The 144,179-nt window shown below is 38.7% G+C and overlaps 2 protein-coding genes across 4 annotated transcripts; one reads left to right on the top strand and one right to left on the bottom strand.

The window, feature by feature from the left end:
• Positions 1-67,502: 67,502 nt before the first annotated feature.
• Positions 67,503-134,085, bottom strand: cd276 (CD276 molecule). The gene is made up of 8 exons (XM_084929888.1): positions 133,819-134,085; positions 128,996-129,091; positions 117,988-118,338; positions 116,220-116,516; positions 91,080-91,217; positions 87,548-87,592; positions 80,161-80,199; positions 67,503-68,383 (listed from the first exon to the last, which is right to left on the bottom strand). Exons 2-7 carry the CDS (start codon positions 129,039-129,041, stop codon positions 80,177-80,179), a joined length of 900 nt encoding a protein of 299 aa, XP_084786014.1. The 5' UTR covers positions 129,042-129,091; positions 133,819-134,085; the 3' UTR covers positions 67,503-68,383; positions 80,161-80,176.
• A 3,449-nt stretch (positions 134,086-137,534) lies between these two features.
• ubl7b (ubiquitin-like 7b (bone marrow stromal cell-derived)) lies at positions 137,535-143,328 on the top strand. 3 transcript variants are annotated; one of them, XM_084929867.1, is made up of 11 exons: positions 137,535-137,666; positions 138,056-138,257; positions 138,344-138,463; positions 138,557-138,642; positions 141,198-141,282; positions 141,371-141,428; positions 141,516-141,649; positions 141,820-141,869; positions 141,981-142,157; positions 142,341-142,454; positions 142,628-143,328. In XM_084929867.1, exons 2-11 carry the CDS (start codon positions 138,083-138,085, stop codon positions 142,766-142,768), a joined length of 1,140 nt encoding a protein of 379 aa, XP_084785993.1. In that variant the 5' UTR covers positions 137,535-137,666; positions 138,056-138,082; the 3' UTR covers positions 142,769-143,328. The 3 variants fall into 3 exon arrangements, with proteins under 3 accessions (XP_084785993.1, XP_084786008.1, XP_084786000.1); XM_084929882.1 differs by lacking the exon at positions 137,535-137,666 and adding an exon at positions 137,720-137,866; XM_084929874.1 differs by lacking the exon at positions 137,535-137,666 and adding an exon at positions 137,854-137,877.
• The last annotated feature ends 851 nt before the right edge of the window (positions 143,329-144,179 follow it).

Here is a 144,179-nt window from a genome sequence, read left to right as displayed (position 1 = left end):
TCTTTCGGGTATGTTGTTGTTAATAAGCTGACGAGTGCATTCCCTCTCTTAACTGATTTAGCCAATCCTAATGTTTTTGCTATAGCTCTGATAGGTTTCATTTTAATTTTAGACCAGTGACAACCACTTGCAATCACTTGCATTAGCATCTTTTTTGGATGTCATTTTCAGAATTCCAGTCAACAGCTACCATGTGCAAGTTCAAAACTTAGAATGAACTCTGAATTATAATAGAATATGATTCACCTGGCCATAAAGTTGCTTGTCAGTCAAATGTCCTATTATTTTTGAGCCTTGTTAAATGGCTCCAATTCCAAAGCAGTTAATGCAAATCTTTAGTTAAACCTGCTGAATTAAAGAGCAAAGTCTGCATTTCAACCAAACCCGATTGTATGATTGCTAATGTACAGAGTCAAAATCAATACAAAAATTTATTATGTTGAAAATACATCTGGCCCTAATTATAGATACTAATTTGAAATTATTAAATAATTAAAATTTTATACATTTAAAAGAAATGTTAAATAAAGCGGAATAAGTGATGTAGCGCAACTGGTGATCTGCCAAGCTGCATTATAAACAAAGATCTACTGCTTTTCTATTAAAATTGATCCTAAGGAAGCAATAGGCTTGTAATGCAACTTGGATAAAAAGCAATCAGTTGGAAGTTTGAAGTTATGGCATCTTGGCCTTGTCCAGCTGGCCAATCAATGTTCTCTTTTGCTTGTGTCCTCAGTGCATCACCATGGACTATAAAGCCTAGAAGGCCAGCTGTAAAATAGCTGTGTGGGCCCTTTGCTGGCCTGGTGTTTGGCAATCTGGCAAGAGTTTCTGGCATCCTTGCAGTCAAACCAGGACATTAAGAGCATGTAAAATGTAAATCTTGCAGCTGACAGACTTATCTCTGCTGTCTCCAGACTGAATTTACCACCTTGCACAGAGCTATAAAAAGCTAGCTGTATCAACATCTTATTCCCAAGGGAAATGTACAAATTATGAATACCTTTTTGCATACGCTAGTAGTGGGTGCTCTGTAAGTTTGAGCACTATCTATATTTTTCATACATTCATATCTAAATGACATTTCACCAGGGTACATAGTGGCAAAAAATAAATAAATAAATAAATAAGAGTAAAGAGAAAAAGTAAAAGCTAAGATACTGATTGGTTTTATGCACTGCTCAGCTGATATTAGTTCACGTATGTTCACTCATTGCTATAGATGAACAAGGTAACGCCTTATTTGATGATCCCTTGGCTAGTATAGCCTAATTTGTGTTCAAGCTTCATCCAAGGTAGTTTAACATTAATTGAAGAATCTGATTTACAGAGTCTCCTGATCTGAAATGTGTTGTTATTATGCAATTCTTGCTGAGTATAGCAACTTTTGTAGCACGAATCCTGACATAATAAGCATCCTGAGACTACTGAAGGAACTACTACACTTCCTACTGCAATACATAGGGCATAAGTGGCCTGGCCAGATATGATATGCAAATGCTGGTGCTAACAAATAGTTTTTTACATTGACCCTAATTTACTCCAAAACCAGTTCAGAGGTCTTTTTTCTGTTCCATGAGTCCTGTTATCTTGTCCATACCATTCACAGTTGAATACCTGCATTGCACTATAATAAATCACTTCAATACAGCTCCTTAGCTAATCAGTTTCAACTATAAGCTTAATTAACTAAATAGTCTGTTATGCAGTAATAATTGTCAAAGATTTCTACCCCCAATACTACAGGTCAGCAAGTGTGCATAAGAAAAGTCTTCCATGAAGACAAAAGTTCTAGTCTGAATGGTAATGTTGCCTCTGTACACGACCACACTGGATTTTAAACAGTCAATATATGATGAAACAGCAGTATTTGGTACATCAACTACATTTAAAAGTCATTGTGGTGGCGTACAGTCTGTAAATACTTATGGACCTTATTATACTGTTTCATTGATAGCTGAAAATTTCCAAATAGCAAACAGCTATCAAATGAGTTTTGCTCTTGTGTGGGGAGTTTAATCAACACCTGTACCAGATCAATGTTATGTTGTCTTAATATGCACAGGATGGAATAGAAGCGCTGTTTAACTGGTAATTCACTCCACACTGAATTATCGGTCAAGCAAAAATTAAACTGTATACTATATATAGCTATAACTTATGTTGTCATCATAATAGGCACAGGAAGACATACTCCTGAACAAGAAATTTAAGGCGCATCCAGCTACAGCTCATTTTCATACAAACAAAAACTGAACCAATAACAATGGAGAACTAGATCAAAATCTAACTCAGCTATGCCACCGAGTGCATAATCTTTCCTCATACAAAGCAGATTACAGCCACTAAACTTTGCATGCAAAATATGTAGCTATTCTGGGAAACAACACTGACCAAAATTTGTACTTTTTATGTTACATGACTTTTAAAAGCAACAACTTTCTTTAATTACAGGATTTATATGACAGCCGATTGTGTTGATAATGTTGCACCACATCATGTTTGTCACAGCCATTGGCCTATTAGTATTGCAATTAAAAACACAATGCTCCAGGCACTGTATGAGAAACTGTCAAATAATGAATGTGGTAGCTGCTAACTTTTAATGAGGGGCAGACAAATTATTCAAAGTATGATACACACACAACACTCATCTTGATTTTGTTTCTTACACACATACTGGCATATGTCCGTAACACATACTTCAGTGTTAACACGGTTAGCCAATACAGACCTTGAACATCTAGATACTCTACTCGTTATCAATTTATTTGATAGAAATCTTTAGGGGAAAATATATTCCCACTGCTCTGACTTATGGTAAAAGTTTTGAAAAAGAGCAGTGAAAGCTGAACTCTTTTTTTTTTTCTTCGCTAGCAGCTGTTTTAGACATTTCAAAACAAACAAATAAACAAAAAAAAAAAAACTGCTTGAAAAACTCCAAAGAAGTTTTTAAAGTAGTTTTAAAAAGGTGTCAAGTATTGTACCTTCATACTTTTTTCACCTGTTCAGCTGATATTGGTCTTGTTATTTCCACTACAGATTCCATTATAGATTATGGTAGGCTGGATAATTCTTTACCATACGGTAAGAACATTTCCCACAGTTTTGTTACAATTAGCATTATAGTGGGTAGAGTTACATTAATTTAGTGCAACACTTAACTGTCACACTAACCTTTAAGCCACAAATAAGGTGTAAATAACATGAACTCATCCAGACTGACAGGTAACTCACTAACTGGGCTCTTGGTGATCAGAGCATCTTAAGGAAACATATGTAGCTTATTTCTTCACAATTCTTTTAGTTGAATTTATAAATTGATAAACTACACAACACAGAGGACACACAATACAATATGGTCTTGTGTAGGTAGGTGTGTTTAAATAACCTTTTTAGGCTATATCATTCAAACAGTATAAATAACTGAGAACCCTAGTAGCCTCAAGTTCAAACACTATTAAGGTCTTAAAGCATTTTAAACAAGCATCTGTAGTGTTTCATAATTCACCCTAAAATAGGGGTGATGGTGCATCTAGTGCTGTGATTATGAAATGCTTGCTGTTGGTATGAAGTGTGAATACCACTCACTCATGTGACAGTACGTGGCCGTCATGTGACTAGACAGGTTCAGTTCAATTCTATTTTATTTATGTATGTAAATCAAAACAACAGTGGCCTCGAAGCACTTTATATTGTGAGGTAAGGACCTTAAAATAATGCAGAAGGACCCCATGTGTATTATTATATTGTAACAGCACACTGTTTTGTTTGATTTTGTTGTTTTTTTTAAACAATTTGTATTATTTCAGTGCCCTAATCATTTATATGTCTAGTACACTGTATATTATGATATAATACATTATAAGCCATTATGGATTTTTTATTCAGTAGTCATAGATTTGAGGGGAACAGTTGTGCAGTCATAAATCCTATGCCTTCGAAACGTAATTTTTTTCCCTATGCCCTCCATTTTATAGAGGCAGCTGCTCATGCACTTATTCATTCATTCAGTCACCCAAAAAAAAAGTACTGAATTGAGAAAAGGAGATCCCTTTCTCAGGCCATTACCAGCTATTTCCCTGAGGTGCAAACCCCATCACATAGTGTTTTTACAGACTGTGAGAAAGAGACTTGGCAGAGTAGAAGAATACATTTCTGCTTAATTAATCCCATTCCTTACTTTAGGTATTAAAAGGCAATGGTCTGTTTAACAACTTTCGGCGACACTAAACGGGTAATTAGTCACAGCCTAATCATTTTTCATACATTTTATGGGCATGTCCGGGATGGGGTGTGCTCCCTGAAGTGTCATACCACTAGCCACCTTCCCTATCCCACGCCCTCTTCACAGCTCCCTACCTCACTAGATTAAGTCATTTTGTTTCTTCTCAGCCAGTCTGTCATTAAGCAAGTCCTGCTCTCTGATGAGATGAACACACCAAGGTAGTCCTTTCCTGCAGATCCAAACACCTGCTTCTGATAGCACTGGAGATCAGCTTGCATTTCCTCAATGGAAGGCTGCTAGAGGGAAGTGGTATAATGTAGAAACAATTTTCCTCAATATGAAAAGGAGAATAAAAAAAAGGAGTAGGAGCCCGGGCACAATCAGCTATGGCACACAGACTACCATCTTGTGCCAGCTGTTGCAGGCAGCCAATCCCAAAGCTGAATACCATATTTGTGACATTCGAATGGTTGGGAAATTAAAATAATTTAAATGGCGAGAGCCACCCGCTGCCCAGGTGTAAATATAACTTCAATAACGGTTCTGTTAAGATTTACAAAAAAATGTTTTCAGGACATGGAGCAGGACACAATATTATTTTTCTTAAAGAACAGACTAATACTTTAATACCCCATTAAACAGCCCTGATAATAAGCTTTAGCAGCTAAATAATTAAAAGCCCACATCTTCATAGCCATCTCTAAAAATAGGAGATTTACAAATTATGTGCACACATTTAGAATACTGATAAAGGTTATAAAATATTCCATAGAGCAGAACCGTTCATATGTGATTTTTACCTTATCCACCCAGAAGCAAAACTTGGTAACCTCGGTAAAGACCATGCAAGCCAGGCAGTTCCATTATGTTAGGAAATGAAAAATAAATAAACAACATACAACTTTTAACTTAGACCATAAATTATTAACCCCTCAAACATTGAGATAATCTGTGAGCCAATCATACATTCATGTATGATTCATACATGTCACACTACCTGTAATTTTCCAGCAACTAGGTTTTCATTTGTCCACAGCTTTCCATGACATTTGTCTACAAATCAGTGACCATGACGAACAGTGTACAGCAGTAAAAGCTACAGGGTGGTGTGTCCACAAAAGCATCTATGGCGCTATACTCATCGTTAACCTTTAAACACCCAATAGACCTCTTTCTCATGGCAGACATTTTGACCTGCAGGAAAAGCACAACGAACAACATTAATGCTGACCGTGCATTTCGGTGTGTGAGTAAACATAACCATGAACCAGGATTCCCATACTTCACTGAATCTATCAAACCCTTTTTGACATGTCTCTTAACCAGTGCTGGTCAAGTTACTTGAAAAAAGTAATCAGTAACTAATTACTGATTACTTCCCCCAAAAAAGTAATCCCGTTACTTTACTGATTACTTATTTTCAAAAAGTTATTAGTTACTTAGTTATTTTTCAAAAAAATTATTTACAACCTGAATAGGTAATAAAGCAATAGATTTTTTAGCCCAAGTCTATTTTTTCTACATAATCCATCATACAAAATGTAATCAGTAACAGTAATCACGTTACCTTTTTTGCAATAGTAATCCCTTACTTTACTCGTTACTTGAAAAAAGTAATCGGATTACAGTAACGCATTACTGCCCATCTCTGCTCTTAACAACAGCAGGGTTAAATTACCCTCAACCAGAGCAGGGCGATATGGCCAAAAATATTTATCACGATATACATTTGAAAATTTGCGAAAACGATATAACTGACAATATAATTGACACTAGACAAGATACTTTACAACTCCAAAACTTTATTAGTGCAAAAAAAAGAAAAAAACCCATCAATGTATTTTCACTTAAACAAGCTGCTGTTGTTTATGTGCATTAAAGTTATATAAAAATTTAACAGTGCAAATGCAAATTCCTTGTTGACAGTTTAACCAAAAGGCATTTCCAGTGGAAATTGACCGACATATCCTCAGTATAACCATGTATAATATCCACAAAACTTAAAAAAGAGGTTATACACGCACAACATGGTAATATTATGTTGAAGCACAGTATGTATCACTCCGCGAGGCTCCTGCCTATATACGGTAGCCGTAATGCTCCGACAATCCATCAAGCGGTGCGGCTTCGTAGCATAGCAAAGTCGTACTAAAACATGTGACAGATTTTCGAGCGCCATGTACCACATAAAATCGTTTCGTGGTCAGTAAACACAACCAGAATTCATACATAAGGCACATGGCATTATAAGGGGCACTGTCGATTTTCAGAAAAATCAAAGGATTGGTTTTAAGTGTGCCGTATTTTCCCAAAAACACGGTAATAACGACGGTCCGCTAGCATGCGCTACCAAAAATAATGCTTTGTTGTGTATCTGACGGACAAAAGCTAAACCAGTGAACCGCTGAAGTTGCAGCATTTTTACAAACCGATTCTGGTTCATCCGTTTCATTCAACGATCCGTTTTCGCCCTTCTCATTCTCCGTCGCTGCCTTACTTTTTCCGCCATGTGCGTATGAAAACGAAGGCACTGCGCATGCGCGTTTTACCCATATTCTATCACGATATTTCATTTTCTTATCGTTGCCCAACATTATACCAGTATTACCGTGAACGGTATGATATGGCCCAGCCCTACCCTCAACAGACTGGTTCAAACAAATACTGACCTTCTATATGAATACAAAGCTGTTAAAGGTCAAAGCAACACAGTTTTTAAACTATTATTTACCTTTAATAACACTTAAAAAAATGAAATTATATTTAAAAAATGATGTCACAAATTACAAGGAAAAAATAGCACATTTGCCACAGCTGCAAATCTGAATTTTAAAAAGGAGAGCACTGTGAGAGCAATCTCAGGTAGTTATGATAATTATGTTTAGTTTGCGTGCTCTAGGTGTTAAAGGTGTTCATTTCCAAAAGTAGAGGGGTAAGAAGAAGAAGAATGTCGGTATGCCATTTTTTTTTTTTTAAACAGCAGAGTATTGCTGAAGTTTTATTGCATTAGTAATAATAATAAACTTTATTTATAAAGCACACTAAAAAACCAAGGGTATACCAAGGTGCTTGACAAAAATAAAATAGGAAAAGGGAGATGGGAGGGAAAAGAGAAAGGACCTGGCACGTATCAATTATAAAAACCTTGACAATCATAAGATATAAAAGTAGTTCACAAGCATAACGGATAAAAATGTACCAACGCACACCAAGTGTTAACTGCATTAAAATGTTTAAATGTCTGTGGACAGTCATATTTACATTTTATAGGAGATTACACTGTATACATAGCAGGTCACAGGGATAAATATGGGATAAATATATTAATACCAATAATCTTCTCATTAAGACGTCCAGGACAAACATAAATAATGAAACATATATAGTGTTGACAGTGCTATATTTCTCCACAGTAGAAATGGTGTATGTATAAACCTGAATGGGGAAACGGTTTGAGAGCAAAGAGCAAAGAGCAGCTCAGACAGGCTGGCACAGCTGCAGGTTACAGTAGTGGGCTGATTAGCAGCCTCACTAATGGGTTGTAATCATTTTCTTACTTAATGAACATAATTTATTTCAGAGTCCCAAACTATATGTGATCGGGGACTGCAGTTTCCTCTTTGACACTTGAAAACAAACAAATTACACTACTTCTATTGAATAAATTAAGCAAACTATTGGTTTTCCTTAATGCAACATTAAGAATTCAACTTTATTTATTGTAATTGCATATGTCACAAGTACGAGGCAATGAAATGCAGTTTGCATCCATCCAGAAAGTGCTTTAGCAATTGATATATTACAAAAAAATATATTAGCAATGCACAGATACATACAGTTATTGTTTCACAAAAATGCATTTCATGTTTTGTTTTGTTTTCCAGATAATCATCTTGGAAACAAAAAATATCTATGAACATAATATTCTTAATCTAATGACAGCAATTTATAATTGTATTTATTTTCATCTTTTAAATAACAAACAATGAGTAATTAAATGAAAAAGAAAACATAAAAGTTGAATGAGGTGTTTGAGATTAGTTGAGACTGTTGAGAATCTCCTCAGGAGAGACAAGAACTTTTTTTTATTTAAACCTCTAAAAGTGTCTGTGGTTCCGTTTTCCACTGTATAGTGTTCTCCAAGTTCTCTGAGGCCTTGCATAATAAATACTTTGGGTACTATGAGTCTTCCAAAGGAGTTAAAAAGATCTTCAGACAATTTGAGATCAGTCGTATTAGTATAAGAGATATCATCAGGGGGTGGTGTACATTTCAAGCAGTCAGTAAATTCAGAAAAGAACATCCGATGCAGCAAAAAGGTTCAAGGCACCTACAATTGTCATCACAGGATCTGCAGTTATGTATGCTTTCTTATGGAAATATATACTTATAACTGATTATTTTGTCCAAACTTGAGATTACAAATATGTAATCCTGTTACTTGCTGACTTTGGAAAATCAGGCATGCACCGAATGTAAAAATAACATTTTAAGACATCTGGTAATCCAAACCATTTGTCCTTCCTAGTTAAACTCCTTTAAAACAACATGTTTCTTAAAACCTTAATTGGTTTACCTCTCTTGCTAACATTGAGTTGAACTACACAGCAAACAGCTAGATGGAGAGCGATGTCTCTGAGCTTTTATGGAAGAGAAAAAGCGCACTGCAGTAAAGGAAAGGGTGCGCTGAAATTATGAATAAACAAGGGCACCATTGATTGCAAAATGGAATTGGGACTCTGAATAGCATTTAGTAAGCGAATAAAGAAAGCTTCAACAGACTACATTTTTCAAAGAAGACACTTGACAGTGTATATAGATAAAAAACAAGTACATTAATTAATATCACAAGTCAAAATGTCTGCTCTACATCTACTTAACAAAGATAAATGTTAGCACACGTTACATTTAATTTTGTTGTTCAGTGCATTTCACTAAATTTTATCATGCATTTTCATACTGCAATGATGCTAAAAACAAAAATAATCAGTTGAGTAGTATTAATATCGTTCTTCATATACAGGGGTGAGTGTGGCATATGGATGCATGGGTCACCTCACAACAGGAAAGCTCCAGCTAGAGCTTCTTAGTCAACTTTGCATGTTCTCCCTGTGCATACTCTTATGATGGTTCTCTGATGAAAGTCTACTGCACTTGCAACATCAGCACACTATTGCATGGTGGCACCAGGCTCAACACCTTCCACTTCTACTGCCTCCGTTGCATCTCGGGCTCTGTCCCACACCAGCCTGTACACGCTGCTCAGGCAACACAGATGCTGGCTTAGTCATGTCCACCACATGGACAACAGTCACATCCCCAAAGATTTCCTCTATAGCCACCTGGCACTGTGCAAGAACAGCAAGCTGCACATAGCTATTGTACCGGCACATATGCCAGAGGGACATGGAGGCCCTGGAGATCAACTCTGAGTCCTTAAAGACCTCACCATTAATTGTCCAAAGAGGAGGAACACCTTGAAGCAACACCTCAAGTTCAGACACATTCCAGAAAGCAGCAGAAGACAACCAAGCCTACAGAAAGCAATGCGGCTCCATAGACAAAGCCTAGACCTCACAAGTACAAACAATGCAAAACAGATTTTCTCTTCTGCCAACAAATGACAATTTTTTTTGTTTTCTTGTTATTATTTTTAAATCAAAATTTGCTCTCATCAGTTGTACATTTACGGCACTTACAGCCTTGAAGACTATTTTCTGTCAGTTGTAAATGAAGGCTTTTCCCCCATGCTTCCTTCAAAAGCTTCCTGGCAATGAAAGTTGGTTTCATTGCCATTTTTTTTTGCATATCATACGATCAAGCTCTTCCCACAAGAGGGACAACATTAGGACTGTGATTTGGTGAATGCTTTGGCCACACCATTATAGACAAAATACAAGCTGTTAGCAGTTTGTCTTAACAGTTTACAGCAGAGTATGGAGATGTGATATGTGGGTCATTGTAGAAGGAAATTGCCTCCAGTAAAGTGACATCCAAAGGCTTTGACACAGCAATGCAAATTGGAATGATGGCCTTCCTTGATCAAAATTTTTTTTATCCTGTAGAAATCTTCATTTTTACAACCAATAAAACGTATCTGCCATGCTTGACAGATGGCATTAAAAACTCTGTATCTTCATTTGTTCTGTCTTAAGTTCTTAGTCCCAAGGTTTAAGATGTGTATGTTGGGAATGCAGAGACTGGTGTAATTATGAATCCAACAATATTTAGATTTAGATCTTTTTGGATCATTTTCAAAATCCACATAGTCTGATGCTCCAGATACCTAAACAGCCAAATCTATTGCATTACAATATTGCATTACAACAGTTTTCAGATGTATAAGAAAATCTTTAACGATATCTTTAAACATTAAAAAAAAAGTGGTTACAGAAAGCGAGTATCTGAATGTTTTCTGTATAGACAGGGCAATATTATTTATTAATCTTTAACTGTAATTTATAACATTTCTCATCAATTTCTTAATTTTTATTAAAATCAATGTTTTTCTTTACAAATTAACAACTTATCTCAGTAGCTGCTGACTTTTGACCAGCAGTGCACACTACTAATGCTACACTTTTACACACCACAGAATTCAAACTCTAACTGCCCCTCAAGACAAGTGAGAAGTGTTATTTATTTATTTAATTTTTTCATGTTTTACCCCCCACCCCCCAATTCCCATACAATTTGTTTGATCACAGCATGGACCAAATTCATTTATTATTATAAATGTTTTTGGAAAAATGTCAGAGTCCCTGTCTGTTTATTTCTTTACAAGGCTCCTGTGTTGTTGCTAATCCTCTTGCCTTTAATTAACATAACAAAATCATTAATGTTTCCTTTTTATCTTTATTATCGTGTCTTAAATCCCTTTAGTGGCTGAGAAGCATGGCTAATCGCAAAGAAATGGGTTGTGATATGTGTTATTTCAGCTTGTTTTCTGACTTCCAGCTGCAGATGAATAAACTAAACCCGTATTTATCTACCGTCTTAGAGTAGGGAATTATTCCTAACTGGCAAAAACCCCCACTGTGGTCACATATTTACCCTTACCTTTAGACATCTGAATAAAAGGATTTTAGATACTTTTCCCCTAATAACTTCAATCTTTTCCAGGATTTAGGACAGAACGTTTAAAGATAACAATCTCGGCATATTCTTAGGTTTAAGGTTATGAATTTTGTTGTAACCAGCTTTGTCTAGAATAACTGCTTCATCTACTGCATTATACATTCAAGGTCAACTTGTCAGTTGCTGGGTGCACTCTGAAAAATATGAGGAAAAAACATTTATTGCACTGTATTGCTACACTATGATGCCATCTTCAACAATACAAGAGGTACAACTATTGTTCCGTGAAAAACATAACAAATTACATTGAAATGCACATCTAGCTACACTATTTAAATGTTCCTTTTGACATGTGTGTTTCTTTTTCAAGACAGCTGAACTGAAGTTTTTCAACAAGGCTCAAATCACAGCTAACTATAACTGCAAGGTTGAATACATATAAGTGAAAATGAAACAATACAACCAGCTAGTGATTTGCCCGAACATCTATGGAGCTTAAAAATGTGTGGTCACGTGTGAGATTTGTTCAAGTAGGATCAGTGTCATTTTCTCTATATTCATAACAGTACTTAATCTCCTGTTATTTTAATATACATGGTGTTCTATCAAATTACCAATGAAGATGTATCAACATGCTTTTACTTTATTTATTGAGAAATATTTGTTGTATTTTTTAAAGACGTGCTTAGATTTTGAGATGTATGCTTCTGCCACTTTTTCTTTTTAAATTCTTCTCAAAATATTGAGCTTCCTAAGCTTGTTTTACTAACTGAGCCTTTGTCACACTCAGCCATATTCATATCCAACTGATACACAAACGTTCAAACCTCCTGTTTATATCACTCAGGGTACTAGCAATAAAGATCAATAAAAGAATGTTTAAAAAGGAAACGGGGGGATCTACGGATCTACAGGGCAGTAATACAGTGGAGGAGAAACTTGCGAAAATAAAGCCAATATTGTAGTTGCTTTAAAATGATTTTCGTGTAAAGATAAGGATGAGGTGAGGACTTGCAGTTTAAAAAGCATGCAAGTGTGTCTGTGCATCCGTGACTCAGATATGTAAGCCTGATGAGAGAAAGTTACATACAGGGCGGTATACCCGCTACTGATAAGAAAATTTAATGATAACCTATAGTGTGCACTGCACCGCTATTTCTAGAATCTTATAGTTAAAGCCTGGGGGAACAGCTTTAAAATTTGGTCCTAAGACTTTGGTCTTTATGTATCATTTGAAAAGACAAAAAAAATGTTAACAAATGAATAAGAAACTAGTGTAGTCCCTGTTTTTATTTTTAATTGTTTTTGCAGAACCTAGAGAATGCACACAGAGGATGAAGGCAGCCATCCTGTCTAAGTGCCTTATAAATAACCCCAAAATCTACTGATGCATGCCCTTGTTATTTATTTTTCTTTTCATACAGATACAGTTACAGGATAATTTGCTCTTAATAATTTCTTCAGTAGGTCTTGTATAAAACACTCAAAGGTTTTGAAAAACTCACATTTTGAAAAGGAATTCTGAATACAGAGGATATTCCACAGGTTACAGTCACTGAGCCCGTGGAGTTACTGACAGAGTGTGGTTATAAGCACTTTTATACAGTTTTACATTGGCTCCAGAAATACTACTTTATTCGTAAGCAGTCTTCATGCAGCTTTGCAACCTGCATATATCATAGGGTTACAACCCAACTATAACTTTACACTGGGTCTATTCATCAGGTGCTGTGATGCATAGTGTGATTTTCAGTATCAGCACAATGTGTACAAAGCAGTAAATCAGATAGGCTTTATGCATACGTACGTGTGTACGTGTGTGTGTGTGTGTGTCTGAAGAGTATGTTGTTACTTTGCACCAATAGGACCCACTACTGACATTAAGTTGAAAGTGACAGTGCAATTACAGTTGATTAAAAGTTCCCTTACTTCATTCTCTGCTGCATGTTAATTGGATTTGGTTGGAAATAACGTGCACTTAAAAGTTTTTTTAATGCAGGCCCATAAGAACTACATTTTTTTGTGTCCACTATTTTGATAGTACATTTTTTGTTTATTTTTTTGTTGCAGTGACATTGTTACAAAAAATAAAAAATACAACTATTTTAAACACATTTTATGTTTGCGAAACCTTTTAATTACATTTTAAACAAATACTTGAGATTTTTAAAGCCTAAAGCTGTATTACCTTATGCTTGGCTCTATATATGTTTAACTTCATAATAGCCTTTTACTGAATTAAAAATAATGATGATTAGCTCTTTTGAAGCAGTCCTGTGTTGATGGAAAATAGTGATTTATAGCAGTGCTGCCCTCAGCAGTTCAGGTGCTGAAATGCTGATCTATCAGTTTGCTAGGTTTATCTTAAATATCAGTCCTCCATAAACCTGAAGTCCAATACTTTACATTCTCAGTATTTTGCTAAATTAGACTCTTCCGAGTTATTTGAAAACAAAAAATTACTATGTACTTTACTGATGATAATGCATAAATATATATACCACAGAACTTTGGGAGAACATGCTGTACTACTACTAAATACTCAGCGCTTTACAAGGACTCTGTGGGTCCTTGTAAAGCAATACTATGCACACCAAAAGACAGTCAATACTGGAAAAACAGCAAATGATAAAAAAGCGCCTTGGTATATGGTGATACATACTGATGCAATATTATCATATCGAAAGTAGCTTCACTTAACATTTACTCATGCACCATTGAGTAAAATTAGCCTACTTTAGGTAACAGCAACACAGTCAATTCACTGCGAGAGCTGCTTCCCAAGAAGTCAATAGAAAGTATTGTATTACATGCTGGCAATGATGAGAGGAGCAGTCCAGAGGGATAATACAGACTGAAATGCTGCATACATAGAGGGTTGCACTGAAATCTGAAGTATAATATGGGCAAGCAGAAAAATAACAGCCCCACTCTGTGGAGTGGAACCAGAGGATTCAGAGATCAAATAGATAAGCCACTTCAGACCTTTCCATTTTAGTGCATGATAGAGCTCACATCGCTAAATTCTTGCTTGGCACATCATCCCTTCCCTATTTGATCTCTGCTACTTATGCTTAGACTACAAGACTTGACTGTGTTAGAAAATAGGGATCCAAACTGAAGTTTAATTAAATTCTTAATTATTCAATTGACCCAGCAGCTGGTGATCAGTGGAAATGAGGCATGAATAGGGTGTTTTATTAAAACCCGTAATCTCAAATTATAAAAGCAATGTCAATTCAAATTTGTCAATTCAAGTTTGCATTAGTCGGTTTCTGCGTGATGCTAATTAGAACAGTACACATCTTATTCAAAATCAGAGTCAACTTGTCAAACGTGTATGGCAAGTAAACTCCAGCACTGATATCACTAAAACAGATGCGCTAAAGACTGGTAATGAAATCAGAGAGAAGATTATATGTGGTAGAGATCCAGCGTAAACTCACGGGGGAAAAAAAAAAAGAATATCAGCCTTTCACAGCGGTCCATACACTTCACCCTTCATCATTTGGCAACACAGTACCTTAGCTACACAACCACTAAGAATATGACATGAAAGGAGGAAACACTTAAGTTGATACTTACTCCTTTTTAAAATCTTCATCGTGCATTACACTCCCTGCCAGTGTCCCCATTTAGTGGCCTCTCTTCTGTTTGTCGGCACATATTTTGAGAGCTGTTGAGAGAAAAACCTGATTACAGAAACCTAAATTGTGCTTTCACAGTAAGGACACTGTTTTGATTTTGCTGTATCATTTCACAGTAGAGGTAACACATGGAACACACGAGAGGCCAAGAGCATTCCTCAGCTGTCAAGCGAAAATTTCCCTCCTAATTCTTGAGGACTTAAAGCCCTTAGATTCTAAACACACTAGTAAAAGTCATCCCACTCCCAGCTTAGTTTACTTTACGAGGTTCTCTCGGTTTAACACATTTACAACGGCTCTCACTTTAGTTCTGGGCCTTTGGGGGTATTTGATACAGTCATCCACAACTCACTTCTGTAAAAATACAGAAGTGAGTTGTGGATGATTACTAAAGAGTAACATAATATTACTCTTTAGTGCTAAATTTTTGCATGTATAAAATGGATTTTGACAGACTTTTTGCACTGAAATGGGGCTTTGAGAAATGACGCAGGTTTCACAAAAAAACTGATCAATGAAAAAGGCCAGATGTTTACTTCAAACAAACTTCAGCAGAGCGTGGTGAAAATCCCTCTAAAATAACACTGCTCATTATCCTGTCTGATTGGACGCTATTGTGACACAGAAGTCCATAAGTGGCACATTTTATTTGTATCATCAACAGTAATTACCTTCCCACCAGCATGGTAAGAAGAGATGAACAGTTTGCAAGTATTGTCCCCATACCCACTCACAGATAAGTTTACAAAGTGAACCTATTGTCCTCTCTTGGCATTCTGAACTCCATGTCCAACTCATCAACGGAATGCCGCTCACTTTGATGTGTTTTCAGTCAAACACTTGTAATTATCTTGTTTGTGAAGTATTACAGTTTGTTATCTTGAAAGAGCCCCTTGATCATCCTAAGCCATTATACAGCAGGTCTGCATGCCAGTACTAACATGTAATAATGACACATATTGTTAGATTTCCTGCATTTCAGCTACTCGTGTTTCGAAGACAAACTTACAGCATTTTACAAAGGTCTGCAGCCTGCATGTTTCCTCAACCTTGGGTGTCAAATAATATCTTAAGCCCCTCACTGAGTGGTAACAGATGGAACCAAATCAAAACAGTGGAAAATAAAGGCAATGCATTTGAGTCGCATGGGCTGACAGAACTGGATGTGAGCCATACAAGCTACAATACAGTGGAAGCTGTGTGAGACATATGTGCTGCTATTTCAGTGTTCCAGAAGGGTGCATTTGTCATGACCCACATGGCCCAATATCCCACACGCAGATTGGAATTTTAGAAACCTTGTGGCATTTGACAGGAGACTTAAGAGCAACCAAAGTACCATCAATTCTCTGTAATCAAAGCTTAAAAAAAATCACATGAAATGAAAAAATAATAAGGCCTGTCTGAAGCATTTCTATACTCCTCTGTTATTAAATTTGATTACCTCGTCATGCAAATATTAGGTGGTAAACAAAGCTAAGTCTGCAATCAAACCTTAGTTGACTGTAATCAAACAAAAGCTAGAGCCAGTAATTGGTGTTTACCAAGAAAGAACCAACATATCAGTTATGCTTTTTTTTTTTTTTTTAATCTTTCAGTAATTCCAACCGGTAAACAGCTATAATCAATGGAATGCAATGTTTTATAGAAGTACCAGTTTGTTCATGCCAAGCACCCAAAGACCAGAATAGACAGAAAACTCTATCAGTAAACACATGCATGGACTCAAAATCCTTCCAGAGTTTATTATAGAGTCAAAAACAAAAATGTCCTTCACTTTTTGCTTTTGGTCACTTAAAGATGCACTCTAAGTTAATAGAAAAATATTAGGTCATAGACCACTAATAGACTAAAATAGACCACTTCTGGGGAGGAAAACTTAAGTAAATAGAGAAGTGTCATTAACCTGCTTTGTTTGATAATGATTTATAGATAAAGATTTACAGAAAAACACTCAGTTCCTTTGACCTTAGACCCTTTCCTGATGAGTTTTTGGTCTCAATTGCTTGTTTCAAAATGTAATCATTCTAAAATGATGTTTATATGGCTCCTATTATAGTAGAAAAGAATAAAGCAGGGAATGCGCTTGAGGGGGTGGGGTGCTGTCTATCTTGTCGTTGATCATACGAGCATGCATTGTGCCTCTTAATAAGATCAACCACACACTTATCCCATCCAGTTATCCAAACAGCAAGAAGGAGCTAAAATGCTCAGCTCAAGGAACACAACAGAACCTCACTAACCAAGCACAAGGCAATATATTAATAAATCAGTTTGGGGCATCACCGATTTATTGTGAATGGTGATGACTTTGTGGAGCCAGAAATTACAATATTTGGATATATTTGCAGTTAAAGTACCAAGTCACCAGCTAACTCTGGAAAGCACATAGCTGCTAATTAGTACTAAGTAACACACCAAAGTTGGAGCAGGTGTTAATACAAGTTAGAATTCCATAAATAATAGTGTAAAAGAAAAAGAGAAAGTTTTAGCAACACCCCTTTTAAACCTTAATGTAATTAAAGACTTGATTTATATATTGAAAAAACAAAAAACATTTGGAGTCAATAAGTGTTATTTACACCACAGGCTACACATTTATGGGGACTATGAGTCCATTCAAGGAAACTTGGTTTTGGCACTTCTATGTTGGCACGCTTAAATTTCTCAATAATTTATTTTTGCCCTTAAAAGCAGCATTTTTCTGTAAGTATTTGTATTTTCAGGCAAATCTGGAAAGAATGGGCTGCCTTTACTGAAATGTTACTAAATATACTACAGAACCTTTAAAGGGACAATAAACATATTTCTTTTTTAACACGCCAGAAGGGCTTGCTCATAGGGGGTCATATGATTGTTGGGTTTATCTCTGTAACTATTATTGTACGATCTACTGTGCAATATAAAGCGCCTTGAGGCGACTGTTGTTGTGATTTGGCGCTTTATAAATAAAACTGAATTTAATTGAATATTTCTCAAATATTTCTATTATGGAAATTCTGCTCATCATACAATTTTAAAGTGCCCATTTTTGTATGAAGATAATGTCATAGATAAGAATGTGTAGACATCCCTCAGGTGGATTTAAAGTAAAGCACTCTTGACAGTACAGGAGGAGAGGCCACAGCTTGACCCCTACTACTGTAGACCCACTCCTTCTCCTAAAGGCTTTTAGTTTGGTTAAGTGGGCTGGGCTGTGGGGCAGATGGTTGTAGGTAAGTCGGGGATGCACAGAAAACAACTGCGAATTCACTGACCTCTGTCTCTCTCTTTCTAACGGCTGATTTGAGAGAGATCTGAGATTTCCCTCAGAGCCATGCCTTGGTCTCAGAGTGACATATTTATTGGCTGCTATCTCAGAAAGGAGGCCAGAGGAGGTAAGACTTTGGACACACACACACACACACACACACACACACACACACACACACACACACACACACACACACACACTTTAGAAAAGCTATAGTAAATCTGGCAACATATACTTTATATATCTGCACAAAAGCTTCATCTACTTGCAGCCACACCAAAGACAGTTATGATAGCAATTCATATTTCTGAAATTTGTGTATTTCTGCAGTTGTTTTATTTGGAAGAGGAGAAAACTTGGCTTAATGTAAAAAATGAGGATTAGGCCGAGTTTTGCTTTTTTTTGGCCATATTATTACATTTTTAGGCACAGCTATTACAGTCCTCCTGGACAAGGTAATAAGGACATTAGACCTCTGTTGACACTGGGCTCCCACAACAAAGTCAGGATAAACACAGAATCTCATTAATAAAACAAAAGGTGGTTCTCATGCTTAAAATCTCATTAACCATAATCATGTCTCCTGTTCTTCACACATAGGGTACATAAAAAAAACCCACTATATATTCAACAGTTCTCTTGAGTCATAAAATTTATTCTGTTATTAAAAAATAAAGCCTTGCAACCAAGAGTGACTACTTAAGCAGTTTTTAGATAGTAGTCACTGTAGTCTCTTCACGGTATTTGTTGTTTAACACTTCATCAAGCCACTACCCTTCACCACAAAGAAAGGTGTAGTACCATGTTTCATATTAAATGGAAAGCCACAAGGAGCAGTAGCCGCTTGAAGACATATACCAGAGAGTCAGCCGAGTCCAACAAACCATCCAAGGTGTACTCTCAGTGGCAGGTTAACAATATAAGAACAACCCCACCAAGGATGGAGATGGAGCAATACTGGAAAAGTGTATGGGAAAAGGATGCAACCCATAGCAACAATGCTCAGTGGCTAGTGGAGCCAAGATCAGTCACAGTCCAGTAACCATCACAGTGGCAGACATCCAAGGAAGGGTCTCAAACATGAAGGGCTGGACAGCACCAGACCCCGACATGATTCACACAGAAACTAAATGCTTCTTGAGCTAAAAAAGAAGCTACTGGTAGACAAGAGTGGTAGACTGAACAGACTAACCAATCTGTGCACTGCCTGGATTGATTACGAGAAAGCCTATGGCTTAATGCCCCCCGGAATCCCTAGAACTGTACAAGATCAACAGGACCCTAACAGCCTTCATCATGAATTGGATGGGGATGTGGCAAACACTTGAGGCCAGCTTCAAGCCAGTTACACAAGTCGCCATCAAGTCATCAAGTGCAGGATCTACCAAGGAGATGCCCTGTCCACACTACTGTTTCTGCATAGGCCTGTACCTACTCAGTCAGATCATCAACAAGACTGGCAACAGATACCAACTACAAAATGGAGCAATCGTTAGCCACCTCCCCTACATGGATGACATTGAGCTGTATGCCAAGAGTAAACGAGACATCAGTTCACTGATCGATACTACTAGGATCTACACCAATGACATCAGAATGTCATTCAGAATTGCAGAAGTGTAGTCGGATGATAAGAAAGAGAAGGAAATTAGTCAGAACTGAGGGGAATGCGCTACCATTGCAGATATCGAGGAAAGCTAAAAGCACAAGAGGAGCAAGGAGAGGAACCATCATGGAAGGACACGCTCCTGTACAGCATATACCACCAGCAGATAGAAGTAGTTGATACTGAGAGTTCAGCTTTGTCCAACCACTGAAAGACACTACAGAGGCACTAATCATGGCAACACAGGAACAAGCTTTAAGCACAAGATTCATAAAGGCCGGGGTCAACACCAGGCAAGATGCACATGAGACAATCCAGCACATAACAGCAGGGTGCTGTTACAAGATGCCAGCAGGCAGGGCATACTTGGAATACCATAACTAAGTGGATGGCAAATATACAGGAACATTTGTGCCGAATATGGCATGGCAGTCCGAAAGTCAAAATGGGATATGCCCCCTAGGGTGGTTGAGAATAACCAAGGTAAGATCCTGTGGGACTTCCAGATACAGACAGAAAAGCTGGTGATAGCCAACCATCCGAACATAGTATTGGTGGAGAAGCAGAGGAAGATGGCCGTAGTGATACATGTATCTCTACCAAGTGATAGCAACTTCAGGAGGAAGGAACACGAGAATACCAAGGGCTGAGAGAGGCGCTCTGGGGTCCTCTTGGTAATCGGAGCGCTCGAGGGGGGTGACCCTCAAACTGGGCGAGTGGCTCTAGCAGATCCCAGGAATCTGCAGTCTATGAACAGCAAAGATACTACACAGGATACATATACATACACACAAACTGATCCCAGTAAAGTAGGTTAAAAGCTGAAGCTTATTCAGAGAGCTAAACTGCTTGGCTGATCAACACAGATGTTACTAGGAGTGTTTTTTTCTTAATTTTTTTTCCTTTATCAGCAACTGTCTTTCATGCAGAACTGATGTGTGGAGATTGCTGAGTTGTCTTGTGCATTTGTAGTCAGTCATATATCAAATGGTTGTCATGGAAATACTTTTCCATGACCATGACTTGTACCAATTAACTGTAAATTGACCTTCAAAACTGAGACTGAAAGGAAAAATGGTTAATGAACGACATGCCAAAACATTTTTAGATATTTTGCAATATTTCCTTAAAAAACAAGGCCCCAGAAAGGGAAAAGACCCTCACATTCAGGTTTGTCATCTTAAAAATGGATGTGAAATATGAAAGAGATGAAGGACGACAAGGTTAACTGAGGCTTCTCGCACTGCTGTGAAGTTGTAGCACATTTTTTGGACAAAGAACCATAATGTGTAGTGTCTTGCAAAATCAAAGACAAAGCTCAAAACTTGCCTGAAGGAATTTTGTTATGAGATCCCTAAGAAATGTATTTGATACTTTAAGATGCTCTTTTATGATGTCCTCATTAGAAGATAAGACACGAATAAGGCACACTTGCTTACAGTGGTCATTTAAAGTAAAATACATAAATTAGAAATGCAAAACTAATTCCACACGTGAATCATTACTCTGCTCGTTAAAATTTAACTACTGAAAGAGCACAGGGACTTCAGAAGGAGAATAATACATAAATACTGCAAAAACGCAACCCTTCAACATAAGAAAATGGCCATTAATGTGCTCACTGTACAGTAAAATCATAACTGCATCACTTCACTATTTAACACATTCAGGCTCCAACACATAAAATCCTGGACAGGAATGTGCACGTGCATTTTTCCTTTAGCTTTAAAAAGCCATGAGTACAAATAAGCACCCTTTATAAAACCCAATCATTGTGAAATGTTACACATGTGCAAGAGCTTGATTTTCAATCCCATCTTTACCCATGGATGCCGATTTTCCTCACTTTATTCTTCATTTGCATTTAAAAATTGCTCTTTATGCCACAAATCATTTCAAGCAGCAATTAATACAGCAGCAAAGAATCAGCATATTTTCAGTGAATATTAAACCGTGACACTGTTTGAAGAGGTGGTGAAAAATAAATGATGGTTTCAGGTCTACATTTTTGATCACAAACATTTTTTTTTAAAAAAAAGCAGCGAATGAGAGCCAGTAAAACTACATCCACACATGGAACATATGATTAGCCACTGCTGGAGCCACTTAGAGCACCCCCAATTACAAAATAAGTAATATTAACAGGGGAGAAAAGAGGCCTGAGAAAATTTAGACTAAATAATTTAGATTTGGATTGAACATATTCCTGTTTGCGCAAAGAGACAGAAAAATATTTTAATATATGTTGTTAAACGTGAACTCTGAAATTGGCTTTCAGTGAACAGGGCTTGGAATTCATTTCATTTTTCAAAATCGAAATGGGTACACTTCAAGAGCTGGGTTTTTTCTAGCCTGTGATGCAATGGTGGGCAGCTAAGTTTCAGTTGCACATTAGCAACCCTGTAGGTCGCTGGTTTGAGTCCCTGTTCATATAGCAGCATCCCTGCAAATTGCCTGCGTGGTGTGTAAAGGCCTTTAGATGATTCATTTTGTAAATGACCTAGAGGAAGAAGGGGAGAGGGAAAAAACACAAAACAAACAAAAAAAGAAAAACATAATGAGCAAAAACCTCACCAAACCAATATTAAAAACCAGGTATTCCACACCGGTGCTACCACTGGGCTTAATTAGATTGGTATAACTGTGTGTGGAAATTTATGGGAATTTAGGTACTTAATTTGTGGAAATCAGTTGAGTTTTACACAATCCTACACTGAATTTTACGCACTGATTAAATACCATTTTGTTTAATTTCTTCCACTTCATCATATCAGACTTGACTAGACAAAAGCAGGTGTATGCATGGTGTGATGCATCCGTGTGTGATAGAGAGACAGCAACATTCTCACCAGACATCTCTATAAGTAACAGTTTTTGTAAATGGTAAATGGACTGGTTCTCATATGGTCCTTTTCTACTCTGAGCACTCAAAGTGCTTTACAGAATTTGCCTCACTCACCCATTCACACAAGAAGCAGGTAATTTTTTTGTATACACATTGTTTATACGTTCGGCCTTTGGTTTTGAGGAGTGAGGTGTTAACTGATAATGCATCTGAAAGAATGGCTTTTGTATTTCATGTACAAGAATAATGACTTTAATACAAGAACTGATAATTTAGTATAAAGCACTTGCCATTACACAGTGGATATCCTCATTCCACTGTTTGAAAACTCTCCTCAGCAGAGTGCAACAACCGTTGTTCATCACCAAGAAAAATTGCAGATTACAACTTTCACAAGATTTTCTTTTTAAACTGATGAGGCAACAAGTTGGTAAGTCTGACAAACTGACCATAGGCCCTCCATAAAGAAACACGTGGTGAGAGCTGAGAATTGTTAAATAGACCTCACATATATTGAAAAAAATGTTGCTTACAGATAAATGTGCTAGATTATAAATTATATTGTGCTCTACACAGAGTGTGGGTTAGGAGTGATTATTCTACATTTTCCCAGCGATTCCATCTATGCAATGCATAAAAAACGTAGACGTATTAGTAAACAATTTGCATTCTGGAATGAGGAGCTATAGGGCAGCAATCTCTGCCTGCTCTCTTAATTTGTCTCACTGTCATTTCTCCTCTCAATCACAGAGATGCTACAAACATTACAGGCAGGCCATGGACCCTGCTGGGAGTGCAAACAGTGATGGGTATCAGTATTGACATTGGTCTAAAAGGATCAGTTAGTCTTCTCTTTACCCTGCAGGCCTCATGATTCCCTATTCATACAAAAACAGCCTGCAAATGCACTCCTCCCCCAATGCTTTCTCTCCAGGGCACTCTGAGAAAACACAAGGAGCACTACTGCCTAATGCCCCATAAAATTCTGACATCACCTTTCCACAGGAGAGGAGGACACACTCGATTTGATAGGCTAATTGTGTGTGGCATAATTAATCAATGTCTCCTGAACGAAAAATTCCCACAAGTAGACTCCCAATGTCGCATGAATGCCGACAAAAGCATAGAGGGTAATTAAATTTACATTTATTTTTTCTCCTTTATCATGCGATTTAGTTGTTAATGGAAAATATTTGTCATTTCCCCTCACAGGAATCTAGATGTGGCTGACAGCTGTGCAAGATGGGTTAACATTACGTCAGCAGGGCAAGACTTGATTGCAGAGATAGTCTTTACATTAGGGTAGTTTTTTTTTATACATATAAAGTAATTTTTGCTCTGTTTCTCACACAGGAAATTGCCATACTTAAAAAAGTATGCCGCTGATGTTGCTGCTGAATAACTGGTGATGTCAACATAAGAACTGCTGCAACATAACAAAAACGGATTTAAATAATGCACAACTGTTTTAAGAAATTGAGGTCTTTATAAATGTGTTGAGGGGCAGCACAGATGTACAGTGGTTAGCACTGCTGCCTCACAGCAAGAACGCCCTGAGTTTGCCTCCACCATCTGGCCGGGGCCTTTCTGCGTGGAGTTTGCATGTTCTCCCTGTTTGCGTGAGTTCTGTCTGAGTACTCTGGCTTCTGCCCCCAGTCCAGAGACATGAGTTTAGGTTAACTGGTAACACTGAAATGCGAGTGAATGTAAAGACACTACTGTGGTCTCTGGTGGGTCTCTGTAAATGTGAATCTGCCCATTCACATTTTAGCCCATTCTTCAAAAGGAGAAGTATGACAGCCACTACATTTTGTAGCTTTACCATCAGGAATTGTGACTGATCAAAACAATAACCTGAAAATTACATTACGTAAAAAGCAATAAATAAGTATTTAAATAAGTCAAAATGACATATAGGTGAATGGTAAAAGCTTAGCTTAACTATCAACACATTAACAAAGTTAACAAATTGAATCCTGCAGTGGCTCTGCAAACAGATCAATTGTAAATGTCTCTTCACTTCGTTGTCTCCTCCCGGTTATGAAACAAACAAGTAATCAGTGTCTACAATTCATACTGTGTACAATTACCAGCCGCCTGTAGCAAATATCTTGAGAAAGCTGCAAAACAACATTTGAATAAATCTCACAAACAGAAGACAGGTCGGTGGTTGTTGTGGGTGCGCAGAGATTGTATTGTGGATGTTGAACTTCACTGTGTTAAATTACAAATCTTGGTTGAGCTAAAGGGTTACCCATTGTCTTCAAAATTTCAATGACTGCCTGCAATTCAGCTAAATGAAGAGCAACGCAGGGGATGAAAAAATACTAATTTTAAACTTGCTCTTCAAACGCCCCACATTAAATAAGCTGCAGAGACAAATTAAGAAGAAGTTGCATAAATCCCACACACAGTATATCTAAAGGCATAATAACTTTTAAGTTTATGTTTAGAGATACTGCTCCTCTGAGTGAATCACTGTATGGGAAACAGTCAAATAAGCTTAATTTCCTGGAGCAATCGCAGGGAAGGAGTCATTTCAGCAGCAAGGAGTGCAAGCCACAGATTAACAGCTCCCTGGTGGCAAAAGTGTAAATATTGTTCTGACCCTAAAAAGCTTATGTGTGGAAAAATATGCTCGGGTGAAGGTAAAGAAAAGTTTAAATACTTTTGTCACTTTGACAAGACAAAAATAACTTACAACCACCAGCCTCCAGTCCAGCAAATTAGTACTGGGGAAAATAACAATTTAATAGTGCACATGCCTGTTTAATGCATTTTTATTTTGGGAAAGGCATGTTTAATTAAAAGCCATTGCTATTAGAGCATAATGAAAAATTGGTTAATTTAGGATTGAGACCTTTTTTTCCCCCGACTATTTACAGAACGTGTTTGTTTGAAGGAACAGCTTTTCAATTTGCTTGGCAAAGGCAAACAGCGCACCACATTAATGCAAATGAAGTTTAAATGGATAAGGAAGACTTATCTTTACCTACAGTGAAGAGATATTTATCATACATTTAATTGTATTCCTACTTGAAAATTGTGTGCACAAATATTTGCGATTGGTGCAGCATATATACAGAAATCATATTTGAGTGATTGTTTTAGGAGTTTACTTTGTCTGTTTTGGTCGAGACCTGCACCATAGAAAAGCAGAACAAGTGTAGATATTGCATAAATCTAACAAGTTAGACATACACTAGAAAATCATACACCAGGAAACAACACATTGGCTTAGTTTGGCAGGATATTTACACAATATGATGAAGTATAATCTTCATGGTCTCCACTGGGAAAATACGGTGTTCCAGCAGTAACTTGTAAAAATAATGTGTGACCAAAGAGTTACAAGAATTAGCCAATAAAAATGAAACGTATACTTGGATTTAAATTTGGTCCATCTACCTTTGAAGTTCATCTTCATGAGCATGTTCAGAGAGGGTTTCCAGCACAGTGGCTATATTTAGATCACTCAGAGTAGGTCTTGTTCTGTCCCCTTGCACTTGTGCCTCTGTTGTGTGCACTAGATTTCCTCCAGTGTGTCAAAACAGTGAACCATCAGCTTGACTTTTATTCTGGAGAAGTGAAAGAACTTGCTAACAGCCAAGTGGGCTGGTGGTTAGCAAAGATTGTGTTGGTATGACCAAAAAAAACATTGTTCTTCCAATGCACAGTGTGCTGGCACACAATAGCATGTGTCACAGATAAGGTCTTTCCTCAGATACGTTAGGATGTTACGTGTTTAAGTTGACAGTTTTACCTCGGAGGATGAAATAAAGTTGCACATCCTTGTGAATGTTTTTGAGAACTGAAGCTGAAAACTGCTGGACCACAGCCAGAGACCTCACATTTACCACCAGTGGTGATTTACCAAATGAAAATGGATTGAGTTTCCGAGACAGTTGATGACTACTATCTATGTTTAGTTTGATGAAAATATAGACATGATCACAATACTTTATAATTTATCATTCTAAAAACTGAACTTGCACTGGAAGCCACCCAGACATGCACAAGAAGAGTACCCTAAAACAGCGGTCCCCAACCTTTTTTGCGCCACGGACCGGTTCATGCCCGACAATATTTTCAAGGACCGGCCTTTAAGGTGTCCCGGATAAATACAACAAAATAAAACTAGTACCGGTACCAATTCATAACACAAGTGAAAAGACCCAGGAAAACCGAGTTAACGCTAAAAACGATAACAAAATAACGCTAAAACCGATAAAAAGCCTGAAAACCATGCATTTCACACCTGAGCCTCAACTCTCGCGGCCCGGTACCAAATGACTCACAGGACCGGTACCGGTCCGAGGCCCGGGGGTTGGGGACCGCTGCCCTAAAAGGAAGATTGTATATAGTTTTTGATTTTGTGCCTAATTCTTAGCACACCAAAGACAACACCAAAGAAAAAACACAAATCTAACCATCTCAATCACAGAGATTTAAAAGCAGTAATTACTAATGTGAAGCAAAAAGCTACGGTAGTTTGATCAAGCATTCCATTCTACTCCATTCAATTAAAGCAAATGGGTATTTTTACTACAAAGGATTTATTGTCATAAGAGTGTAAGAAAAGATCAAACTGGGCCATACAATAACTGAATTGTTTTTTGTTTTGGTTTTTTTACACTCACTGCTACATGTAGTAGTTCGCCTTTACATTTGTTATTGTGCTAAGTATGTGCTAGCAGCTGGCAGTTTATTATCTATGCAGTCTCATAGTATTTCTTTTACAGAGATTACTGACCAGCAAGGGAGAAATGAAGAGATGCTGTTTGACGTTCTCTCAAAGCATATGAAATTCAGCACTGCATGTTGCTGGCTGTCTGACTTTGGGAGGTCGGATCTCTTTGATGGTTACAAAGATCAAAGGCAGAAGATTTGCTACTACTATCTGCAGTAATTTACACACAAACACACACACACACACACACACACACACACACACACACACACTTAAACCAACTATTCAAAACAATTCATTATCATCAGAAGAATATCAGTATGGTTAACATGGCTCTTGTTTCTCAGTGACAGAAAAAAAAAATGAAAGAGTTTCATTATTATATATGAATTTTAAAAAATATTACTAAAATCCATTCATTCATAGGGAACTGACAGTTTTTCATCTCTTTCTCTCAAAGAACACATAATAGCAGAGGTAGATACAGAACAGCTAGATCATGCACTGCTATAAAACATTTATGAGCCATTAGATTGCCGTGCCAGAGGATGCTGCTGCCGATTATGAGGTCTGAGAGACACAGGCAGGTGGAATGGGTGCACAAAGGTGAATTTAGACAGCCACCAAAGCCCGTCTGGTCCTTTTCCATCATTAGGCTTTTATACATTTTGCTTTTTTCAAGAGCATATATTTACACAACTATGCACTGAATATAGTTTTTTTTTAAAGCGACAACATTAAATTTCTCAGTGCTTTAAGAGATGAAAAATTTCTTCTCATCTGTAAGACTGCACTATAAGTAGATATCACACAGCCCTCTTCACTGTATCATGTCAACTGAGAGACCAGTGTAGATATGGAAGCTAAAGCCCTTTTTCTAAGGGATTTCTCTGTAAGAAGGTGATTTTGTTCTCTTGGTGTCCGTTATATTACTTTCAGCATTTCTGCAGCTAAGACGAGATCTCATTTCAGCATCGTGCCTGAAAGAAGAGCCTTAGAGGAGATGACAGGCCTCTGTCAGAGCCTCCGTGCCAGGAAAATTAGGGTTACACAATTACATACAGTTCCACAAGCATCACCAAAAAGCCCTCTTCGTAATTGGATCCATTTTAGGGGGTTTAAAGCCCGCTTCTTTGAGATATACAGTCAGAGCAACCCTAAGAACAGAATTCATCATCCTTTCTCAGTCTGCATCTCTTTTGCATTTAGACTGGCCTGGAAGAAAAACAAAACAGCATTGCAGTTAGTCCTGTCACATTGAGTTGTAGAGCACAGATGCAACATGTCATTCTAAATCTCAATAATTCTTTCAGCTTCTATTTATACTTTGGTTTTTTGGTTTGTTTTTTTACAGGAAACGAAAGATAACTCATATTATTAGCCCCGTCTGGAGAATTTTGACTGATGGCACAATATGATGCAAAACACTGCATATTGTTGTGAGTTTTATTTTTGAGCATTAATTGCTTCTCAAAAAAAGAATGGATAGATGGAGGTTGGATTACAACAGCAAGTTGTTCTTGTGCCAGGCCTGATCGGCAGCAATTTCAAGACAGGGGTAGTATAGCATAAAAACTATATTTTCAGTCTCATTAATCTTATGTTTGTGATATTCTAATAATACTATCACTGAAAACAAGAGGAAAGGATGCAGTCAGATACATCATCGTCGTATTGAATCATACTGGACTGAGCCAAGCTGAGCACTGCACTGCCATTAGGCTTCTTGTATTCTTGAGTAAATGACAGATGAGCCAGAAATAGTAACTACACTATGAAAATCTGTGTACATGAAATTTCATTTTACTACAGTTTATTTATATAAAAACAAGGAGGTGACATGTACTCATCAGCTTTCAAAAGGGCAATTTAGTGGTTGAAAGAGCAGAAAAATTTGTATGTTTATATATACTGTACGAAAACTTAACCAGTACCCACTGCAGCTTACATACTAATTAGATCCTTCAGTCTATCAATTGAAGGAAATACATTCATGGCGATGTAAGCTATCACTTATCACATAACGGCAACTGTGTTGTCACCTCATATTCCCATGCGTGTTTATTACAGCCCCTGAGGATCAAACTGTCTGGGGCAGACTATAAAGGTGATTGCAGTGTTTATGAGAACTGATTTTCAATCAGGCAAATGCAGTAGAGTGACTTTCCTCTTGAGCACAATTCAGCCCTTAACATGCTGAGTGATAATTGCAGCTCATCTGTAAAGGCTGTTTTAATGCTCTCTCTCAAGGTGTACCCTCACCATTTTGGATCGGTTTCGTAACTCTGCACGGCTTGAGGAAGTCGTGAAACAGAATAAGATAAAAGTTACTGGAGCACAATGTCATTCCCCTCAGGCAAGGGTAACTTAAACTTTATCAAAAGCTCAACTGTAAACTGTAGTTTTGTTCTTGGCAAGGTTAAATGATTTGTACACTTGTAAGGAGAAGAATGAATGCCTGTTACTGTTGAGTTTTACAAAATATGGAAAAGGGAGAAAAAAAAAAAAGAAGAAAAGAATCATCATGCATAAGCACGCACACAAGACCACTTACTTAGGTATACTCCTGTATATGAACACATGCAATCAAAAGGACACTTTGTCCTTACCATACAACCCTCCATCCCCCAAAAACATAAACACACACAACTGTCACTTGCACACAAAACAACCCTACTTCCTCTCTTCATTTTCATCAAAATATTGCAGATGAGGTCTTGAGCTCAATTAATCATGCTTCAGCCCTCCTGCACTCCGTCCCCCCCATTAATCACAAAGCCCACCATACTGCAGGGTCAGTCCTCTCTTTCTGGAAGGGGTTGTGTTGTCACCTGTTCTGTATACATAACTACACCCCCACTGCACTAATACACACACCTGCAAGCAGGTATGCACACAATCACATTTAATGCCATTTTTGTGATTTATTTCATTCAGGCAAAAAGGTTTGGCTCATGTGCAGAGATTATTTATGTCATAAGAAAATTAAGTTGATGTCTAATTTCTAAAAACAAGACACGTACTGTTTCTATAGTATCAAAGATGATGTAGCTACCACAGAAACTGAACAGTAACAACATGTAAAATGCTGGAGGCAAGTGCAGATACATGAACCAGTCTACTCAGGACACAAAAAAAAAAAAAAAAAAAAAACTGTTGTACACAGATTTTTTTTTTTTTTCAATAAAGATGATATGGAATGTTCTGGCTGAAAAGTACACTGCTGTTACGATGGAAACAGAAATACAAGCAATGTTTTGAGGGGTTAGTGAAGCTGGATTTGTTTATATGAGCTGCAATTCCTTGGCTAGCTACAGAGGTTAGGCTACAAAAAAGCATCACTGGCATTATCCTTAGGTGTTAGGGTATGGGTTTGCTTTCAATGTGCTTGTAAGCGTCAGTGAGCAACCTTGTCCCTATACATACTAAAAAGATAGTATAGTATAGTATAGCTGTCAAACAAGTAATCTTTCCATTGTATTTCAAGTAAAATTGAAACTCAAACTGCTAGGATTCACCATGGCACATTCCTCTTACTTAGATTCAGCAGTGAATAACTGATCAATATTTATTTATCTCTCCTTACTCTTCTCTGCTTTTCATGTCTGCTATTTTGTTAATGGAAGTAGAGAGTACAACAGCTTGAGAGGCAGGGGCAGCCTACTTAATTATAATAAATTTGTGACTCTTATCTGTCCTTAGTCAACCTTGGCAATTTTTACTGCATTCCTTTTACTGCTCACTCCTCAGTGGGCACAGAAAACACCCATCTTTCGTCAAATATCTGCTTAAAAACACAAGACAAACCCTTATCTACAAGCAGCTGTGAGCGTGTTAAGAGAGCAAATGATTTAGTTCCTCAGTACACTGCAACTTGGCCTGTGATGCATTGAATTTCTCAGCACTGAGGAGACAGTGCACTCTCCTGCTTTGAATGGAAATACTAGATAAATCTTGATAAGAGACATGTGCAACTTTAAAATGAATACAGATTTCAACATACCAAAACATTATTTTTTTTCTTTATAGGCTTGTAGGCTAATAAACAATACTTTAATCTATCATCAAATCTGACAACCGAGCAACTAAGCATGCAATGTTACAAGAACAGAGTTGGTGTCTTCAACATATTACCAGTAAACAGTCTCAATGCAGCAAGAAAGTAAATCACAGTGGGGCTGGAGCAATGGACCAACAGCACAGTGCAAGAACATCAAAAGCCATTGAGAATTCACAAGTTGCCTGTTTTCCTGTCTGACAATTTGCTGTTGGGGCACTCTCACTCAAAATAAATCAGTTTTTCCAGACATAAAAAATTGAACAATTGGAACAATATGACAGTGGTTATGTACTGTATGATTCAAGACTGCGTGTGAGTTCATATGCAGTACTCTTGGGTGTTACTTACACAGTAAATTCCTAAAAATATTGATTTAAAGTAATAATTAAACAAGAACTTCACTATATACTATATCTAGAGCTGCTCTTGGGCTTGATTAAAATTCATAATCACAATTATTTTGATCACAACTGAAATCATGAATATTTAACACAATTGCTCCTAGAAATGTATTATTGAACTTAAAATAAATAAATAAATAAATAAATAAAATTCACCCATTCGTCCAAATATCCATTCATCCATTTTCTGCCTCTTATTTGAGCCTTAATAGAAAATGAAACATTAATTAATTGCCAGATTCTTTATTGCACTTTTGGTAAATAAACAGACGTAAACAACATCAATCTAATATTTTCTGTGTCCACCCTTTGACTTTAAAAATAGCACCATTTTATATCAGTTGGTATACTTGACCAGACAGTACCCTTTTAGACGAGGAGCTTTTAATACTTTTTATATCTCTTCCAAAGACGCCCTTTTTGATTCCTCACTGTAGGCCAAGAGCGCAATTATCAGTTTTAGGTTTTATTTCTCACTAAGTCAGAGAGGAAACGTTGGGTGAACCAAGTATATGTTGATTGATACCATGCATAATGCTGCATAATGATTCCCTTTTGAAAAACAAAAAACAAAAAAAAACTCTATAAACATAAGTAAAACCTTAGCCAAGCAACAGCTCTTGACATCGGTCTTAAAATGGAACAGAATAAAGACTATTGGACTGACTGTGAAGGCCAGCTTTATCAAGCCTATATACTCCTGTACCAACTCCTGGCTGCATGTTAAATCATTTTGACACTCCATTGGTGGTGCAAATGTGAACCAAAAAAAGCCCCTGAAGCATGATTTCTCTGAGCAGCCCACAGCTGGGTAGTTACCCTCAGCATGTTCTCAGAACTGTTTGGTTCTAGAAAAAACTAAATACAAACAGACCATTGTAAATGCTTGCTACAAGCCAAACTGTGGAATAATTTTGGCAGGATAATTAACTTTTTTGGGAAAACTAAACTTGTTCAAGTGGATGTCTGTCAACCTATACACTACCTGCAAAAAAGGAACCAAAAAGTAACAAAATAGAAACACCTCTGCAAGCAACTCAGCATAACAAACAGTCAAGCGTGCTGAGTGATGGACTGAATACCTTTTTTGGTTTTGACCTTTTCACTGGATTTTCTTTTTTAATTTATTTTTTGTTAAATACCAAAAATAAAATATAATCCTAAATGAATCCTTTAAAAAGTGCGTAATCTCTTGTATACCCTGAATTTTAGAAATTATACGGATCAATTCTTTGTTCTAAGTATATTGTAACAAGATGAACTTTCTTGATCATTCATCCGTTAAAATGTGGTTAAAAACCCACCTATACAAAAGTCCAATAAAATTAAATGCAAAAAAAAAAATCCATGCTTCAGCAAAATTCACTGATGCTAATGTTGCATGTAGCGAGAAAAGAAAAGTGAAAGAAAGAAAATAGCATGAATGCTGTCTCAGCTCCACGCAAGTGCTCCAGTGAGACAGCATTCAGGGCCCTGGCACCAGGAATAGAAAATGGAATATAGCTACTATTAATGCTGTTAGTTACAGTTGTGTTTGACTAATCGAACCATCTTTTTATTAGACATGACTATAAAAAAGGCACACAATAGTCCATATACATTTTCATTTCACTATACATGTCATATTGGATTAAAGCAAACCCTGATGTCAAAGAAAATTTTATGCTTTCAGCTCAGAACAATTGCTGATAGCTCTAAGGATCTCAATCATCAGTGAACGCTATGATTTTTTTCTTTTTTTTTGGAGGAGGGGGAAAAAAAAAAAAAAAAAAAAAAAACACACGCACTGAAAGACTTACTTTACTCAATGAATAAAAGATGGTGCTATAATTTTCTGGTTATCTAGTTGCAATTCTATTTGGGCCTGACTTTGTGTGACATCCACCACTTACTGTTTAATGCTAATAGATCAAACATTTTAACACTACGAAGTTTCAAATGAACTTGTCTCATGTGCACAGGTTGAATATATCAATTTGTAGATATCTGTTTATAGAGTTTAGCTACCAATCAAGAGGTCCTGGGCAAACCTAGGAGAGGCAGGAACGATATACATTTATCTGCTGGATTGGGAATACCTACATGTTCCCAAATGATTTGGGGGAGGTGACTGGAGACAGGGAGGTCTGGGCTTCTCTGTTTAGACTGCTGCCCCCATGACTATCACCCAGGCTCAGATAACCAGCAGCAGAAAATAAATAAAGCAATGGATGAATCGATCCATTTCTATGCATTGGAAGCCATGTTCTTTTGCCTCCAAAGTAATATCAAAAAGGATTTGCATGGAGGCCTGTAAGCAGACCTCTATGCAACCCGTTTGATGTGCTTTAGTTGACTTAAACAGAACAATGGATAATGTATTATGCAAGTCATATGCACTTTATGTCTTTGATCACACACACCATCTATAACTGATCAAAGCTTGGTTAGGTATGTGCATTTCGACTGGTACTGACAGTATGTAGACTGAACTATTGGTTTTTTGTTTGTTTCTTTCGGAGTGTAGGGTATTAGGCTGTGGTGATAACTGACATGGATAGAAAGTGCAATTAGATCAAGTTATTACACTTTTATGTATGGTGAGAATCAATTAAAGTGAGATAATGTATCTGATTTTGTGGCTCTCACTGCAGTTTGAACCAGTACAAGAAACAAACTTGTTTCTTTTAACACTGGCTACATTTACTGTAACAGTACAAAAAGGGCTAAAAGCCTTCCCCCTATATGACTGTAAGACATGGACTCTGGTTGACAAAAAAAAAAATGAAATTACAGCGTATGATTTTATTCAGAGTTGTGATATTGAATAAACTACATCCTTCACTGGTTTAAAGTGTGATATCCAAAAACTGTTCTCTGTATGCTAACATTCATTCTTTTTCTAATAAACTTTCAGGACTCCACAGGGAAGGCAATTAACAGAAAAGCAGTGGTATGCACATTTTCAGTGCACCAAATTCATCATTTGCACATCAAACAACCTCCGCCTTTATCCCAGTCAATTTGCATATAATACCACAAAGGTGCATCAATGTCAAATAGAAGTCTTCATTCCAATGCAGCAACTATGTCTCCTCTGCTGGGATGCTGAGAGAGGTAGCTGCACCTGAGAAACACAAAGAAGCAGGTAAAATGAGGGGCAGGTAAAGAACAGATACTGAAATCACAAGGGAAGTTGTTTTGCAGTTAGAGATTAAAAGGCATGGTGAATTATCTTACAGATGAAGGTTTCTTTTGTAGTGTTTTTGCCAATATCCAGATTAAACAGATATATATTAAAGCTAAAAAAAAACCCAAAAAAAAACAGTAAGGAATTTTAAAATGTAAAAGTATTTTTTTCAAATTCAATCACAATAAAAAGGGAATGCATAGCAAATAGTAATAGTTACATTAAAAAAAAAATATAAGGCATGCTTTTTTTTTCTTCTTTTTTTTTTTTTACCTGTTGTGAGCTGGCAACTTGTCCCAGGTGTACCCTGCCTCTTCCTCTGTGACAGGTGTGATAGACTCCAGCCCTAATGAAATGTTGCTAGTACAGTAAATGCAAACTATGCTGAAAAGCAGGGAAATGAAAATTTTGAAACATTTTAAACTGACAATAAATCAACTCTCAAGTAAACTGAGAAAAAAATATAATAGTAAAAAACAAACAAACTAAAAAAAACAAAAACAAAACACAATTACAATGTTATATTTGAACAAAATTAAACAATTATCTTGTTTCCATTATCAGTGTTCAAATTTGCCTTTGCAATGCAGAAATTATGCAGGAACACACCATGACCAAAGGACCACCAGTAATGCTATTGGCCCAAAGTATACTAGTAGTAATAGTGGTGACATAAAGCTAAAATTCTTAGTCAAGATTTGATTGACAAGATTTGGGCCCCACTCAGTGGATTTTTAGTGCATACAGGCCCTTACATTAATGCTGACAAGCCAGTTATAAAACACCTATTTTCACACATTCCAAAGAGATGTATCCCTCACATCTGAGAGAAAAAGTTTGATCATTTCAAGCACTGACTAAAGTCCTACTTTAAATATCTAGCTAGCAAAACACAGTAGTTTGGATCCATGCATTATTCATATATCTTCTCTCCTAACAACGGCATATTAAATATTTGTTAACTGGTAAAAGCATCATGGAACACACTGCACCTCAGAACTATCAATTTTCCAGACACGCAGGATTCTAAGGTACATGTGTTACATCACTGATCCTATTAAGGCCAAGATGGAGGGCTTGAATATTGGAGAGAAGCAGTTAAAGCTAAAAGACAGGAGAAATCACAACGGAGGCTCTAAGTCCACAAATAAATATAGCAAACATACACTCACTGTGAAACAGCTATTGCAACATATGAAATCCCAGCGATGCTATACACTGACACAGTGACACTGATGAGAGATTTTTATACTCTGAGCTATTCCTATGTCATAGAAACCTTTTGTATATGGACCAATAGTGAAAGAAATATTACAATTATAATTAATACTGAAGTAGGAAAGAGTGTTACAGCTGAACATTTTTCTTTCATCAGCTTTTAAAAACAGTTTCTGTAATAACTCAATGTTCTTGGGATGAAAAAGTAGGATGTTCTGTACATTAGTTATTGTTTTAGTTTACTTATTAAACAGTCCCAATAAATCATCTGTAATCACTAAACAGCCAATGTAAGTAACCTTAATTTCATTCTGTGCATGCAGACAAGCCAATTACATTACACTATATATACGATCGTGTTCTTTTCTGCAATGATTTATTAGGGCCTATGTTGCTTAAATAATATTATTGTATTACAGATTCAAACATGTACGTGTTTGCATCTTTGTCCTTAGATAAATTAGACCAGAGAACTTTAAGCAAAAAACTTGAAAAACTTTTCACTGATGTTTAGGTGGCCCGACCTAATTACCCATCTCCTTGAACTTGTAAGCCAGGTTTTATGCTTTTCACAACTCAACCCAGACACAGAGGTTTTCCTTCATACAAGAATTTTTAGCAGACCTTAAAGAGGGTTAGGTTGGACTCAAATGCAGACAACATCGCTGTAATTGTCTAATACACATTTTTTTAAATCAATTTTTATTTAAAATTTAAAATTAATGTAATGCAGAACAAATAAAGAGGAACTACGTAACATGTGGCTTTAAGTAATCATTCAGGGTTTATTAATTCATTATAGTTCACAAAAGGTACGTCTTGTCAATTCAATTTTATTTATATAGCGCCAAATCACAACAACAGTCGTCTCAAGGCGCTTTATATTGCACAGCAGATTTATATCTACTTTACTACTTTTTTACGGGCGATCGTGGCTCAAGAGTTGGGCGTTCGCCTTGTAATCGGAAGGTTGCCAGTTCGAGCCCCGGCTTGGACAGTCTCGGTCGTTGTGTCCTTGGGCAAGACACTTCACCCGTTGCCTACTGGTGGTGGTCAGAGGGCCTGGTGGCGCCAGTGTCCGGCAGCCTCGCCTCTGTCAGTGCGCCCCAGGGTGGCTGTGGCTACAATGTAGCTTGCCATCACCAGTGTGTGAATGTGTGTGTGAATGGGTGGATGACTGGACATGTAAAGCGCTTTGGGGTCCTTAGGGACTAGTAAAGCGCTATATAAATACAGGCCATTTACCATTTTACCATTTATTATCCAGGGCATTGGCTTTTTCCTTGTCTCTTTCGCTGACTTTTTGACCCATGTTTGCCAAAAATAAAAATAAAAAATCCTAGGCTTGAATTGTTCTGAATAAACACTTCTGGTTCAGTGTGCCAGTGTGCAACAACACAAATCTTCAACGCAGACTGTCAGAAGCAACTGTAGCTCCACACAGAGACAGACACCATTGTGAAAGTTGTCTCACCTGTCTCATGCCTTACCTACTACCACATACCAGCCAGTATCTTATAAGCAACTGTTCACTTATCAGCTATGTAATTTCTGTCCTTACCAAGTGAAGATTGTCTGCTGTCCCTGAATAAAAATTCTAGACTGTATATCAAGTTAAATCTGTAATTATTTACGTATTTTTTTCTATTTATTTCTTTATTCATTTTATTTTTTAAAAGACAAAGCTAGAGGCAACATCATTTGTCTTGTGTGGCACTGAAAAAAATGTCCATATTTTAACAAAGAACTTGCAAAGTAAAACAACTTTCATCAAGGTCAATGCAAGAAAATTGGTGATTAGGAGGTAATTTACTAAACTTAATTGTTCTAAAGGGAATGTAAAATACTACCAATAGATTTTTAACAAAGAGTTTTGATTACGTAGTATATCAAAAGTTTATCTGCTTTGTAGAATAAATTCTTTATTGTGTGTTTTAGTAGGCGGACTTAAGTAGTTTCTTGATAAGGATATCCCAAGAGTAGAAAAAGCTGCTCTTCCTCTCTGCAGTTTCACCTCCAGATACAATCAAGGCCACTGTAATTCAACTTCTCTTTGAACTCTTGTGATTATATTTCAAACCTTGAAAAGGGTGCTAGTTTTTTGTAGATGAGCCATTGCATTGCGATTTAATTTAACATCCCAGTTCCTTTCCTCTTGGCATAATTAATATATCCAGTGTGTCTCTAATTAAGCAATGTGGATTAAAAAAACAAAAAAAAAAACAGAAGAACATTGTTGCTTGTTTTTTTTTTTAATCAAATTTGATGGAGTATCAATTTCCCATCTCCCTATTAATTGAAAATGTGTTTTAGAGATAAAATGCAATACATTATATGCCCCCAAGACATGATTATCTTTGCTACTGTGCATATCAGAAGTACAGATCAAGACAGAGAATCTGGTATTTAAAAAAAAAAAAAAAAAAAAAAAAAAAAAAAAGATATAAGATGATGATGATGATCTTCCTGCATGCCGTCAGGACAGAAAAGGGACACACAGAATCTCAACAACCTATTTATTCAATATCTGGTCTATCATCCTTCTATGGAAGTCCACAGCAGACAAAAAATAAAAGGCCACTAAACAAACAGGCAGAGTTTAGAGGGCTGGCTGTGGTTGCCCAGAGGCTCATTAAAGCAGCCGGCCTCTCTTCTTGAAAGCATTTCTATTGGCAGAGTCACCGATAGAAACTCCAAACTGACAGAATATTTCATTACAAGTCTTGAATATTTCATTTGAATGCCGATCTTCGTATGCAATTCCTCTTTGCATTAGAAATTAGGTGCAACAATTAAAGACACCCATTTGCATATGAGGAAAAGTATGTTGAATCAGCGCTGACTCCATGCAAACCTTGTCCCTGTTCTGAAATATCCTTTCCAAAAGATTAATGAGATAAAGGGTGCTGTAGAGTAAGTTCCCACGCCTACTTTTAGTACTGAGGCATATCAGCAGGTTTGTCAACATACCTAACAACACTCATTACAGCTCTAGCCACTCCACACCCCATCTGAAGTCTTGTGGCCCACAGAAACCAAAATCCAGCTCTCCTGACCATTCTGCCACTGCGTCACCATGGCAACTGTTCTTTTTTTTTTTTTTCCACAGCTACATTTCCTGAAGGCTGGTTTTAAGCAAGCCATCCAACTGATGTTAAAGCACTTGAAGGTGAAGTTATGGCACAGTGCCATGTCCCCCACCCCCTACAAAAAGTACAAAGCCAGATGAAAATAATTCAAGACAGCTGTGTCATAATCCTTCTAGGATTCATATAATTAGTAAACAAAAAAAAGCACTGGAGCTATTGTTCTGAGATGTGCCAATTATTGTAGCATCGGTCTTTTTGTTTTATGCATCTAGAGCTTCTTTGAGACACATCAACTACCTTAGCACTTAACGTCACCATACTAGATATTCCTTATAAGGGAAAAACAAAGACTTGTAGAGTTTATTTTCCATCAAGATATATCTATCATTGCAGCTCTACAGCTCTGCTCCTATTTTCCATCGAGGGTCCAAGGAATTACAGAATCGACTCAGATAATACCATAAAATCAATTATTGACTTGTGGTCTGGTAACAAGTACATGTGAGCCACCTTGTACTTGAACATGTTTGATTCAGGTCAGCCTATGTCTAGCACAGAAGTCAACCAACAAAACACCACTGTTTTTTCTCTCAGTTACCAGGTGACTACAGCATTGCCCAAATGAGTGTTCAAGTTTTCTGGGAAAACTATGGAGTCCCAAGGCAAAACCCCATACAAGAGTCCACCCATCGAATCCAGGAACACTGAGTATTTTAAACTGCCATTTAGCACACATGCACAGACAGAAATCTGAACCCTACCCTCCACAACTTGAAGTTTCACAGTGACGACCCTCTCACTTTTTTGAAAAAAACTGCCATACTGCTCTCACCATGCTCCACTCCAGAACCCTTGCAACATTTGGAGGTGAGCCTTACTATATCTAGTCAATAACAGTCCATCTCCTACACTAGCTCTAGTTTCCTCCCCACCAGCAAGGTGACATTCGATGTCCCAAAACCCAGTCTACGATGCTGAGGTTCCACTTGTCCAAGCCCCTGCCTACCGCCCAGCTAGTACTACACCTGACCCACTTGTCCCCACTGGTGGTGGGCCCACAAACTGAGGATCCATGTTATTTTTTGGGGCTGGGCCCAACTAAGCCCCATGGACACAGGCTTGGCCACCAGAAGCTCATTTGTAAGTTTCTCACTTCTAGGGGAAATTAACAAGCTCCGAAATCTCCAATTCACTGGGGTTTTCTGAGTCTCTTTGTCACTCTAGCTATTCCAAAAACATTTTACTAGGATGTTTGCAGTAGTTTAACTGCAAGCTGACACTACTGAAAAGCTCTGATCCTCCTTCCTCCTTTTTTTGCTTCTTTGACTTTGCAAGATTTGGTGAGATTTATCTCTGTATACCCAATGAGGTTGTAAAAACATCTAAAAATGTATTTAAGATCACTCTCATATTTTTTTTAAATTCAGATCCTTCACTATTTATCTACTTTATCATATCTCTCTTGCTCAGTTAATTAAATTTATTCTATTATTTTAGTTGCCCATTGCTATAACTCTTGTATTCACTGTTCAGGCTGCAAATGACAATTAAACTGACATGATAACAAGGGTATACTTTGAACTTAACAACTGCTGACACTTCAATCCTTATCAGCATTATATCAAAGCAAGTTACAACGACAAATGTCAACTAAAAGTGCCTAATTAATATTTAAATCACATTCAAACAGCAGTGTAGACACGGTTTTACTTGTTTTATTTATCTTTCCAACATCACATCCCAGTGATGTCTCTTCACACCAGTCACACTAATCATTATCCCCTCATTACATGTGCTACCTGTCTAACTTTATCTAAAATAGCCTTGGATTCATGCTATTGCATTCTAACCATTACTTTACACATTTTTATCTGCCTGTTTACGACCCTCCTTTTTGTCTTCTCTCCCCTTCCACAAAAATCAGCTGTGATTTTTTTTTTTAAATCAGAAATGGTTAGTGTAAACTAAAAAGCTGATCTTCAAGTAATTTTAGCCAAGGGCTTATGAAGGAAACAGTTACTTGTCACACCACTAGTAAATTGGCACAAAAGCATAAGTAAAGAGCCATCCATTATCAAATTGTGATTTAAACTTTACTTTTCTTGTTGATGCTTGGAAGTACATGTGTCATATTTCTACTGTAGCTCTATCCCTTTAAACCAGTGAGACAAGGGCACTCAGTTGGGTATAACAACGTCTGTTAGAAATGGCTTAGGGTTATTGTGAAAGCGTAAGTGCTATTTGCAACAGTTGTGTCTTTGGAAGCCCCTCTGTGGATATAAATATTGCATGCTTCAGATGTGTTTTTTTGAACTTCATATGACAGCCGTCCGCAGCGTGTGAAACTGCAGTGCATCTGGATGATGCTTTTGGGTCAAAGACAGATCATGACGTCTCTGAGCAGAGAGGAATCTGTTATCAAAGAGCTGCCTTGGAGAGGCGACACAGAGGAAGAGGGCCTTATCATGTTGAAGCTTGAAATATTTATTTGATACAATAGGCACTTACAGTTGCTGTAGTTCAGTGTGATATGACTGAAAACCACAGCAAGACAATGTTTCACATGGGGATACAAGTAATAGATGATCCTTTTTAAACTCTCAATTTTTATGTAGTAAAAAAAAAAAATTATAATAATTTATAATTTTGCTGAGCACTGCTGCCTCACAGCAACAAGGTCCTGAGTTCAATTCCATTATCAGGCCAGGGTTTTTCATTTTGGAGTTCACATGTTCTTGCGAACGGTTGTCTGTCTCTATGTGTTACTGCGACAGACTGGCAACCTGTCCAGGGTGTACCCCACCTCTCGCACTAAGGCTACATTCACACTGCAGGCGAAAGCGCATCAAATCTGACTTTTTTGACCCTATGCGACCCATATCCGATCATGGTATGACAGTGTGAATGGCACAAATCCGATATTTTCAAATCCAATCTGGGTCACTTTCGTATGTGGTACTGAATCCGATACATATCCGATATTTTAGAAAGTGACTGCTGTTTGAACGGTCATGTCGCATTAAATCTGTCTTTTACATCACTGACACAAGACAGACGCCAATTATCAGCTCCGGAGAAGCACCCGAGAAGACATCGCGAACGCTTCCTGGCCATCCAGTGTAGATGTCAGTGAAACTGTTGGGAAGACAACGTTGGAGAAACGTGAACATTTTATTTATACTGTATAATCTGCAGATTCTGACAGAAATCTGCAACTATCCTTTGAAGCACCGCTCCTCTAAAACAGCAATAAGGATAATTATTAGGTTATTTACATTATTATGTTAATAAAAAAATAACTTAAAACAAAAACTGGGAAACGTAAAGTCCAAAGTCTTTATATTAAGGGCCATCAGTCAAACAATATTGTTTGCTCTGGGTCTAAATAGAGCGCGTTGTGTGTGACGTCTTCTTTTGCACATGCGGGCCGCTTTGAGGGTTCACACTAGAGCGCGTTTGCTGTCGCATTTTATTTGTAGTGTGAACAAGCAGACACAAAAATCGGAATTGAGCATTGAGTCCTGCAGTGTGAACGTAGCGTAAGACAGCTGGGATAGCCAGCCCCCCCCCCTGCAGAATTGATGGATGGATGGATGGATGGATAACATTTTGCCCATGTTTCTCAGTAATCTTCTTTCCTGAAGGTAATTTTCACTTGACATATTGTTTCAGTTGAAGGCACCGTTTTAAATTAATTCTTTTCATCTTTCTAAAAAATATTCTCCCATTTACAGGGTGTATCCTGTCTGTAATCTGGCAAGTACAGAGCAAGTGTCATGACCAGCCACCCGCCAGAGCTTCACTGAAAATCATTAGGAATAAGGGCATTAAATTATAACTCTTCTATGGAATATCAGAAGTTGTTAGGAAAAATTTCTTGGTGATCGTTAACACTACCAGAACAAAATGAGAAGACCTCCACAGCTTGTCTCATGTCACACTTTATATAACCACAGTACTGCTTTCCTAACTGTTTTTTCAAGACAAATGCTTGAAATCATTTGCCATTTCTCAGAAACTTATGAGATCACATTGCTGTACATTTACAGTTAGCCTCCAGATATAGCTTCCTTTTTTCATTTATATTCACTTTGTGGTCTCTCTTTAAAAAAAAAAAAAAAAAACATTTGTCTTTTGTTATTGCATTCTTTGTATCAATGTTCATTGGTGCCCTTTATAAAACCCAGCCTTTATCCACTCATTATTCTTACAGAAATGTTGTTACTGTTATGTTAAGAACAGCAGTTCACATGTATTATAAACAGTCGTTATGAGAATTAATAACTTTGAATATTAAAACTTTAAAATTATCAATTCATCAGTTAACATCAAATCATTGCTGACATATTTTCTGACAGTTGTACTCTGCAAAACAATGGCTTGGAGCTAAATTAGTGGAGCGTTGGCACGCTTGAGTCAGTGTTTTTCTCTGGCTCAGAAAGGGTGCAGAGAATAAAGGCAGTCTTTAAATGAGTCTTTGTTATGTTATTTGACAGTAAAGCATTTGATACTTATTTCTAGCCACGCTAAACAAAAATGTCTATTATTTGGGTGCAGGAAACTAACAAAAATAGTTACACATACATTTTATTATGATATTGGGGATTTTATCTTGGCTCTGACAAAAACCTCAGTTTTTCCAAGTAAGAGGGATCTTATCGACTGTATCCCTAATCAGTAGTGGCAATACTCTGAAAATAGCCTCTTGTCTGGTGACAGCCTATTCCAGCTGTCATTGGGTGAGAAGCAGGGTACACCCTGGACAGGTCACCAGGGCTATTGCAGGGCTAAAGCATAAAGACTGACAAATGTTAACACTTATGGCATATTTAGAATCACCAGTTATCCTAATAACCATGTCCTTGGACTGTGGAAGAACTTCCACAGAGTATTCAACATAGAAAGACATCAGCCAGCAGGTGGATTTGAACACAGGGCATTCTTGCAGTGACGGTGCCAACCACTGCTCTACTGTAATATCTGTTTTAAAAATAACAAAATGATTTCTCATTCTAAAGAAAGTCATCACATTTGTGAAATCATATAATATCTGAAGGCATCTGAAAGGGACATACACTCATACTGATGATAACCACGATAATTAGAAAAATTCAAAGCTTGTTAAAAATAAGACTATGACAATATTGTCAACAGTCTCTACTTAGTAATAAATATACTGCAGCCTCAGCTTATCCACAAAATTTATGGATGGCTAAGGGAAAGGTGATGACTGCTAAAAACTCACTTTTCTGTTGCACAAGCAGTTTATTTTTCAAATAATCGTGCATATAATTATTGTTTAGAGAGCCAGCAGTCTGGTGTACAAGTCTATTGTGAAGGTCTCAGAGTCCAAACTGCAATTGCTAAGAGAAAATATTTCAGATGTAGAAACAGCCATGCAAACATAAGTCAATCTGACTCCTTGGTTGATTGTTCCACTCTGAAAGCAATTGACCAAAGAAGAAAAAGTCAAAACTCACAGACACAGCAGGTCCTGGTATTATTTGATAATAGGCAAGTAATTATAATGAGAACAAACTCAAAAAGTGTCGGATCATTTCAAAAACACAGCTTATCATGTAAAAAGCTTAATCTTTTTCACTTACACGGTACCTAAAAACTTAAGAAAACCCGCATGGGAAAGCTGAATAGTCTGGTCAGAATGATTATCTATCCAATTAAACAGTTTCAGACATTGTCAGGCATCAACCAGTGCTGCTGTGGCAGCAGAGAGGGGCAAGATTGGGTCAGGAAGAGATAGTTGCAGCTAATCAAAAGAAAGATGAAGGAGAGGAGGACAGAAACACTTCAGTATATAAATTGTTCATGAAACTGTTACTAGATCATTTAAATAATGGGTTTAAAAAAATAATCCAACAGTGATGCGATCAGCACATAGAGAAGATATATGGTGAATTCAAAACAAACAACTGCTTTGGGAATATCTGTGACTTTCAGTATAATCTGCCTTCTTGTTTTTCCTTCAGCCAGTATGTGCAAGTTTCAGTGTCTGCAGTGCAACGACCTGGATTCCAATCCACTGGGAAGAAGGTGGGGAAGCAGGATAACAAACTTCACAAGGGACCTTAGGAAGGTTTGGCTTTAACACATGCACCAATTACAGTGAGCACAGCGTGTATCCCATTCCAAACACTGCTGAGAGTGCCACACACCCCCTGAGAAAACATCTGCTTCTGTACACCGATCCCATTTCTACTCCCACATACACATGTACTCTGGTGCACACGCACACACACAAAACAATAAATAAATTCCAAATAACAATAAATGAACTTTTTTAAAATAAGAAAGCACATTTAATTTCTTTCCGTCAGAATAAAATATAATTGTAATTCATATCTGTTTTGCCATTATCCAAATGCTCACTGACTGTGAAATTAAAATTTGTTTCAAAAGCACTAAAATAATAATTCTTTAATCTTTCTCATCATTTTTCTTTTCATAATGAACAAACCATTTTCTAAAATTTTTCACAACTTTTCTGTCCATGATTTAAGATTAGACTCACATGTGACCAACATGCATCACTCTCCTCAGAAATTAAAGTCTGTAGATAGAAGCTGTTAACATTAAGTTCAATCAAGATTTTAAGCAGTAAATCAAATACTAAATACATCAATAAAACACAGCACAGATATACTGTAGTAACTAGATTAAAGAAGATGCACACATATATATACATACATTTAGCTGTGTGTGTGTGTGTGTGTGTGTGTGTGTGTGTGTGTGTGTGTGTGTGTGTGTGTGTGTGTGTGTGTGTGTGTGTGTGAGAGTCAGTTCACCATAAAGGATGATGTGGCCAAACCTCGGGTTTTTAATCAAAATACTACTAATACTAAAATCAGATTTTACTGTGAATAAGAAATTATTTATGGAAGAATATCAAAAGGTTATAAGGCCAAGGATCAATGTATGTGGGCATAACAGGCTCAATTTTTGTACAGCTACTGGAGGTACTGGCGCACACACACACTCATTCAGCTATCTTAGTGAGGACCTTCATTGACATAATGCTTTCCCTAGCCCCTTACCCTAACCATCAAAAATGAATGCCTAACCCTTACCCTAAACCTAACCATAACCTAATTGTAAGCCTGACTCTAAAACCACATTTTGAGCCTCAAAAATGCCTTCAAACTTGTGAGGACCGGTGAGTGACTGTTGACTGTTGGTTCTCACAAGTATAGTAGAATGCAGATTTCGGTCCTCACAAAGATAGCTAGACAGGAACACATACACACGTAGCATTAAAAGAATATTACCATGCTTTAATGGCCACCTAAATAGCACTGACTGACTGTCTTATACTTAAATGCCTCAAAAACATACACTTTCACTATCCTGATACGCATTAAGCAATATGTAATCTATACCAATCAAGAACTGTCTCCTTACACAAGATGAACCACACCTGTGTGTTTTCATAGATATGATTTCACATTGGGCCTCAGGTGTCCCAGGCAGGGATACTGATAATCTGTTCTTCGCCATTTCCCAGGAGATGTATTAGGGGTCGTTCATTTAAGTTGGTTAAAGCAGGAATAATATATGTGATCCATCTGCACGGTCTAATTTGAGGTTTGTGCTTCAAGTTTTCCAATCTCAACTCACAAAGAAAGTAGCCTCAATTAAAACTTTCAACTCTGCAACAAGTTCTGGTAGAATAACAAGATGACCTCCTGTACTGTGCTGTACATCAAACTGTTGGGCTATTCTAGGCAGTTTGTACTCCAAAATCACAGCCTCTCAGATAACGTAAAGGATCAATGCACACTGAGCCCCCTTTAAGCTCTCACACTAATTTCCCTGAAACAAAATTCCAGACATATTCTCTGGTTAATGAAAATCACATTTTAAATTTTGCAAATGAGTTTATGCCAGACGTTTTTCAGTTTCTGGAACCATGTACTGTAAATTCTTTGACCAGGCTCTATTTCAATTTTAAAGAATTTGCAACACTGGCATTATTTCACTCAGTTATAATTACCCAAGTACGATCAAGAGAACAATGTCTTGTACTCGTAGATAACAATATTGCAGATATGCTACTACTCAACGTTGCCTACAGAGTTTATAAATAAAGGGAAATATTTGCAGTGATGGTCATTTATATTATAGTTTTGCAGTGTTTGTGCTTTAGGACTTCCTATATCCCACCAAACAACAGAGAATATTATATTTCCTATCAATGAAACTTGAAGGGGTGCAGTGGAATTGCAAATGATTGCAATATAATAAATATAACTTGCATACTAAATGAACAGTTGTTTGTCTTAGCTAAAATCTTTTGATTGTCATCACTCACTGCTAACTCTGTTCTGTCTGAACTCATAATGGCTTATATAATATGTGTGGGCAAACAAAGGATGATGGAAATGATGATGATGTAATTTCTGACTGCCTCTGTAACAAGTTTAACAGATTTCATTACTCCCTTACACAGCACACTGACGGCCACCCAGAATGGGCAACAATTTCTTGCCAACCAAAACTATGCAAGGTTGTCAAAACCAACCTCTGCATCCATGACTCAACAGTGACTATGTAGGTCAGCACCGTCTGACAAGCTCTAATGCTTGGGGGTGTTACTGCACATTACAGAAGCAGACACACACACACACCTCAACTATTAAAAGGCAAAACCCAGTCAGTAAATGTACAGAAAGAGATCATGAACGTCTAAGAACTAATCCAGTAATACAGCAACATCGACGAGGAGGACGCAACAACATCATACAGCCTACTTCATCTCAACTGACAACAATAAGATTAAGTGAGGAGTAAGAATCCAGAAATCTCCTGAGTTAGTAATCAAGCAGAACATTAGAGTTTTATTCAAAGATAAGAACAAAATCCTGATTAAAATAATCAGTGATACTGGATTTTCATGGCCAATAGCCATTTTTAAGGAGTTTTAAAAAATTCATTAATTGTTTGTTTTTTTGTTTTTTTTTTATCATTTCAGTGTCCAACTTACATACAATTTAGACACCGCATGGCTCTCCACCACCAGCTACAATGATGCAAACTGGAACGTAAAGCAGATAGTGCTAAGGGTATAACAGCAGAATCAGAGCAACACTACTCTTAAAACATTGACAACATTTTTCATTTAGCCCAACGATCTTTTCTGCCTTTTGTTCTGCCAGATGATATGAAGAAACATATGTAACACATACACTGTATAATATATCAGTGCTGCCATTCTTAAAAAATAAATAAATAAAAACCCTCACAACCCACACATAGACAAATTTATGCATCTGGGTACCTTGGATAGTAACATGTAGTCATTCAGAGGCACAAGAAGCAACCCAACAGTTTCACTCCTCAGGGTAGTAACTATAGACAGGTGGGCTCATCATTGTAAGATAAATTATTATTTTGTAAGAGAAAGCACAACAGTGCACTGGCCACAAGGAGTCCATAACTACTGCCTTGTGGGGCCCTGCTTATCATCAGCAGCAATTTTTGTGTCGCAAATATTCCCTCAACAGCCTTTGATGTAATTACTTTCCAAACAGCTACCCTCGAGCCCATATCCTGTTCTAAATTCATGGCTTGACTTGTTCACAACGTCACTGGAACACACACGTTTTTCATTTGTTGCCTTCTAAAAAACACTTCCACTAGGGAGAGGACCCGCAAATATTTAATAGTACTATGACAGACAGTAAACAGGTGAATTGCAGTCTGATGGTGCACCAGAAAACAGCTACATATAATTAAAAAGTGGGAGAAAAGTGTTGTGGCCAAGTTTTAAACTTTGTGAGGGTGAAATGTAAAGGAAGGGAAGGTAGGGATGCAGCTCATCTCACAAAAAGGAACAACTACCTAACTTGGTCTTTTAATGAATGAATGAAGCTCATTTAATAAATGAGCTTCATAAAGAGACTACAAAGCAAACAGAGACTAGATCTACAGGTACAGACTGCCATCTGCCCTTTTTGCTCTAGTCGCTTTGCAATGTACTGTTTTCATTGTGTTTTGGAGAATGAAGCGTTTCAAAGAGTGAAATGTTCTTTCTTTTATTCGTGTACTCTCTTCTTAGATTAAAAAAAAGACAAAGTCATTTTGGAAGCCTTACATCAGATTCTGTGACAATTGGAACTTCATTGGGAACAAAGTGCCTGGCCATCAACCTTGACTAAATTGCACAATACAATTCCACTTCTAGGCTTCCAAACAGGCAGAATTATCATTTTGAACAGCCACAGATAATTTGGCCTAATGGAACACATTATCACACTACAATGACCAGAGTTTATTTCATCTTATAAAAGATTGTTTCAAGTCACCTAATGTGCCAAGGATCACAGAATAAAGGTTATGAAATGAATGTGACCTTTAACAAGATATTTGTCAATGCTTTCACAGATACATCAACATTTTCATTACGACTTGATGAAATCTGCTTCAAAGGGTGCGTACATATTTTGGGTGGTGCAGAAAGGGGAATGCATTTCTGCTCATGTAACTTGACAAATTGTGCTTCAAGGTTTCTATTTATATCTTTCTCATCTCACAGGAAGGGTAGAATCTTCCCAATTCCCTTGCGGTTTGCCAGAGGCTTAGTGTGACATATTGCTAATCTGGTTATTATGCAATTTATCAGCCGTCTCTCTTTTACAGCCGTGCATGAATATTATGCAGGTTTCTCATGAGCCAAACTGCAATAACACTGCAAGGAGCTAATGAGCAACCACTACTACTGTGGTAATATATCTCAAGTCACTTCAGGGTACTCTTGTTGCAACAACTTGTTAGTCTAAGTCACTCCATTAAACTAACTAAATTATTTTTTTGCTAATGATATAGAAAGCCTCTCAGGCTGGAGCCAATGGATTGTGACCAAAACAAGGAGCGAAGAACTCATCAGTGTCCTCTGTTTGACAGCAGATACTTCAGGAAAGAGAAGTTAGAGACCTTGCTGCAGACCAAAAGCCTTGCATAACTGGCACTCTGAATTGATGCAAAGGAAGGAGGAATCTCAGCAAGGATTCATTATTGCCTCTGGCATCTCTCAACATATGAGGTATGGCCACAGTCACCAGTGGAAGCTGTTTTTGCAAAGTGAGCACGATTTGATACGGATGACAGATTGAGTGTGGCCTGAAGCAAACATCTTCCAGAGCCTTAGATGGTCATCCTTTTCAGAAGCGGCTGCGTTTTTGTGCCACCAGCTAATTAAGAGTGGCCCATCATTAAAGACGCGTAAATCAGACCTTAATGTGACTCAAGAGCCTTGGTGAGACACCGGGCAGAAAAATGTGGTCCTCTGATTTAATGGGCCCTGAACTGAAGGAGATATAAGTCTTGATAATGATAGTCAAGTACAGTGTATTGATCACATCTCCCACTGGAGTCTATGTGGGTTAAAACAGCCAGCTCGGAAATTGAACAGGGATTTCTCGACTGTGTAGAGCAATCTTACAGAGAGGCGGGATGGTCAAAATAACCTGACTAATGCATTTCTACAAGACAACTGTGGTTCACTTTGTCACTTCTACAATATACTACAATAGACAAAGTGCTAGTTTCCAGCAGGCTAAGTTGCAGATGACAAGAAACATATATACACAAAGGAGAGCATGCCGTAAAAAGATCTATTATTTTTAACTGTTTAATTGTCAAAAGGATTAAGATTCACACAGTGGACACAAGCGCTAAATTACTGTTAGACTCTGCAACTGGCTATGCTCTCCATACAATTCCCTTCCCTGTCACCACGTATTCATGAGTGCGCTAAATGCTGGCTGAGGCTGCCCTGGGAAATTGTTAAGACAGTTGGAGCTTTCTCTAATTACAAGACAACAGTGACAAAAGTTTGACATTCAGTGGTTTGGCATTTTGCATTCCCATCATTATTGTAATGAAACATTAAACATTTATCATATACGAGCTGGGGAGGAATCATTTTTCCCGATGTCATTAAGATTTTGGTTAATTATCATGGCCCATTGGGTCCAGCACCGCCTGCAATGTGCTACTATCCTCTGTCCATTATCCACAATGTAATTATCAACACATGCTGTCTAGCCACCATTACAGCATTTTCTCTTGGAAACATGTTTATAATTATACCTCAAGATGTTGATTTGCCAAATGCTGTTAATGGAAAGCTCCTGTTTGCCTGGAGTTGAAATCAAAAGCCATTTATGGAGGCACTTGAGAGTGCTAGCTGCAATTACCTGTTCAGTGTTTTCAAAACCACTTTTCTAACACTTTTTTTTTTAAATCTCAGAAGACTTTGAATTAAAAGTACAATGACAATATCCCATCTTGGCGTAATGGTTGGCAATCTTGTATCTGTCACACTAAAAACAGGATCTTTCAAAAATGTGTTTGTCTACCATCCATCACGAGTCTGATTGATGCACACATTACAACAGATATGGTTATCGTGTTCCAAAATATACACAATAGTGTCAGAAAATCAATCAATTTCTCAGACACAATATTCACAGAAAGATGCAAGAAATAAGTGCCTACCTGACCAGACTAGACCGGACTGAACCAAACCTCAGAAAAGTCTTACAGAATGAGATCCCACATCCTGTGCGCATTTCCTGTTTACAAAAATTCAAAAAAAATGTAGAACAATATGGATTTTACTTAACCAAAAAGTTGCAAGAACACTGTCTTAAATGGTTTCAAATACAAGTGTCCCTTTCATGGGTTAGTTTACTTTTTTTGACCTCTGGCGTCATTCTGGACCATCATCTACTGGCAAATGATATACAAAAAAGGTCTTCAATACACTAATGCTAGTTAATTTTTAAGTATAATTTTAGTGTTTTCTTTATTAATTTAATAATTTAGTTCTCTTTTTTTTTGTAACATACAGAAAGCCATAATGTAAATGTCAGATGATTTCATGAAAATCCTCCAAAAACGCCACAAAAGTCAAACTAGCGAGGTGAGCCATAACAGACAAGACTGGCTTCAACAGCAGGTGTAAGGAAAGTTGCCACGTCACGAAGCCCAGTGTCACGATGGATTGCTCATTTGAAAAAATAAAATAATAATTAAGACGCCCAAAAATTTTTTACTAGTCTGTAAAAGCTTTCAAAAACTGAGAATTTTAACACATGAATCTGCTGAGACTGACTCGCTTTTAGAGCCAGCCTCAAGTGGTCATTAGAGGAACTTCATTTCTTTTTCGGGGCTTCATGCCGAGAGGTGAAAACACGAAAAATCTAGAGAAAAGTAAGAGGACATAAAAAGGCTTTGCAAGGGTATAAGATTTATTGCCAAGAAGCATTGTTACAACAAAGAAACAAATAGACCAAGCACAAATCTGTCTTTTTGTGCTAACCTGTGCTAACCTTTCACCTTTCAGACTAGATTGCTAGTCTGAAAGGTGAAGCCAAATCAACCTCATATCTGCATGCTTTTTAGTGGCCACCAGGAGGCAACCCCAGTGTGTGCAAACAGGCTTCCAATCCTTTAGAACTCTATGGGAAAATGCGTCAATGCTGACCTTATTAAAACACTTTCCTGGCCAGTTGATGGGCTCAGTCACTCCTTTTAAATGTTAAGTAGAATATGAACTCTATTTTGTAAACTTTGGTTATTCTAAGTGTCTTAAATGATATGTTCATTTACTAATGCTTCTTGATTGATTCATTTTAAAAAAACACTTATCTCAGCATTTCATAAAGAACCTAAAAATCAGCAGGTTGCTTCAGTATTTAGTTTCATACACATATATTTTTTCACCACTTCAGCTACTGCCTGGAATGTTGTTTTTGTTGTTTTAAAAAGAGCTGAAACCCTTAAAAGTTGCTTAAGTTTTTAGTTATCTGTGTTCTTTCACATAGTGTTGTAAATTTAAGAGCATTAATGAATATTTAAAGGCAAACAAGGAACACTTGTTGACTTTGAGTGGTACTCAGTCAAGAAACCAATCAGTGTTACTGCACATTCGTATTCATCACAAAAATATGGAACTCACAAATTAATAATATAAATAACATGTAAAAATAGGATCCTAACTTTGGCTGTAAACATGCAAGTTTAGATAAAAGGAAAAAAAATTATTTGGTCAGATATGACAGCGCAAAAACAATTAATGAGCATATTTCGACATCACAGAGGTACATGCTGTCATATGGCTGGGAAGCATTTCTTTCGCGCTCCCAGTGTGTCCGGTGATGACAAACAGTAGGAAGAAGGACTGAACGCAGCAGTGCTTTTCCATTGCCTCATGTCTCTTCTCCTGCTGAGATGCAAGTACAAGTGTGCTAGACTACGTATAACACGGTGCCTTTCAGGTGCAGGCATTAATTACTTGTTTTGTTTGTGAGTCCTTCCATTGCGTCTCATTTTTTGTGGCACCTGACAGTGGATCGTTGCCCAATCAGTCGTGAGCAGTCCTTTGGTCTCTTTTTTAAAATCTAATGTTCAATTACCAAAAATTCAAAGTCACATGATGCACACTACTCACAAATGGCAAATCTAGCCATCTGTCTGTGGCTTGTTGCAGTTGGCTAGTGGGAGTAATACAGGAACTCTGTGGGCAAGAAATTACATTTCCTGTTTAAAGTACTGAGCATTATATGTGTTGTATTAAGAATTATGAAAATCAAATGTCATTTCCCTTAACAGATGCACTTCTTGACGTCAAATTTGATGCCTTTAACCTATTTATCATTTATGATAAAAATAAAATAAAATAAAAATATGCTGCTTTTAGGATTTGAGGAAAACTCGCTAATGAAATCCAGATAGTTCTGCTGATGCATGACAAAAGAAGACTTCTGGCATTAAATCTGGTTTTAGTCAGGCTTAATATAGATATAATTGAAGGAAAAAGTGTCCAGCTAATGTGCTAGACTTGCTCAGAGCAAAAATGAGCCCCCCCTCCGCCCCCCAGCACACACAGTTATTAAAAAGTTGTTTTGTTTTGTTTTTTTGTGCAAAAGTTAAATCAGTACCAGTCTCAGGCATGTGTATATGCTGTTTCCAGTAAATACATACCCCAAAGCTTCCCATGAGGATTGCAGAAAGTATTTCTTATACTACAGTAATATATGACCACATAGAGTAAAAACACATTTTGATGTTTCCTTTACATCTGTACTCTTAAATCTGTCTCATTTAGCCACCATATTTTGTGCTGGACAACACATGACTGAGCAGTGGAAGAAAATGCACTGTATCAACCAAAGCACAGTTCATCATACTAACTGGTTTGTAAATGCAACAAAGGCCGTGAAACTGAGATAAAAAGTTCCTTTCTTAAGCACTATTTTTTATTTTATTTCTTTTTTCCATAAAGCAGCTACTTGACAAACAGTTTCTCCTCTAGTTAATCAAGACAATGACAGGGATGTTTGATTCAAAATAAAATGAGCCCCTGAGACACGTTGAGAGCCATGTTGACTGATCACAAATTAAGTGTATGCTTACTGAAGATTTCCCAGTTGCCTTTGACTTTGGGGGATTTCATAACTTTCACAAAGAGGCTGTCTTAAAGTTTGGGCATCAGTTGGAAATTTATATATTTTTTATGTATTTTGTTGCTTTATGCCAAATCCACACTGAGTACTCCTGCTTTCTCCCAATATCCAGAGGCATACAATAAGTGGGGTTGGGTTAACTGGTGATTCTAAATTGCCATGAGTGTGAAAGTGAGTGTGAATGATTGTCCATCTCTCTGTCTTAGCCCTCCATTAGAATGGTACATTGTCCAGAGTGTGTCCTGCCTCTCACCCTATGGTAGCTGGGACAGGCTCCAGCCCTCCTGCAACCTGATTAGCAGAAGAGGATGGATGGATGGATGGATCCTCAACATCTAGGGTTCCCCTGAGCAGCTGAGCAGAATCTGCGAACTGAGCTAAATGATGCCTTCAAAGCAGGGTCTATAAGTCTATAAAAAACATTACACATCAAAACTACAGTATATCAGTTTAGACCATGCTTAGAAAATGTCAACCTTGCAAAGAGCTGTCACAGGATTGGTGGATTTTCAACTTTGCAGTATTGATGTAAAAACAACCCTAAATGTGACCTCACACAAAAGTCTTCTTTTCAATTCAAAGAAAAAACATCCGGGTATATAAGAGATTATAACAGAAGATTAAAGTGATGGCATTAAAACATCTATCCAAACACCTTAAATTCATTCTGGTTACTTCTTTAAGGAGTAGAGTATGCCACACCTTTTTTGTGTATAGAAACATGCTCCATATGATCCTTATGTTTAGTCTGCCAATTGTTGTTGTGTAGCTCAAACTGCCAGCTTTCATTTATAAGCGAATAAAACGTGAATAAAAAAAACATGTAGTGGCTTCACTGTGATATGCCACACTTTCATATTTAAAGCAGGGTCATGAGGAGTTTTAACAATCCTCCTGAGGGAAACTGGACTAATTTTCATGACCAAACACAGCTGTCAACTTCCAATAAAAAAAAGTAGAGGAAAGAGATACAGTGCCCAATATAAAAGTCAAATGACCTCACTTTTATTTTCCTCCAGCTATTTAAAGCATAGCGGGTCATGAAAATGAATGCCAATGAACAGCAGTGTTCATTCATTATTCTTATCAAGTGTGACAATCCAAAGTTTATCAGATATGGATTCCTGAGAGCAAAGACAACAGAGGAAGGCTTGGATAATTTGGCTGAAATAGCAAGTAGCTCCAACACCCCCACCACAGCTTCCACTCCCCCACACTGAGCTTAATCTTTTATTGAACAACCTGAATAACACAAATGAGTTCGTGCATCTTTATTTGTAACATTCAAAGGGACCAATCATTATCTTTTAATTACTAGTACCCAGTAGTGGGGCCCATTAAAGCAAAGTAATTAATCTAACACTTTGGCAAGGGAGGGGATCTGCTGTACAAACAGCAAGTTCATTGAAACTGGTTTTGAGCTATAATATTTATACATGAAGAGGCAGTGAACAACAAATTAATGGTCCAAACAAGGACTAAACTGAGGCAGTACAAAGAAGTGAAAATACTCATGTGATGTATAGAACACAATAGCTTATCAGAAGCCTTCTTCAGACAGTTCTTTTTATTTTCTGGTCCCATTGGTCAACAGAGCACTCCTGGCACAACAGATAAAAAGAGCAATAAACAAAGTGCAAGTATGTTATGATCATACATAATCCCTTGTGTAATATACATTTGCCTGCTTTTAGTATGAATGTTATATCTCTTGTTAACATATAAGTGTCTGTCCTAGCTATATTGATGCCCGATTAGCATATCGGATTAAATCACTGTGAAAGCAATGTTAGCTGTGCCGATAGTCCAGTTATAGCCATTAACTGGGCGAACCTAGCCAGTTCTCAAGGACAACTTTTGTCAAATTTAGAAGCTGTAGCAGGAAACTGCTTCTAGAAAAGAAAAGAAAAAATAACACTGATAAGCAGATGTACAGTCAATCACAAGATGCAGTATGACTAAAGATCCATATTTGTTAATCATTAGTTATTAGAGGCTGAAAATTAATAATTGCAGTAAATTTGCCACTGAGGAAAAATGTTTTTGGTTGTACCTGATATCGTTGGTCATACAGCACCCATGGTACATCAAGAACTGTGCATTCGAAAGTATCCTATAACAACAGAGTCAGGCTCAGTCTCTTCTCTGTTAAAAATAGTACGGGAGTTGTCGGGTGGCATGCAAAGGAAAAGGGGACTTAACTGTATTGTGGCTGTATCTGGCAAACCCGTATAGATCCATACCCTGCAAACGTCTTGAGCTAGCTCCACACTGACACCATATTCCCAGTGAAATCAAAAACCTCATCCTTGATTATTATAACAAATGGTAAATGGTAAATGGCCTGTATTTGTATAGCGCTTTTACTAGTCCCCCCTAGGGACCCCAAAGTGCTTTACACACCCAGTCATCCACCCATTCACACACCCATTCACACACTGGTGGAGGCAAGCTACAGTTGTAGCCACAGCTGCCCTGGGGCAGACTGACAGAAGCGAGGCTGCCTTGACAGCCTTCATGGCCTACCTTATGGTCATCAGATCAGTCCCAAGCAGCAGATGGATCCTTCAAGGACTAGTGAAGCTCATAACCTGGGCTAGGGTAAGTTTAAGTTAAGTTGAAGAATAACTTGGGGCCTGGTTCACCAAGACGGACAAATCAGACCTTCCCAGGAGACTCAAGACCTGAATTTACCAGCATTTCATACTACCCTAGATCTTGTGGCCTCTGTAAGTGTTTGAGGTGCCCATTACCACAGTCTCTGTGGAGAGCAAGATCAGCATCTACATCTTGAAGGTTTTAGTTGCTTTACCACAGAGTTCATGGTGTCACAGATGTAGGAAGCCTTATAGTGCAGGGAACCCAGAAACCTAAAAATGGCAACCACGGGTATCCACATTTAAACAGGCAAGAAGTGGAACACAAGCAAATCTCTGGAGGTGGCAGAGTCATGGCTGAGACAGAAGGCTTAGGTGGGGTCCATTGTAATGCGCTACTTCACTAAAACCAGAAGTACCTATGGGCAAAAACCAGTGACAACTTTTTCAGGGCAAAGAGTGACTCAGCATAGATAAAGGTCAAACAAACAAGATGATCGGGGTGGGACAACAATGAGCTTGGACAAGATGGAAAGGTGCAGCAGAAAATCTCATGTTCTAACATCCAACTACTGCTGTAAGTTTCCTGATCCAGCATGTATATGATGCAGTATCAAATCCTCCAGACCAATCAGTCTGGGGCAGGAGTGAGACACCTTCCTCCCATCGGCTCTGGAAAGAGCTCCTCAGAACCCCTTCTGAGCAGCTGCCCAGAAGGCCTTAGAGACAGTTGTTATCATTTGTTTCAAGATTAGGTCCTCAGTGCAGTGACCCTAGGGAAGCAGCGGAAGTTAATCCAGTTATGATCATTGTATCTGAATCCACCAAAGAATGGAATTAACAGTACCCCAGAAAATGTATCAGGAACTTGTTGATGCATTGTTAAGGAAAGGGTGGTGAACCCCTGCAAGAATGTGGCAATGGGCTGTCAAGCATTTGCACATTTGCTCTGCAAGGTGATTCTATAGGCATCACTGGTCAAGATAAAAGGAGGGTCATTAAATCATGTACTGAAGCTGCAGAGAAAGCTACTAGATGGCTATGGATCAAGGGGGCACATCTGTGAACAACTGTTACTGGGATGTAAGCTGGGGTAGGATGATTCTCGTCTGGATTACCTGGGAGAGAATGTATGATGCTGAAAAAACATTTGCTGACTCCAGGTTACATCACTGATAATTTGTGCCAGATCATCCGCACTTCATGTTTTTTGTTTGGTTTTTTTTAATCATCATCATCTATCTGATATATGTAATGCACAAGTGAAAGATGCAAAAATATCTATTGGAGGTATTTGGCATTTTCTAAACTTGCAGCAGGATCTAAAAAAAAAAAAAAAATCCAATAAGATACTGCTGTTGCAGTATCGTTTTTCCCGTATTGGAAGTAGATATTACAGTATCAATTTTCCATTTTGATACTGCACATTGATTTTCGATATCAGTAATGGAAATCTCAGTGTCTGTTGACCCAAAGGTATGTTTTTCTGATAAATCTGTTGTAATATATACCCATGCAGTGCATATTTCAAAAAGAGCAAGTGGCATCCCATACTAAAAACAAATGCTGCACCATGCTGGGTGTTTTGTTTGTTGATATGCATTCAATTCACAGTTTAAACTGATTATTGTTATCCTCCATCATTTCTATCTCAGTAAAATCATAAAATTCTTAGAACTAAGATTGCCTCTCAAAACAATATAAAAAAAACATCCTTTCACTCTCTGAGGGGGAAAAACCCCCCATGAATGAGCACAACTAATTGCACTTTGCAAAGATTTTATTCCTGCCTCAGGAAAAGAGAAGCCATCATGACTACTACTGGAAGAACACAACAAGGTACAACTCCAGAGGAAAATGGTTTGGAAATTTGACAGCACTGTGGTAGTTTGTCAGGGTCATTCTCCAAGATCGTCTCAACATTGTCCCCGCACTTCATATGATGATTCATCTGCATCCAGAAGAGAAGCTAAGCGCTCTTTCTAAATTACCTATGAGTTATCTCCCCAATAACTTCTAATCAGACAGCTGCCGTTTCCTCCACTGTAAACAAAAGTAATTACAGTAGATGTGATGGATGGAAAGAATAAGACAGCTTCTGCATGCTCAGGACCAGTATGGGGCTCTACAGAGCAGAACACTTTAATTAGGGACGGCCTAGCCCAGCACAACAGAATGAGTCTGACAAAGCACACGTTCCAGTTACTAAAATAAGCCTCTGCCTATGCAGTGTCTTTTGTTTTTCCAAGTTTGGGCAAGTGATTTACTTCAGCACATTTGAAGAAGTTGTTTTAGAAAGGGAATAGAATCTAGCATGATATCACTTCATTCTTATTAAAAGTAATGAAATTCTAAATAGAATTTAGGAGGGAAATCAAATATGCAATATGGAGTCAGTCAAAGCTGCAGTTTCAATAGGCCGACCACAAGGGTGTCATTACTTATTTGCTGTTCAGCACACTTGATGATTGATCATTATTTATTAAATACTTTAACCCAGAGGAGACACAGTAGAGTACAACTGAAATACAACTAAAATCTAAATTGTTTATATTCAATTCTGCACACAGTAGAGAAAAGGAAACACTGACTGAGTGCATTTATTGTACAATACTGACAAAGGTTATTCGGTAAAGCATCTCCATTTATGTTAATTAGTAGGTTATAGACGTTAGAGGGGACACTCTTTAGAGCCACATTTGCAGACCCTCATGAAAAAAAAATCGGAATGCCAGTATTCACAAGAGAGATGTTAGACAAATGTGAAGAGGCTTTTGCAATGACACAAATACCATTTGTGAAACAGACTCTGATTTGCGACATTTGAACCTGACAAAGTTTAGGCAACAGCTGAAGCTACCTCAGCCTATCTTACAGATACCCTTAAAAGTGATGTCATTATTTTAATCAACAATTCATTTATATTTACATGTGCTTTGGTACACTGCTAAACCAAATTATAAACAGGACCTTACAGTAAACTCATAAAACCCTGAAGTAAACCTAATGAAAGATTTTTCTTTTATAGCTCCAATATCTCTCTCTATATATCTCCAAACACTGACCTCCCTTGATTACCACAGTATACCCATATTCTGAAAGCTGTGTCTAGCAGGATAATGCACCATGTCACAAACATCTTGATTTGTAGTTTTTAATATAAGTTCAGTGTACTCAAATGATCCCCAGATCTGAATCCAGTAGAGCATCTTTGGTTCGGGGTGTGGTGGAAAGTGAAATTAGCATCGTGACAAAGCTGATACATCTGCAGTAACTGTGTGATACTATCCATTCTGTTCATGCTATTGATTATGGACCAACATCTCTAAGGAATGTTTTTAGGACCTTGTTGAATCTATGCCACAAAGAATTGAGGTAGTTTTGAACGAAAAGGGAATCCACCCGAGTACTAGAAAGGTTTCAGAGTCGGTCATGAGTATAGTAAAATGTCTGTTGTTTTGTGATTATGTATAAAATGTATGTTCTATCTCTCTGTGGTCACTGTATTACCGCCTTTACTAACAGATTATTAGCATATTTTTAATGTGTAGTGTATTATGTAATGTATAAAGGACTGAAAACCAAAATAAAACAAACAAACAATAACAAAACTCATCTTTTCTTTTTATTGGTTGCTTCAGAGACCCAGGCTGCATTGCTTAAACCACAGCACATTTTCACTGATCAGCAGCTTGTGAGCGGGGAAAAAAGGCACATTTATGTTGGTGTAGACGGCATGTTTCCCTGACTCACACATTCGTTTGGCAAATGACAGCATTTTGATGAACTGGCATGTCGAGTTCAGTTAGCAGGGGGGATTTAGCCATTTCATTCTGTTTTGGAGGATCCAAAGGTTGGCTCGCGTCCAGATTCAGTGGCCAAGATTTCAAACAAACAAGTACCAAACATGAAATATGGTCAGGTGCAGTTTGCACCTGTTAAATGTGTCTATACGCTAACCTGTCGAAGTATTTACCTCAACAAAAAATAACTTGGATGTGAAAGTGTGTTTCAGGGAAGTAGAGGTTCAGTCAAATACTATTAATTGCATGCAGAAAATGGGGCACACAATGCTTCTTGGAAGAGCAAAAACATCAAAACTCACCATCATGTCAGGTATTAGACTTTTCACTGTTGCTGATTACGTGGAAAAAAAAAAATCACAAAAATGTTCTTTGATGTCAGTTTTGCAGCTTTGTATGTTTGCTTGTTCAAAGCAATCTTGTGTTTGATACTGCAAAACTCCTTACAAAAATATCTGTCATGTCATTGATAAAGACAATGAACTTGTCAAGAGCCATGTTATGGAAATAACTGAGCAAAAGATTAACATACACTACATCACAGCGGGGAAAAATACACTGCTCAAAATAAATAAATAAAAGAAACGCTTTAAACACTTTGAGATGTCAGTGCGGCTGGGGGACCATACTTGATATATATTGATATGGACTGGGTAATGTTCAATTCAAAATTCAAATTCAAAAAACACTTTTGTTTGTTTTAGGAACCATGGAAATGAAAATGACCAACCTACACAGGGCTGAATTCAAAAGCAACTGTAAAATCCAAGTGAAAAAAAATATATGTCAGGATAGGCAAAATAGTGCTCAGTTTCTATAACACCCACTTGCTTGCGTGCGTGCTTGACAGCACTGGAGCATGTTCCTAATGAGACGATGGATAGTGTCCTGGGGATCTCCTCCCACATCTGGAACAGGGCATGACTGAGCTCCCGCACAGTCTCAGGTGCAACCTGATGGTGTCAGATGAACATAATGTCTTAGAGGTGTTCTACTGGATTCAGGTCAGGCAAGTCTGGGGACCAGTCAACGAGATCACTTCCTTCATCCTCAAGTTGGGGTCCCAAACTCCAGGCCTTGAGGGCCGGTGTCCTGCAGTTTTTAGATGTGTCCTTGATCCAACACAGCTGATTCAAATGGCTAAATTACCTCCTTAACATGTCTTGCAGTTCTCCAGAGGCCTGGTAATGAACTAATCATTTGATTCAAGTGTGTGGACCCAGGGTGAGATCTAAAACCTGCAGGACACCGGCCCTCAAGGCCTGGAGTTGGGGACCCCTGCTCTAGGAACTGCCTGCATATTGTGCATCAGGGGGAAGCCAGGACCCACTGCTCCAGTATTGGGTCTGACAGTGGGTCCAGTGATTTCATCCTGATACCTAATGAAAGTCAGGATTGAATTGGCTAGCTTGTAGATGTCTTTGCATGTGAATCAGCGATGGTGTGGGTATGCCTCCCACGTCATCGCTGATCCACCACTAACCTGGTCATGCATTTTCCACAGCTTCTCCAGACCCTTTCACGTCTGTCACAAAGGCTCAGGGTGAACCTGCTCTCATCTTTGAAAAGCACAGGTCTCCAGTGGTGGACCTGCCAATTCTGGTATTCTATGTCAAAAGCCAGTTGAGCTCCACAGTGCTGGGCAACTGGCCCTAATGAGGCCACCCTAATGAGGTTTCTGATTATTTGGTCAGAAATATTCATACCAGTGACATTCATATTCATACCAGGCCATTTGTAGGATCCTTGCCGTGCTCGTCCTGTTCCTCCTCGCACAAAGAAGCAGATACCAGTCCTACTGACGGTTAGGGACCTTTTATGGCCAGCTATCCAGCTCTCCAAGAGTAACTGCCAGTCTTTTGGAATCTTCTCCATGATCTTGAGCCTGTGCTGGGAGACACAGCAAACCTTCTGGCACCAGCACATATTAATGTGCCATCCTGGAGGTCAGTCAGATAAGATAAGTAGGGAAAAACTGCCAGTGGCCTTCACCTGCAAAACCTTTTCTATTTTGGGGGTTTTCTCATTGTTGCCCCTCTAGTGCACATGTTGTTAATTTTATTAATGCCAAAAGTATTCCCTTATTTATTTTTGAGCAGTGTACATATGCAGCCAATAACACAATTCTGACAACCGAGGATAACACAAAGGCTTGAGTGTGTGGCTCCAGTGATTTATCCATTTTTACTGATTATCTACTTCTAGTAGTTAAGTGGTGTTTATCCTCAGCCACGTACCCCAGAACCTAGGGAGATCCAAAGACCATCCCAGGTTAACATGCTCTTGGTCTGCCCAGGTGGGTTTCCTCCCAGCTGGATATCTTCAGGATGACTCCACAGGGAAGAATTCAGTAGAGGCCACTGACTGGAGGCCTCAATTGGCTCATTTTAAAACAAAAGCCCAGTGGTGCAACTCAAATCCGATATCCTCAGCCTATCCCCCTTTATACCTTTTCTTTCTTTTGGTCTTGAATCTTCAAATTTATTTTCTATCCAAGTTAAATCAAGAGCTTTGCCTTCAGGCTCATTTCAATCTTACCACAGATCCCTGGTACAAAGAACACAATAAGTGCTGTATAAATCCCTGATTTGATTCCTTTCTGTAAATATTAGTCATATTTTGAACAGTAAAGCTATGAAAACTATGAAAAGCTGTGTAAAAATCCCTTCAAAGATTTTACAGTACATATTCACAGCTGGTATTCTTGAAAAATTCGGAATACGGCTTTACTTCTAACAACCTAAGCTTCTTTTTTTTCCTCCTTCATTGTAGCTTGGCTTTTCTGCCCCCCCAATAGAAAACCTTGATTTTCTGACTCCATTAAATCCTTGCACCGGCATTTCATGCCCAGTAAGGTTGCTTGTCATTCACGGAGGAGTGTTATTCAGCTACTTTCAAGTAATTTATTTTGTTTGTGTGTTTCCTCTTCCACTTTCACATAATGATCCATTCAAGGAATTTTGATCTAACCTCAAAACCTCAACTCAAAACTCTTTTGTCCTTGAGGACGCAGCTTGCATGGGTATGCATCCTTGAAAATCCACAACACAAACTATGACCTGAAGAGTTTGTTTTTTAACAAATATCTAACAAGATGGTTCAGCTGGGTTTGTGTACACAGCATACTGACTTATATAATAAAAATGTCAGTATTTTACATTCAAATTCTCTCAAATCCATTGATGTTATTAATTAAAAAAAAAAAAAAAAACCTATCTGTTGTACCAGTTTTTAAAGCTGCAGTAACATGTTGAGCCTTTTGACAGAACATTACACTTACACTACACATTATATATTATGCATTATGCTCAGGTTAACTTCAAGTACTTTCTAGGTCTGGTCTGGTTGTGCAATGTATTGGATTTCGATTACTATTTAACATAAACACAAAGCCTCTTTAAATAGAAGTTGACACAATACTAAACCTGCTTTTGTGGATTTTGATGGAGGCCGATGGTTTGAATGCCGTCTCAAAAATTCATCAAACATCACAGCCATTAGCAGCTTTGTTCCTGAAGTGCTGGTCTTAGCTTGCAAGAGTGCATATTGGTAAAACACCACAGCAGTTGCCTGTTTAATGTTTTGCTCCAACCTCTGCATACAAAATGCACTGCTGAACCTCCTCAGGAGAAATAAAACACAGTGTAAAATGCTGGCAGTGTTTTCTTCTTAAGTGGTGAACAAACCAAGCAGATCGTAAAAATGATGCAAGGACGCTCGCAGTGAGCTGAATTCTTAGTAGGCGTTTACACGCTATGCTTAAATTCTGGGTAGCTGACCGATGGCTAGAGCACAAATTATTTACATGCATCTTGATAACTTGTGATGAAGTGGCCTGTCCCATGGTTCCATGAATAAACCAATTAAACAGCAGTCTTCAATCCTGGTTGCAGAGCTGGTTTTCTTTACTACAGCCAACTTAATTGCAGTCACTTGCAGTCCCTGGTGTGAATCAGTCCATGATTAGACTGAAATCAGCCAAACTCTAGATCCAGAGTACTTGGACTGGGAGTCACTGGCCTCAGGTGTTTCATCACAAACAGAATACAAATCACCAGTAACTATGAAAGGGTGAATTTGCCATTTGCCTCTTCCTATTAGACTCATTACTTTTAATAGATGTGACAGAAATTATTCATGTTGTAATGAAAGGATGCTTACACAGAAGAATCTGTTAAACAAAAGGGATAGAAAGTACATTTCCAAAAGAGCATTTACCATGTACTAAAATTTAAAGAGCACAGCTGTCCCCATTTAAATGACTACTTTCCTAGAACCTCATGTTCAAATTAAGTTAAATGCTGAGTAGCAGAAGTGCTTACATAAATATATTGTGGGGTTGGACCACAATCTGAGGCACGCTGTGCTCTGGAAAGTAAAATAGCGAGAGCTTTTTGAAAAATAGATACTATTTTAAATAAGTTACGGTTTCATCTTGTCTGCACTGACAGCAACATTTTTACATTTTCACTGAATTTTCATTGTGAAGTTTTCTTTTCCTTTTTGACTTGACAAACAGCCAACATATAAGTATATACAAGGTGTGAAGTGTGCCTGTGTCACAACTATTTAAACCTTATGTACTAGAACTTCAGCTGTTTCTCCTATGCCATTGACAAAGTAGAAACGTGGAATACCTGCAACTATTAGGTCATCTAAAAAAAAAGTATGCTGAATTTGTCCCAATTCAGAATTCGTCTAAATCAGTGTGCCTCATTTCGTGTTTGAGTGACTTTATAAACACTCGTGTCACCTCTGAAGTATTCCAAGCATGGTAACTGTAACATGTAGTCATCACCACAGATGAAAGGGAGCGTTCAACTCTTAAAAAAAGATTATATTTCAAAGGAAAAAACAAGTACAAAGAATTTTAAAATGACTGAGTATGCCAACTGGACTGCACTGCCAAATGAGAAGCTGGCACGAGCAGGGATGCTTTGCTTGAAATCACAGATGCTACTTACTATACAAAGGTTCCATATTATTATTATTGGTCATATTCATGAGTCTATGCACCAGAAGAGATTTAGGTTGCACAGTTTGGCTTTAGATTGAAAAAGAGTTAAAACAAGTCTAAATTTTGATGTGATGCATAATTGGTTCATCGTCTTTTTGTATTAAGTATTAGCACTACTGCAACAGTACTAGAAGTAGTAGAAGATGGGGACAAAAATCAGTTTTGTGTAAGTAAAGCTAATATAGAGCATCGGTCATCTAATTTAGCCAGATGAGGCAGTTTTCTAATAAAATAAATACATTTAATTAATTAAAATAATTAACACACTTTCTTTTTCTGCCTTCAAACAAACTGTATGTGAATGCAGTTGGAAGTGAATATAATTTTTAATTAGCGTAACATTTGCCTTTCTTGTTTTCCCTAAAATAATAATTTTTTTTTAAAATCCTATTCAGGACGGTCAAAAAGTAACTATGACCTACTGAGACGACGCTTCATCAGCTGAGCTTCTGTCACTTCCTCCTATAATGTAAGATTTAGAAATCTTTGCAGACAATTCAATTTTATGTGACCACTGGCTGCAGCACTCGCTGTCACAAGAAAGAAAATATCTTCAAGACTGGAATTTTCTCCCTTAAATCCCACAACATCTTTTCCAGTTTGTGAATGAGAAAATGAGCGCTTCACTGAAGGGCCAACCAAATAAACCCCTCTTTGGGCCTGGAGCCACTAATCTGTAATTTAATTTCAGGCGGGTGTCTGGGCTATGAGGACACACAGCAAGGTCAAGGGCTACTGTACAGAGAGATCTGCGCATTTGGGCACAACCTGGGGTTTGGTCAACAGTCTCAGCCAGCTTAAGCAAAGGACACAGTGTGTGCGCGCATGTTCCTGTGAATGCCGTATGGGTATCAGTATGGTTAGGTGTGCTGGGAAGGTATTTCTGCAACACTTCTACAAGTCAGACTTGATACAAGGTAGCTATTTTATATATGACAGCAACAAACAATCACAGAGAAAATCCATTATTCAAAACAAGTAAAATGTTTGGGATGACTGAGCATCTGCAAACAGAGAGGGATTAGGCCCAAAATAGGACTGCGTCTAACTGGGAACAATTCAACATGTCAGTGTTGATCTGCATGTAAATGAAATATTTGTGTTACTTTGACCATAATTCATGTTTTACTCATTATGTAGAATAGGGTAGTCGGCAGACATATCAACTAATAGAAAAGTGGAAGGACAAATTTGAACTGCGTGGCTAATCCTGTGAGTGAAGAGAAGAAATGTCTGTAATAAACGCGACCTTGCTCTGCCTGAACGAACACACAGTGGCCCTGGGAACTGGACCAATAATTACCAATGACCAGCCAGTTTCACCTTGTCTCTTTAATGTAAATAGGCATACGGTTATCAAACACAAATGGCTTTGACATTCATACATGGACATACCTGTACTGCACAGGAATCTACTTAAGTACTTAAAAAAAAACTGCAATAAAACAACCTGCACAACCCCTGGCCTGGGCGAGATAAAACTTTCAACACCAGCTGTAGAAGCTAGCTATGATAGTCTGACTTCATTAAAAAAAATTTCTTACATACAAGGCAGTCAGGTCAGTGAGGAAATCAGGGTGTATCCCATGCACCATTTGCAGTTTGTTGGAGCTTAGCTGGCATTCAATTTCAATTCCCTCAACTTACTGAACATAGGAGAGCGGCACACACTGACAGGTACAAGTTACTCCAGTGACAGACGCTAATTAGCAAGTGCAGGAGTAATGGGAGAGCCAAGTTCTCTCCCTGGCCAAGAGACAGTGATAGCAACTGAGGCAGGGTCATCTCTTTAAGTGTCTCACTTCCTATTAGACAGGAGATCTCTGGCACATGCCCCATCACTACCCATACAGAGTGATCTCAGCGACAGAGAAAGGATCCTGTCACATCCTGTAGTTCTCAAATAGAGCTTCTCTTTTGCATAGAACACAACCCACTCAACTGCATTCACTCACTCGCGTGGCCCTCCGTCGACAGAAAGGGAGGACGGGCAATAGAAAATAATGGCACATGATGTGTTTATGTGTTTTGATGGAAACTCGAGGGAAAGTCTTCGAAAGAAGATGATGGACTCGTCTTCTGCTCAGCGAGGCTTTGACATTCTGTAGGGGATGCTGGAAATAGTCTCCAGGTTGATGGATAGGTGGAGTGGGATCACCCGCCAGACTCATCTCCTCCCCCCCATCTGGCCCTGACTCCTGAAAAAAGGCACAAAAAGAAAATCGGCATCAGCCTGCTCAGTGTGGAAAAGGTGACGATCACGGCAGAACACAGAAACAAAATAACTAATGCAAATAGTGATGAGTCAGCTTCACACCAAGTAAATAACAAGTTTCAAAGCACTATTGTCATTATTATTATTAGTGGTAGTAATAATTTAAAAATTGCAAAGAAAGAGTCAAAAGAACCCAAGTGGATTTCACATTATTAAATAAACAGTTACACCAGTAAGAATTAGTCTTTTCAACACTGTTACAACCTACAAGTCTCTCTCTATCCTCCTCTCTGTGTCTTCCTGAACTTCCCTTTACTCGTGGCCCCCGTGGACCATCCCAGTGCTAGCGCAGCGAAAGAAATTGTTCTCCCTGCATCATTAAACAGTATGAATTAACTTGGGAGGAATTTAATTATGTCACACATGACGCTCTTCTACTTGAAGCTTTTAAAGGCAGTATAGTTGCCTACACGCTTAGAGGTTCAGTTTTTAGATCCAACAGTCAATTTAGCCACATCTGCTGGACTCCTAAATAAACATATTGAAGACAGATATTTTCATTTATGTTTCCTGCTAAGATGAATGTACTCTGAGAGGGTCTAATAATCTGACTTGTGTGCTCTCTGTACCACTAAGACTTTGGCTGTCTAAACCCGTCATGAATCTACTTTTGTTTCAGATAGAATATAACTTGAAAAGCTTTGACTCTGTGCACTCAATAAGCAGATGTATTGTGGTGTTTGAAGCCCTCACTATAAATTTCATCACAGGAAGTACAAAAATAGTCCTGTTAGCAAGCTGCTCCTACCTCCTAATTAATGCTTATTATCATCCTTTTATTATATTTTACACATGACAGCTGGTGTGATGTGGATAAATCCTAAATGAAAGCCCTAAGGGTATTGCTAACAGCTCCAAAATGTCAGAGCAACAACTGATACAGTTACAGAGACTGTCATTATGAATGATAGGAATCTTTGCAAATTGTAAAGCTTGCCACAAGAAGATCCATTTTATTTGCTCCCTGTCAGAGTGTAATCTGACTTCCTAACATATCCATCAACCAAATGAACAACAGATTTTTCAACTGATTCAAATCTGCCCTTAGAGTCAGACATACACATTCTCTGAAGATGTGTTTTTCAAAGTCATCAAAGCTTTTGAGCCCAGAGCTCAGAGGTGAAAAAAAAGCACCCTTTGTTCAGTGAATATACAGCTACACCACAGTAATGTAGAATCTTGCAAAATAACAAGCTGTCCACCGGTAATCAAAAAGTAAGATCCACTTTAAATGTTTAATTAACAGCTTCTGTCTGAGAATACAAAACCACTCCTGCAACCCAAACCCTGAGATACAAGGCAATGGACAGATTCATTTACAACAGGAACCACAGATTTACTGGGGCTACAGGAGGATATTCATTTGAATGATACAGCTGCAGAGGGGGTTCAATCTAATGATTGATTAAATCCACACTGTGCCCATTTCTTTCCTCATTTACAGTAAAATAAGCTCCATTTCATTTTTGTCATTGGTAACTTCTCCCTAAAAGAATAACATGAAACTTCAAGTTAATAACAAGCAACACAAGAACAATCGGAATATCTATCAAAGACAAAGATCAGGCATAGCGCTGTGGAAGAAAACCACTGAGAATAACCTTGGAGACGAATTTGGAATAATGAGGAAGCAGCTAAACCTTGGTGATACTTAAAAGATGTTACCGGATGATAAACACATCATGACGCTTTCTTTGCACAAGAATGAATAATTATGATAGGTTAGACATCTCTGCCTTTAAAAGTACATTTATATTTATTTTTAAGTAGATACCCTAGAAGCTTATAATGTAAAGATGATGCCAGGGTTACGGCAGGACAAAAACTGTATGCTGTGAAATATATTTAAATAGCAGTTACTATCATCAGTGTGGGAAGACCCACAAAAGGCTGTTATTATTAGGCTTAACCATGCATGTAAATGCACTGCCTTCAAGTAAAGTATGAGGAATGTGACTCTAAATAAGGTACTAAAAAAGTTAAGTGTTTTATTACCTCTCTCTTTTTTTTTGCAGCACCTTCTTTTAAAAATAAGCTGTAGAGTTAGTGACATAAGCATTACTTGAGGCAGAACTCTTAAGTCAGATTTCACCATTTATTTTAGAATGACATACGTTGTCATTGACTGTCCCTGAGATCACATCCCAGAGACTGAGATTTCAATCAACCAATCAATCAATCTTTATTTATAAAGCACTTTTCATACAGGAATGTAGCACAAAGTGCTTTACCTCCAACTCACTCCCCACACTGTCATTAACATAAACGATCATGGAATTCCCCCCCCCACACACACACACTTAAAGAGTAAAATTGGGCTGGGCACACATGAGCCAGGTGAGGAAACACTATCACAGGGAGCCATCTGCACCGGGAGCCGGTCACAGACCGCAGCCTCCAGGCTGGGCACACAGCAGGAGGGAGGCAAAGAAGCCCCCCAGCCAGGCTGAGAAGACCCACAGTTAAACCATTTGAATGAAAGAAATACAATATGTACAATGAGGAGGAAGGAGATGAGTTTCAGTGTATCTGGGCAATGTAGTGTGATGAGGTGAGCACAGAGCAGGAGGAATAAAGGACTTATAAAGCAAGCTACATGGTTGGGCTTATGAGTGTGGCCCTGTCTGAACTAAAAAGAAGCACCATTAACATTAAACATTTCTATTCCTAATTTAAAAATAATTACTAAATACTCTAAGTCCCGCATTAGAGCACCTTGTAGGACAAGAAAATAAGAAAAAAAAAAAGGGTCAGAAAGAAAGAGTGGCAGTAACAACCTGCCTACTAGCATCTATTAACACTAGGGATGCAACGATACCAATTTTTTCAAACCGATACGATACCGATACTTGGATCTGAGTACTTGCCGATACAGAGTACAAAAACTGATACTTCTACCACACACACACACACACACACACACACACACACACACACACACACAAATGCAATGAATTGGAAGACAGGTTTTATTTTATTCCCTGCCGATAATAAATAATATCTTAATAAAAATGACCACAAAAAAATTTCAAGTGAAAAATAAGCACTTCTGTTAAATTATTGCAGAGTCTCCACATTGTAATTTAACAAAATATCACTGAACTATTGGCACTGTCTCGAGCTTTCGGAATAATAAATAAACACTTCTGTTTGGAATAAAATAAATACAAATTAGGTTTGAGAATAAAATAAACTTTTAAATTGTTGCAGAGTGTCCATATTGTAAACAAACAAACAAAATGACGAAAGTATTTGGCATTGACGAACGAACTCCCCATCTGCCCGTGGATCATCAGTCCACTGTGCCGTTAAACCAAGGACTGACATCGCGCACACACTGCTTGTCTTTACCTCTTTAGAAAGTTTTGGCACCATTATCTCCCTGATGTGTGGGTGGCTGGGTATTTCATATCGCAGCTGGAGTATGCTGAGAAGAATCCTATGTTTTCCACGACTGGCATTGGCTGGTCATCCAGAGCGATAAAATGAGTCAGAGCCTCTGTTATTTTAACTGCCCGTGGATTTTCTCTTGACATTTTTCATCGCTTTTCCAAAACCTGAGTTAAAGTTGGCTGTTCCGGTCCACACTGCTGACATTTTGTTTAGCCTAGCTACAGCAGCCTCCAGTTTCTCTTTTTTTTATCTGGAGCTGCCAGTCTGACTTGTCTAACCCTGTGCCTGTTTAGCACGGGATGTCCCCCTAGTGGCCAATCTAAAAAACTACAACAAAAATGACAAGCCTCCCTCTGATTAATGAAATAAGTTAGTATCGTTTCATGGTATCGGTTAACTTTTACGAGTATGAGTACACACACATTTTACAGTATCGGCCCCGATACCCGATACCAGTATCGGTGCATCCCTAATTAACACCTTATGTTGTCTTTGGTAGATCTGCACAAAACCCATACTTTAAATATAAGTGCTCTAAAGTGAGCTCTAGAAGAACTGGGAAGCAAGCTGGCCATAGCTTCATACTTACAGATGAAAGAATGCTATCAATCTTCTCCTCTGGTTCTTGTCAAGAAAACAATAAGCGATAAAGGATTACATACGTGTCATATTCTCTGGAAATCGGCGCAGACAGTTACTTAACTGGAAACTGTGTTAAAAAGAGTTGTGGGCACAGGCCTGTGCTGGGATTTAAGGGGGAGGGGGGCCCTAGTCCCGTGCAGAGATAATTCAATAGATCAGAACATATAACAATGATCACTATGAATGATGGAGTAATGCAGCAGCTCTAGCTATGGGCTTTTCCACTTTATCCCAATAACAATAAGCCAGAGTGAGGTGTCTGACAGGTCATTCTGTTACCACACTGTTGTTCCAAAGCAGCAGCATATATCACACTCTAAAAATCTTACACCTTTATCAGCTCTTTTTCCTATGGTCGCGGTACCCCACCCTTAACCTCTTTCCAAAAGCAGTCTGCAACCCCCCTGGTGTTAATTATAAGACTTTCCCCCCCAGAGCCTGGGCAAGACGTGGAAGTGCATTAACCTTGATTCTTCACTTCAGTCTAAAGGATCATTTGAAGAGACTCCTGTGGTAAGCCCCAAAGGTGAGGTGACTCAGTACCAGGAGAAAGGTACAAAAAGGGGTAAAGAAACTGCCCTAGTTTATTCTGGGCGCACACTGGGACGCTGGCTACCTCAACAGGCAAGTCGATCATTTACCCTAACCACTTGTATTCTCAGTATGTTAACTTCGAGGAGTATTCAGTGTCATACAGGATGACATGCCAAGAGTCTCTTACCTGTGTTGTGAGTCATTTGTTCCCTGATGCAGCATGAAGGTGACTGTCACCTTACAAGCTGAACTGAGGCGAGTTGAGAGACAGCTAAAGGGCTGTGACATGTTGACGTCAAAGATTTTAGATTCAGCTCCATTTCATTGCACACTTTAGTCCATTACAGTTGTGCATAAAGGTCAATTCAAAATGTTTTCATGGAAGATTCATATTTCCCATTTCAGTAGGTTTCCGGGTATCTTTTTGGTCTTTAAATGACTTTTATTAATGTAGAATAAAAGTGTTTTGTGATGTGTAAATAGTTTGGTACTCATTTTATAGCAACAATCCATTGCTGCCTGATGCACAATTACTTATACGCCAGTGCGTTCCTGCACTGTTTTGCTGGCTGTGTCACAGACTGTTAAGTGGAAGGATGGAAATGACACGGGTAATCGGGTAATTGCTTAAAAAAACAAGCAATAAAAAAGCCTGTACGTGATAAACAATGGTCTGAACACACAGGTCATTTCTGAGGATAAGAGCAAAATGATCACTTCTAACTGACTGACAGATTGAATATTTACTCATGCACTACTATGCTGGATGCGACAGTAAAAGAATTAATGGTTCCATTAGAAGAAAAGAAAATCGAGAACATTCTTACAACCGTGTTAACAAGTGCATTTCAACAACATCTCTTCTGTGCACTTGATTCTGAATAGCTTGCTCTTCGCATTTGATCATGGTCCTTCTTATCTCATTAACTACTCTTCTGCATTACTGAAGCAGTTAGCCTGCCGGGACATGCATGTTTAAGCTTCCGCTGTCTAATCATGCGATTTCTCCTGTAGTTTCACAATAATGTGCACACTTCTGAAAGCTATCCATGAAAGTCATCTTGCCATCTCTCCGAGCAATATGGTTAACATATTCCCTTCACAGTGGGGGGTTTGTTCAGTGTTTAGGTTTATGCCATCTGTAAATTCTCTAGCGCTTAGCATATTCACTTTGATAACCAGCAGCATCATAAACAATACGCTGGGATCCATTTAAAAATACCAGTTTTTACAAGTGATGAGTAATTTATGTATAAAAAGTAGGTGCCAGCCCGTGTTTCTTGATAGGAACTGAACATTTTCAATTTGAAAAGACAGTTGAGGAATATTAACCGATGCTATAGCTTATTATAATTGAATTTTAGTCATTCTGTCCTTACCGTAGTGCACAGAGCCTAATAAAATAATCTCACAAGATACAAACATGTGCACACAACAGTGTCTATTATCATTATCAACATAATAACTTTGTTGTTATTGTTGCTGCTATTTGTGTGGAGGCTTTTTTATAATCTATGCATTGATCCCATATCTCACAATCAGTGTCCATTTGGTCTGTATCCACGAATGCATCCACTTTGTGTTCGCACGTTTTTCCAGCAGTCTTTCATCTGCATTATGAGTAATCTATGGTAGTTAATTGAGCCCAGAGGCAGTTGGTTTCAATGAAGGCTCCTGTGCTTTCCTGGCAAAAACAGTAGAGAAGTAACTCTCTGGAGAAGGCAGCTCTCTGTCGAGTGGCAAACAGAGCAGAACTCCTGCCGTGTTCATTAGCTGTCATTGATCAGTGATTCAGTTGCTGTGCAACTCCTACCATAGCTCACATATTACCAGTTTCATCTCCTAAAAATTAATATAAAGGTAAGAGAGCGAAGCCAGCACAGCATTTTCCTTCTTGTCTTTTATTTTTTTTTATTTTTCACAGCACTATTTTGATGTGGATGGATGTTTGCCAAGGTTCTCAACAGCATGCAGAGATTGCTACGCAGCACACTTGTCCATTCCACAATTTTCTGATATCAATATGAGCTACTATATTCAGTTATTGGCTTCCCTCAGAGGCTATCATCGCTGCAACCTACTCCATCACAGGAGATGTACTGTAGAATGAGGCTGCGAGGTATAAAAATGCTGATAAATGGCTGAGACAAAAGCATAAATAATGCAGAGATCAGAGATACTGGAATAGTGAGTCAAACTCTACTTCAAGATACCCCACACCTCCCTGGAGTGAGTCCAATGTAAGTGTCCTGTCTGACATGATCAGTGTCTGCTGGGCTTCACCTGCCACGTACAACACGGAATTCAAGAACCTCCTCTCTAGCTCCCCTTGCCCTTTACTACTCCTTGCTCCAAAAAACACAACATCAGAGAACTCACATCCCATCTTCTAGAGTACACCTGGCTGCAGCTAGCTTTTAAAATACACTCAGGCTAGTTTTCTGTTTTCAAATTTCACCACATCTCCCCCCTTTTCATCTTTTCATATCTTTGAAAAAGAACTCCCTATTTGCAGCACAGTATGTAGTTAAAAATCCATGATAGAGCCAAGCCGGAGCTACTACAGCATAGAAATACAACAATGAGATGTATTATTCGCATGACAGTGCAGAGTTTAAGTGAATGTATAGGGGTGAATTAAATCAATATTTCACAACTCCGCCAAAGAGGCTGCAAAAGGGCCATTATGTAGCACTAATTGCACCTATAGGGCCTATCTTTAAAAAATGTAATCTGCACTCTCATTGGAATTCATCGAAAGTCCTCAGGTAGATGACCGGGATCGTCCGTGCTGCTCCTTATTTCACTGAGTTTTCTTTATTCCCTTCATGTCTCCCTTTGAATATTTATTCTCATCTCATTTGCAGCTATCTCTGGCTAGGCCAAGGTTCTGCGCAGTACCAGTGCTCATCCCCCCTTAACATGCACAAAGAATAAAAGACTTTAAATATCATTTCAAATTACGAACAGAGAGAGCAAGCAATGAAATGCAGAATTTCACCTGGGAAGCTCTAAGGTTTCTCTAGATAATGTCACTTCTAAGATATTCGCTCTTTTATGTCAGACGAGTCCATTGCACGATGTGATACATTAACTCCAACTCTCTAAGAACAATGCATCGATGTTCAACTTTTTCCTCGCAGCATCATTATTCAGTGAATATCCTTCCATAGGCAGAAATACAAAAGGGGGATTTTAAACTAAAATGACAATTATGAAAAACTGGACTCACGGTGTTCTGTGGACAACAAGGAGATTTTGTTAAACGTTTAATAACTTTAAGGAGCTCCTTGTTGGGGGAATAAATGAAAAAACCTCTCTTTTAAATCTCACTTTAAAGAAAGAACTGTTGTTCCCCATCAATTGTATCTGACACCTTTCAATGCTGAAAATATCCCACATATATTGAACTTTTATTAACAGAAAACATCTTCTGTAATTTTCAAGGACCAATAAGTTACCATAATGATCAGCACCTTATATTTACAGTGTTTACAATCTACAAAATATTGAGTGTTCTACAGATAGTAATTATCTCTACAGTCTGTGTGTATTGTTGCTAGAAATAAAACAATAAAAGTTTGAGTTGATAAATAAAAGTCACAAATGAACACATGTAAGGCAAAGGTTTATGAAAACAAAGTGCCCCCTGACTCGAAAACGACTTAATTAAATCCAGAGCCTCGTTTTATTAAATAGAATATGCTGCACTCTGCATAAATGCATTAATCGATAGCAAAGCTGCCACACAAATATTAGAATAATTGATCCAGGATGATTCAGCAGTGGGGAGGTCTAGAGGTTTGCAGGATATTACCTTGCAATAACAGTCTTGATGAAAGTCAGTAGATGCTACAGTAATGACAAATGTCCTCTCTTTGACTCCTTCTGGCCAGACTTTATTTTGGCTAGTTACAGGAAATTACTTTCTGCACCCTCCATCATCTTCTACTCACTCTGCATGGTGCTGCTGCTTTATGGCAATGACCAATCAGGGTATAATAAAAACAAGCTGTAACTGTCCGGCTTTATAATAAAAGTATTCACACAATCGACACCAAACTGCTGGTTATTAAAGTACGAGCTAGAGGCCCAGCGAAGAACATTGTGATCTATACTTTGCTAATGTGTGATAGTAGTAAGTAAACGAGCCAACAAACTCCACTGGAACGGCTTGTCAGATGGTGGGATAGCTTAGAAAACATCCCGCCAACTGTTTGTCACACTTTTATGAGTACAGAGTACAACACTGTGAATGTCATCTTGTGGAGATGGTTTGAAAATTAGCCATTATCCGCATATTTAAATTATATTGCATCCTATCCCTACGCCTGCTGGTTTTTCACCCCATACTTCAGTGTGTCTGTACTGAACAATTATATACACTTAATGCAGGACAGGGTTGTTAACCTTTCATACTGATCTCTTTAATAATAATAATAATAATGGATTGGATTTATATAGCGCTTTTCAAGGCACCCAAAGCGCTTTACAATGCCACTATTCATTCACTCTCACATTCACACACTGGTGGAGGCAAGCTACGGTTGTAGCCACAGCTGCCCTGGGGCAGACTGACAGAAGCGAGGCTGCCATATCGCGCAATCGGCCCCTCTGGCCAACACCAGTAGGCGGTAGGGTAAAGTGTCTTGCCCAAGGACACAACGACCAGGACAGAGAGCCCGGGGATCGAACCGGCGACCTTCCGGTTACAGATACGCTTCCCAACCCCCTGAGCCACAGTCGCCCTTTATTGCTAATATAAGTGCTCGAGGTCCATGTGCATACTGTATCTGTACAGAGACCTCCAGGTCTGTATGTATGCAAATCTGTACACACATACAGACCTGGATAACAATTAAATGCATTAGAACTTGAATTGTAGATAACGACAAACTTACTGTGGAATACTCTGAAAAAACAACAACAGCAAAAGTATCAGAAATTCTAAATAAAACAAGCTGTGTTTCATTTTCTGGCAAAAGACAGACTCTTATCTCTCCAGCATCTCAGTGACAAAATACTTCAGTATTTGTCAAATCAAAATGAATGGACTACCTTCTAAAATGTCTCCCAACATATCAGCACCTAATATCAAAAGATCTATGTCAAACAAAAGGGAAAATATATCTTTTCACTTACAAAAGAAAGCTTTGAAGACAAAAATATATTTTTTCCTCATAACAACTTCTGTCCTTTGTTGGTTACAGTACTGAAGCTTTCCCAAAATAGCTCTAAGGTTCTGGGCTTTCCTGGCCATGTGCTGGGTTCGGGGGGAGAAGGCTAATATAGCCATATAGAGAAGTGCCTAGTTACCCAGCAATTTAAACACTGCAATTCAAGTACTAAGGAAAAAGATATACAAGAACAATGCCCTTGTGATAATACCCAGATGACAAACAACTGCCAAAGTCCCTCAGGCTAGATAGAGAACATGAATGGATTCAGTCCAAAAGTATAAATACCCAGAGAGCATCTTTTGGGTTGGAGAATGGCAGCTAAAACAGGGAGGACAGCCCAGCTAGAAGGTGCTCATAGGGGAATGTATCTACAATGCAGCAAAAAAAAAAGAAAGAAAAAAAAGGCAGTTTCCTGCATTCCAGACAATATGGATATCATACAGACAGCCAGAGAACTCCGTGAGTTATCTGTTTACTTGTTGGGCCACTTCTTTGTGACTCTGTATAATACGTCTGTACTGATGAGGTTCCTCTCAGTATGGTCACAACATTCCCTTGACAGTTATGTAACAATTCTCCACACGCTCTCCAGGGAGAATCCCCTCAATAATCTAGTTCACTACTCTGCTTTTATGTTCACCAACTCTTGGGGTATATCTGAGTCATTCACTAATTCACAAGAGACCACAGTTCAGACTGGCCAGGTACATCACCACTATTAAGGAGGCAATCCCATTCAGAAAGCAATACCAAGATATGCAGATCTTCAGCCATCTGCTCCGTCTTCATTTGGGGGTAAAAGTGTTGCTGTCCATGGTGCTGAAAGCCTTTTCTCCTCTTCCTTGCATAAATAGTGGCCTTTGGTTATGCATCACTTAATAAACTTCTAGTTTATTTCTTTTATATAAGCTTTAAGAAATTGAAAGACAACTGTCTATTATTCTATGCTATAAATGTTTTCTTTTATATTGCTACTTGGGGATAAATTGTTGCACTTTATTTTTAGACTTTTAATTTTCATATTATGGATGAAATCTATTTTCTAATGTGAAGACTAAATTCTCACGAGCCCTGCTGTACTTAGTATATCATGAATCCTGTGCCTTTTTACTGATTCTTCATTTTCTGTAAATACACTAATGTTGTCAGATCTACCAATCCCAAGTCAAGTCAGCTTTATTTGTATAGCACATTTAAAAGACAACAAGTGTCGGCCAAAGTGCCAACACTTGAAAAACAGAGAAAGTGACTAGTAATCATGTGTATCTTTAATGGTGACAAGGATGTCCAGAAAGCCAGCATGATGGTACCAAAGTGTCCACTGTATGCTGATTAAAGTAGATGTGGTTAGTTTGGGTTTGTAAGAAAAGAAGCTTCTTTTATCCTGCAACACTGGGTGCACTCTTCTAAACACATTACATTCTAGATTATCCAAATATCTATAAAGAAAGCATCAACATTTTAAAATGGTCTTATTAACCTTAAGGCTCTGATTTAAAAAAAATCAGTGCAGTCTGTTATAGCTATGTTCAGGGTGTAGCTAGCAGTTTAAATGCTTTATAAGGATGACACTGAGCACATGTTTCAGATGACATCAAAAAGGAAGAGACCCTGCATAGCTCACAGCTTAATTGTTTACCATTATTAAGACTTTCACTGTGGTTTTAAGGAGTCCAGGAAATCTGTCTGCATGGCAGATGAAATTAAATAGATTCATCACATCAATCAGTGACCCTGTGATTCCAAAAATCAAAATGTCAAGACTTGTCATATTCCAGACTTTCTGCTGAATTAATACATCCTAGCCTCATTACAGCTGCACTACCCGTATCCTCCAGAGCATTACTACTGAGTAAGACTACCAGACAATTGTGATAAGGAGAAAAAAAAAAGTGCGACAACTGAGCAACACATAAAAAAAACAGATCTACTTAAAGACACATATACTCACCTTTATTCGCTCGACCTTAGCTTTTCAGTGATATCATTCCTGAAGGTAAGAGAAGGAAACAGTTAACAATTCTGCTCAAAATATGAAACAACTGTATGACAACTGTACAGTGGTCACTTTAGTTACTTTCTTGTCCATTGTCTTATAGACCAAAGCATTATCATAGGCTTAGTAGTTGTTATCCTGTTCCCTTCTTCAGTAGCACCCCTCTGCTCCATCTTTGTGCACCAACCTTGCCATGGCTAACAGGAAGCAGAGGGCACAGCGCTTTATTTAATTAGTCACAGCAGCTGAGTGCTCATGTGGAACCAAACAGGGGAGGCAGATTGGGGTAGTGAGATGGATAGGCACTCTCCCACTGGGTCTTGGCTGTGCTGTCAGAAGAACGCAGATTACATGACAGAAGAGGGATTGGTATAAGGTGGGTGGGTATGGCAGGAGGATGTAAATGGCACTTGTACAGGGGGATTCATCCCAGAAAAAAAGAAGAAGATTGCTGTCACTCCTAAAGCAGTCTTATTCTTTCACAAAAAACCCAAAACATAAACTCTTACTTACATGTACTGTTACATTTATCCAAGCCGTGGAACTAGGGATCTGTTTTTGTGATGCGCAACAGTGAGCAGTTTGGCTGCTTTTATTAACTGTGACAACGCTCGTTATTCCAAATGATTTAGGACCTGTTCTTTCTTACTCTTCTGACAATGTTCAGGTGGCCTTTTCCTTACAGACCAACAGATAACCTCTAAGACACTGCAGAAGTTGTTTGTTGTGAAACACATTCTTGATGAATTTCTAAACTCAAACAACTTGCAATTCACTTTTGTAAATGCTGATTTTTCAACTTACGTGTACTGAATATATAAAATAATGAGTAAGCATACAGGAAATAATGTAACCATTTGTATATAATTAGAAGATTATATGTGATGTGAGGACTACATGATTCATGTGGTGTGAGGTTTATAATTCCATTATCATCGAATCAGTGTTACTTGGGCTGCCTCAGGGTTTACCCTTGCTGAAAAAACAACTGTAAACATGTAGGTTACTGTATGTTGCTGAAACAGCAAAGGACATGAATGCAGTACTTGTATAATTGTGCGCAACTACTAAGCAGTGGTGTGCAGGGAGCTCTTTTAATTAGCGCTCTTGAAGACATTCAGTGACCCACATCTAATAATGAAGGCAACATGAATGTTCTATTTACATATCTTTACTCAGTAATGTGTGACCGTTGGGAGAGCTCAGTGGTGGAGATTCTGATGCCAATGAAAAGGGAGGGCATGTCAAGCAGAGCTGCCTGAGGCTACCTTCCAAGGCCTTCTCAATCTGAACTGCAGCAATGTGAAATGGTATGTTAGCGGCCTGCAGGTCTGTCAAAGTGGGTTATGTTATAAGGAAACTGTGTGCAACTTTTAAATAAGGCTTCGACTTGTAATACCATGTAGTCCAAGAAGTCAATTCCAAAAGCCCCCCCCACCGCAATATGCAGTTCTGGTTAGGGCTTATTGATTTAGACCATTACAATTATTGTATCACAATACACACACTGGAAAAACTACTGAGGCCCATCAGATCTTTTACTTCTTCATAAAACATTGAAAAGCCCATATCTCAGAAAACACCTAAAATATTTATTTTTGTTTACATCAATATTTTCTTGCAACTAGCCTTCCACTAAACCTCTTGTTGGTGTTGCTGGTCGGTTAATATCACAGAGAGCAGCTCAACAGAATAGCATGGGGCGATCGTGGCTCAAGAGTTGGGAGTTCGCCTTGTAATTGGAAGGTTGCCGGTTCGAGCCCCGGCTCGGACAGTCTCGGTCGTTGTGTCCTTGGGCAAGACACTTCGCCTACTGGTGTTGGCCAGAAGGGCCGATGGCGCGATATGGCAGCCTCGCTTCTGTTAGTCTGCCCCAGGGCAGCTGTGGCTACAACTGTAGCTTGCCTCCACCAGTGTGTGAATGGGTGGATGACTGGGTGTGTAAAGCGCCTTGGGGTCCCTAGGGGGGGCTAGTAAAAGCGCTATACAAATACAGGCCATTTACCATCAAACAAATAAGAACACCCGATTATTTATTTATTTTTATCTGCCCCAAAAAAACAACCAATCAAAAAAAATATTACTGCTTGTGGTTATCTAATTTTTTACATTGCAAATTAAGATTGATTAAAAACTACTTGCTTACTCAATAGACAAGACGTTAAGGTAATCCATAAAGCGTGGCTGTCCTTGTTTCTGTTTGGAGTCACCATCTTGAAGCCTTAGTCAGTCAGCTGTTTCAAATTATCACAATATCTAAGGTGACAAAGTGCTGGGATTGAATCTTTAACATGAGTTCAGTAACTGTCATTCTTCTTTCAGTGGTTGTCTTGGCACAAAGTTGCTAAGAGAAGAGTGAGTGAGAAAAGATGGTGGGACTTCCCTCTGTCATCACCTTTACAGGGCTTGCTATTCCCTAACCTTACACCTTTACAGAACCTTGCCTCAGTTAAAAGGGGTCAATAAAACTCTTTTTCAAATTCTGCTTCCTTTTAAAGGAGTATGTCAAATTGTTATTTTCCAATGATTCTTTGTCCGTGAAAGAACTGGGTCACTGACTGGCACTCTCTTTCAGGGCCTTGTTGCTAAGGCCTGACTCCTTGGAGTCCAGGCTTATGGAGACAGGGTAGTGCACACAAACTGAAGTCAGGTTCTGACAGGAGTTGCACTTGCATGACTGCGGCCTTCTCTAAATAGCACATCATGCTCAGATTACTGAACACATTTCTGAGCGGAGGTAAGGGATGAAGGCAGCTAGAACTGTATGCACTGCACGTGTCTGCATGTGAATGGGCACTGGTGTAAACCACTGCTTCTGTCTGTGTGCGGCGGGTGTGTTCCTTTGCTTCTGACTGTGTGTTTGTGTGTGAAAAGGTTGCTGCTGGCTTTAGCCCCTAGAAATACATTCAGAATTTGAGCTCCACTGTTTGTTAAACATTATTTGCCTCTGCTGTAAAGGCAACAAAGGGATTCTATCCCACTGCAAATGAATGAGTCCAGGTCTCTAGTTATCGCTGGTTATTGTTCCAATCAGGCTGGCTTTGAAAGGGGAGGCGCGCTTTCCTTTGGACAGCTCATTAAGATAACACACAAACGTGGCTCCCCATCATCCTGGGTTTATTAAAGTGGGCCTCATTTCAGCTCCTTTGTCTCATGCAAGAACCTCTGCCTTTGTCAGCGCAATTGGAGCCAGATGGCAAAACAAAGCTGGCTGTCTGGATTGCTTAGAGAGCTATCTCTGAAGACAGAGCCATTAGCTTGACTTCACAAGCTCACCGCCTACTATGTCCACCTGGATCAACCAGGTGTGCAGACGATCACGAGAAGCAGTAAGACCAAGGGTGGCCTCAAGTTGTGCTCTTGTCACTGCAATACATGCATGCATACTACAGTCTCTCGACTCTGCTATCCTTTACTCAGGCCCTTTGGCTAAAGCTGAGCTATTAAGTCTCGCTAGTTGCGGGATGGCTGACCCTGCTCCTGGCTGCACAGATCTCTGAAACATTCATGAGAGAGGCAGTAGAGAATAAAAGCCACTGTCCCTCTTCACTCAAAGACTCTCCTTCACCTCTCAGCTTATTAAAATCACATGGTATTAGACTTGGGTGTTCACAGAAAGGCTAAATAATTCAATCAGAATAAAGAAGGAGTCAAATGAATAACTCTAATGACATTAACGCTTGAGGGAGAACTGCTCAGGGCTGTGAGGGGTAGTTACTGAGGCTAGGCAGCCAGAAGAAACTTGCTCTGCTTGCTAATGGCAAAATTAATTCTGAACTCAGAAGGTCATATTAATACTAAGCAAAATATCACAGCACTCTATTCAAGGGAAAAAAAGGCAAACATGACAGTATTTTATTTTCGTTCACTAGCACACTAGAAAAGGCAAGGATAAATACTGAAGAAACCTACAGCTCTGGTTCAATGTGACGGTACATCTCGAAAGTTTACTAATTAACACGACATGTAAACAAGTCTGAAGTTTTACAGTGTTTGTGCCACTACTTCTTCCCGCTTCTCAGACTCTAACTTCAACAGTACTTTACATTTACTGCTAATGAGCAAATATTAACATAACATGCTAATATGCTAAACTAAGACAGTGAAGATCCTCAATACAAGGAGGAAAGAAAGAAAGTGCAGCAACAACCATGTCACAGTGGTCTCTAGAAATAGTAGAAAATGACTCTTGTACCGCTCTGGATTTTCACTGCTGTCAGTGCTGAACTTTACATGATTTGTATAGAAAGCAGTGAGTGCAAAAAAAGAAGAAAGAAAAGATTCTGTGGACACAGACAGTGTTACATTGCAAATATGCACAAGTCTTTTTTTTTAATCGTCTAATTTTTGTCACTGTTTCTGGTTTTGATTGGTGCTTACTGTCCTGCATTGTTAGTTAATATATTTGAGTTAATTTCTATTGTCCAAAGTTTTGAATTTCTGATTTGATCTTTTTATAAGTTTTATAAGTGTTTTGAATCCTTTTTTCATTGGTATTCTAGTATGCTGACCTTTAGTTACCATGGTATATTGCCATGGTAACCGCCTACTGACCTATCAGTTCTCCAGAAAATAGCGTCACCATTCCTGGAAGATCCCTTGAACCTCTGCGGGGTGAGAAGGTTTTTGCATTTCCCTCATGAGTATCATTCGTGAATATCAGGAATGGTTTATAAAATTTGAAGATTTAGAAAATGTATAAATTCTGTTCTACTTGATATTAATCTGCTGCTAAATCTCTTTTAAACTGCTGGAGTTGTACCTACTAGAAAACAGGACACGTGCCAAGAATCCCCGTTCGAAATTCATTTTATTTTGATCTGTATTTAAATTAAAGTGATTTCCACATTTCCTTACTTAGGGCTAGTAATCTTTAATGTTTAAATGTATTCCGTTTAAAGTTTTAAAGCTCTAATGTGCAGATGTCATGCTAGAAATAAACAGTAACATAGAGAGCGCACTCAGCAATAAAATAATTATGTTGAATTATCGAGTCAACTGAGTTAATAGCTAGCTTCGTGTGACCGCTTACCCCGACTGCAAATGTTAGCATAAGTACATTTGGATAACGTAAAGATACCCTGAATTTGTTGAACTTGCTTTATAGTACAGGGACTCAGTCCTCCCTGTATCCTATGTCATATTTGTTTAACCCTTCTGTGTAACCCGTAAGCTTAATTTAGGCTTCTGCTGGATATCTATGTGCTAATTTATGTAGTATCTGGAAACTCCTTTTATCGGTACACCGCAGCCTTCATGGTATGTGTCGACCCAACTTGTAGAATAATTCCTGCATTAGTGTGCGTTGTCCTGCTGTTTATCCCCCGTGTTTTCTGGTACCTCCCAGCTCTTCAGTTTTTGGTTTTGTTTTGATTTTCTCTGCCATGTTTCTAATTTTGATAAACCTCGATAAAGCTTGTCCTTCCTATTCTGCCTTGTTCTGCATTTGAGTCCTCCACTTCCACACTACAATCCACACAGCTACATTGTGACATTTTTAGTATATTGGCATCAGAGCTGTGCAAGAACACACTATTCACATTTTCAGTAAAAGGTGTTCGCAGTTAAAGAATGTGACATGAGTTTCAGAATACACGGGTGCTCTGAAGTGCCTGTGCCGCCTGTGATGGACTGTAAACAATAATAGAGAAATGCATGACTACTGCTGGCTTCAGTTCCAACAACATAGCTACCAGCAGTAGTGCTGAGGCCAATCTATGTGAAGATTTGAGGGCAAAAATTCTGACTGAAAACTCTCACATTTCAGTCAGATCATCAGCTAAACTGGCAATCACTTTGAAACAACACTGATGAGCCTGTATTGGGTGACTGATGACAACAGGAAATAATTACCAATGAAAATGAGCCAGCAGCTATACAGCTGTTTTACATTTGTAATCTTTTACTTTATGACGCAATGCGGTAAAGTCGTAAAACACACAAATGCATGTTTTCTCTAGACTTGTGAAAGTAAGGTGTGTGTGATTCTATAGTGGTAAACAGTAACTGTTTTTATTTGGTAAATGGTAGTGTAAGATGATGTTCTACTGGAAAAGAAGACCTCAGAGCACCTTATTTAAACAAGTGCAAGAAGTTTATGTTTTTTATTCTTTTGACACATCCGCTTGCAAGCTGATTAGCATTTCGATTGCAAGCATGTTATTATCATATTAGCATGCATCTTTCTCTGCCTTAGTACTACCCAAAAAGAACTGCTAGTGTGTGTGTAGATGGTACAGCTCTGACCAGCTCCTATTCCATGAAAAATTCTAAATAATAAGTAAACGTCTTTAGGCTATTGGCCCATTGGATACATTTAAAGAAATAGTGGCATGGAGACTGCTAGAAGTGTGTATTTATTTTGCTAGACATCATAAAATTCAAGGCAACTTATTTCAAGTGACAACAATATGCCCAACACATTTCAGCCAGGATTCAATTGCAAAATCAATTTGCCTTGATAAAAAGGATAATTTAAATGCAGGACACGGCAGCACTATTGTTGGCATTTTGAGAAACTTGAAACTTGTGGAACTTGTTACCATTAAATTTACAGACAAGATAAATTTTACTTTTATAGCTGTAGCTTTGGGGGGTATGTATAATGTAAAACAGCTTGTTGGCATCACTAAATTAGTGTGCCCGTCTCCCTCTCCCTGCCTCAAACACTTACACACACAGACGTACACACACACAGACGTACACACACACAGACGTACACACAAAGACGTACACACACACACACACACACAGTGGAAGAGTTATGCCACCGGGTTGCTGTGTTGAATGGATTTGATGCTTGGAGCTGGTCTTGTTTCTCACACGCACTCATGCTTCATCAGCGCTCACTCACACTTCAGTAAACAAACTTAACATTCAGTTACTTGTGCTGTTGAGTCCCTACAAACCTGACACCTGCACTTCGTTTTAAAGAAGCTAGACTAAACTGTGGGGGATTTTTGCATTATTTAATATTTTTGCAACTTGAAAGCCCTGCACTGTAAGTAAAGAAACCCATATGTCAGGAAAACATACACTTCTAGATCAAACCACATATCCAAAGTGTTGCATTTGTAAAGAATTGATTGCCTTGTTTACCAGCTTGGCTGGGTTGACTAATCCAATTAATACGGAACTAATTCTTTCTTTTTTTGCTACCTTGCCTGGTACTGACAGTGTTTGCATGCATGCATGCATGATTACATTTAAAGTATTTAAACATATTTAAACATTTTTGATACAAGCCAAAATATGTCAAGCTTTAAAAAAAACTATTTTCAACCACATCTCTTCTCTGACCATTTGAAAAGCTGAAACTTGACCAGGTGTGTATTTGGCTGACCTGTCTTTGACTCCTCTTCTTCTTCCAGCACCTTGGCTTCTTCAGCTGTGGGAAGACAGAGGAGTCATTATCAGTGGAAGCAACAGTACAAAGGCAGGCACACAATGTAGTCACTTCATCATAAGCCTGTGGTGAGCTGATCCTTCCCAGCTCAAAGGACACGCTGTGATGACAGAGCTATATGACGATGACGCTCCAAACAATAGTACCCCCACTACATCACATGCAAGCGCGCACACAGACACGCACACACACACAAAGAGTCATATCTACCCCTTAACCTCCTATCCAGCTCTCTCACAAAGACAGTAATCACATTAGGCTTTAGCTGTGGGCTCTCTGAAAACCACTGTCAACGGAGTTAGGGAGCCCAGTGATGACTGTCACACTTTATACACATGTGGCATACGTGTACACACACACACACACACACACACACACACACACACAGGCTAAAAATAGCCTGGGACAGAGCATCCGAGCACCAGATATGCATTCTGTGAAACCATTCTCACTGCAATCAGACTCAAGATCCACTCTTTAGCGTGTGATACATGAGATTAAACTGCTGGTTGAACAAAACTAAATGTCAAGGAAACACAATTCAGATGTTTATATTCCAGCACATTTGCCTGACTTTCCTGGACTCTGACAGCAGGGACTATAATCCTCTAGGGAAATTAAGCAAAATCCGTATTATTACAGCAGCAGAACGTGTTGAGTTTCCAGATTCAAACAGCCTGTATCTAAGTCTTCCCACACCATATTCCTTAGTTTATCCTCCACTGTGTTATGATGTATTTGGAAACCTATTACACTCATTGACACATGTGTCATATATTATCACATATTTTTGTTAATCGGACCAGGTTTGGGCTTAAAGCTGAGTTGAAGATTTTGGGAAGGGTTTAGTGCCCTCAGCAGACATATTTTTAGCAACTTTAAACTAAAAAAGCAATATAATCCATAATGTTACCACATGAGCCTGTTTAAATTCATGTCTTTATTCAGCACCTCCAAGTTTGACCAGTCCTAAAAAATGGAAGCAGTCAAAATACCTTGAGGGACAAGACTTTGATAGGAGAGTAAGGTCCGTTTAAAAGTCACCTTAACGTCAGGGTGAAGACGAGGCCAACCACAGAGAAGGGGTGAAAACTGTCTCCCTTGGACACTGAATGTTACAATTTTATACCCCTACTGGCAGTATTCCAAAAGCGTGGGGGTAACAAAGAGGGCGGCTATGGCTTAAGTGCAAAAGCTGTCCGAAAACACATAAAAGTAGAAAGAGTCAGGGGACAGAGATTGCTGTTCATTGAAGCTAGTAGAATGTTAATGTTCCTCTTCAACCTGCCATCTGTCCCTGTGCTTCTGAATTTCTTTAAATACTGCTGTGCCATCATGAATGATTCACATGTAAGCAAAAGAGAAAGGCCACAGTTAGAAACCTATAGTACTAGAAATACACTCATTAGTGGCTTAATTAATTCATTCTTGGACCCTAGAAGCAGCAGAGACTTATTCTTATAAACCCTTTGTGCATATTAAAACACACAAGACTTAATGGCAGCTGCGTTTTGTGCTGGTAGGGTTTTAAATCTCCCTTTGAAAATGAGTGCTGGATGACAAAAATCAAGCTATTTTGCCCATTTAAAAAAAATAACCATTTTGCTAGTATTTTGGTAAGAGATTTAACGAATGCCTGTTTTAATGTGCTTTTTACATGCACCTGGAACAAAATAATTTTGTTATTTCAAAAGCTTGAAAGCTTTTTGGCATGGGGTATTCCTGTTTTTTGTGCCTAACCATTAACCCCAGTAAAACATGTGCACCACTGTGCTACAGCCCCACAGGGAAAACACTGACTCCCTTCTGACTTTCATCTCTCACACGGGGGAGCTCTGTCCCGTGTCCCTTACAGATGATCCCAAGTGTAGGCTTGATTAAATCGCACGCTTATGTGAATGTAAATTATGCTTTAGAGAAATGGATCAGTGGCCCCTGCTAGCATATCTCAGACACATAGTCATAGTAATTATGTAAAGAGGCCAAAGAGAAGTATGAATGAAAAATACAATATGGGAGAGGGCCGAGCCATGCTGGCGTTGAGGCAACTCTGCCTCTGGAAGGGAGCTTTCACTTCCAGCTGCAATACCACAAGCAGCTCAGCTCTGTTATGATACATATTCTAGTGCCCCACATACATTATGACAGGGAAGAAAAATGACTTGCTCACTTCTCCACTTTTACTGACCCTTCCACCCTCGATACCCAGACACAGTGAAAAGGAGTGTCAACTTCAATCTGACCATATCCGGGAATACCATTAAAAGATAAGACAACCACAATTAAGTTGCATATCCCTGCTTCCTATTCTCCCCACAGCTCTGGATATATGCGTACCAATCCTATTTTAAGCCACTCAACGTCTGTATTCACAGAGTATCACTTTATCAGGAGTATAAAACTTTGCATGATATGTGAATAAGTCAGCATTCCCACTTTTCAGATCGGTGCTCGGAAAAATACATTTTAATAAGGTGGGCAGTGGATGACCACATAATCAATCCTGCCTTCAGTGGTAGGGCTGCAGGCGAGACAAGCAGATCATCTTCCAGCCCAATGAAGAAAGGGGTCCCACAACCCCTAGGAGGCCTTTGCCCGTGGGAGGAACTGCATTATATTTTTCTCTTTCCATTTCATTTGATTTCATATGTTCCATGGAGCTATTTACTCTGAGTCTGTGTCACTTCCATATTTATTTTTAAACCTCTGGGCCTTGGTGCAGACACTGGCTGACCTTTATTTAAATGTCTCCTCCACTCTGAGCAGATCTCATTACAGCAGAGCTGGTGGCTTTGCACTATCTATCTCATTTCAAAACTTTTTCTCTGTGCACTTGCGGCGATCCTTGGCTATTCCGCAACGCTAATTACCAGAGCCTAGTAATGATGTTCCTCTCAGCTGAAGATATGTGTCCCACCATCCGAGATCCTGCCTATATGCATTAACCAGAACTCCCTCTGGATTCTCACAGTTCCTTGAGCAGTTAACATCTCATCTCTACTTTCTCCTCTATCTCCCTCACTCTCATTGTGCCTCCCACGTGATCTAGGCGACACATTGGAGTACTGCATCATCCACCGGGCCAATATGTGAAGAGTTTAATGAATCATCCAACATTTTAATGAAGGCCCTGAGAAGGCTTGAAAATGCTTGAGAGCACCACTGGTTAACATCCATTATTCAGTAAGCCCTTGGATTATGTATGTAGTAGGCAAACATAGTCCAAAAACTAAAATATCAAAATAGACGACATAATATCATGACTTTATTTTATTTTTTGTGGGAGATAAAAGCTGCCACTGCTCTAAGATTAATATTTCATATTTCCTAATGAAAGCAAGGCAGCCCTAAAACATTCTTTTATCCAACCTTGAGGACTCAACACAGAATTTGAAGAGGTCATCACCCATGAAATGTGAGAATATACACTGGTGTTGCATGTGCACAGCCACCTCTCCATTTCCCCCACCTTCTCTCTTGGCCTCCTCGCAGCTCTCCTTGATCTTCCTGCGGCAGACAGCAGCCAGGGCAATGAGCAGCACCAGCAGACATACAGCCAGGCCAACAGTTACCCACAGAGCCACCGGAGGGAACGCAATGTTCTGACCTGAAGCAGAAAGGGCAGAGGGAGAAAGAGCCTCATTATTCACTCTTGCAGTGCTAAAATAAGAGTGCAACTGTCACTGCTGTATCCATCACCATTATCGTGCTATTTGACAATTTTGCTGTTAGAGTTCCTTGCCATAAAGAATGTGAATTACCAAGCCTGCAAAAGTACTAAAGCAAAACATGACGACACAGATGATGATTATTGCCATCATCATCATCATCAACACTGTCAGATTGACTCCATATTAGGTTTGACTTTCAGAAACACTGGGACTGTCAGAGAAAATAGATATTACTGGGAAAATTTGCTTGATGTGAACAGTAAGAGCTTCTTTACTACTGTCCAATTAAGACACTTGAGCCTTTCAATTGAGCCCAGATGGCAGATAGTTTACCAGTCACACAAGACTGTGTTGTTGTTTCAAACAGCACTGGCACCGCTTTCAGAGGTTGCTGGCACTAACTATCCCACTCCCTACCTTCTGCTACACATTGGTCAGATGTGTCAAATTTTGATGATTTTAATACTCTATAACTTCCTGATGTACCCAGTCAATGACTAGTTCTGAGTTTTGAGATGTACAACAAGCCAGAAGATTCTCAATTGTAGTTGCCAAAATTTAGTTCATGTTTGTTTTGTTGTTTTTTTTGCTATACATATGCCCATACGTTAAATACAGGTTTGTAACCATAAAATGCTTTCACTTCACATCACTTTTCAGAAATTATCCATCAAAATTGGTGACAGTATCCTGGCTAACTGGAAACTGATGAGGACAAATAAAAAACTGGTCAACGGGACAAAAAAAAGATATCAGACACAGCCAAATTTCCCTGGGGTATTCAAACTGAACAGAGGGAGAAGGAAACAGCAGAGCCACTAAATAGCTGCGAGCCTGGCTGTAGCACAAACAAGCCTCCTTCAGAGAATGCCCACTCGGGGCTAAAAAAAAAAAAAGAAGAAAGAAAGAAAACAAATGCTGAAAAAATGACTGGCATTGGACAAACGCAACAGTGAAGCATGTGTAAAGACTTGGCATCAGAAATGAAGACAGGCAAGCTAAAATATAAACCAGCCAAGATGGAAGGCTAATACCGGCATTTAATCTCCGAAGGAAATCCATTAAAAAAGTAAACACCAAAACAAAACAAAACAAAAAAACATTATCCTGTAAAACAAGTGTACTTGATATTAAAAAATAGATTTATTTGATATGGCAACATTATTTGGTCAGTATATTGGCTTACCATATTATTAGATGGAGTGGTGTGGCATTTATTGTACAAACATGACTCCTAATGACTTCAGGAAAGATGCCAGTTAACGTTTTACAACAATAACTGGAGAGATTTCTTTAAGTCTGTACACATATTCATCCTTTAACTCTTTTGTGAATGCCACGATCACATCAAATTCTCAGTTTGTACAACATTTTGGTTTATTGACAAAAAAACCCTGCAAAATGACTATTCACCTTCACTGTGAACATATTAGCATGCTGATGTCAGCATCTAACACGATGCACCGTTTGACTTACACCCTGCTTTGTTATTTCTGCTCGACGAAGATTCATGCTTTGATATCACTCTAAATTAAGAGAGCAGAATTGCATACAAAAACGTATGTTAAGATTATACTGTAATTTTAAGGTTGCCATGGCCTGTTTAGCTGTTTATATCCATTTCAAGAGTGTCTCTCAATACAAAAGGCATTATAAAGACTCCTTGGTGCTGCAACTGCAGAGCAGAATAAAGAACGAAATGTCAGAGAAAGGATAAAATCTGGAAAGTCAATCTTGTCATTATGATGAAGCTGTGTAAGCCTCCCCAGGCTAGCCATGAGTGATGATGCTGTGGACCGCTGTCCACTGAGCCCTTCGCTCTGCTATATTTAAAGAATGACCATCTGAAAGCCACTTCGTACCAGGAACGAACACATGTATGACAGAACTAATCGTACAAGAGCTGTTCACGTGTCGTGATTGCAAAAAAAGGTAACAAATGTGTCTAGCTTTTTGTGGCGAGTAAAGAAGGTGCAGTGCTCTTTGTTTGCATGGTCTCTCATTCTCTTTTTATTCTCATACCTTCCCCACCATGCTTTTCCTCCCTCTAGGCAGGCTGATAAAGACAAATGCCATAGTCGGCTATCATTGCAACGCTGGGGCCCAAAGGGCTGCAGGATCATATTTTTCTTTTTCTCTTGTTTGATGATGTGATTTTGTTTTCTTCAGAAATAGATTTGTCTCTAATGGCTCTGTTTACCTATCCTCTCTTTCCCCTTTTTCCCTACTCCCTCTGTGCAAGGGTAAGGATGGAGTGCTCTGGGCTGCACTGTCACATTACCTGGAGCCTGCAGACAGAGGACAAACTTAACTGATACACTTGGCATTTTCTCAATGCTGTTAATGTGTAGCACTAATCAGAAAACACACTTAAAATGTTGTCTGTTAGAAAAATCAATTAGAAATTTCAAGCCAACGTTGTACTCAACACTGTTGGAAGTGTAATGTGTGCCTAACATTAAGCTGATTTGATTTGATAGAGACAGACAATGATAATAACAGACCTAAATGCCAAACTCTCATCAGGGTTCCTTGTCTGTATTTATTATCCTTCCACGTTTGCTGATGCCAACACAAAGTGTTGTGTTACCAGTAAACATGAAATGAATATTATGTGCACTGTGGGCAGAAATGAAATCATGTTATCTACAGAGTAGATCTTTTTTTGTTGTCATATTGGCACATAAAGAACTGGAAGTAACGATCTAGATACTTTTAGTGTATTTAAACTTTACAGCATTTATGAATTTAGTCTTGCGTAACAGTAATACATTTTATCCTGAAATAATATTTGGTCTTCTAAAAATTACATTTAGTATACTTCATATATGAAAGAAGATCAACAGAAATCTCAATTTGAATTCTGAGGAATTTTCTTGCTTGTGGCATGTGATTCCAAACAAGCAGCCTCTGGTTACTCGTTTATTAGATATTTCTGTCTTGTGATGTGGCCACTAAGAAGGGACATAATCCATAGCTCATGTAGAGATCACATATTTTGTGTACATTACTGATAAACAGATTGTGAGGACATGGCAGTAGTAACACCAGTGCAATATCATAGCTTACTGATTATGTTGTGACTTTACTCAAAGTGTTGGTGTGACGCTATATATATGTAAAATATAAGGCAGGTGCAGAAGCTATAAAGCGGTCATTTTCTATTACGCTGCACATGGATATAACACACTATGTTGTTTCATTGCAGATTTTTTATGAGCATAATCAAATTTCTCAAAAAAAAGTGCCATATGGAAGGTTGCTACAATTATACCATCAATCAATTTTTGTAGCATTTTTATATGTGATAACAACCACACCTAACCCAGGGCTTATCCTGAAGTAATACTTATTATACAAGGGGGTGCATCACCGTAGGTGTTTTGTGGACTGTAGAAGACCACAGGAGCCTACTAAGATAAAAATAGATATTTAATGGGGGCAGGTAAGAGAATGATAAAATACCACCTCCATATGGAGCCTCTAACATAGGGCACAACGCCAGGGAGAAAAGAGGCTCCCTTAGTCTCTAGAAGACACTACAGAGGACTTGCAAGGGCCCAGCTTAGGTATTGTTTGGGCTTCAGTAAAAGATTTGCAGGCATTTTTACAAGCCTGAGTGTTTTCTCTCCAGCACCTCTGGAGGAATAAAGTGCTCCTAAGACTCCCTTGCCTGTCATCTTGGTTCTGCAACGTGAAGGCGGTCGAGATCAAAGCTGCTTTCTCTCCAACTGTCACCCCAGTTTTACCTTCCTAGAAGACACCTTGCCTCTTAAGCTGGGACCAAAGGAGAATAATGTCTCTTGACGGAAGGATGGCTTCAGGCTAAAAAGAGCCTCAAGGCTCATTGTAGACAAGCTGGACGGATGAGGAAGAGGAGAGGAAGAGTCAATTAGGTTTTTCTTTCATTGTCAGGATGAACAACTTGGCCTTTTCCTGGCTGGTTGTGAAGATGGAGGTAGAGAGAAAGGGCACCTGTTACAGAGGAGAATTGATCACAGAAGAGCAAGCTGGACTAGGGGCTAGCCCAAGGGTTGAGCAGCAGCAGAGCCCAGCCCTGCTAGAGGGCCTATACAGCCCTGGAGACCACAGAGGCACAGCTAAGCCCAGTACTAAAAACAGGCTTATATAGCTTTCTAACAATGAGTCATAAGGTAGAGATAAAGACATTTATTCTGACAATACAGTAAGAGCGGGAAGACAAAGTAAAGTGAATGAGATATAAAACTCAATGAGACAAAACAGGAGCTCAGAATTAAATCATACTCACCGTAAACTAGTGAAGTGATTGATATATATACACACTACCTCAGAAAGTGCAAATAGATGCACAGGCATTGATGATTTCAACTTTTTTCATGCACTTTCTGCGTAACACAACCTGACCACGGAAGAAAAGATTGGCAGAAACAATAACAACTGTGCTAATGGAAAGATGGCCTCAGTGTCAGAGGACACGGATTAATCAGAATGAAAAACATGAGCATGAATATTAGGATTACATTGAACGAATGACTTTGAATTTGTTTCAGCTTCAGTTTCAATTATGAGCCTTTATTATCAACCTCGAAGGTGTCCATCAAAACCCCAGAATCCTCCCCATTCAGCCCCAGCTTGAAAAGCTTGTGACCGCACAGGCACACCAGCTGTTCTTGCAATATTTCTAGGAACACCTCTCCTCACCAAGAGAGGACAAGGAGCTGACTTGTAGAGGGAAAACTTGGCAAACTGAGATGGATGGCGACAGGTTTTTGTCCTGTCAGCATCTTTGCTTGGAGCCTTTGCTCTTTTTTGCATTTCAATAAATAGCTTTTCAGTAAGATGCTACCTCACTGTCATATTGGCATGCAGAGAGGCAATGTGCTCATCTCTAGGACGACCTAGCGCCCATTTACTTACACAATTTGTCTGACATTATTGCCCTTCCCCTGACGCTATGGGTTTGAGGCAAGCAGGAGTGTATGATGTGCAGACGTGCACATTAAAACAAAATAATGGCTCTGCATTTATAGGAATAAAGATTCTAACAGCCCTCTTTTTTTTTCTCAGCGGGAGAACTATAAAAGCCATCTGGTGGTGGTGCAGAAAGTAGTGGAAAGTATACAGGAGAGCAAGGTGGATGAGTTAGTGAGTCAGTGAAGGTTGAAGCGATGGGGGTAAGCGGGGGAGTGACCAAGTGACCTGAGTAGGTGAAAAAACAATTGAATGAATTAGTTTTTGCTTCATAAGCAAGCAGAGACTGAGGCTGTGACTGCGTGAATGCTGGACTGGGCTTGAATCACAATGAACTCTGTGGTATTAGTCTACTCTCAACTCGTAAGCTATCTCTCAGACATGTCAGGCTGCTTCTGACCTTTCTCCAGTGGAAGGTTGGCTCAAAGTGTGGAGGTAGTCTGCCTATAATGCAGTGCTATGGATTTAGAATGATGAGATGGTGTGCTAAGGTTACCTCCCTCATAAAATGAGTCAGACTTTAATCTGATTGATCCACAGGTGAATATTCCCTGCCACTCAACAGTCGCACAGCACAGAGAGGTTACAATGAGACATGGAGATGGAGTGTACTTGAGTTTCATTTGGCAGGTCAAAGCCAGAGATGGATTTCGATGATCGCAGCTTTTGCATATGAAACAAAACAGTGTAGCAGTATGAATGAAAAACTAAATTAATAGTATGAATTCACCTTTTTTCCCTCTCTTTGTGTTTATACACCACTCTGCATTTCCACAGTGTGTCTTTTGTCTCATCTCCCTCACCTCGCCCCCTACTTGCCACAGCAGATGGCTGCCCCTCCCTCACCCTGGTTCTGCCAGAGATTTCTTCCTGTTAAAAGGGAATTTTTCCTTCCTACTGTCACCAAGTGTTTGCTCATGGGGGGGTTGTCTGATTGTTGGGGTTTTCTCTGTATTAATATAGGTAGGGTCTTTACATTACAATATAAGGTGCCTTGCAGCAACTTGTTGTGATTTGGTGCTATATAAATAAAACTGAACTGAATACAGAGTATAAAAGATGGATATAGCAACTGTAACATGACCTATTGGTTTCTGAAGTCATGTTTTGATGCCTCAAACAATTCTGTATCAACATCTCGGTTGCAAAAAGGTGGAGCTGATAACGAAGAGGGGGCTCTGACTGTAAATCTGCGTGCTGATTGGCTAATAGGTTTTGGCAGACAACTTATTAGCCAATGCGCATAAAACCATTCAATTTGAAGCATAGTTTGAGACAGATTTATTAAAAATGCTTAACGTTTTTATTCAATGTGACCACGAAAGATTGACTAACCCATAAACTCAGGACTAAAGTGTTTGCAGAAAGCTGTTTTCAGAAAGACTTCCATAATGCCAGAAGTCTTTTTCAATCATAGCTATCGCCATCTGGTGGCCTTCAGACAGAATGAAAATTGTTAGGCTGAACTGGCTTCATTTTTGTGACCCAGAAGCGATATCCATGTTTTATACTGTTGGTCTGTGTGTTGTGTGGGAAACAAGGTTAGCCAAAGAATCAAAATGAACTTAGTCAGCATCTTGGCAACATTGTAATTGCTGTAGTAAACACTTATGCTTGCGCAGGCGACTTAAGTCTTTAGTTAGATGGGCTAACTTTATACAGTTCTGTTTTTTTAAGTAAAAAAAACAAAAAACAAAACAAAACAAACAACTCTAAGCACAGAGCAACATGACATGCATTAAAAAAATGGCAATAACATATAAACAAAAGGGGAAAAAGGTAGATTCATAACTGTTAGAATTTTTTTGAGTTTTACCACAGTACACATAGCCAAAAGTACAATGAAAGTTACTGAACTGTCTGATGGGAAAAGCATGGGGAAACTAAGTCACAAGTATTTACAAATTTACAAAATGATTTCAAGTCTTGCTCATATATGCCAGGGGCAAGGTTAGCGTGAATTTTCTCATCTTTACAGCTGAAGGTAATCCCATACCCAGTAGAGGGGCTAATTAAGTGAATATACAGCTCAGAGCCAACTGCACGGCTGTCGTGTTAGTAATGCAGAGGGTACGTTACAGACAGAGAGGTGCGAGGATGCGTAATAGCTCTGTGCTGGCATATATAAACAATGGCCTGGGGTAGAGGTGCGCAGTATAACCAGAATAAACTTCAGAACGGTAAAGACACTATCTGATGTGGATTTGGATACACTTATTTGTTCTGGTGCAGAATGGAATTTAAATGTCACATCAAAGAGCACAGTGAGCATCTTAAATGGCTTACTGGATGTTAACCAGTAAGCATACACTTGCATTTTACAATAAAAAAATGAACATTTGCATGCAAAGAAAATGGTGGGTGAAGAAACAGATTCAGACGGCTTAACAGAGAGACGCAAACCATGAGGTAGCATGTCAGTAAGTGTGTGGGATGTTTGAGAATGTGACCCAGCTGTGACATGAACAACCCTTGCACTGGTGTAAAAAGAAAAACCACAAGGCACAAGACACTGCTGACCGAGTCTCTGTCCTAATGATAAGACAAGTCAGCCATGGAAGGACATGGTGAAAAAACAGGATTCATAGTACATGAAACACAGTTGCAAGCCTTTTACCCAAAATGAAATCCCAAACCAGAGGTTTTGTGAAGCACACTGCATGGATATAAACACACGCACACACTCTACTGGCTACAGGATGCGATGAGCTCTTAATTTTAACCAGCATGGAGCTAACCTCCACAACTACTGTAAACTAGAACAACTTTAAATGTGATGATAAGTTAAACTTTAGCTAAAAAATGTATACAAACAATTCTGTGCACATTGTCTACCCTGCATTTGAAACCTATTCAATTAAAAAACATGAACTATTAAAAAGGTACACAGTTCTGATGTTTGCACAGAGACCACAGCTGCTTCAATAATGTTGAGGTTCAGGTTCTGGGGAGGACAATCTATGACAGTGCTCCATTGTGTGTTTTTCTGTCCAGATATGCTTTTACTGCAGTTTGAGTGTTTGAGATCACTGTCACACTGAAAAATGACGTTGTCGCCGATTAGATGTTTTCCACACGGTATTGCAAAGTCGAACAAAAATTTAAGGGCACTTTTTATCAATTTTAATAAAATCCCAAACACAAAAATCAGCCCTGAACTGTCACAGCCCCTGCACCATGTTATACAAATGGCTGTAGGCACTCACTGTTTTGCCTCTCTCCTGACCGATTCTTGACAGCAATCTTTCCACCGAGACCATTTCGGATGAGGCTTCAGCAAAAAGTAGATGGATCAAGTGAAAAGTTAACTGCATCTCTCAGGTCCATGGCTAGATTTACCTAGTGTCCAGCTAACAGTTCTTAAGGGATTACCTCATTAATACTATTTTTTTCCAATACACTGAGTTATCTTTGGCATTTTGGTAGAGTTGACTATGACAATGGGAACAAATGTGTTTTTTCGACATGCTCCCAGTAACAAAGTTCCTAGAAATATAATTTAAAATAAGTTTGTTATCCGTTACAGTGTTAAGTTAGGTGCATTTTGTATGCTCCTTTAACAAACAAACAAAAACAAATTCCTTTGAAAATGGTCAAGTTCAAGGACTGGACTAAAAATCAGTGAAAAAGCAGCCAATGCCCTTGAGAGCAAGAAATGAGAGGGGGCTCAAGACTTTTGCACATTGCTGTACTATAATAAAAATTGTAATATAGTGTGCAGCCTTAGCATGGCAGAGGAACAAAAGCGTGTGAACACTGTCTCACTAACGGCCTTCCCATGTCATCTAATACGGGCCAGGCTAACGCTCTTCTCAGCATTTCCTGTCTCCCTGTCTGCCCCGCTGGGGCCTCAATTAAAAACTCCTCTGATGTCTAGTAACTGACAGAGAGTCCATCACTTCCGCACATCCCTCTCCTCTGAGAGTGGCATTAAGATGTTGGAGGCAGAGTGGACTATTGATTTCTTTTTTTTTTTTTGGGGGGGGGGGCTTCATTTCTTCACAAGGCCATCTTCACGATTCAGTCCCTGAGTGTCAGTGCAATAATCAGGTTACAATGTTGCCTTGTCTAAATTTTTAATTAGCTATAAAACAATCACTGTCTCTGAAGATGGTGAGAATGTGTAGGAGATAATCACTAGTGACAACTATCTGTACCAAAGCAACGTATCTGGCTGGTTGATAATGGAATAGTAGAAAAGCTATGTTACAAAAATACAAAAAAACAAAAGCAAATAGGTTTAAAACACTAAGAGAAACAAGAGCTGAATCTTGTTTCTTTGGTAGCAATATTATTTTTTTTAGCTATATGGTGGCAGGTCAACAAGCTGTAGCCACTTATATTATACAGTTAGGTCCATAAATCATTGGTCAGTGACAAGGTTTATTAAATTTTGCCTCTGTACACCCACAACAGTACATTTAAATCAAACAATCAAGATGTGTTTGAGGTGCAGGCATTGAGCTTTACTTCAAGGGATTTAACAAAAATTATTTGGGCAGTTCACTGGCATGTGAGACCAATTCCCTCCTTATTTCATGAGAAATCAAGCAAATAAAGGTTTTGAGGTTGAGTCCAAGTGCTGAACTTGCATTTGGCAGCTTTTCACTGGCTTTCTTAATATGAAGCACAAAGAGATGTTAATGCAAGTGAAGGATGTCATCATTAGCCTAAAAGACGAAAACAAATCTGAGCGAGAACAAAAACTGACTGGACGAATCATCACTTTGGTACATTCTTAAAAACAATGAATGCACCGGTCAGCTCACTGATACAAAAAGGCCACAAAAGACAACGATAGAGTATGACTGCAGATTCTTTCTTTTGTTTAGAAAAACCCATTCAAACCATCTAGCCAAGGCAAGAGCACTTTGTTGGAGGTATGTATTTTTGAATTGAAATGCAGAGGGTCTATAACAAAGTAGGGTTATACCAAAACAACAGGAAGCAGAAAGTAGGAGAAGGAGAAAAGGAACAGCTACCGCCATGTTTAATAGAACTATCATACATAGTGGAAGCAACTCTACGGCATGGGCACATGTCCACCAATGAAACCAAATCGGTAGCGTTTGATGATGATGTGAATGCTGATAGAAGTAAGAGGATGAACATTTTCTCTCTGCACAGTGTTTCACAGCACAAATAGATAACAACCCAAAGCATACTGCAAAAACAACTCAAGAGTTTCTCAAAGCAAAGAAATGCCATATTCTTCATCAGCCAAGTCACCTGTTCTCAACCCAACAAAGGGTACGCTTTAGTTACTGAAGATGAAGCCAGAGAGACCGGCACATGAAAGAATAAAGTTACGTTGAAACCAAGCACACCATTGTTATTCTTGTGACATTACCAATAAGTTTGATGTGTCACATGGCCCTCTTCCTATTGAAAAAACAAAAGTTGTATCCAAGATGGCCGACTTCTAAATGGCCACCATGGTCACCACCCATCTTGAGGAGTTTGCCCCCTCACGTATACTAATGTGCCACAAACAGGACTTTAATATCACCAACCATTCCCATTTTATTACGGTGTATCCATATAAATGGCCCACCCTGTACAATGGAGCCATGTTGATGTATTGCTTGCAGAATATGATTTTAGCGTTTTTTCTTACTGAAATGAGCACGGCCTTCTCTAGTTGTTGCTACCTGTGCATAACGTTCAGTCTTAATGTTCCCACTCAAGCATAAGAAACTTTTCCCATTCCGTGTCTACTGATGAAAACAGATACCTTTATAGAGGCTGTCTTTGGGACCAACATAGACCCTCTCTTTTTTTTATAATAAACTTTGTTTGTTTAAAAAGAAATCCAAATGATTATAAGTATTTTGAAAAGTGATAAAAATCATCATGTTTTCTTTGTATGATTTTCAATTATATGAATAAGGAATTGAAAAAGTTTTAAAAAAAATTATTACATTACATTTCTAGGGATATTTTATGCATATTTTATGTTTTGGAAATGGCATTTCAGAATGAGTGAATGAGCTAAAATTTTAATGGCAGTTATGACATTAAGCTAAAACAGACCATAAAACCAAATCAAACATGCCTTGTTATCACATGGTACCTTTTCCCATAATTAAATGTAATCCACTATCACTATGAAAACATGTTTTACTGCAGCTTTAGACATACATAACTTACTGAAATGTTTTTCTCTGTATTTTCTCTGTATATACACTGAAAAAAAAACCCAAACACTTAAAGTGATGATTAAGTGAACAGATGGAACCATAACAAGAACGTCTGCATGCATAATACGTGACACATAGACAAAAATTAAATATTCCATTTCAAAATACTGAAATGTCAAAGTTCCATGGTGGATGAGCCATATTTCCAGATTCCTGATGCTCATTCCTGTGGCTCACTGCTCCGAGAACAAGCTGCAGCCTGAAACCCTCTGCAGACACTCTGTAAAGTGCACACCTATTGCTGAAACAACTCCTGTGTTGCATCAGTATAGTGCAAAGTGGGAGAGAAATATAATTCCGTATATGAACCTCAACATGACACTTATTGAACGATCCATTCGAAGTGTTCATGCCAGAAACATACCCAGTAGCTGCACTAGTTTTGTAATAGTTTTTCACATTTGATTTTCATCTCTTTAGACTGTTAAGAAGCTGTAGAACACTACATCCTGTATCTAGTGTGCTTAAGTTCTAAAAACGAAAGAAAAAAAATGCCATATCACTTGGAAAACTTTCACTCAGTCATCATTGATTCTGTCTAGCATCCTCTGGTTAGACTTTGAAAAAGTGAGGCAGAGATTTTAAAGTATCAATGTTTGTTTATGATGAAACAAAGCCATAGTTCAAACCATCAGGAACGGTTTCTGCTTACATGACAACATCTCTGAATAAAAAATGACAGGATGTAAGCTTAACCCTGTATCACAAAGCAACGTAAGCTCTATCCAAAACATTAAAGCACTGCCTGGACCTCTTCAAAGAGCACAACTTCTTAGTATGCTTCTCCCACTGCAGTATTACTAGGAGAATATATAATGATAGATTTTTTTAAAGACATGTCTCTGTATGTCTCTGCCTAGGGCTCTCATTATAAAACAGCATTTCTCATTTTCCTCTGCTGCAGTCTTTGGTGGTTACTGAAGAGACAGATGAATATTCTCAAAGCACTCGAGCTAGGCTGGACTCGGATGCTGATGCAGGTCAGCTTATTTGTGTTATTCATTTATCTCATGAAAACAACCAAAATTCCTTCAGTGATTAAACTACATTTTACCTAGTCTAGAAAATATATAACAAATCTTGTTGCTTTTAGGCAAGTCAAAGATCGGATTTAGCTACTGAGTACTATATACATGACACCACTGGTGCTATAAGGGATAGCACATTTTAAACATTAACATATTTTTTTAAACCCATGTGTCCTCAAAGGAACAACAACATATTTATTTATTCAACATCCACAAGTTAAAGCAGACAGCAAAGAGGACACATAGTCTTGGAGGGAGCACGTGGCCTCTATGTACTATTACAGAGGGTTTGAATGCAGCCCAGGTCCTTTGCTGCGCATCTTACCATTGCTCATTCAGCCTCATAATAGATGCACCTATAAATTTAAAATTTCCTCTGTAATTTTTGTCAAACTTGACCTCTGACCTTGACCTTGATGTTGACGTCACTGGGATTTAAACTTGTTTGAGATTATTACACATGCACCTATGACCTATGGCAACTTGTTTCATGAGTTATCACGTTCATGGGATTTTCAGAAAACCCGACCTTGGTCAAGGTCAGAGGTTCAAGGTCACTGAGATTGTCCAAGAGTTTTAGTAGCTTTCAAAATCCTGTGTCGCTTTGTTGTCGAGTTATCGCATCCACAGTCTTGGGTGTTCATGACGCTCGCCCGCCATACCGACAGGGTGATGATAATACCTCGCCAGCCGTTTTATGCAATAACTCAGCAATAAATAGCTTAAATAATAAATAATAAAGCAGCGTGGAAGCTGGCAGGAAATGATTAAAAGAAAACAATTCAAATATTTTAGGCTGTTAAACAGTAAAACAGCTTCACCATGTCCATTAAGAGCTCTTCTAAATCAATATAGTTCGTCTTAGAAAATCTAGCCATTTATTGAGTCTAAATCATAAAACAGTCCCTTCATTCACTTTTCATTGACTGTGTTTGAAGTTCTTGTAAAATACTTTGTAGCCAAAAGTCAGCACTGACATTGGTAAGAGTGTCATTATTGATGACTAAAATTACATTAAAATATAACATTTTGGCACACTTACATTCTTTCTTTACTGCAGTCATTTGACAAAAGCAAAAAGCTACTCCAGGCTTTGCTTTGACAGTTCTTTTAGAAGAGTCTCTAACAATGCCTTTAAGCTGTTCCAAAATCACTGTCAAGTTCAGCTTCTCATGGCTTATTGCTTAAATATACTTTGTCTCCTTCCAGCACTTTTAAAATACGGTATTTTGGACAGACTGAAAAAATGGCTCTGTAAATCTGTCTCTCTCAGTGGAATTTAGCTAATCACAGTCTCACAACTTGTGTGTAGCTAAGTTATTTAGCCTGAGAAAATGCTCAGCCTCTGGCTGAGAAACGAGTCAGGGACAATATGTTCATACTAATGTCCCACAAGGGTGGCCTTTCCACAAAACGAATATATTATAACCAAACAATGCCTTCTTATGCACAAATGAGGACAATTATTCTCTCATTCACCTTAGAATATCTACACTGGGGGCACCGAACAACTGAAGTAAGTTCTGAAAAAGTCAGAGTCAAACCAGATTAAATCTGAAACTGACTGATCATAATTAACATGTCAATGAATCCTTTTTTTCTATCAACAGATAGAAAAGAAGACAAGGAAAAGTGCGACAATGATGAAAATGAATAAATACCAAGTTTTGCTCATTTTTTAAAAGTTAGAAAACATAAAAGTATGTTTAACTGTCCTTGAGCACTGTATTATCTCCTAAAGCTCATCCCAGCTCAGTTACTGGCATATGAGAACACTGGTCATTCCCAGGTGTGACTATGTGAACCAGGTCACTGCTATAAACAGCAGCTATGCTAAGCAAGCATTTTCTTAATAAATAAAAACAAACTCAGTTGGGGCATGACTTTGAGACAATGTTCTTTCTGTAGAACAATGAATGTCTTGAGAACCATAGGTGCAAGTTTTCAAACAGTCTGACAAGATGCACTTACACTAGGGCTTAATTATAATTACAGGTGAACCTTCATATATAATTTGCTCAGGGATGTGCAAAAACACTGAGAAAGGATTGAGTCACAACTACTATATGAGGCCGGTAATGTGTCAGTGCATCCAATGTATACCTGGTTTGATGGCACATGTACTACAGAATGGATGATGATTACTTCTACCAGGACTTAGTTTTTGATTGTATTCTTCTTTTTTCAGTTACAGAATACATCTTTATAGGTCAAGGTCAAGATAATCTTTTTAACCCTCTTTAAGCAATTTGTTGAACAGCCAGCAGCAAATACAATCACCATCAACAGTCTACACACAAACAATTTATGCAAAAAACCCCAAAACAAAACAAAATAAAAAATGAATTTAAAAAATTGCATCATGTTATTCAGAAGCACGATCGCAACAGGAACAAATTAGTTTCTTATCTATTAGTCTCGCTACTTGACAGATTATATCAGCAAACCAAATGGATGTAATTTGAACTCAGTGAACAGGGCTCCCACCATCACTGCACCTAAACGACAGAAAGACCTTGAAGCAAATGTTTAAATGAGTTTGTCCTTTGTTTTCCCCTTTTTTTAAAATCATATTTGAATCCATTACAAAGCACATCAATGTCGTCTTTGAGGTTGTCTGTCCCTCGCTTTGAAGCACATGATAAATAACAAGGAAATACAGGGAAAACATTTTAAGACACTGCTGAAGAATCAATGGCAGGTTTACAATGTTCAGGATTACAACTTGAATCCTATTTTACTCTGTAACCTTGACAGCTTCTTTTCCTGCTTTGGAGTACCGGCACTAATTCTTCTCATGGTTCACAATACAAAACAGGACACACTTACTTTCATCTCTGGAAGTAAGTCATAGTTGGTGAAGCAGCACATATTTCATACCTATAAACACTTACATTATCTGGTCAACGGTGTCATCACTTTATGTCAAATAACTTTACACAGAATTGATGGAATAAAGAATTCCAAGGACATCAGTCATCAGCGTGCTTGTAATGTATTTTAGCAGGTATATAAACAACATCCTATAATATGAAATGTAATATCACTGATACAAAATCTCTGCACACCGGAATGTGATATAGGTGAGTTGATGAAAGAAAACTTCATAAAAACAATTGTCTCAATTACTGCTGGTGTATATATTTACATATTTATTAAATTGTGTTTCCGTCCATTTGACTTTCATCAGATTTACTGGCATGGGCAAAATAATCAAACTTTATACACACACGTTCCAACATATATGTTGCAAGGTCTGTATGTTTTATAAATATACAAAAGGCTCAAAAATAATTGGAAAATCACATCATGCCCAGGTGTTTTTTTTCAATCACAAATGATGCACATATAAGATCTGCAGCTTATTGTATTTAAGTGTTGCAGCATTTGGTGCTGACTGACAAACTTTTTATTTAGTGGTAAATCCTTGTATACAAAATTATGTTCATTTGTCAAAATTACTTTTGAGCTGAAATATATAAATATGAAATATATAAAAATGGTTATAATGAACAAACAGTTAATGCATTAGTATTCTTTGAACTGCTTGAAATAAAGTAGATGGCTGTAACCCTATCAAATTTAAAATCTACAGTGGCCCTGAGAGGCCAAATTAACTGCAACTTAAGAAAGTGCCAGCAACGAGAAAAATGCTGCAAAAACACATAAAACACAACATAAATGGATAAAAAAAAGACACAAAAGATAATAATGATAATAATAATAATCATAATAATCACAAAACAAATTGGAAATGTTTCCAGGGACACAATAACGCGATGAACCGGGTACATTTGTGAAAAAAACCAAAACATGCGTGGATTTAACTGAGACACGTTTAAAAGAAGCAGAGGGTTCATCAGTGCTGATGCAAGTTAATATGTGTTCTGATCATATGATTTATACTATACTGTAGATACACATTTGAATTAGCTGTTTACTGTTAGCTTGTCACTTTCGCAGCGATTCTGCGATTTTATCGTGTCCCCAGAAGCACTTCCAATTTGTTTTGTAATTTTCTTTTTTTTTTTTAAGCTTGTGCTGTGCATTTGTCTATTTCAGTTGTGTTTTATTCAACTTCCACTGAGTTTTTTGCAGCACTTTTTGCATTTGCTGTTTTTTCCTCAAGTTACAATGTATTTTACCTCTAAGGGCTACCATCAAAAACCATGTTTTTGACATGTGGTGGTGGACAGAGAAAAGGAAAATGTAACTGTCCAAAAGCTTAAGCCTCTAACTGTATATGAGAAAATGAGAAGTTGCCCACAGAGGTTGGATGGACTGGAACATGATTAATTAACTGTACCAGAAGTAAGCAAAACAGCGTGCTAGAGTTCTGTTTAATTTTTTTTTTTTTATAAAGATAGTACACTGAAAATGTATGCAGTGCTTATTTCTTTTGTTTTTTTTTTTTTTTTTTTCATTTCACAAGCCAAATTAAATAAAATGAAAAACTTGAAAATTTGGCATTCCAAATGTTTACAGTAATGTATATTACTATTGTTATGATACAGATAGCTTACATGTATTAAATTAATCTTGCCTAGACACCACTCTCATATCTGAACTGTAAAACAAAAATCAGATATGGCTGCAGTTTTGGCCATTCTGCTTGTCTTTGTACAAAGCCTTATCCTAGCTCTGTCCAATCAGAAAATCATTTTTAAAGTTAAATAACTATCAAACAATATTTTAGTTGTAAGTGGATTTTGCTACCTTTGGACATGGCTTGGAAGTTCCTGGTTCCACAACACACTCATAGTACAGTGAACGATCCAAACCCTGTTTGGTTTCACTTGACCCCTCTAACAGCCACATTTGGAAAATAACCCAACAAATAGCATCACTCTTATTCCGGGAGAGTCACTGACTGAAAGTGTGGAGACAGATACATTATAGATATGACAGACTCTTGTGGTGTGGGTCACTGAGCTGTCTGTGCCACTGACAAAGAGTTGCACTTACTGCGGCATCACACATGAGAAGGCCAAGTGATGAAATTAAACACAGTTGACAATATTAATAAGGTAAGTGGAGCGAGTTTGCTTCCTTGTGGACAGTTTGTCTGTAATGAGCTGCAAGTTGTCAGGCAATAGGGAGACAGGCATGGCTACAAACTCCAAGCCAGCAGGAAGATATTAATGCAACGTGAAGGGGATGTAAGTCATGCTGAACTACTGTCCATTCAAACTGGTATCATAAGGAGCACGGCCACAGCATGGCTTAATCACAGTTATTACTGTGATATTTGACACTAGGGGTTGAAATAAAGGGCTCTGTAATAGGTGCGTTTCTTTTCATGCAGTGAGTCAGCGGGTGCTTACATAGTTTCAAGTCGAGCTGTCAGTACAAAGAGAGGTGAGCGAGTCCAGCATATGCTTGCTCAAAACCACTCTCCTTTGGGACACAGCCACACTCAGTCCATTCTTAACTTCCATTTCACACTTGGCAATCAATTACTGCTCTCTAGAGCTATTGAAGAAAAGAGTCACCTATCCCGAGAATAAGCTAAATCTCTCAACGACTCCTAATTGAAAACACATTATAGCGCTAGACAATGGTTTTTGTGTGTTGCCAGGCACTAATTTGGACTGCTTGCATGCACAGAACAAAGCAATTTACTGAGGTTGCAAACATCCTTTGCAGGACAATAATTCATAGTGTTATCAGGTGCAGAGTTTAAACATCAAATAAATGGGCTGAATAATTAAATAACCAAACTTTGAAGGTGTGCCCAGTCATTCGTTGGTGGTTATTCTCCCAGCAACTCTAAAAAGCTGAAACTAATATGATTTCATATCGTGAAGCCAAGACAGATGCCAGACCTCCCGAAACCAATCCCTCTTACAGGATTTACAGGGAGCTGTGTGAAATGTACACTGCAGGGCCCGACTGGTCCCAATGATAGTCCATGCTATGAGTCCGAATCAAAATGAAATCGATCAATAACAAAAGAGGACTTTTGTGTGTTTACTACCATCATAAATACAGTGTCCTGAAAAGAAAAGCGAGGGTAGACATAGAGAGACAGGTTTCCACCAGGCTGGGAACAGACATAAAGATGTCAACCTCTACTTTGTGGGAAGGCAGCAGAGGCTAACGTCATACTGTGTTGGTACAATGCCAAAGCTGGACCCCGTTTTGATTAAATACGGAAGACCAAAATAAAAACTGAGAGGTGTAGTCTTGTAGAAACTAGACACATTCATTCACTAATGTAGTCTGTGTGTAAATGCACATAGACAGAAACTGTTCTTAGAAGATAAAATACTGAACATAAAAGAGAGGAAAAATTCCCTATGTAGTAAGAAATGCTCTAGCCAGGGTCCTAAGCTTTTTGGACAGTTTACAATTTTCAGAATTTTGCCTTTCTATATCACCACTATAAAAAAGTGAAGTAATATACATAATGAATTGCTGGTCTACTAGCTTAGTAGCTAGTAGTTTAACCAAAGAAGCAAAAAATGCTTCAGCTTCTATCAACAGTTAACACCGCTGAGCCATTTACATTTGCAGACATACAAAGCCAAGTCTACCTTTACCATGTTTGATAGGTGATTTGATATGTTCTGAATTATGAATGCTTCCTTCCCATCCCCATAATATTCTCATGTGATCACGGTGGTACAAGTTCATCTTGGCTTCATTTGTCTAAAGAATCCTTTTGGATGTTTACTAGCAAAGTCTACTTCCTGTTCTTGAGTGCTACCACTGACAGGTAAACCCTCATTACATTCATGAATGCACTGTTTGTGGACTTGACAATGACATGCCTAAACAAGTGTCCTTACTTGTCTGTAAAGGGGTATTTCTTGATCAAATAGAAAAGAGTATTTCTTCTTTTTTTAGGACTGTGCCAAATTGTTGATTTGGCCTCTCCTAAAGTTTTTGCCATCTCTCTAAATTGGTCTGTTTTCTTTTCGCCATAATGACAGCTTTTTTTGTAGCACCTCTCTGCTCAACATACTGAGAGTTTCTAGAAAGCCCTATCAAAGGTAAATTGAACAATTGGAATTAATTTCACACCAGTTTATTTCCTTAATTTGTCATTAAATAACAAAAAGCCAGGTCACACATGGCCATGGTACTGCATATCAGTCAAGTTTCCAATTATTTTTCAGCCTATGAAAAATGTAAAAATGGGTAACTGTAATATCACCTCGACTGCTTCATTTCAAATCAGTTGTGGTGATGACCAGAGTCACAATTACAACAAATGTGTTATTGCCCAAAAGCTCAGAAACTTGACTGTAGGTCAGTGTTGCTTTTAATTGCAGCAAAGAAAAACATTCTGACAACCTGACAATGCCAAAAGCTTTGCAAAACCACACAGATCAGCAACTGCCCACAACGGAATATAACCCAACAATCCCTCAGAGCTGCTAACAGTACTGGGACCATGACAAATAACATTGCCTGGGCCATAATACAGGGATAAAATTTCCTATACTGAAGGCCCAGAAGAGGATGTCTTAGAGCACTGACAGCAGCAAGTGGCCTGGAGTTAATAATCCTGATAGGAATTAATGTGCTTACAATGGTGCATTGCTGCCTACCTGAATTTATTTTAGATTGCCTACATTACTTCATCTGTCTATTGGGTTGTTTTCCCTAGCTGGGCTGCAGATAACACAGAGCATACATTCAGCAAGAGGAAGAAGGCCTGTTTGTGCACTGGACACTAATTAATACAGTCGAGAAACTTGCTTGCTTGCTGCTCTGCTGACAACAGATTCATTTATACTGTTTTTTTTCTGTTTCTCTGACGGCTCTGTTAATTGCATTTAAATTAGACTTTGTTCAACAGAGAACCAGGGCCAACACAGTGGTTTGTTGTGGAATCTAGAAGCAAAACCTTGATTTGGGGCAAAATATTCCCCCAACGTTGACGGACAGAGCTTTTGATAAGAGATCCTACTGAAGTAAGATGCAAACATGCTTGTAAAATATGTCATGAATAATTGCAATTACTACATTTCACCACAACAGCTACTCTAATGAGAGAAACTTTAAAGCAGCAGACACTGCATCTTTCTGTTTAGCCCTTTAGCAACTGGAGTACAGCAATGCTTTTACTTCAATTTAAGATACATTAATGTTTCAAACTGCTGCACAATTTTTTCTTCAGGGATTCTAGGAGAAAAAAATAACGTATATGACAACATTCTGAGAAAGTCATTGAAAGTCTTAGAAACAGCAGAGAGCTGGGTGTTTTATGGGTTGAATGAGTCTGGCAGGTGGCTATTTAGATGGCAATATGATGTCAGGATTAAGCTTTGAAAACATAATGACACAGACTGTAAAAAGTTGTAAGAAGCAAGCTGGCACACATCTAATGATGTAAAATAATACTTCTAAGTGGAATGAATACAGAATATTTTCACAAACCCCACTTACCATTAGCACCTGTGTTAGAATCCGTCTGCCTGACAAAGGTCAATGTTTGTATAGCAATTAAAAATACTTTTTAACCTTGATTTACCCAGCAAAGGTTGAATATGAATGCATTTGTTTCACAATTATACAGTAACAAAATCTCCTTGGGGATACACCGCAGGCAAAAGTTTGTGGTGTACCTTTAGAATGGGCTGCTCAGAAAAGACTCTCAGAAAGAAACTGTTAAGGTATAAAACATTAATGTTCACCATCAGGCATGTATTTGCATAAGAGTCTTTCATAAAGCCAAATGAGTTGAGCAATCCTTTAGATATTATGAGCTGAAAGGGATTTAAGGACGGTTAGTATTAGTTAGAGTTGGGTTCATGCATGGTAAAAAAATGTCATGTACTGCTTACGAGCAAGAAGATTGGTGATTGTTGCAAAGCAAGCAAAACACACACAAACAAAGCCAATCCCAACCATTTGTGCCACACATTGTGTCACACCAAGAAGATTCTGGGTTTCCACCCCTGTCAGGGCAGAGAAGTTAAAATGTTCGCTGTGCTTGTGTGGGTTTTCTCTTGAGCTCCGAAGGAACCACAGAGGAATCGAGTTTCTCCTACCATCAAAGACACACTAGGTCTTTCATCAAAGTGATCAAGTACCACCAAGCTGCTCCTAATATTAAGGATTATTTAAATACCAATAAAGAATTACCCTACACGGATCAGTATAAAATAACTTAAGAAACTGTAAATTGCCCTTTTACCTAGCTTCCTTAGCTAGGGTCTACAAAGAACTACACAATGCCTTTGAGCACTTGACAGAGGACATTCTAGAAAAGGGTTTTTCTTTAATACTTTTGCTCCACAGCAAAACTTTTTTAGGGTCACACCAACATTTTCACAATAATGTAGTAGGGTGCTGGTTTTGAGGCAATTTTAGTTGAGCCGGTGAAGCTGCCTAATGATCACGGAAGTCTTAACATAAGGTGTTAATCACCTCAGAGGCTGCTCCATTCCTCTTTACACAAATAAGGGTACTTACTGAATTAAATCTGAAAAAGACCCAATCATGGCTAAAATATTAAGAGTTGGAAAATGTAAAAAAAGAAAAAAAAAGAAAAAAAAATGAGGTTAAAAATAGCCATTTTCCCAATGATTGTTCAGGCAGTGTACAAAATAACAGTGCTAACCTTTAACTAACTCTGCTACCCAATGAAACCTTGAAAAGTGTGTAAAGATAGTAAAATCCAGCAGGAAATTTTCTGTGCTGGGTGGGATGGTCTCACATTCCATCTGCAAGTCTATCTCCAGTGTGTCAGGTCATAAATGCCACAGCTCTGGGCTTAGCAAACATTGTTGTTTCCATCTTACTTTCTGTCATCTACTTCATACCCCTCCTAACTCTGCCTCCCTTGCTCCCTCTATCTCCCTACATCATCTCTCTATCTCCTTCCTTTCCTCACTCGATCTCCATCGGCACACTTTTCACTGTAAATGCTGTGCCAGCAGAGCAATGCCGGGGAAATGGTGCCTTTCACATTGAGAGAGCAAGCAGACGGAGTGGGGGTGGTGCTGGAGGGGGTGTTCAGTGACAGTCCTGAAACCCAGCCATCAGACAACACACTGCAGCAATCACACAGCTCCAGAAGATGGGATACACTGCTAAAGCTCTACATTCAGAAAAGGATCTGGAAATCAGAAAAAAAAAATGATAGGCGACAAACTGCTGATCCCAAAAACATAATTGTTTTTGACAAGAACAAAGTGGTCAGAATAGGTTGCGAGTGTGAGACAGTGAACGGCATCAAGAAAAGAGAAGGGGGAAGGGAGGGAGGTTCGTGCCCAGGCACACTGTCCAGGCAAACAAATAGGCAACGGTTCATTTGAGGACAGAGGCTGCGCCTTTCCATCATTCAACTGTTCATTAATACCAACCATTCCTGTGGGTCTCCCCACACCTAATCTGTGCTTCACTCTGCAAATTTATCAATATCCCAGCAACACAAAAAACATTCTCTACTCCAGGACCTCAGCTTAAAAGCTGACCAACACTCTGCAGGGCATTGCTAAAACAGTCTCAGAGATGTCTGATGATATCTGCATATGCTGTGTGAATGTTTTGTTGGAAGTTAAGATGTTTATGGTGCAGAAGTTTAAATAGTACTAACAGGAAAAGAGGTATGAGTATGTGTTAAGGAACACTTTACACAGACTCTCAACATGTAGCTCATGCCAGACTACATAGTGCTTGGCTCAGTTTGGGTAAAGGGTTCATTTTCTCAAAATTAACCTTGTCAAACTTGTGTTCTGCCTGGGGGAGATTTGTATTACTATTGTAATTTTTCAATCAAAGACTGGGGAGAGTGTGAAATTTGAACATGCTTGTTCACACTTTACCTCTTCTCATCTCTCTCTCACGCTCTCTCTTTACTCTCTTATTTCTTACTCTTTTTTTTCCCACATTCATAGTCCATTTAGAATTTTAAGCAGATTTCACCCATTCTTATAATAGGATTCATCCCTGCCTGAGTGTGGTGTGCTGTTCCTAAGTGTATACAGCAAGTGCGTTCACAATATCAACTCAAGCTCGGCATACTCTGCTACTCCAGCAGAAGAGTTCTGCTAGGTCAGAATTAATTACACAAACTGTTAAGTACACACCAGCTGTTGTAAACAAATGCAAATACATTTTCATTTCAAACAAGCCCTCTTGTATCGTGACACACAAAATACTATAAATCTTCTGTGTGTTTACTTAAAACTTGGGCCATCATCAAGCTGTGCTGCCGCTCCTACTGAGAAATTACTCTTATTCATGTGCACCCAGTTGCTGAAAATTGCAATCACCACTGCTTTAATTAAGGGTTCCCCTAGTTTATTTGTGGATTTGCTTCTTTTGTTGTCTCCCTTTGTTACAACAAGTTTCAACGGGGTCTTTAGCCAGACACGTTTTTGGACTATTTTGGTTTTTCTTGTCTTCTTTGATTGGGTTTCTTGACACAGGTTTTCTTTGATGTTTAGTTTGGGGAAAAAACCAAAACCGTAGAATGATATGTAAGAATAGCTTTACCATCAGGGAACAAATCTGTAACGTTTAGATGTCTGGATTCCCATGTACAGGCTGCATTACTAATAAAAGCTATGCAAATAAATAAGAAAAATATTGTTGTAGTATTGACTTGCCTCTCCTAGAAAAAAAAAAAAAAGACCAACTGCATGACCTTTTAAATCACTAGCCCAGAAGGCTTCATCAACATTTTTCAAAATGGGAGAGTTTTGTTTGTAGAGAGGAAACAGAAGAGTGAAAGAAAATAACACTATTATATCTATCTCAGCAAAACCAGAAATAGTCCATCAATCCAGCAAATGGAGAAGGGTAATAGCCACCACAGACTATTTTAACAATTACTTTACTTCCCTTCAGTCGTATTTCATTCACACCGTGTTTTTAATACCTTTCTACTCCCCCAATGGTACTTCTGACCGGTTATCTGTGCTGTTTTAAAAGAGGCCAACCAAATTGTTAGAAAGGCCACCTTCCCTCAGCCATCCAGTCCTGCCAATCGGCCATCCTGTTTCCAGACAGCACAGTCATTTCCCAGCCCAGTGGAGCAGCACTCCCTGACCTCTGCCTCGACCTCCGCCTCAACAACCCAAGCTCCAGCACCAGCTTCAGCCCAGAGAGCAGGCTCAGGCCACCTCTACTTATTTATGAGCCATTTCACACAGTGCTGCTCCCATTAGAGACCCAGCCTTGGCCCACCTTACACGGTACTCTCCTTGCACTTAACACACAGAATACACCAGCAGCGCAGGGGGGACATGGATGGTAGGTGGTGGTGGGTGGGTGTAGGAGACTATTAGACCTGTCATACAGGTACTGTCACACATATTGCTAAAGATTACATAAAACAATGAAAGAGAGGACAGCACATCATCCTGATCCCTGGTTAGCAAATGCTTCCTGCAGACAGCTGCTGGGAGGCCAATTGCTTCTTACTGCACATTCTTTCATTATCTGCTGAATAGCTATTTGACTATGCTTAGGGAAATAATAACTCACTGATCTAATTTAACAATGCACAAGAACTGATAGGTTATGCTTATTGGACCATAATTGGACATTTCATTATTTCTCATTCATTTCTTTATATCATTAATGTGACTTAGAAAGGGAGAAAAAAGTTAAGCATCCACAGCAGAAAATTCAACTCATTGATTGATTAACAAGACTTTAATAAGAAATGCTACATATTTATGAATGAACAAAAAAAAAATGCAGTGTAAGCTGGTTACGTTAAAAAATGTTGGAAACCAATGAGAATTTGCTTGTTCGCTCCCCACATGAATGAGAAAACTTTTATAAATCCCACCTGTGACTGTAACGGAGATGTAGCCCTCCTCTCCAAGTATTGGGTTGATCAGTCGGCAGCTGTAGGTACTGTTGGGCTCCAGCACCACTGTTAATACACTGGTCACGGTAAACAGCCCTTCTCCATTGGCCACAACTGAAGTGGTGATATTCTCTGTCAGGTTGCGCCCGCCCGCGTCCTGCCATATGACATCGCCCTCAGGATAACCACCATAGGAAACACAAGTCAGGGCAACCTCATCACCTGGCCGCAGGTTGGATTGAGGCTCTAAAGTTACCACGGGCTTGGAATAGGGTGCTGGGGAAAAAAATGTGCACACAAAGAAAGATAAGAGATGGGTTAGGACTGAAGGAGGGAGTGAAGAAAAAAAGAGGACTAGGATGAGTAAAGAAAGGTGAGAATAGGGATAAGAGAGCAGCAGAGCCATACTGAATTCACTAGTTTTAGATTCTCTGCAGTGAGTGTCACCCTGGGAACTGTTTGACATGATTCCCATTAAATTCTTAATTATATTTAGGGAGCTTAGCATAACACAGTGCTTAAGATCCCACAGACAGCATCTGCGGCACATCCTGATGCTGCATCTCTACACTCTAACGCCACTCTCTCTGGAGACCCAAAGCACTGAGCCACTCCCAGAAAGAAAAATATAGTGCAAGCGAGTGAGGAGGAGGCCTGGGAGAAAACTGCCATGCTGAGAGATTTGGGACGACTCAGCCTATGGCACAGAAAAGAGTGTAGAGGGGTGGAGGTGAGGGGTGAGTCGTCAGCCTCGGCTAGAATCACGCTTTTCCAATCCCTTGAGCTGAAGCATGAGTACAGAGGTGGCGAAGAAAGAGGCTGCTGTATTCCCAGAACCAATCATTGCACAACAAACAATGGGGTGGAGCTGAGGGCGAGATGAAATAAGTTTGTGCTGCTTTTTGAAAAGTGGACTCTCAATACAAAGACGGATATAGTGTGGCACACACTAACTTCCTCAGCTGTCCATTTGACTGACAGATTTCCGTTGAGAGTTCCATTCATTTTCTTTCAGCGCAGCTGAAGGAAATCTGCAGTGTTACTTTAAATGCTGGCTAAAAATAGAATACCTATCATTCTAATGCATAAAATGAAACCAATTTGTCACCGTTGGAGGCAGTGCTGTCCCTTTCCCCGGCAGAGGGGAAAAAAAGAATACATATGAAACATATTCATTAGCACTGCCTGATGCATAAAACAGAAACAAACTCACAACAGATACAGAAATGTGAGAAGGGATGAAAGGCACAAAGTACCACTACAAATAAAAAGAAGAATCCCTGCTGTGAAAGTGGGATGTGTAGTTACCCAGAAGAGAAGATGTTAGCGATGGCTGATTGACCATAACAACGGCTAATAATCAATGTCATCAGATAATGATGACAGAATCAATGTTTGACCAAAATCAATGCTTAACAGCCCAGAGGAAACTGTTTACATCTTGAGAAAGGAATTTATCCCAAAGAAGTTAATTGTACGAAAGTTAAATTGATTATATTTAACTGGTGCATATATGCTCATTATGTAGTTGTTGTTAGCGATACTAGATCAAGGTGAATTCATAAAAATGTGCAACTCTATTTCTTTAGCCTAATTCAAGAATCAGAATGAGAATACTTCATTAATCCCTACGGAAATTATGATTCCATTACACCACGAATGTAGAATATAGCATTTATCGATCTTGAAAAACACTTTTCACATTTTGTGCATTTTAATGTGTCACAGACATCACAGCTTGACTTACCAGCCACCTGCAGCAGCAAAGCAGCGCTGCCAAAGTCCTGCACCCTCACAAAGCAGGTATAGCTGCCTTCATCAGCCACCACCACCCTGCTTAGTAGGAGTGAAGCATTGCCCAGGCCCAGCTGGTTGGGAAACAGTCTGGTACGGTTGGTGAATCTCTCTGCCTGGTCTGCCAGCTGGTCGTGTCCCTCCAAGTACCTATGCACACTGCGTTGTGTGTCTGTCAACTGCCAGAAGACACTCAGATCGGACAGGTTGAAGGGGTTGGTGTGGTTAAAGGAGCAGTTGAGTACCACATCACTGGAGTGCAACGCCACAACTGGCTGCTCTGGGACATTCAGTTCCAACACAGCTATAAGAAAGAACAAGCATTACATGAGTATAAATAAAAAGAAAAGACTGGGAAAAAAATACCAGTATTGTAAAGAAATGTTGTATTCTGTCAGCAACAGAAAAAAAATTAATTTATTAAATATACTTTTGGACATTTTTCCAGCAGACATCTGTAGTCAGAAGCCTTTACTATGCCAATCATGCATGCCAAGCATCATCTCTTTGTCCCTTGGCTAGCCTAAAATAAACAATAAATAGTATTATTAAAGACTATTTGGCTCATGTGTAGTATAAACATAAAGTACTCACTGAATCACAGTATTAATTCAGTGTTCAAATGTGAAAGACTGACACCTACTCAAATGTGAATGTCTTTGAAAATGAAATCAATGCTGCATTTTGAAATGTATGCTGTGACTGAAACATCCACTTTGGGCAGCACAGTAGCATAGAAAAGGCGAGACAAGATGAAGGCGAGAGGGGGATGAAGAGTGGAGATCTGGAGGTAAGCATTAGGACTTTGTGTTCCTATAGGCCTTGCCTCCTGGCGATGGCTCAGTGTGCTGAAACTCAGCAACGGAAGCAACAACATCAGTATAGCTTTAGGTTAAATGTTAGTTAAATCTAAAAAGACTTTGGCGGTGATAGCGGTGGAACATAAACGCAGAAAAACTATTGAACGTGTGTTTTCGGGGACTAAAAAGTGACTGTGCTTCGTACTCGGAGGCTGTGCATCTGTATGTATGCATTTTGTCTGTCTAGACTAGGCCAAGCGCAAAGACACAGCATAATCATTGTGGATTAGTAGCCATTGCAGGCAGTCTAAAGTACATCCATGGTATTCTCAAGAGTCAGCATTCTCCATTGATCCCTGTCTGCTGTTATACAACTCTGAGACACTCATCAGCATCACAGGAGAGAAAAAAGCCAGTCGGCCCCTGGAGCAATACACTCTATGCTCAGGCTCTCTAATTGTTATAATCACAGCGTCATTTTAGCCTCAGCACCCCTTTTTGAGCTCTGTCTATCTCACAGCCAATGTCAATGTTGAATCACTTTGCTATGAAGGATATTTGACTGCTGCAGAGGTGCAGTAATTACTTTGCCTATTAACAACAAACAAGTCTTTCATCTGAGAGGGTTCATATATGGATGGATATTGCTAAGTCAAGGCAGACCTATTTTCAATCACATTCAGCCAATCCCAGCAAGGTGGCCTCCACATTACACCCCCCAATACCCTGCTCCTCTGCAGGAACAGTGCCACCTACTGGATTACCTCTCAACTGCAGATGAGGACAGGAAAAAAGCATCGATTTATGCTAGTAGAATCTCTTGTATGCAGAATACAACTGCATATAAATGGCTAAAACTGAAAACACAATGCAGTTTTCTGTGTTTTTACCTAAGTAAAAAAGTTACAGTGAAGGACACGCTGCATAAAGCAAAAACAGTAACAAAAAAGCAAAAGCACAAAACTGTTTCTCTTAGAGAAGACCATCATATCTGTGTCATAGGTTAATGAGTTGGTATTACCTCAGTGTCTGCACCAACGAAGTGCCAGTCACAACAATTCTCTTATCCTCAAGGTGAAAATGGCAGGAGGCTTTTTTTCTGTGATTACAAAAGCTCTACTGTTGTTGTGGGTGTTTTCTATCTCCCTATACTGTGCACACATTCACTCAGCAGGGCTACACAATACAGAAGAGTTATCACACTAAAGCGTGGCAGAAGCAGGCGGCATTCTATCGCCACCAATGGGGATAACTGAGCAAATTTTTAGAGTTTGCATCGGCACTGTCTTAGAAGACAGTCCAACCTTTGTGGCAATGAACAGGTTGATGGTATTTTTTGTATAAGTATAGGGTCAGTGACGGCCTCTACGAGACATGCATGTTGAGGGAGGAGGAGAGAGAGCAATTAAATCACTCCCCGAGCAGCCTGGGATGACTCACACCACTGAGTTCGTACACGAAGGGGGAAGGGAAGAGGGGAATAAGAAAGAGAGGCTGGTGTTGAGCTCACACTTAAAGATAATATCTGGAAACAAGCCAAGGAAGAGGCTGTGGTGGAGCTTCACACACTAATCCCTCAACCCAGACCGGAGCCATGTCAGAGAAGAGAGAGAGATAGAAACTCCCCTCTCTCATTCTACATCTCCACCTCTTCCCACCTCTTTCATTCACTGCTTCTTTAAGCAGTGACCTACCACTCACTCCAAGGCCCTGTGAGGACACAGCTCTACACAGGGACCTTGTGTAGAGACACCGACTTGGGTTTGGAAAGAGAACACAAGGGGGGAATTTTGCATTGCATCAAGGGGAGGGGATTGGACAGGAGAGGAGGGCAAGCTAGGCCGGCTGACGTCATGGAAAACGCACATCTGATGTCCTATTCGTCAGAGGTGAAGCACCACAAGCCAAAGCGAATGAGCACACGCGGTTTTTGATCTGCTGCTGCTTACAACCAAAATCATTTATACGTTTAAGTGCAAACAGCAGAAACACAACATATATTTAAATACGAAAAAAAAGAGATATTGGATTGCCCTCTAAAAAAATCATTTGGAATATAATGGCAGCAATGCATGTAAAACATATACAAAAGCACAAAATTGTTGTTTTGTTATGGGGGGGTTTATTCACCTGTGCCTACATAATCTTTGGTTTATAAAGCTGTATGCATTAAATGAAATCAACTCATATAGCATAAAGACAACATCCCCAAGAGAATGCAACTTTACACTAGCATGCTGTACCTTTTTGGAACACTGCTGCACAACAAACATCATCTTCTGTACAACAGTTGACTTTTTGATATGTTTCCACAGAGGTCTGCTACCGACACGAAAAAACACACTTTCTGAGCAGAGACAAGCATAAGCAGGAGAAGATAAAGAGTGCAGTGCTTGTGGTCTTCCATGAGGAAGCTGCCCTGCACATTGTCTCCAGGCTATTCATGTCTTCTCAGAGGGTAAGTGAGGATCTCACCTCTCCCTTCTCTCTCTCGATAAAGAGATGCTCAGAAGCCATAGAGGGCAGGCTGGGAGATGTCAGGCTGTGGGGATTTACACACTGCACTTTGTGTTTATGGGTCTCAGCTCTGTTTGAGTGCCTGCGAGACAGAGACGGGCACTTTCACAGCCGACATGAAATAAACTCATTACAGCCTTTGCGAGCACTGGCAACGGGCCCCGCTTAGCAGCAAGGCACAGGGCTGGCTAGAAAAGGCTGCAAGTGATCTTAACACTGCTCTCCACTCTACTTTCAAGACTACCCACTACCTTGTCACTATCAACACCTCCTTCCATCCTGCTTTCCTGAGACATGCAAGGTATGGGTGCTACTGGGTTTTCTTCTACCCAGAGTTTTTCATATAGTGAACAGCATGCTCACTAGGCACATGAGATGAGCTTGGAGGCTGACTGTGAGACTGAGAGACAGTGTGATATGCAAGAAGACAGCAAAGGTGAATCTGAACTGTTATACTGGGGCTGCTCACAGGGTAAAGCACAAGGCTGTTGGTAAATAAAACCCACAGATGCCTCGCATCAAACTGACAGATACCGACAGGTGAGTGTGCATGTGTTCACCCACATGCATTTACAGATGCAGTATGTGTTCGCGTTGGATTACCGAGCTGTAACAGTCAATCTAGTTATTACGATAGGCTTTCATTTCGGCAAGTCTGATGTGCACACCTCAATTACTGTGTTATGTTATGTGCTGGATTTACAGTTAAACAAAATCAGTCGCTGAGTTTGTGTAATTTTCAACAAATTTTTAACCTTGATGTACTTACGTATTTCTGTATATGTAACTGTACAAACAACATCTGGATTAAATGATTAACGTTAGAAATAACCAGATATATGAAGATTAGATACAAGTAGAAACAAGTAAGAGCCTCTTAACCAAGTATACTTAAACGGTGGAATGAGTAACTAGTATTGGAAAGCCATGTTTCCAGGGCACTGATATAGTAATAGAGTCTGCTGTGACATTAGTGAAACCAGAAAATACTCCTTACTCCTTGTATAGAGTGAATAAAAAACTGACTATGTACAATTTATACTACCAGCTTTATATATCATGAAAGAAGGGAAAGTATAGTGCCATTGAGCTTGAGTTAGCTTTATACTTGTGGCAGCTTTGTACTCTGGCAAGCTGTCCAGCCCAAACAGCAGACAAAAAAAAGTTGTATTAGAGACAATTTGCAATATTTAAAGTAAAACGCTCAAAACCAAATATATTTTAAAAAAAAACAAAAAAAAACCTGGAAAGATGTCCTGTCATCACTTTCCTCCTGTCACTCACTCACATGCTTCACATGCGTCATGCAATTTACTCATTTCAACATCAACTTTTTTTTATCCCACAGCTCCAAAAGTGAGTCAACAAAGGGATAAAATGTACAAGCACATTCAGCTGCAAACAAGACCATGCACATACACTATACAGCAAGAGAGAAAAGGATAAGACAGACTTACAAATGAGCTTGGACATCTGTGTGGGACAAGGACAGTTTAAAAAGGTGCAAAAATGAGAAGAATATCCTGTTGCAGACAAGCATGCACCAATACAGAATACAACCAGGGAGAAGGAAGAAGAGGCAAGTTAGGTAGTGGTTACTGGTCTAAAGCGAAGCATCCATTAGTTTTCTGCTGCTAGATCATAGTACTGCAGAATTAAAATAAAAACCAAGCCTTTTCCAACAAACAGAGGTAAACAAAAATTTAAGTAGAGCAAGAGTGCAAGGGACAAGCTACTACCATATGTTCTTTCTGGAACATACTGAAGTACAGATGAAGACCTGGACAATAACACTCTTATCTTGCATTGTTGTTGATTGTTATTACCTGCTGTGAATCACATCACAACTGTAATCTAACTGACATGAAATCTCTTTACAACTAGATTTCAAATCTACAAATGGAAGAATTTTTGATACTTAAATAAACTAATATATTAGTGAAAACTTGAGAAAAGTTTCCAATAGCAACAATACACTATGTCTCAAAGGCTGCATTCACTCTTTTGATCAGCTTTAAGTATTCTTTGGGGTGTTTTAGCTTTTATTATGAGCAGAAAGCTTAGAAAGAGAACAGAGGAAAGACACAGAAAATGGCTCCTGGCAGATTCAAACCCAGGCATCTGCAACAGCCTTACGGCATATGAGCCACCTGCTCAGCCTCCACGCCACCTAGCTTTAATCTCTAGCCTTCTCAGAGTCACATCATGTTCCAGTGGTCCTAAGTTTAATCAAACTGTTGATCGTTGCAAAATCTGATCCCTTCTGGAAAAAAAAAATGCTTGGAAAAACAAACTGTGCTGATGCCAAAAAGGGTCAGTTCTGCATGGATGTTAGTACAAGATTTTATTTTATTTTTTTAAAAAGATGGTTATGTCATTCCTGCTGTCTTTCAAAGAGCTGAAAGGTTTTGCACAAACAGTATTGTGCAGTAGGAGTAACAAGTGCTGTACAAATGTGTATATTGCAGTAGATCACTACTATGCTTTGTTGGAAAAGGGAAAGGCTACATAAAGTGTTAGTATTGATTAAATGTATCAGTGTTATCTGTATGAATGCAATTTTAAACAAAATCCAGGTCCAGAAACACAATCCTACTGACATATACACATATAGAGACAGAGACACAACTTCATGCAGAAACAGACACCCAAAAGCCAGACAGCACATTGATATTCCACACCTGTATGACTGCTGACAGCTCCACAGCATCACACTGTCAGAGGATTTGGACATGAGGTACCCTGACACTACAATGGAGACACTGTTACAAAGTTGCTCTGGAGCAGAGAGGTTCCATCAGCCACAGACACAAACACACACATGTATACACAGTGCTACATCACTACCTGGGCCCCTTGCACTGTCCTTGACACACACACACACACACACACACACACGCACACACACACACACACCATTCGTCATTATTCAAATCAGGAGTTTCTGCAGTAATCTACAAAGATACCTCCAGTCTTTATCATCAATGTCCACTACAAAAAAATATTTTAACACTCAGTTCAATAATCATTTTTTAGCACTACAAAAAAAGTGTCTTTGCTCCGATTAGAGTTAATTTCATTCCATTCTGTCCCACTTCATAAAGCTAATAATGGCATCAATTCACTAACAGGGAATGAAGCTATTTGCACAATGAGTGTTTAACACAGTAAGTGCATGTTTAAAAGGTACAGCCCTGCTGAAACATGATACAACAAGTGCTAATATGATTTAATACATAAGGAACATCAAGCACAAGCACTGGAGGGGAAATTGCTGGGGCAATATTGACACAGCAAAGCAAACCGGTACGTAAGGTGCAATACTAACAGACTGCACCGACAGTGGGTTTTGGTTGGGCAGGGAGAGACGCAGGAGAAAAATGCTTTTACAACAGTGCCCCCCTCTGTTGATGAATGTAACTGTAGCTCAGCACATTTCTATTCTACACATTACGCTCTACCTGAACATCAAAGGATTTTGCTCAAAGGATCTGCAAGCCCTTTCATACCGATTACTCTTATGATATTACCAATCCCTGTATAAGTCTGAGGGGAACACTAGCTTTTGATTTCATGGTGTCAGAGCAGATGTGCATGTCCATAACACTCCTATTTGAAAAAAATGCATTTGGAAAACATTAACTGAGTGATGGGAGCATGTGCATAGTAAGTATGATATGGATAGGAATCACTGAGGACTGAGAGCTTATTCTCAAAAAATATCATAAATCACAACAGGAATTATCATTGCTCTATTTTCCTTTTTCTCATTCATCTCTTACTTGTTCTCTACCTGTGTTTTTTCTGCCTTTCTTTCTTCATAGAAGTATGTCATCTCATATCCCGTCAATAACTCGTTAACGGATTTCGGCAGTCAGATGGTGTTGGCTAAAGAACAGTGGGCAGATAAAGGCAAGCCTCTGGCTTACAAGGGACAGAGAGCCTTTGATGAACAGGAGACAGAAAAACTAGTGAAGAGATGGTGTACATGAGAGCGCCTGAAGGTAGCAGTAGGGTCATGGGGTCAGATATTAGTAAAGTGAACATGATTTCTAATATTTAAAGCCTAACAAAAATAAGTGCTGCAGTTTGTTTCCAATTACAAAAGGTGAAAAACTAATTCATTTACTTGTTAATGCTCCACTAGGTCACAAATTGTTAGTAAGAACTGTTATTTGATGATGAATCTAGAGCTGATAATTTCTCATACTCTTCAAATGTTTTAGTAACGCCAACAGTGGCTGAAGAAGCTGAAAATTAATCCAAAGCAGGGGAAGGCTATAATTTCAAATATTTGTCACTATGAGGTATCTGAAAGGGATTCTAATGTCACGCAGTTAGTCAAGAAACTGAAACTCAAAATTGGCTCCTACGACAAAACAATAATTGCAATGAGACCTCAAAATGTACTATGAAGTAGATTTTGCTGCAGTAATGTGCAACATCTACCAAAGAAGGGGTACTGAAGAAGTTTCTTGTACATATCTCACAATTGTGGTTGGGTTTTTTCAGACCAAAAAATGTAACTAAACAATGCAGATCATGCATGCAAATTCAGTTTGATGGGTGTTTGTTGTTGGAGTTGAACATGAAACAACCCGACACATCACGACAAAAGACAGAGGCAGAGTTTTATCCCCACAGCACCCGATGTCACCACCGCCGTGTGTCAGACGCAACACCAGGCAAGCAGGGGTCTCCCTCTGTCAGCTGCTGGGATGCTTTCGCAGCAAGCCAGTAGTAGCTGTGACACTTCCCAAGCACAGATCAGCATCCGTTCAAAACATTCATCAAAGCCTACTAGACACACAGCAGGCCCACATATGGCTTCAGGCCTCTCTTCCCCTCCAGAACTGCAATCTCGGCATATTACCTGTATCAATTTTTTAACGATCCACAAGCCAGCATTTTTAAGACTTGTTGAAATAATCATGAGGTGCTTGTTGGGTAATGCACTCTGTTTCAATAAGTGAACCGTAAGAAAAGAAGAGCTGGGAAACAGTGAGACAGAGGCAAGCCAACAGAGACTCGTCATTATGTATGCACTGCAGCGAAACCAATCTTTGTTGAGCCTGTCCTCGATTGTTTTTAAAAGGATACTTTACTGGACACAATCAAATTAGCAAAAACATCACTGATACAGGGTAATAACCCTAAATTGAATTTGTGCACAGGCTAAAGTGTCCCCTCTCTGCAGAATCAATTGCTGTGAAGAGAAAAGGAGGGAAGGAAGAGGGTATTCATAGTTAGCAGACCTTTAAAAAGTACACTAGAGATGAAGGCATGAGCGGGCTATTTTCACGCTCTGGGGCCCTGCCATAATCTGTGCCTGGCGACTACTTTACTAGATGCAATCTATCCAATTATGCTAGTTAATTTGAATTACCTTACAGTTGCCATCACTGAGAGTAAAAATCGTGTCTGGTTTTCAATTCTACATTTGCATGGATGTGATTCTCTTTCATTGTTTGGTTTCTAAGAGCTGCCCACAGCGAGCTCTGGCAGCCTAGTGACTGTGCTAACTGAACACAGAGTATGACAACAACAAGCAATTAGCTAGACAGCCCCCTGTTAGCTCTGCAACAGGCTGACACTGCTGTGTGCTGCAAGCCAAGACTGTTACTGTACTCAGCTAACTGTTGTGGCTCAGGCATTACTGTACACAGATCTGCAATTTATTTTGCATTTTGCAGACACCTGTAACCACAATACGTTATAATGAGTGTGTTAAAAAAAAAAAAGTAACACTTAAGGTCAGGGGTCAAAGCCAATTCTGAGCAGGGTGGCAATCTTTTCTCTCTCCTGCTTCCTAAATAGAGAAAAACAACATCCACCTACAGACAAGGCTCTTCCTAGCTCTGGAGGCAACAGCTGTGCAGTGCTGTATGAGTAACATCAGGGAGAGATTTTACTGAGAATAATCCATCATCTGACTCCTGAGTCAGGATACAGCTGGGAGCTACAGAGACAATGTTACTATGCTGGGATGACAGTGCTGTCATGTGCCTTATTTCTTTTTCTTTTTTTTTTACCCCAAAACATACCATTTTCACAAAGTGTTTTGGCAAAGCCCACAAAGTAAAATCACGTCTGCTGATATGGGAACTTGCAGGAATTATCAAGAAATGACATGGTTGAGTACAACAAAGATTACAGCAAGTAATCCCAGCGAGGGAGTTAGAGACCTCGGAGACCCTGGATCATATCAGCACAGCCGTCCACACATAAATAGATGCTCAGTTAAATGCACAAGTCTGTAGGTTTCTGTGTGTGCCAGCAGAAGCTCTCTAAAGCTACAGGAAGTGGTGATAATAATAGTTTAAATAATGTCCACAAAATATGAGACTTTTGTAATATGATACGGTGTTACATAGGCAGACTGTAGTATCAAACTAGACTCCAACTAATTCACTTAGTGCTCCAGTTAGCAGAAAGTGAATCATTGTGTGAGCTACAATATAGCCCATTACCCGTGAGTTAAAGAGCTCCATCAGTCCCTGACACCTCCTCCTCCTCCTCCTCTTCCCTCCCACTGAGGGAAGCGAGTTAGGCAGTGGATGCTACACAGCCAGTAATGAGCAGGCCGCAGGCCCATTTGTGCTGGGAGAGAATGGGTCCCTAATGAACCACTGAAGACACTTAGGTCCACTGAGTCAAAATTGTAATGTGCCACTGATGGCCGATAGGAGGTTGTGTCAGCTCAACCGGAGAGCAGAAAAGGCAAAAAAAGCTCTTTAAATGATGCCGTTTTGGACGATAAAAGTTCTTTGTGAACTTTGAGGATTTGCGATCTGATTTTGTCCTTCTTCTTCAGGCTATATATTAATATAGAAGAATGGTACTCAATATGAGATTTAAATTTACATGGCATCAGCCACACACCAACTGAGAAAGGGCTGATGTTGAAATATATGCACTGTTGATACTTCTTTCGGCATATGCCATTCCCTTCTTTTATTTACTGTCATGAGATGCCATCACGTCAGCCCAGGCTATTTGTTTCTTTTTTATGATGACAAGTTTTCTTTGAGCGTCATTTCTACTGAAGTGAAACTTTTGAGTATGCGAGTCATGCATCCTCAGTTGCAACATCAACCACCAGCACCCTGCTTCCCAGTGTTATAAATATAATACGATGACTTCCTCATCACCCTTCTTGAGTCAAGGCAGGAAAACTCAACTTCTAGCATTTTTCACAGCGCACCTTACCTATGCCCAGAGCTCTCGCCACTCCTCACATGCGTGGAAAAGGTCAAAGCTGTTCTCTTTTACAAGCTGAATTATAAAGAAAATACAAAACACCCTCATATGATGAAGTTGTAACCCTTTAAAACTAAACTCAAAAGAATTACTGTGAAAAATATCCCTTTTCTCCTTTAGCCAGACATCTGTTTAAATAGGAATTTGCTCTCTGACAACTCATTTCAGTTGATGTGGGTTTAAACAGGGACAGTTTATAACTTTTAAACTATTGGCACATTATTTTTTGGGAGTAGCCTCATTGGAACGGTTGTTTTTTTCCCAGTGAAGCTTTTGAAGGCAAAAGACTAAGGCCCTGCAGGGTGTATTGTTTAACAAGCGATGACATTTCCCACCGCAGTCACTCGAATCTAATAGCAGGGCAGAGGGAGCAGCAACACCCACCCATCGCTTGGACAGCCAGCACTGCGGACAGCAGGAGGGACAGCATGGTCTTTCAGGATGGATTCAAAGTGCAGGTCAACTTCTTCAGACACAGCGCTGCAGAGGAAAAAACACAGACATATGAGGAGCCCCGAGATTTTTATAACAAGGACACAATAGTATAGCAACATAAGGTGATGAGCTGATTGGAGGGTTACTGAAAACAGACGGGTTGTCTTATACTAATGTGTTTTAGCGTTCTTTAGCTTGTTCTCCCAAGTGAAGAGAATTTGAGATGAGAAGACAATATGTACTATATGAAAATCTCAAATTAATTTTGTCATTTACAAACTTTACTGACAAACTAAGTTACACGTGAAGGTGACTAAGACAGTCCTTTCTCTGGCCTGCTGAAAGCTTCTTTCTTTTCAGAGCGAGTAAAGCTGTGATGACAAATGGGGACTTTCAAAGTTGACAGGAAACAGCCAAATCATTCTCTCCACTCCCCAGAGGGAAACACTTTGTGAGGAGTAAGTACAGCCAGACAAAACTATCTCCTCCTTGTCTACCTCCACTCTCCCATGCATGAAATATTTATAAGATACTTATCTCAGCTAGACTGGTAAAGGTCATTATTTGTATCTGTATTTGCTGAGACAAAACCCTGATTTTGCATCTTGGATAAAACTGAAGACTATTGTTTTTTCCCAAAGAAAGAAAGTCACTGTGATACAACCACAGAATATGAACTAGTGGTGTAAAACTGTGTAAAAAACACACAAACACACAGATGTTAGAAAGCACCACTTTGTTACATTTTTTGTTACATTTTGCAACTATTGTACACACAATCTCTAGGTAATGTTTTCTTGAGATAAACAATATTGATGAACAATATTTTGGCTATTAAAGCAGAAAGAAAACTGGTATTTTGTGGATTACAATACTACATGCGTGAGTAATTCTCACATTGTTAACGCTGTTAATAACAAAAAACGGTAAATTATTTAAAAAAAATATAACTTAATTGGACAAGGAAAACTGAACTTTTCATATATGTTTGTGGTCAGAAGTTTACATGTGCTTATCATGGGCATGAATATAAGGGTTATTTGGGGCTTTTAATGATTTTGTTGAACCAATTCTTTTTCCAGAGTGAAATGATTGCACAGCATGCATCTTTAATTACTTTAAAAAATGTATGCCCATGATAAGTATACGTAAACTTCTAACCACAACTGTTCATTCTGTAGATAACTCCCATTGCTTCGAGTTAAAAACATCTAGGTAGAAGGAGCAAAAGTCATAAAAGGCTTCTGTAGGTGAAACTGTGGAAGGATCCTTAACGGTTGCCTGCAGCTGCTTTCGTCTCCCATGGTCTCTCATTTGGTCTGGTTTTGGAGGCGTACGACCACAGCATCAGTTGTTGACCTCAGCTCTCCATCTCTTTCTCTCTGGCTATCGTGTAGCTCTCCTGAGCAATGCGAATCTGCCTTTTGTTGCCCCTTTCTGCACCCGCTGACATCCCAGTAGAGACTGTGGGCTGGCAGGGGCCAAATGACTCTGTTTCCCGCAGTATCCCTCACTTTTTTCATTAAAAGTTCACTCCAAAGTTTTTAAAGATCGAATAAATCACTTGTAAAAAGACACCCTTTCAAGTTAACGTTGGTGTATTTAAATAATCTAGATAATTACTGACCAAAATAATCACTGCTTTTGCCACATCCGGGTAGTCCTACCTCGATGCAACTTCTTTGAAAACACAGAAAATGAGCTCAGGGCTTTGTTTTTTTCTTTTATACCACATGAATGAGGATTATCCAGGATTTATAGCAATCACTGAGTGTGATTCACTGCTTTGATGAAAACCCTGAAAATCCAGGTATGACTGTAAGCTGGGCAACGCCCTACCACTCACCACAAGTGATAAAAGTTTCTGGTGGATCATACAAATCTACAAGTTCTGGAAATTTTGTGTTATGTTTTGCATGTGCAAACACATCTCAAAATGGGAAAACAGCTGATGGATCAAATGTTTTGTTTTAGTGCTATGAATCATTTCATCATGTAGCTCCACCTCATGGCTTAGCCAAAGCTTTTTCCATGAGTTTCCATTTATGGCTTCAGCAGAGAGGATGTGGGCCGGAGTGCCGTTTCATCGCATTTTCCACAACAGCTCTGCTCTCCACTCTAGACTTTCTGTATCACAATGTGAATTTCTCTAACCTTAGAGACACTGAATTCTTCACAGCAGCGAGACTCAACAATGAGAACAAATATTAATTGAATAAAAGAGCAGATGTGTATTGTAGCCAGCATTTTTCCAGCTTTACCTAAATATATTCCTAATGGTAGCATGAACTGTAGTCTGCCAACACACCAAACCACAGTCTGACTCAGTCTGTGCAGCCCAGACATCAGGAAGCCATCAAACAGATTTTACTGAATGAGTCACATTGCTGACCCTTTACCAGCTTTTGTTTCTTTCCTTTTTCAATTTAAGATTTAGTTAACTAAACTTGCATGTCACAAACTTTATATAAGAATACAATAAAGCTTAACTGTAGGAAGTTGCAGTTGAATATTATCCATTACCATCTTACATCAATATATAAAAAGTACTGCCAGCTTTTTATTCAGGTTTTGACATTTAAATTATTTTCATGTTATTATAATAGTTAATTGACAGCACTGTCATAAGACCATATAAATGAAAAAAAGAAAGGGGTTCAAAAGCTTGCTTGACGGCGAAAAAAAGCTCAAATTTCTCTTAGTAATTAGTTGTAAGCTTTTGAGTCATAATTGCCCTTTTATATCATTTTGACACTATATGTTAAGGACTATTAAAGTTCTTATTGAGGTCAGGGGAAAGGGAAATGATTCTTGAGATGTCACAGAACATTAAGATGAACAATTTTGCCCTGCTCATTGTACCATCACTCTATTCTTTCAAGTAATCTCAGTTATAGTGGTCCTCTTTCTTTACTACTACACTCTTGAATCCAAGATATTAAATCTTGACTCACCTTTCTGACTCAAATGTCTGATTGGCATAAAGCATCGTTATCAAGCTCCTCAAATCATCTGGACCATCATTCACCTCACTCACAATACTGACATTTTTTTAACCTTAAAGACAAAAACAGAGCCCCTGAAATTTATATAGAGGCAGTAGCTAGATTTTACCTGAGTCCTCTTAGGAATGACTGGATTCCTTTAGTCAAATCATTAACAGCATTACTTAATAAAAGTATAATATAACATATAATTCGCTCATCAAACTGAAAAGCATATCTTAAACTTTAAAAAAGGGCTTATGGCTAAGGAGCTGTATAAAAGTTTGACTTTTACTACTGAATGCCGAATTTACAGTTTTCACTACAGCGCCACCTTGAGTCTCATACTAGTGTTCAACATGTAATTTAGTGATGGCTATGAGGCAGGGGTATACATCTGTATGAATCAATATTTGGCTCTTGGTAATCTGCAAAGCTTAGAGTAACTTTTATCTTATGGCATTCTTGATATATGCTGCATGTGGATTGGCACGGGGAAGCAAAACAAGAACTAAAAGAAGGTGGGGCACCTGTAAAAAAGACTAAATAAGCTCATCCCCTAGCCAGCTCTTCGCTTTTTTTTCAGTGATCAGTTTTCACAGAGAAATATCCTGAATGATAAATTCTACATCCTCCTGCTTCCCACGGGTAGATCTACCTGCCTGCTAAGCGCAGCTGCACAATCAAGTGACAATTGCAGGATGACGGCAGGCAACATCCTATTTGCACCATTCCTGTGGCTTCCAACCTTCTAAGCTTGTTTTCTTTAAAGAGCAAATATGCCGACTTGCAACCTCACTTTCCTGACTGTCATCCTGCTGTGACATCCAAGAAGTTCACTCTAGAGAAAAACTTATCCTTCAAGTTTTGCATTAAGAAGCAAAGATTAGGAGAAAGCCTTGTCTTTCTATGGTAGAAATATGAAGCCCCAATCTGTCTTAGAGTACAGATTGGTGACCAATGTAATCTAGGATAACCTGGTTTGCCACTTTATGCGTGCAAGCATTTTTATCCCCCACATATTGAGATTTGATTTGGAGGAAATATTTGAGTGTAAAGAGACCTCACACAAAAAAACTTTAGCCTTTATTTAAATTTATAACAGGGGTGTTAAACTGTATTCAAAGTAAATAAAGTATATGTGTTCTTAATATTCAAACCTTTAGCCTGCATAGCTTGTTTGTGTGATTTTTTTTTAGGTTAGATATATCAAATTATCAGTCTGGTAGGACTTTTTAGTACTACCAGGGTACTATTTACCCCACATGTAGTTTGTTTGAATCTAGTAACAGTAATATAACACGGGCCTCCATCGCCACAGCTCAATCAAAAACACAAAGAAAGAAAATATGAGGAAACTGGAGGAAGATATTGCAGTAGTAACCAGCTTCTTTATTAATGCTACTTTATTTGGAACTACCGTTAAATGCAATGCTCACTTTCTATCAAACGAGGGCGCAGTCCGTTTAATTCATAAATATGAGCTTTTTAGCTCCATTTTTGATAGAGTATACTGTCTAGCTTAGTAGGCCCACGACTTGTTTAAAAGGTAAGCTACAAACATCTGTACCAGACGTGTCTCTAGATCCGGTGAACAGAGCAGACTAAGCCTGTTTAAGTCAGCCATAGCGCCTCCCTGGCCCGACTTCGTGGAGTTTCCCTTCTCCCCAGCTGTTGCTCGTCTTTTAAAATAACCTAAGTTTCCCGTTAGCTTTTTCACTATGATACAAACAAAACATGCCGGTTAGCTGGTGCTTTTGCCCCCAAACACTATGTATAAATGCTTACCATGACAAGAGGGAGAAACTTGAAAACCACCAACCCTCCAGCGGAGGCGACTCTTTTCTCTGTTCAGCACTGGCGGTGTGATTTTCCAGAGCAGTTCATTCCTCTTAGAGCAAAGCACGGCTATAACACTTTGTTTTGACGCTGGATAAAACTATAGGGCGTTTTTCCTGAGTGTTTGGGTATGTTCCATTGATTTGGGACGGGGAGCTCTTCACAGAAACCACTCCTTGCTGCTTCGTCCAGCAGTGATGTCATGCTGACCCCCATCCCCCAGTTAACCATTTAGTGTCGTACCTTTTTTCCGTGAACTCATCGACTTTTCTTGCCACGTTACAGTATTTCAGGATAAATACATGGTTTGACTGAGTACTTCCAAGTCCAAGTGTGTGCAGATCGTATGGTCCTAAAAGGTATGGTGGCCCTAATGTGGTAAAATGTACAATTTTTTAATTAATAGGTTAATAAATAAATAAAATAAAAACACACACACAAATAACGAAAGAATGAATTGTATTGTGCTTGGCAAATTTTTGTTTTCACCCGGGGATAACACAAATTATTGTAAATCTTTTTTGGATGCTTGCAATTTGGTTGCAATTTCAAAACAACGCCACTGAAAAAAGCCCCCCACACACTGGCACCATCCATGTGCCGCCTAAACAGGAAATTATGGTTCAGCAGTGCTAGTGCACTGGGCGTCTGTGGCAGTCTGTGAAGAGCTACAAACAGTGTCTGTTGTCAGATAGGGGTTGTGTCAAAAGTATGATACTCTTGCTTGTGCCGTTCTTGGTCCATCAGCCAGCCACAGAGACAAAAACGAAATAAAAATAATGGAAACTGTCCACTGCAGCCACTGTCTGCAATGTTCATACAATGTTCAATTATTTGTAATATCTTTGATGGGTTTTTTTGTGCTTCTTCCATTCTTGGTGGATTCTGCTGTTTTCTTCTTTTTCTTTTCCCTGTTCTGGGAACAGGTCAGCATTCGACCAATACACAGCACTACCCACATCCAGCAATCTGCAGTTGAGACTGTGGAGGACTGCACTGGAGCAGAAATGGAAATGGAAATGGACACAATCATGGTGCCATAAATCAAGCATTATTTGGCACACTTTTTTCCCCACATGCAGTCATCGACTTTTCTTTCCACATACAGCATTGCTGTATTTCATAAAACACAACATTCAGAAGAAAACAACACAATAACAGAGGGGTGTGCTACAAAGTGATATTAATGGCTTGGCAAATTAATTTCATTTTGATCTGCTGACAAACTAAAGTGATTTCCACGTCTTCTTCAGCGGGCTATGGGATGGTAAAAATGTATTTTTAAATTGATTAAAGTTTGACATTTCAGAGCTCTAATGTGCAGATGTAAAAAAAAAAAGAAAAAAAGATAGTGGTATTTAGAGTGAGCTCAGTGATTAAAAAAAAATATATATATATATGTTTTTTTTTTAACTGGAATTAAATGTTTACCACTCTTCACGTAAATTGTTAAATTGTTAAAGCCCAAGATAAACTATTTTCTACAGTATTAATCTTTTGTCTCATTTGCAACAGGATTGCATTTTATTGTTATATTTTAGATGTTCTTTATTGATTTTTCATCACAAGTTTATCATCATCGTCTGCTTATGAGCAGTCAGCACTCATAAGGATCATTTTGTGTGAAAGAAGAGTTATACAACCCATGAAATGCACTTTTTCTTGTGAGCAAGCACAGAGCCTGAAGCAAAAAGCCTAGCTTAACTGAGAAAGTTGATAACCGCTGTCATGATACCCATCATATCCAGCTGGGTTTTGAATTTTGTCGAGCCAGCTACGGCAAAGAAAGCTTGGTTGTGTTGAACTACATTTATAGTATACCCTTCAGGAGAAAACACAATTATTTGTCAAAAAGCTTGAAATTAGGGCCTAGATGCAGACTGAGAAGGCAGGCAAAGTAAACACACACAAAACACACCTTTAGTAGCGAATGGATCTCATTCGCTACTAAAGGTAATGTTTTGTTTGTTGCTTGTTTGTTACATGGTGATAAAGGCTGAGGAGAAGACAGTAGACTTTAATATACATAAGGGTAACCAAGAGAAGTGGACAAAGCAGAGTAAGCACACAGATGATAAAAAAATAAAGACAATGAGACAGGAGTGTAAGCAAACCTAAACACAAAACTCTAGAAACAACAAGCAAAATAAGACAGAAAGAAACTAATACAGAGGCCAGACCCACACAGACACCTAAGAGCTGCTAAACAACGAGGGAAACTGGAGTGAAAGAAAGCTGAGAATGTGTCGATAGTTGTGCACATTGTCACTTGGTAGGATATTAGCAGCAAATACAAGCAATGCAAGGGATAATACATAAAGGTTGTTTTTTTGTATAAAGGGTATAATTTTTTGATAAAGTCTATCAATGATTGCAGAACTGGTGATAACAAGGCGATTACAGAAGTGTATAATTTAATGGTAGTAGCAGCAGTAGGACTTTTTGTTTTCAGTTATTCCCCGAAATTTGATTTGCATTATAATACAATCCTGATTTTATGAACTTTAAAAAGCATGTTAAAAATTTTCTTTCCCCCTTCCTTTTCCTTCAGTGACAGATTAGTAATGGATAGGTACAGCTACAGAGAAACAGGCTGACATATTTCCTGTCAATTATGGTTTTCACAAATGTTTACTCGTTAATTGCTCATCTAAAGTAATTGATTAGCTACCCAAGGGCACTTATTGCTCATTCAAAGTGGCCACTTACACTTGTCTAGCGGTTTATTGGTAATTCAGACTATTCTTTTAAATGTTGTAGCACATGTTAACCAATCAAATCAAGATTTATAGAAAATAATTGGCTCATTTAATATAATTTATTATTCATAGTATTGTTTACCTTTGTGATAATAGCCCATAGCCCATCCCTGTTTTGTGAGATGTTGTTTTATTTGCTTTGTTGATGTTGATTTTATGATATGGAAGAATGTCATTATTAATCTGCTTTATGCAACAGACATAGATAGTGACCGATGAATTTACATATTAATGATTCCATATTTGCATGATTGTTTATTCCAATTGGTAACACTACCAGTTCCCTCAGCGAGGCTCTCAAAACACTTTCCTCACACCTGGAAACAATATTCAGAGTTTTACATGTTTCTGTGTAAAACCTTCTTTCAATACTGCATGTAAAAGTGGACTAATTAACCATTCAGTGCAGTATATACGGTATGCACTTTAACACACACAGTCAGTCCAATATAGTTAAGTCAGCATCATCAGAAAACAAAGAAAATATAATATAAAATATAATCTATCCACAGCTGTTAACACAAAGTCATTAATAATCTCTATCATTAGTAATCTCCATATCAGTAAACTGATGCCCATTCTCTGAATACTGATTTCAGAGCATGAAAGCCCATTTTGGTATTAAGTGAATCCCTACTACAGCGATCAAGGTAGTTTGAAAAAAGGGGTTTACAAAAGGTTTATCAGTTGAGGGCTGGGGAATTTTGGACTGATTCCATCTTGGACAGGTAGGATATGAAAGTCATTCTATGTGGGAATACGCTAATTGTGAAATTACAATTAGCGTATTCCCACAGATGCCGTGGGATAGAGATACTGATGTAACAGTCTGACCGAGAGCTAAGTTGGATTAGCATTTATTTTTCATTTGTGTGTGTGTGTGTGTGTGTATTAAAGAGTCATCACAAATCTTCGAAAATATATCTATCTATGAATATCACAGAAAAGTGAAAGCTCCTTTGTTTGGACAGTGGACGTAAACGCAACCTAGACACGTGACTAAAACCAGGAAGTGAATTCAGTGTCAACAACAAAAGGGTGAGTGTGCAGTTATTCATATAGAGTTTTAGTTTTATTCTTAGTTCTATAAGACTCAGTTATTTAAAAAAATGTTTTAAATCACCCAAACTAAATGGTATGAAAAGTTTAATTTAGAAAATCGGCATGCTTCGTGAGCAAACGCTAGGCAGCTAACCGGGTTGAGTGGTAACGTGATTCATTACAACCTCGTAGAAAAGGTAATCGTCAGGTAATCGTCAGAGTTCCTCCTGTGGATCATGAGTCTAAGGTTTATTTTGTGTCAAAAAGACCTGCCTTATCTTCACACTGAAACAGAGTGAAGCTGTAATATTATACTGTTAGCTAACAGTGTATATGTTGTGGTCTACCCCACTGTGTTAAGCTTGTGTTCTGTGGACTAATTGCAGGTGTGTAGGGTTATTAAACAGGAAGAGATGGCCTCGTCAGAATGGAATCTGTCTTTGAAGCTGGTTGATCAGCCCAAATCTACCTTCCACTTCCCGGAGATGATGCCAGGTGATGTTCCACCTGGAGGATACAGGGTCGCCACCCTGAAACAGCTTGTTGCAGCTCAGTTCCCAGACTCCATCCCAGACCCTGAACTAATAGGTACGTCACCATCATCCTTTAGCTGTCAGTGAAATCTGTGCATGTCTCTGTGTGAAAATCTCACCACTCTTCTGTGTGTTTACCAGAGTTGGTCCACTGTGGACGCAAACTTAAAGATGACCTTACACTGGATGCCTGTGGGATTCAACCAGGATCCACCTTACACATCCTCAAAAAGACGTGGCCAGAGCCAGAGAGTAGTCCAGGTCTGTGTGTAGGCATCATTTAAGCTTAAAACTGTGTTTAAGCTGTAAATGACATTGAACGTGTGAATCTGAATGTGTGTTTGTATTTTCCAGAGCCAGTAAACAGGGTAACTGCAGCAAGGGAGTTCAGGGTGTTTCATGCTGCTCTTCATTCTCTCAGCTCGGCCTACAGGGACTCGGTGAGTAGAGGAGAGGAAACACACTGACGGTAACTGAGCTGCTTAGGATTTCAGCTAATTTTTAGTGAGTGTTAAAAAGAACTTGATCCTTCATTCACTTCTTATGAGATTTCTCTCTCTCCACAACAACCATTTTGGCTAATATCTAAATTTTGTTTGAGGAAAAGAAGAATCAGAGATCTTTTGCTTGTTAGGCAAATGTGTAAACAAGCTGCTGTTTCAGCTAGGCGTGAATGCTGTTATGCACAGTATATTAGATTAGTTAATGACGTTATAAATTAACATTGGTTTTCCAGTGTTAGTCCATGATGTGTTAACTCTATTTGAAGTAAAGTACCGGAATAAGAAACTCATTTCAGCACCTGCAACTGACGCATGCAGTAGAATGGGACCACTGAAGGTCACTTTGAGTTTCATGTATTGTCCTGAAGCTATCATTAGCTTCTTTACTTTCCAGAGCCCTGCCATTAGACAAGGCAGTTCATCTTTCAGAGAAAAGTACACAAGTGTTGACATTTTGTGTTTTTGAAAGACATCGTACTCTTTCATTAATGACAATTATGCTTAAAACAGTTGGCCCTAAATATGAACCACTCAGCTGGAAATATTTTGTGGTGGTTTCACAGCTGCTTCTTGTGCTTTTTTTAATTATTATTATTATTTTTACAGTGATTACATGCCTTGAACAGACAGCAGTGTAGTTCCAGAAAAGAAATGTTGTTTTGTGTTGAGTTAAGGGAATAGTTATCAAGTGAAAACATGAATCAGCTGTAAGAATGGAAAAACAAAAATCATTCATAATTCATTGGCTTAGCTCTTTATTTTTCTTTTTTTTTTAGGCCATGTGGCTTCACAGCTTGCATAAAGTTATTTGACACAGGCACTACATTTTATTTTGGTCATGCCTTAAACTAAAATAAATACATAAATAAGTAAACAAATAAGCGTTTGTCCTTGACCATGCTGGAATCTTCTCCACTGTCCTTTGGATGACGTCACATCTTTGTTCAGTGGTGTTTACCTCTGACTGCATCACCCTAGTTGCATGTCGGAGCTATGGATAAACAGATCCCAGGCCACTAGGAGCTGCTTTAAACATAAATGAGTTTAACTGTTGCAGCCTTTGCAGCATTCAACCTCAGCAACATTACAGCATGTTGGCTTAAAAAAAGATTGGACTAGGTGGATTCTACATAAACTGGTATAAATAAGTCACTGCTATTGATAGTGCACTATATGAACAAAACAAGTGTGCCACATATGCATTACAAGAGCTGCTTGGCCCTGGTCTACTGGAGCTCCAGGGACACCTTATTCAATTATTAAATCTTTCCCCCATAAAGACAGCATTTGATGACCTCCCCGTACCCTTAATGATGAGTTTTCTGACACCCCAGAATAAATCTTTTTTTTTTTAAAGAGATGTTGTTTAACATCCATTGGAATTGTTTCTGGGTTTTTCCAAGCTGCACAGGCAGAGACCAAACCCAGTAATCTTGTTCTTTAAGCAGGCCTGACATATGGCAGAAGCCATTCACTTCAGAAAAACAAGTTCAAGGGTTACTTCTAGTAACCTTTCAGGGAGTAAAGAGTTATGAAGTGTGTGCCCCAGTTCTTTGGTCCATATAGTGTAGCTCATAAAAGTCAGGTCAGATGATACAGTAGGTCCTGTAGATGTATATAATCAGACGTACTCGTTAGTTCACATGCTTTGGGTGCTGTGTTATGGCCCTCAAACATCATTGCTATCATCCTCAACTTGTCATTTACATTATATATAATGTATTTGAACAACTAGTACTTGCCCATGCTACAGTATTGCTTGGCCTGTTTGTACTTTTTGGCATACTGATAGACTGCATTGCCACGAGAAAAGTGAAACAAAAAAAAAATCAGGTTAATAGATGTTAACCTATAACATCTATAATAGATGTTAATAGATGTTGTTCCCAACAAGCTCATCTATAACCGGAAGGTTGCCGGTTCGATCCCCGGGCTCTCTGTCCTGGTTGTTGTGTCCTTGGGCAAGACACTTTGGCCAACACCAGTAGGGTAGGGTAAAGGGGCCGATGGCGCAATATGGCAGCCTCGCTTGACATGTATAATTCAACTTTTGAGGCTACAAATGAGATGTTACTGGCATGAAAATAAAACAATAAGATGCTTTCATGTGGCTAAAAACAGGTTATTTTAGCTCATTGCTTGGTGGCTCCCAAGACACTTGATGGCATCATAATATATCATGAATAATACTACAAATTAGTCATTTTAGCTTGCTAGTTGGTTGCTAGGCAACAGGATGATCTTATCATATCTGATATCGATTATAAGGTCCTAAGATGCACCCTTGTGCCAAGTTTGGTTACTTAAACTCTTGATGGTCTCCGAGGAGTTTGCGAGCAAAGAAACAAAGCTAACCCTAACAAAGAGGCAGAAGTTTCATATGTTATCGTAAGAAAACACTAGTAAATACCACAGCTGTTACTGTAACTGCTGCTACATCACCACTTCTTCTTCTTTTGCTACTATATTTATTGTCTTTTCCCCTCTCATAGGTCTATAAAATGCTCACAAACAAAGAGTCTCTGGATCAGATTATTGTAGCCACACCTGGACTCAGGTCAGATCCAGTTGCTCTAGGTAAGGTCATTCTGAGTTTTATGAACATCTTTAAGCGGGTTTTGTTGTACCATGCAAATAGTAACAATTTCCTTAAATCCACACTCAGGAGTGCTCCAGGATAAAGATCTCTTTGTACAGTTTACAGACCCCAACATGTTGGATGGGTGAGTATGGCTTTCCTCTGATTTCAGCTCTGTTATGACGCATAATATTCATGTACAGTGCGGTGGATGGTTGTCTGTCTCTCATAGGTTAATCAGTTCACATCCGGCCCTTGTCAATGCCATCATCCTGGTCCTGCATTCTGTGGCAGGCAGTATGCCCGCTCAGTCCAGTGCCAGCTCTTCTCGCAATGTATCAGCCAGTTCATACAGTGATATGCCGGGTAAGCAATACAACTGAACTGAAGGAGGAGCATATCGATAAAGTAGTTCCAACTGCGAAATCATCTAAAATTCATTGTGCTTTTTCTTCCTTTTAATAATATTGTGCGTGTTTCTTTTAAGTGAATGTCCAGGTTATTAATCAGACAAAGCTTTTTGTGTTTCTTGGCAGGAGGCTTCATGTTTGAGGGCATGTCAGATGATGAGGATGAATTCCAGTCTGTAAGTCAATACCAAACTGCAAAGATCATGTATAGAAACACTGATGCCGTGTGATGTTTAATGTTGTTAATAGCCATAACGTCACTTGGTGTGCCTAAATATGTGTGACAGAGTAGCCCAGCAGGCCCCTCTAACAGAGGCGGAGTCTCGGCAGGAATGCGTCCAGTGTCCCTGAGCCATAGTGGAGCAACAGGACCGAGACCTATTACACAGAGTGAGCTGGCAACTGCACTGGCCCTTGCTAGCACTCCTGATAGCAGCGCTGTCACTCCGACAACGGCAAGCCAAGTGAGGGTTATTTCCATTTTGAGATAGATATTCAAAAACATGCATAAATCTTTAAAATACTACATTTATGCAGAATTTACTTAAGATTATAATGTTACACATTAAAAAAAATTACAAAAGCATTATTCCTAACACTCCCTACATCATTGCTTGCTTTTATTTCTCATCCTGTCTTTGATTAAGTCGGACCCCTCCAGTGGCATAGCCCCCATGCCAGCAGGGACACCAGTCAGTAACGATCTTTTCAGCCAAGCACTACAGCAAGCTCTGCAAGCCACCAACATGTCTGCTCTGCAGGTGAACTAACTGAATAAATCCCACATGTGTTCAGTTTATGGAGAAAATAATAATATAACTGCCATTTTCCTCAATGGGTATTGGCTTAGGTATGTAGTCCAGCTGCAAGCTTGTTTAGACAGGGCTATGTGTGGATAAAAGATTAGGCCTTGAACATGTTTTTGTTTTGCTAGGGCCGCTGGCAGTCCCAGATGCAGCAGCTCAGAGATATGGGGATCCAGGATGAGGAGCTGATGCTGAGGGCGCTACAGGCCACAGATGGTGACATCCAGGCTGCCCTTGAGCTCATATTTGCCGGAGGCCAAGGACTCTGAGCCTGTACCCCACGGACAGCCTTTTATAGATAAGAGAGCTTAAAAAAGCTGGTCACCCTGCTGCCCAGAAACAATAGAGCAAATTATGAGTGACAGTGTAAGGATTTCTTAACGTTTCCCAATAAAGAACAGAAGCAATTCAGCTCATCTCCACAGGCCATTTTGTTTCTTATTTATGAGACAAATCTAATAAACTTGTTCATAATTACCATTCAAGCATTGTCCATGCCAGATTTATAGTTTGTTTGCAGTATTAAAACCTTAAAGAATACCACTCAAAGTTCATTTAAAAAGGTATTGGCTATATTTTCTTTACTACCATATATACCATCATTAATAGAATTAATTGACTCGTCAGGTTTAAATGTTGATTTAATTTTGTAATGACTAAAATTAACAATTTTTTATTTGGTTTTTACTTCTTTTCTGCCTAATGACTTGAAGGTATGCACAGGCATGTGGCCCATTGTAGATTTTTAACATTTCCCACACCTCTATAAAAGATCAATTTTCAAGTTGTTGTTTCATATAAATGTGTTAAATAAAATCTTTTTATTTCAGCTCCAGAAGTTCCATTTAATGCACGTAACACTTATTCTGTATTTACATTATCCGGCCTGCATATGCAATTCCCCTTTGTGTACACTAGATGGCAATGCAGTAGTTTAGTACTGTGGAGCGTTGCCTGATTATCATCTTAGCACACTTGCTGCCCTTTACCCCCCCCATATTGATTAAAAGTCTTGGGTTTGATCAGTTTTTTGCTGAACATTTCTTGGTAAATGGTTTGTGTTTGAAGTTGTGTGCCTTCATTTCTTTCAAAGGAGCACAATGCGCCTAGACAGACATCAGCATAAAAGAGAAAGTTACACAGATAAGGTGAAAGCTTTATTAGCATTCTGATATTCCTGTGCTTGTTGGAGAATTGTTACATTAGTTAAGCCCCCTTTCCCCCCCCCAGCATTATTACAGACGGATACATTTGCTTTGTTTTGTTGTCTCCCGTTGGGGTATTCAAGGGGAGGACATATTGTTAACCCCTCCCCCTTAACACGCACACACATACACCCTACCACCCCCTCTTCTTCTGCTACCTACCGTTCTCCATCTACAGTAATTGCCCTGCTTAGTTTTATTACAGCATCTGTGAATGTGACAGCTCAATCAGTGGATTGGCCTTTCATGAGCACAGCACCCAAACAGCGCTTTGTGTCTGTCTGTCCCCATTACCATTTTATATGCACGCACACCTGCGGGCAATTTCCACCTCCAACTGCCTCCAAGGGTATTTTAAAAATAAAGCATTTCTATTGTGCTGAAGGAAACTGTGTCACAGGTTCAAAAGAACAATGGTGAATAAAAGTGCCATTGCCTTTCTTGCATATTAAAAAGGAGACAGTTTCAGTCTTTC

The sequence above is a fragment of the Perissodus microlepis genome, chromosome 1 (assembly GCF_051167445.1).
Source record: "Perissodus microlepis isolate ML-2025 ecotype Zambia chromosome 1, ASM5116744v1, whole genome shotgun sequence".
NCBI classification, from domain to species: Eukaryota; Metazoa; Chordata; class Actinopteri; order Cichliformes; family Cichlidae; genus Perissodus; species Perissodus microlepis.
Note: the sequence above shows the minus strand (reverse complement) of the source record. Positions and strands in the feature narration are given on the sequence as shown.

Excerpts from the sequence above, each read along its gene's own strand:
- cd276 (XM_084929888.1), bottom strand. The coding sequence starts at position 129,041 with ATGCTGTCCCTCCTGCTGTCCGCAGTGCTGGCTGTCCAAGCGATGG. Across the intron at positions 116,517-117,987 it reads TTTGCTGCTGCAGGTGGCTG|CACCCTATTCCAAGCCCGTG; the intron begins GTAAGTCAAGCT and ends TTTTTTCCCCAG. Across the intron at positions 91,218-116,219 it reads CATCTCCGTTACAGTCACAG|GTCAGAACATTGCGTTCCCT; the intron begins GTGGGATTTATA and ends TTTCTGCTTCAG.
- ubl7b (XM_084929867.1), top strand. The coding sequence starts at position 138,083 with ATGGCCTCGTCAGAATGGAATCTGTCTTTGAAGCTGGTTGATCAGCCC. Across the intron at positions 141,283-141,370 it reads GTCAGATCCAGTTGCTCTAG|GAGTGCTCCAGGATAAAGAT; the intron begins GTAAGGTCATTC and ends ATCCACACTCAG. Across the intron at positions 141,429-141,515 it reads GACCCCAACATGTTGGATGG|GTTAATCAGTTCACATCCGG; the intron begins GTGAGTATGGCT and ends TGTCTCTCATAG.